Source organism: Elgaria multicarinata, chromosome 10 (genome assembly GCF_023053635.1).
Source record: "Elgaria multicarinata webbii isolate HBS135686 ecotype San Diego chromosome 10, rElgMul1.1.pri, whole genome shotgun sequence".
Lineage (NCBI taxonomy): Eukaryota > Metazoa > Chordata > Lepidosauria > Squamata > Anguidae > Elgaria > Elgaria multicarinata.
The window spans coordinates 63578056-63699951 of record NC_086180.1 but is presented as its reverse complement, the minus strand read 5'-3'; the positions used below and the strand labels follow the sequence as shown (position 1 = coordinate 63699951).

Below are 121896 nucleotides of genomic sequence, written 5' to 3'. Positions count from 1 at the left end.
ATAACAACCAAGCACACCTAGCAGTTACTTCTTTGTTTTTTACATTTTTATTACTTTTTTAGGGCATGAACAGCATAGGTTCCAAGAGCACGTCAAAGCAATGAACCTCAACCCCTTCGAGAACAAGTTGAATCTCAATTCAGCAGCCAGGCTTTCAGCTGACTAACAGTACCTCCATCTTGTCTGGATTAGCATGTTCATCCTCATACAACTCATTGTTAAATCCCTATTGACCACTTCCATGGTGGAAAAAAGCAGTAGAGCCGAGTGTCACCAGCATATTGATGACACCTCATCTGAAAGCTCCAGTTGACCTCTCCCAGTGCTTTCATTCATTCATCAGTTCATTACATTTGTATACCGTTCACAAGTATTAAAACCGTCAAATACAGTATAAAATGTAGCAGTTTAAAACTACAGTATAAAACTATAAAACAAAATAAAGCCTAGCAGCTATGCAGAAATTTAAAATACAGTGATAGATTTTAAAACAGAGATAAAAGACTAACATGCCTGGTAAAATAAAAAGATCTTCACCTGGCACTGGAAAATGCACAATATAGGCACCAGGTGAGCCTCTGCTATGAAGTCCATTCCACAACCAGGGTGCCACAACAGAAAAGGCCCTCTTCTTGGAAGCCATCTGGAAAAGTGACAATGCTCCTAGGTGACTTTCTTGTAGCTGTGTGCCATCTTCTCCATCACCCCCAAAAAGTAGAAGCCAAGACAGGAATTAATAGTTTTTTAAAACAACAACAACAACCCTGTTTCGTCAGGGTCCTAAGGAGTGTCAGTTTCTTGGCCTTCTTTGAAAAAATATATCACAGATCTTCTCTGCAGTAATATCTTGTGCCCATGCCTTATCAAGATTCAGGCAAGTGGCAGAACAATTACACAACAGGATACAAGCAGAGTTACTTGGAGAACCAGCACCCATATGCCTAGATCACCTGATAACATCAAACAAATATGAAGAAAATGTAAGTGGAAGATACTCCACACAAAAGGCACTTCTGGTTCTGGCAAAATGCCACTCCCATCAAATTTTACACCCCAAACGCAAGCCAGCTTTCAGCTGAATACAAACAACTTCTGTTCCATTCACTTACATGCAGACTTGTGTTTTGCTTGGTTATTTATCACACTAACATGAAGGAAACGCGTACCAGGACGTGAGGGCAGAAGTAGTTTCTTTATTGTGTACAGGCAGGGTAGATATATAGTTCTTTCCTCCCACCCTTTCCCTCCCTCTTCTCCTGCGGAGCCAACTTCATTATCACCTTGTCCCTGTGTCAGACTAGAGGTAAACAGGGTAAACAAGGTAAACAAGGTAAACAGGACGTGTGGTGCGATAAGAAAGGAATGTGATAGGAAAGGAAGCAGGGGGGTCAGACATTTGATCCCAGAGGCAGTGTGCTGCCCTAAGGAAACCCAGATCTGTCAGCCCTACACTAACTGTGAAATGGAAAGCCCAAATAAAACAGGAAGCTACTCTGGAGCATTGTCCAATAGTTCAGAGTAGATGCTGGGGGAAAGGGGCATGGGGGGGGGGGAATAGAATTTGATCTGCTAGCAATGCCTGTTCTGCTGGTGAAAGGGCTGCATCAATGCAGTTTTAGGGACAGCTCTCTGTTTTGCTTGAGACATAAGGCTGCAATCCTACACAAGTTTATCTGGGAGTAAGTGCCATTGAACTCAGTGGCACTTACATCTGTGTATATATGCATAGGATTGCGCTGTTAGCTGGTTACATAGAAGAGCAATGATTTTGTAGCTCTACAAAATGGCTCCTTTAAAAACACCAATTAAAGAAGCCAGAGGAATCAGAGTAAAGTTTATCAGGAGCATCAACCTGTGAAAGTTGCATAGGAATTTGCAGATGATATTGATACAGGCAGGTATCAATATCATTTGCAAATATTTAGCAATAATGCAACCTGAGTTAATTAAAACAACATTTCCTCTGGCACATTACTTAAATTACTTAGATAGTTATCAGTTAAGTGCTTTTCTCCAGCTTAGAAGTTTTAGATAGAGTATTCCAGTCTGCTGCCACCTCTGTTAAAGTAAGTGTGCACATTAGGTTGCAATTTGATATGAGGGAAGATCTTGAGAGATTTCACAACTAGGACATGAACTACTTACGCCCTATCAGTCTCTGAATCAGGTTCACTTTCCAGATATTACTATGCACAGCAGCACCAACTTATACTTAAACCCCACGAAGTACTACATGCCTTACACAATACTAATTACAGCCTGCTACACAATACACTCAGTTCGCACAAACAGCAGCATCTGACACGGTGAATATTCAAACTGCTACAGCCTTTTTGTACTATACAAACCCAGGCCGGGTGGCTTGTTGCCATGGTAACAGGCCACCCAGAGCCCATGGGCTGCCCTTTTCCCAACTCCCTTCTTTTCTCTTTCTTTCTCCCCAATAAGGAGACCCCAATGGGAAAGTTGTTTCTAATTGCCATGTATGTGTATCGGGGAGACTTGGAAGTGGGGAGAAATTTAGGGTACCACCTCCCACCGCTTTTAAGGAAGTGAGGGTTAACACTTCCCAACTGGGATCCCCTGGAAATCGCATGGCAATTAAGCTTAGAAAAACCATAAGCTTAGCACCAATGGAAAGTTCTTTATAAGTCTAATTACCATGCAGGGTGTGTGTGATTTTGGGTGTGTGTTCCAGCATGTGAGGAGGGATTAAACCTGCCCTTGTCAGCTGCAATTCCCATTGGAAACTGGCCCCTGCATGGAAATTAAGCTAAGAAAAAAAACTTCCATTGCCACCATTGAATTCTGGCTTTAAGTAAAAACAATTTTTCTTTTGACATTTTTTTCTTCTGGCAGATCAAGGGGGTAGCAACGGGGTGCCCTATGGCCCCAGAAATTACCAACCTATATATGCAGAAGTTCGAACATCAATTCATTTTTTCTAATAATATTTACGACCGCTATTTGATCACATGGTTAAGGTATATAGATGATTTTTTTTTTCATTTGGAGGGATACGAAGGAGAAGTTAAATAATTTTATCAAATGAGTCAATACCAGGGATCCCAACCTTGGTTTCGAAAGTATGTGTAGCTTGCAACAGGTGAACTGTTATAAACAGTTAATTGTTAATTGTTGTAAACCGCCCAGAGAGCTTCGGCTGTGGGGCGGTATATAAATGTAATAAATAAATAAATAAACTTCCTTGAGATTACTGCTAAAAAAAACAGCATCAAATGCTAGCCACTACTATTTTTAAAAAATCCACGGACAGAAATGCCTTCATCAAATATGATAGTCATCATCCCATAACCCTCCAGAACAACTTACCATACAGTCAATTTTTGAGAGTAAAATGCAATTGCTCGGAACATCAGGACTTTCTTCGGGAGTCACAGATCCTAACACAGTGGTTTCAAAGCAGAGGGTATCCAAAGAAGATAATCGAAGCAGCCAGATTCAAGGCTAGCACTTGTAATCGTGACCTCCTCCTGTGTCCAAGAACAAGACCAGCCAATAACAAAGTCACATGTGTTTTACCCTTCGATCTGGTCAATAAAGAACTACAAACACACATTCGTTCAAATTGGCATCTGCTTCAGGATTTGCCAGGTTTGACTACAAAATCCATGGTGATATTTAAGAGAACAAAAAATTTAAAAGACTGGCTCATCCATACAGAGTTCACCAAACAGAATAATCAACACACCATGGCGCAGAAGACTTTGTCGAATTTACTCAGGCCCCAGGGACATCATGCATGTGGTCAATGCACTGAAACAGCCTTGGTGGCTCTGACTGACGACCTGGCAGGGGGAGTGCTACCCTGTTGATCTTCCTGGATCTTTGAGCGGCGTTTGATACCATTGATCATGGTATCTTACTGGATCAGCTCTGTGAGATGGGAGTAGGAGGCACTGTGTTACAGTGGTTCCACTCCTACTTGCAGGGCTGATTCCAGAGAATGGCATTGGGAGATTCGTGTTCCACCCCATGGCAATTAAGCTATTCTATCCCCCATGCTGTTCAACATCTATATGAAGGTGTTGGTGAGGTCATTTTGGGGTTGGGCGCCATCAGTATGCTGATGATACTCAGCTCTATTTCTCCTTGTCATCAAAGTAAGCTGGGGCTGTGGAGGTGCTGGACCAGTGCCTGGAATGGGATAGAGGCTGTAATGGGCTGGATGAGGGCCAATAAACTGAAGCTGAATCCTGATAAGATGGAAGCTCTGTGGATTGATGGTTCCCGAGTCTGGGAATTGGGTAAGCAACCTGTTCTGGATGAGGTGGCGCTTCCTCTGAAGGAGCAGGTGTGTAGCTTGGGAGTACTCCTAGATCCATCTTTGTAACTGGAGGCCCAGGTGGACTCCATGGCACAGAGTACTTGGGGTCAGCTTTGGCTGATCCGCCAGATACGGACTTTCCTGGACAGGGACAACCTAGCCACAGTAGTGCATACACTGGTAACTTCCCAATGTGACTACTGCAATGCACTCTACATGAGGCTGCCCTTGAAGACGACTAGGAAGTTGCGAGCTAGTGCAAAAGGCAGCAGCTAGACTGCTGGCGGGTACATCTTACAGAGACCACATAACACCGGTCTTAAAGGAATTGCACTGGCTGCCTATATGCTTCCGGACGGAATTCAAGGTGTTGTTAATGACGTTTAAAGCCCTAAATGGCTTGGGACCTCGATACTTAAGGGATTGTCTCTCCTTATATATGCCTGCCTGAGACTTGAGATCTATTGGAGAAGCCCTTCTCCGCATCCCATCGGGGGGGGGGGGATCTACACTACTGCTTTAAAGCGCTTTATAACAGTTTTGAGAACTGTTTGGGGCCCAGGACACACTGCATATACAGTTTTCAAAATGTTTTCAAAGTGCTTTAAAGCGCTTTAAAAGCAGTAGTGTAGATCCCCCCCAGAACAACACATTTGCTATGATGTGACAAGGGAGAGGGCTTTCTCTGTTGTGGCACCCCGACTGTGGATTGCCCTCCCCTTGGAGGCCCGACTGGCGCCAACGCTGATTTTATTCCAGCACCAAGTGAAAACATGGCTTTTTAACAAAGTCTTTGATGGTTGAATTCACTAGGCACATTGTTTTAACTGTTTTAATAGTTTTACTGCTTTTAAATTATATATTGTTTTAACTTGGTTAAAGGGCTTTGCTAGCCCCTGACTCGCTTCTCCTCCGCCTATAATGGAGGTGAAGCCCCCTGCTTTGCTATTGCTTCTCCGAACCGAAGAGAAGCGCATCACAGCCCTAGTAAAAAGCAGTGGCAGGTCAGTTGAGGAATGCTTCCTCAAAAATAGTTGTTTTCAGGAGGTGCTGGAAGTAGCATAGTGTTGGCACCTGCCTGACCTCCAGAAGCAGAGTGTTCCAAAGAGAAGGGGCCACCACACTAAAGGCTTTTCTCCTGGTGGACTCCAGTTGGGCCATAGGTTTATGTAGAACCACCAGGAGTATGCCCTCCAAAGACCTCAGTGACTGTGCAGGTTGGTAAGGGAGAAGGTGTCCTAGTCCTCTCAGGTATCCTAGTCCCAAGTTGTTTAGAGCTTTGTACACCAGTACCAAAACCTTAAACCTGGCCCGGTAGCCAATAGGCTGCCAGTGCAATTCCCTCAGCAAAGGAGATATATGCAGGAGGCAGCTCCTGATAACAGCCGATCTGCTGCGTTCTGCACCAGCTCCAGCTTCTGGAGCAGCCTTAAGGGCAGCCCAACATAGATCACATTGCAGTAATCCAGTCTTGAGGTTACTAATGCCTGTACTACTGTGGCCAAGATATCCCTGTCCAGAAGGCAAGCCATATCAAACTGGTAAAAGGCATTCTGAGCCACCGTGGCCACTTGGACCTCCAGTGACAATGATGGATCTAGTAGTACCCCCAAACTATGAACCTGATCTTTCAGAGGGAGTGCAACCCCATCCAGAACAGGCAGTGAGCCTATCTCTTAGACTCAGGAATTACTCACCTATAGGGCTTCCATTTTGCCAGGATTCAGCTTCAGTTTATTAGCCCCTCATCCAGCCCATTACTGAGTTTAGGCATTGATACAGGACTCTCCTGATTCAGTCGCCACAGGAGTCAGAGCTGTGTATCATCAGCATACTGGTGGCACTTGGCTCCAATAGTTGTCTAATACCATTAGGTCCAGAGTGGGTTTCTTCAGGAGTAGTCGCACTACTGCCTCTTTAAGGACAGCAGGGACTGCCCCTTCCTGTAGAGAACCATTCACCACCACCTGGACCCATCCAGTCAACACCAGGGGCAAGGATCGAGAGGGCATGTGGTCGGTCACATTGCTGCAAGTACCTTGTCCACATCATGTGATTATTATTTTTTTAAAAAATGTTGTTTACTTTGATATTTCTTTTTTGCATGTTATGTGGTTGCCATGATAAAGAGCAGAGGGCTTAACCATTTAATTTGAGAAAATACATTTCTTTTATTTCGTTAAAAAGAAAAAAATGTGTTATTGGAGCTCTGTTAACATCAGCCAATTGTACAACTTTTCCCCCAAAGGCAGAAGCAATATTTACAATGCGAGGTTTCCTAAAAAGTAAATATCCCAGGTGAATAAATATTGGCATGAGTGGCATTGCTAAGCACAACTGGAATGAATCTGTTTTTTTCTTGCTTTTTAGTTCATCTTCTTTCTGTCGTTTCTCCCCATTTTTGGGTATATGGCACCCTGCATCTCGCCAGGCAGCAAAGTTACAACTAGCACAGCAACTGTGTCCAGGTAATAAACTTCTCTAATTTGGTAGATATGTTGCTTCAAATGAGAGAGAAATCTGATTTCTTAGCACGGTTTACTTTTGAATTGCTTCCAGCTAGGCATCTAGCTGGAAGCACACACACACACACGTACGTGTGTGTGTGTGTGTGTGTGTGTAGTGTTTAATAAATTCTGGATAGATGAATCAATAAAAAAACTTCCTAATTGCTTAAAAAGGTGCCCACAAATATTATTTATTTATTTATTTATTTTATTACATTTATATACCGCCCCCCAGCCGAAGCTCTCTGGGCGGTTCACAACAATTAAAATAGTAGACATTAAAAGTATACAATTTTTTTTAAAAAACATAAAAACAGTATAAAAACAACAACAGTATTCATTTAAAACAACAATTGGAAAGCAGATTTGGAAAGCAGATCTTAAAAAGAGGTAAGTGTGTGACATTTCACTTTTTTCTCTGTCAGAAGGGAATGGCCGTTCAAAGACTTTGCCTTCTATGACACATGTGCGCACCATATAAAATCAAGAAAAGTATGCTTCTTGCTTTGGAACTGTTGTTTTTAACCACATGCAAATTTAATAAATAGATTAATCACTAAAACTCTTCTGATTAGTCTAGGGCTGACCATATCATCAGGTGGATAAGCATAAAAGAATTGCCCTGAATATGCTAAGTAAAAAGAGCTTCTTTTTAGAAATAATTCTAAGCACATTTTTTAAAGGTACAGATGAGAACAAAACTGATTTATATAACAAAACACTACACCTTTTTAAAAATTACTGAGCAACATTATTCACAACTGGAGTGTCCATTTAATTGAATGCTATCCTATGATCCTGCAAATAGAAATTCTAGAGAAATTCCGCTGAAGGCTAGTTTAATTATAGTTCACTTTAAGAATGGGCATTAAAGTATTTTATTGCATTTGTTTTTAGGATGGCTTGGATTTCTCAAATATTTTATTTCATTATGTTGTTATCTTCAGTACGTAGTGGTAAGTACCTTTGTACAGAGTTGCTTCTCTTACATATGCTGATTTATGAAGGTATTTATTTATTTATTGCATTTTTATACTGCCCAATACCAAAAGATATACTTAAATTTCCACTTTCAAACAAGTCCAGAAGCTAAATTTCAAAAAATGTGAGAAATCATTATTATTATTATTATTATTATTATTATTATTATTATTATTATTTCTTTTTCTTGCCTGTGGCAGTTTTTCTAGATGGATATGACAGGCTTTGTAAGGTCATGCTGTCTTTTAAAGATTCAGGAATTTTCTGACAATTGAGCATGTTTTAAGTACAACTGCTTGCTGGATGTTGGTGTGGAGGTATTTTGGTAGGCCTAGTTTCTGAAGATTTTCTGTGATGTGATGCCAGTGACGGATGTGACTAACAGAATAATTGTGACCTTTTCCTGTTGACATAGTCTTCCATGGCTAGTGGTGTCTCTCTTCTCTTACTTTTCTACAGCATTTTTGTCATTAGGTATTTCTATGTTAGTGAGGTATATGTGTTTTTCTTTTTTTATTATCTATAACTGTTACGTCTGATTGGTTGCAAGGTATTGTCTTGTCCAATGAATTGTTCTATCTCAGTATATTTTATGATTTGCATTTTTCAAGATCGTTTCGGGTGAGTATGTATAGTATGGTCTAGGTTGTTTGATGAGGTTGAATTTGATGGCCTGTTGTTGGTGAATTATTTTTGCAATTGTATTGTGTCTGGCTGTATTCCTGCCAGCATTTTACAGCCTCCTCTCACATGGTCTATTGTTTCTTTGAATTGATGACATTTCCTACATAAATTTGTTGTTACACTGTTATCTTTTATGATGTATTTTTGGCAATTCTTGGTTGCTATAACTTGATCCTGTATAGCTATTAGGGGCAGATCTACACAGAGGCTTCAGGACGCCCTGAAGGCGCTTTAGGGCGCCCCGAAATCGATGATGTACACCCTACCTTAACCGTTCCAAGAAGAGGTGGAGGAGGAGGAGGAGGCGAAAGAGCCACCCGGGTCATAGAGCTCGGCGGAAGAAGCCAGCGGCGGCTTCTTCCGCCGAGCTCTCCGACCCGGGTGGGCCCGGGTGGCTCTTTCGCCGGCAAAAGGAGGCCGGCGGGTAGGTGGGCGGCAGCTGATTCCCCAGCAAAGCCGCCGGGCACGGCAACTCTTCATCCCGTCCCCGCGAGGGGCAATGCGGGGCCTCCTCCTCCTCCTCCTCTTGGAACGGTTAAGGTAGGGTGTACATCATTGATTTCGGGGCGCCCTAAAGCGCCTTCAGGCGTCCCGAAGCCTCTGTGTGGATCTGCTCTAGGAATCCTTCTGTTCATGGAAATTTCTCACCCTTTTTGAGCCTTAGTATGATTGTTCTTTGTTTATTTGTGGGTTCTGTATTATATTGTAGGACTTCCCATGTAGTGCTTTTTGGGCCTATATTTCTTTTTTCTCTGCAAGTGGTCATGTTTGATCTTTGTTTTGTAGTGCTAGGTTGAGAGGGGTGTAATTTTTATCTGCTTTCACTATGGCTTTATGAATGGGGGTGTTTTTAGTGTGAAATAATTCTCTGAGTGATTTTATCTGTTTAGCATAAATTGTGTCAATATCCAGCAGACCTCTTCCTCCTTCTTTCCTGCTGATTGTTATTCTTTCAATGCATGAATTGGGATGGTGCATGTGGTGTTTTGTGAGTTTGTTGTGATTGAGTCTGTTTATTTTTTCAAGTTCAGTGTGTGACTAGTATATGATTCTGAATGAGTATGTGAGGATGGGTATTGCATAGGTGTTGATGGCTTTGAAAATATTTTTAGAGTTGAGTTTGGATTTAAGGATTTGTGATAGAAGGATTTTATATTGCATTCTTAGCTGAGTTTTTACTGTGGAGTAGTTGATTTTCGTCTTTTGTTGGAATCCTAAGTATTTGTATGTTTCATTTTTTCCTATGTTATATAATATTTCATTATTTAGTGTTTCTGCTGTTTCTTCTCTCCATTTTCCTCTTTCTATGTGTATCATCTTGCATTTTCCTATCCCAAATTCCATTTTCATGTATGTCATCAGTTCTTCAGTGATTCGCAGGAGCCCTTTTATCTGTATCAATGTTGAAGCATAGATTTTGATGTCATCCATGTACAGGAGGTGATTGATTCTGTGCTTTGCTACTTTTTGGTGTTTTATGTTGACACCTTAGGTGTTATTGTTAAGGGTATTAGATAGTGGATTGAGTCACAGGCAAAACCATAGAGAGCTGAACATGTTACCTTGAAAAATGTCACGTTTGATATTTCTATTTTCTATTTTTGTTGTTGTTGTTGTTGTTGTTGTTGTTGTTATTATTATTTGGAGGGCAGTTTTCCTTTGTTTGTTTGTTTTACCAAACTTAAGATTGTATAGACAGGTTCATGTTAGTGAACACAGGAATGTATAACTGCATAAAACTATCACTGTGGGCTGAACCCTTACACAGAGTGAGTAAGCTTTGAGTACAATGCACATTGATAATGGTCCTATATGCATGAGGGCTCCTTTTCACTAACACAGGTTAAAGGACACCTGGGCATTATGGCCAAAGTATCAGTGGTGTGGGAGGACCATAATTAGCAGGTGGATTCCTGTGACCCACTCAAATGTTCAATGGATTGCATAGTGGCCCATAAGCCTTTTTAAAAAGTATTTAAATTAGGAAATTCACCTGATTAATAAAACCATACAGTCCGGTCTTATTCCTGTTTATTTAGAAGTTCAGCTGATAACTCAAGGATTGCAAACCTAGGTTCATGCGATTGTGTCAGTAGATCCTTATGTAGCCAAAATAGTGGCATTCACTCACAAGAGGGAGGTTATCAGCAAGCTTGGAAGAATGTAATACATAAGTACAAAAACTCTTCAGAAAAAAGAAAAACACACTCACCAAGTGTTACCCCTTCCCATTTGCTGCCAAATTGCTCAATGAGGTCATAGAGTGCTGGTCAAAGAATGCATAGAATGAGGTCATAGAATGGTGACTATTTGGGGTAGGCATAGACGTAAAATGGTAGGAATGGCAGGCAGATGGAATTGTGCATTCTGGAACAGGCCATGTGTGAGGTTCTGTCCTACAGCACCACCTGGCAGCCACAGTGCACCTTGCCGGCCGCAGAGTAGTTGCAGGATCCACGCACATATCAGCAGGCACTCCCAGATGGGCTGATGCAGACCAGCTGGGGGCAGCCAGGAAAGGGCTATATAAGAGCTGCATTTCCACTTCAGCCTTTGCCAGAGCAACATGGTCCCCCTGTGCCTGTGATTCCAGACTTGGTCTGACCACGCCTTTTGCCCTGCTTGAACCCTGTTGCTTCTGGACTCTGAATGCTGCTTGTCTCTGGACCACACCTTTCACCTCCGGCCCTACTTGGATTCTGTTTTGCCATTGGACTCTGACCCCTGCTTGCTCCTGGACCCTGCCTTTTGCCTCTGTCCCTGCCTGGACTCTGTTGCTGGTTCCACTGCCATCCATCCTGGCCCTGGTGTTCCTGCACTGAGCCCTTGCTGCCCATGCCTTGGACTCTGACACCATGATTGGTTGGCTTAAGCCTTGAACAGCTGTCTGTACTGTAACACTTTGTTGCAGATCCCACTTGTAGCTTGCAAAATGTTTACTATCTTGTCTGCCCACACTTAGTCATATGTTTCTTGGAAAAGAAAAGAGCCTGATTTGTAGAGCTTTCCTGCCTCGTCACCTGTGATCCTTACTGGCCATAGCTAACTAGGAAAGGGGCTATTTACAGGCCTGATACAGCCTATTCTGGTTTAAAGGCAAGCCGTGAAAAAGTCATGCATCAGTAGGATTTGCATATTATTAAGTTGAAAAGACTTCCATGGGAAGCATCAATCACTTTAAACACACAAATCTTGCTGTGAATTAGGACGCTGTATGAGGTTTCAGGGAGATCTGAAAGGCAGCAATCAAGGGAAAGTTGAGCTCCGCTGTGCCTTTTTCAATGTCTGACTGTGTCAATTATTTACTTTCTTTGACTTGCAAAATTCGATTAGAAAACTATTCTGATCTGGCAGTTTCACAATGCCTGTTCTGCTGACAAATTAGGGAAAAATAGATCTAAGAGCAATTGTTCCATGTTCCCATTTACAAACTCTTGGTGGGCAGGTTGGAATGATGTTATTTAACAGGCATAGGCTGTGAAGTGTGACCTTTATCTTAACTCAGGTCTCATTTAGGGCTGGAAGAGCTGTAGCACTTTGGATTCTGGGGTGAACGAAGGCTCTCCAAATGAATACATTTGATCATGAACTCCTATCTTTGATGCTGTCATGAAAAGCTAAGGTTTGAATTAGTGGGGGAATATGAAGCCAATCTGGGCAGATCTAGGGTGACCATATGACCAGATTTGCCCGGGTTTTTGATGACAAATCTGGAGGGGGGAGGGGAAATCCAGATTTTCCAATCTTCCCCAGCCAAAGAGCAGCTCTAATGGCAATTAACAAAAAATGCTTATAACTATGTCATTTTTAAAGATAGACATGAAACTTGGCATGATAGTAGTTCTTAGGAAGGGCTTTAGTCATACCAAATTTGAAACAGATCTGTTCATCCATTGATTTTTTAGGATTTTTTTTTAAAATTGAGGTTTTAAAATTATTATTTTTAAAACCGTCATTTTTAAAGATAATGAGATGAAAGTTGGCACCATGATAGCTTTTAGGTAGAACTTTAGCTATACCAAATTTGAAACAGATCCGTTAATCCATTGATTTTTAGGAATTTTTTAAAATTTGAGGATTTAAAATTATATATTTTTTAAAAAATGTTATTTTTAAAGATAGAGATGAAACTTGGCACCATGATTGCTCTTAACAAGGCACTGTGTCCAGATGAGCATTCTGGACACAGACAAGAATTATTAAAGATTTTAATCACTTTTATCAGCACCAAAGCTAGTCTCTCAATCCGCGCCTGCACAGTGATGCCTTCTTACCCTGCCAACTACATGCTCTTAACAAGGACTTTAGCTATGCCAAGTTTTAAACAGATCTGTTCATCCATTGAGTTTTAGGATTTTTTTTTAAAGTTTGAAGTTTAATTTTTTTTTTTTAAATGACATTTTTAAAGATAAAGGGCTGAAAGCTGGTACCATGACAGCTCTTAAGGAGGGATTTAGCCATGCCAAGTTTGAATCAGATCTGTTCATCCATTTTTTGGGGGGATTTTTTTAAAAGTTCAAAGTTTTAAAATGATTGTTTTTTTAAACTGCTGGAGCCATATCCTTCAAACTCAGGTTGTCAAACCTCCTCTTTGGGGTGTTGCACATTGAGCAGTTTCAGCCCTTGGCATTAAGGGGATCTCCAGTCTTTAGGTAAGAAGTCCTGGGCAAGCAGGGCACCTTTCCTGTTGCAGGTTTGGTGTGCAGTCAGGTACCTGGAGCTCAGCAGAGGCAAGGCATCCACAAATCAAAATGTGCGAAAGGAGAGGTCAGTCAAAGCAGCTCACAGAGCAAAGCAGAATGGGCCAGAGGCCTTTTTCTCAAATTTCCACATCATGGGCGATGAAGGGTCATCTTTAGAGAAAAACTCTCATGACCAACAGTAAGGTGCCAGTCAAGAGAGAGGCGCTCTTCTTTGAGGATGCCCTCTTGCTGCGAATGTTGGAACCTGGCATATCATTGCTTTGCTACCACTTCCCTTCCGCTTCACTTTGTACACTTGTGAGGTAGGCTGTGACTGCACTGCTGGGATACAATGCAGAACATTTGAAGTGCATACCAGAGAAAAATAGATAGATTTGTGGCTTTGGCTGGCAGGCATATCTCTTAGAGACAGAGTTAGACTGAAACCACAACTCAGAGATGGCTGTAGCTGAGCCCTGAGAGGCTGCTGTACCACACAGAGCCTTTTTAAGAGTGTCTCAGAGTCCAGTTTTGGTGCAGGCAGAGGTAGCTGGCGGTGGAGTTGTTTAAAAAAACCAAGTCACCGTATGCAACCAAGCTATAAGCTGTTGCCCTACCCCCAGCCACAGGATTCAAGTGCACAGCCTGGCTGGACCGTTGGGAGACTTTGGCAGAGAGAGAGGGGGGTGGGGGATTATTTGAGGCTGGAAATGTTGGCAGGCTGGCATAAGGCAGAGAGAGGCTGAAGGCAACCCAGATGCACCTGTAGCTTGGCCCTGAGGCTGGCTTGCCACGCAGAGTGTTTTAAGAGTGCATCAAAGTTGTGCAGGAGGAGAGGAGGTGGAGGCGGCTGGTGGCAGAGGTTTTTAAAGTATTGGGCAAAAGGTGGGATATAATAATAATAATAATAATAATAATAATAATAATGTAAGAGTCACCAGACATGACCAAGCAATAACCTGCAATAAGCAATATTGAGAGAGAGAGAGATTGTTTGAGGCTGGAGGCTTTGGTTTGTCTGCAATGACTTAGAGTGAGAGACAACAGAGGCTGCACATACAACCTAGAGACATCTATTGTAACTTAGCCCCATGGTGCTGGCATGAAACACAGGGCATTAGGAAGAGGGTCTCAGAGTTGCATGTTTGTGCAGGAAGTAGACAGGAGTTCAAAGTCTGGATGTGCGAAGTGGTGCCAACACACAAGCCTTGAGAAGCTAATGTATAGAAGTGAGAAGGGTTAATGGGCAAAGTAGTGTTCACTGCCACAACACCCACCCTAAGTAGAGTAGAGAAACTTGTGACAATTATACACAAGCTTTTTTAAAAAATTGAAATTAAAAAAAGCCAGCCATCCAGCCGGCCAGTAGCAAACCCTGTTAACAACAACAACAGCAGCTTGCAATAAGTGAAGATACAGTCAGAAAAGATATTTGAGGGAAGGGGAGAATGTAACACACAGAGTATAGCAAAAGCTTCAAAGTACAGCAAAACCTATCAAAGTAGGAGTGAGTGAAGTTAATTTCAGATACATTGAATCTCTCACTTGTTCTTTATTTCAGTGATTTTAACATTAAGATGTTATGTAGAACAGATTTGTCTTAAATGTGTGTTGTAAAATCAGACATGTGACCAAGGCCCTTGGGGGGCGACCATGTTGTCCTCCTTTTCGGTTTCCAAAATATGGTCACCCTAGGCAGATCCCATCCATTTAACCAGCAACTGGGCTCCTGGCTATATGGAGGCGCTTTGGCATTGGGAGGTGCCTTGCACCCACATTTGCCTTCCTTTCTGGGGGTTGCATGGAAAGGAAAGCAAGTGCGATTTTTCAGATGGGGGTTGACTGGTCCTCCCAACTCATTCTGCCTGGTGTGTTTTTAAAACTTTTTTTTTAAAAAAAGAAATGGGTGGAAAGGGATGGGGCCGTTCCTCCGGGGGGGGGGGAGGAGGAGCAGGGCTGTCCCTCCCCATTTTTTTATTTAAAGATCTCAATATGTGGAGCTCTGCATATTGAGATGGAGGTTGACCGGTCCTCCCATTTATATTTATATTTGTTTCTGCAGAGCTCCGCAGATTTAGATGATTAAAAATAAAAAAGGGGGGGGAGTTGAATGCACTGCTCCTCTACTCCCCCCATTTTTATATTTTTTTTTAGTTTTTTAGTTTTTAAGAGCCTCGGAGCTGCCTCTGCTGCCAAAAAACTCTGGGTAAATGCCCAACTTCTTTGGACCGGATTTTCCAGGGTTTGCCCCTGGATGGCTTTGCATTTGCAGCTGTGTCATCTGTCTGAAAATGGAAAGATGCACATTTATGGCGGTGTAAACAGCCATATAGACAAGCCCTGGGTGAATGGCTTTTTAAAGTAAATTACAAGTGTGAGATCGAGATTGGGATCCTGGCTTAAGGATATGGAGCTTGAACCCTTTGCCTCCTGTTGTAGTCCTAATCAGGATCAGATGTAGTCCCAGCCCATGTCTGCAATTTGTATTTGAAAAAAACCCCAAACTGCTCCAATTCACTGTAACGGGCTTCATTTCCATTGCAAATAGAAGGTGTAGGGACTGGCTCATAGTGAGCACAAAGCCCAACATTTGAGCTGGATCAGCCCCTTCACCCCCCAGTAACTGCAATTTATTTGTAGAAAGCCATTCCCCCAATTGCTGGTCATTTCAATGTTATGTTGTCTAGTTTGAGATACCATTTGGGAACTTGGTGATAGATTTTCTCATGACTGTAGCAAATTATGCCAGCACAGGGTGGATGGGAATCAATCTCGTTACCCCAAGTCTGTCAACTATTTTTATATGCCTTCAGAGTACTTTCACATGATGCCGATTCAAGCAGGTTTACAAACCGAGAAGCTATTTAAAGCAGCATGAAGCTCAGCACATTTATTTGGGGTTAATAGAAATCTCAGCACATGTTCTCAAAATGGTGATGTGGACCCAAGGGTCCCCATCCCCCAGAGTTTAAATGCAATTTAAATGAAAAAGGCAAAAGTGATTTTTAAAAAAATACAAAAAGTGCAGGGTAGCTATCTGGAGAGTAAGGAGGGTTAGCTAAGAGCTTTTTAATATGAGCCATTTATTGTATGCTTGTGATTCCACACTCATGGAAATTTGCGGGTGTTTCTCATCGTACTCCTCCAGGGCCTCTCCTGTGCTTTCCAAGCATTTTCATGGAGTTTTTTTGATCAGGGAAATTCTGGCATTTTGGGCAATGGAGGGATGAAATGCTATTGTAGTTGTGCAGTTCTGCTCTACCACAGGGCCACCTAGAAGTTATGTAGCAGAATATACAGAAAGGCAGAGAAAGAAAAGATCTCTGTGTGTGGGGGAACCTGGGTAAAGTAATCTCACAAAGAATCAAGCTACAGTAAAGATGTGGGTTAAAAGCCTTATCTAGAAAAGCCCTATGGTTTTTTCAAGCACATAACTGGGACCTTCAACTAAATGTTGTAGCATGGAATGCTCCTGTTCAGGATTCTATTCCCCACTTTGTTTTCCCAACAGTCAGTCTGTAGTGACTGAGCATGCTCAGTCCTCATTGGGCAGGGTTCCCATTAGGGTTTTTTTTTGTTCTAAAGACATTTTGAACATTTGCAAGCTTTGTGGTTCACCCAAGCCTGCTGCCTCCTCCCTCTTGTGTCTGGCTCTTCATGATTTGACTACATAAACAATGGCATTCGCTGTTTGAACATTGTTATAGCGGGAATGGCTGATCCAAACTGACTGCCAGATACGACAAACCAAACTATGATTCTTGGACCACAGATGAACATGGCTGACATTGTGAATTCTTTTTCTGCCTCAGAATGTGTGTATCGGGACTACAAAAACACATATCTCCGAGGAGGAGATATCGCTAAGGTTTATACCCCAAATGCTGAGGTCTGCCGAATAGTCTGCACGTATCACTCAAGATGTCTATTATACTCCTACATGCCAGGAAATTGGCCAAATGATATTGCAAGGTAATGCTCTGGTTATTGTGTTTCTCCCTGATGATTTCCATATGCAGTCGTGTGAAAAAGAAAGTACACCCTCTAGGAATTGTATGATTTTACATATCAGGACATAATAACAATCATCTGTTCCTTAGCAGGTCTAAAAATTAGGTAAATACAACCTCAGATGAACAAAAACACATGACATATTACACCGTGTCATGATTTATTTAACAGAAATAAAGCCAAAATGGAGAAGCCATGTGTGAAAAAGTAAGTACACCTTATGATTCAATAGCTTGTAGAACCACCTTTAGTAGCAATAACTTGAAGTAATCGTTTTCTGTATGACTTTATCAGTCTCTCACATAGTTGTGGAGGAATTTTGCCCCACTCTTCTTTACAACACTGCTTCAGTTCATTGAGGTTTGAGGGCATTTGTTTATACACAGCTCTCTTAAGGTCCCGCCACAGAATTTCAGTTGGGTTGAGGTCTGGACTTTGACTGGGCCATTGCAACACCTTGATTCTTTTCTTTTTCAGCCATTCTGTTGTCGATTTGCTGGTGTGCTTGGGATCATTGTCCTGTTGCATGACCCAATTTCGTCCAAGCTTTAGCTGTCGGACAGATGGCCTCTCGTTTGACTCTAGAATACTTTGGTATACAGAGGAGTTCATGGTTGACTCAATGACTGCAAGGTTCCCAGGTTCTGTGGCTGCAAAACAAGCCCAAATCATCATCCCTCCACCACCGTGCTTGACAGCTGGTATGAGGTGTTTGTACTGATATGCTGTGTTTGGTTTTCGCCAAGCGTGGCGCTGTGCATTATGGCCAAACATCTCCACTTTGGTCTCATCTGTCCAAAGGACGTTGTTCCAGAAGTCTTGTGGTTTGTTCAGATGCAACTTTGCAAACCTAAGCCGTGCTGCCACGTTCTTTTTAGAGAGAAGAGGCTTTCTCCTGGCAACCCTTCCAAACAAACCATACTTGTTCAGTCTTTTTCTAATTGTACTGTCATGAACTTCAGCATTTAACATGCTCACTGAGGCCTGTAGAGTCTGAGATGTAACTCTTGGTTTTTTTTTGCAATTTCTCTGAGCATTGCACAGTCTGACCTTGGGGTGATTTTGCTGGGACGTCCTCTCCTGGGAAGATTGGCAACAGTCTTGAATGTTTTCCACTTTTGAATCATCTTTCTCACTGTAGAATGATGGACTTTAAATTGTTTGGAAATGGCCTTATAACCCTTCCCAGATTGATGGGCAGCAGCAATTGCTTCTCTAAGATCATTGCTGACGTCTTTCCTCCTTGGCATTGTGTTAACACACACCTGGATGCTCCAGACCAGCAAACTGAAAAAACTTTGGCTTTTATAGAGGTGGTCATACTTGCTGATGATCAATTAATCACGGGCATTTGATTAGCAGCACCTGTCTGCTACTTAGCATCTTAATTCCTATGGAAGCAGTAAGGGTGTACTTACTTTTTCACACATGGCTTCTCCATTTTGGCTTTATTTCTGTTAAATAAATCATGACACGGTGTAATATGTCATGTGTTGTTGTTCATCTGAGGTTGTATTTACCCAATTTTTAGACCTGCTAAGGAACAGATGATTGTTATTATGTCCTGATATGTAAAATCATGCAATTCCAAGAGGGCGTACTTTCTTTTTCACACGACTGTATGTGTATATAATGTCATCAATATAAAAGGTTTTTTTAGAATGAAACACATGTAAACAAGAGAAGTTCCTGTTCCAAGGAGCTTACCGTTAAATTTCAACAGTGGGGAGAGAAGGGAGGAGGCAATTGTTCTTTCAGTTTTTGCTTTTTCCTCTTCCTTAATATTAGGTTTTCATGCTTCCTGAAAGAGGCTGCAATTCAAGAGTTGCCAAAGATACCTATGCAAGGAGTAATCTCTGGGCACTCTCGGAAACAATGTCCTCGAATCACTGGTAAGATCTGATTGTTTAGAGACCACTCAAATAGTCAAAGGAGATAGAAGCTGCCTTGTACTAAGTCCAACCAGTGGTCCATCTAGCTCAGTACAGTCTACACTGATTGGCAGCAGGGATCATGGGTTTCAGACAGGAGTCTTTGCCAGCCCTATGTGAAGGTGCCTTTCCTGCTTTACCACAGAGCTAAAACTTGTACCCTTAAGAGAGAACCTTCAGCACCTGGTATTCTCAGGTGGTCTCTCATCCAAGGACTAACCGGGCCCAGCTCTGTTGCACTTCTGAGACTGGGATTGGGTATGATCGGTAAGGAGCAGTCTTAGGCAGCCTAGGGAGCACAGGATAAAATGGATCTTCCTTTCTGAGGTTGGAGAGAGTGAGCTCTAACCTCATTGGAGGAGGTTCAATAGTGCTCTAACCTCATTGGAGGAGATTTGACAAAGTTCTAATCTCATAGGTGGAGATTCAACAGAGCTCTAACCTCATATCCCCTCCACAAGACCCTCCCAGTCACTGCCACAAGACCCTCCCAGTGGTGACTCCCTCTCCCAAGGTCGAAACTCCCAAGGCTGAAACTTGGGAAGGGTGGAAAGCAGGTGTGACGGTGGATGTGGTGGTGGATGAGAAGGGTGAGCACCTGCTTTGCATGCAGAGGATCCCAGGTGTGATCCCCAGTGTCTCTAGATAGGGATTCCTGAAACCATGGAGAAGTGCTGCTGTTGCCAGTGTCAACAGTACTGGGCTAGATGGCCCAATGGTCTGACTCAGTATATGACAGCTTCTTATTTGATGGATCTACTGGCCTCTGAGCCCTCAACCAAGCCCCTGTCCCTGGGAAACTTGTAGACATGCTCAGGACATCTTAAGTGTTTGCCTTCCATTGATAGCAATAGGAGGGAATTATTTTTCCCCACTGGCCATGGATGGAGAAAACATACAGGAAGCCCCATCTCACACCATGCTTTTGCCCTGTCAGGAGGGAGAAGTTTGGGGAATAGGAGAATAAATGAGGGGGGAGGATAGGAGAATAAATGTAATAAAGATAAATATAATAAATAAGAGTCATTAAATATAAATAAATACAAATAAATATAATACATAGATAGATAAATAAGGGTCGTAACTGGAGACAGTAGAAAGGAAAAGGGAGAAGGAATTAGGCAGAGCTTTCCCAGTATAGATAAGTTTCTTGGGCAGAGGAGTTAGCTCTGAGCTTTATACGGCCGGGTGGTGCACTGGGATTGGTCCTTGAGGTCAGCTGACTGGTATTTCAGCCTAGACAGTGTCCTTATTTGTTATTTATTTATTTATTGCATTTCTATACTGCCCAATAGCTGAAGCTCTCTGGGCGGTTTACAAATTTAAGACAATTCAAAACAAAACAATAGTATAAAACCATAATATAAAATACAATATAAAAGCACAACCAAGATAAAAACAGCAGCAATGCAAAAATACAAATTTAAAATACAAATTTAAAACAGCAAAGTTAAAATTAATTTATAGACTGTTAAAATATCGGGAGAATAAAAAGGTCTTCACCTGGCGTCTAAAAGAATATAATGTAGGTGCCAAGCGAACCTCCTTAGGGAGCTCATTCCACAGCCGGGGTGCCACAGCAGAAAAGGCCCTCCTCCTGGTAGCCACCTGCCTTACTTCCTTTGGCAGGGGCTCACGGAGAAGGACCCCTGAGGATGACCTTAGGGTCCGGGCAGGTACATATGGGAGGAGGCGTTCCTTCAGATAACCTGGCCCCAAGCCGTTTAGGGCTTTACATGTTAATACCAGCACTTTGAATCGGGCCCGGACCTGGACTGGTAGCCAATGAAGCTGGAAAAGGACTGGCGTGATGTGGTCTCGTCAGTCAGTCCCTGTTAGTAACCGTGCTGCCCTGTTTTCTACCAGTTGAAGCTTCCGGACCATTTTCAAAGGCAGCCCCACGTATAATGCATTGCAGTAATCCAAACGAGAGGTAATCAGAGCATGGATAACTGTAGCTAGGCTATCTCTGTCCAGATAAGGGCGCAGTTGGTATATCAGCCTAAGCTGATAAAAGGTGCTCTTTGCCACTGAGTTCACCTGTGCCTCAAGTGACAGCTCTGGATCCAAGAGCACCCCCAAACTATGAACCCGATCCTTTAGGGGGATCTATCTACAAGGCTTACAGTTAGAACATAGGGCTGGTGGCATAGGAGGTAGGGCACCAGAGCTTGACTTCTGAGCCTTCATGTTTGGTGCAGTACAACTGGTTTTCTTCCACATCTTCAGACTACTTTTTTCTTTTTTCCAGCCTGCACCAAGAACATTTTTGAAGGACTGGATATAAAAGGAGAAAATTACAATGTAACAACAGCAGACAGTTATCACAGCTGCCAAAAAAGATGCACCAACGAGAATCACTGTCAGTTTTTCACGTACAGCACAACATTGTTCCATAGAGCAGACTTACGGTAAATAACGTCCCGACACTTCTTTTTATTGGACCCGAGTTACAGTGATGGGCATCTTGCTACTGTCAGCCCACTTTAACAAATATTATCTTGTCTGTGGGAGCTAAAAGAATATCCTGGACTTGGCAAGTGAGGTTCGGATGGGCTGCTTTGGTGCACTTGCCATACAAGGGAACAGTGACTCAGGCTCTTTCTTCCAGGATCAATAAACCGTGTGTGCAATTAAATGTAACAAATTGTTGCTGACTCAGTTTGCACGGCACAACTTGCAGGGAAAGCAGAGAGCTGGCAAAGTAGGCATCTTCTGCTCTGCCAGTCCAAGGGCTGAGGTCAGCTTCCTGCAGCGGCAAAGGCAGACAAAGAGTTCCCTGTATCGATTCTGGCATCCTAGAAGCCACTCTTTAGGGGAGGTGTCAGTTTCTGGATCGTTTCCTCTGATAAAATGTCTAAACGTCTGATAAGAATATGTCACCATCTCCAATCAGGTGCTCACCAGATGTGTTGGGCTGCAATTCCCATCATCCCCAGCCAGCATGAGTCAAACTTGAGGTTGACTGAAAATCAGGAACCCAAACTGTAAATAGCTTGATAGTCTTTCTTTTAAAAAACAAAAGAAGTCGGTTTTCCCTTGGACAAATTTCGAAGTCTGTATTAGGGTGAAACCTAAAGCTATAATACCCAGATATGAGGATAGTCTTTGTAACTTATCCTCCAGAAGCCTCCTGCCGATAGCTCTGATTCATCTTCTCAAACTAGTCCCCCTTTCCACCTTTCTCAGCTTTTTTCTCAGCCTATTTTTCCCAGTGGCCATTGTAACGTTCACTTCTAGATACAGTCTAGTGCCTATCCGACCCAGAGCAACTGATTAAAAAAACATTCCCTATGTTTTACCAATTGTGGTAATACAGAGCAGAGGGAACACTTAATTGTGAACATTGGGGTTCGTTGCAGGGCAGGAGTCTACAAATTTCAATTGTCTTTGGTAGCTAGCCATTATTTGTGATCAGGGTTGTTGGCAAAATCCCATTGGTATTGAATGAATTCGGATTTTTATGAGCACCATCAGACCGGGGGGGGGGGGGGGCGTAATCGCTTTTCCTTACCGTCTGCTTCTGTCCCATGATACTTCATCTTTCTTCCCACGGAGTAGAAAGAGGAAGTAAAAAATGACCACGTGGCCCATTCAGTGGGCGGGTTTATATTGCTTTTCTTGCACACAGCAGGAAATGGCAGCATGTTTTTTCTTCCTCCTCCCAAAAATGGATTTACTGGGGTTTTATGTTGTTGCGGAAGGAAAACCAGAAGGAGTGGGAGACACGTGGGCGGCAGGCAGCGGGCGGCATCATCAAAAGGAAAAGCCATGAGGGGCCAATAACATGTGTGCCATGAAACGCTTGACTGATGATGCTCTATGAATCCTTTTTCTGAGTCTTGTGGACTTGCAGACTGGATTTGAGCTAGCTCAAGTGCATGTTAACACCAATGTACATTAACTAACGTAAACTAGCACAAGTAGAACAAAATTCTGGTAAAAATAATCTTATTCCGTCAATGACTGGATGAAGAAATAAGGTGCCTTGCAGCCTGTGAAACACAGAAAGGAATGGGTTTAAGGAAATCCCAACATCCCTCTTTGTGGTCACTACGCATCCCAGCCTTCCCCCATATCCTCTGGCAAGTGCAAAGGAGTCTGGTTAGTTTCTTGCTTCACACTCTCTTTTCTTCAGAAATTCCTTCTGTCCATTCAAAGACACGTGTGGAGGGGAGAGCAGAGCTGACGCACTGGTCCCAGTCCCCAGAGCCTCTGTCTCCACTAGGTCTACACCAGGCTTATAGAAGCTCAGGCTCGTCGGGCAAATTTGGCCCACCTGAGAACTGCCCACTTCCTCTTAACCCCAGTCCTATCCCCTAACCTAGAGCTTCAGCTATTGGGCAATATAGAAATATAATAAATAAAACCACTGCTCATTTGATGGTTTCCCAAAACATTTGTGCAGTCCCCATCCCAATCTAAAAAGTTGAAATTGTTCTCCTAAGGCTTAGTTAGTGGCAGTAGAAGCTTTAAGCAAAAATATGCTGGTATTTTGGGTACCTTTGGCCCCTTCCCTTTTGCATTCAGCCTGCCCACCACTGGAACATGACCCTTGAGCACTTCCCAGAAATGGAATTGAGCCCTTGGGCTGAAAGAAGTTCAACATGGCCGGTCTACACCCGACCTGCATGCGTTTGGTGAAGGCCAGAAGTGGGGGATTATGCACCTACAGCTGCATGCATGTACACTCTCCCTTTAGTTCACCACTGAACATATTGAATTTAGTAATAAGTAACATCATTGACCTGACTTAAATGATTTTGTCCACCAAACTTGAATGTCCAGGTTTGAAACACTGAAAGTCCAATTTGGCTAAGATTTGAATTCCTAAAAACTTTTCTTTTTTCTAAAGTTTTTAAAACTTGATTTTGATCTGACTTTTATACTGTTAGTTTTACTCTACCCTGTGCCTGTTTGGTGCATGCTCTTCCCCTTCTTATTGTTTTATTATGATTTTATTAGAATGTAAGCCTATGCGGCAGGGTTTTGCTATTTTATTGTTCTGTACAGCACCATGTACATTGATGGTGCTATATAAATAATAATAATAATAATAATAATAATAATAATGATAATAATAATAATTGAAACTCCACCCCCCTTTTATTTACCCCCACATCTGGGGGAGGGATTTCAGTAAGCAAACAGTACATGTGTGTGCACACACATGCACGTATGGGGGGGGGGAGAGGTTTAACCCTCCCCTCCTGGAGCAAAGTGATCCCAATCTGAATTAGAGCTATGCACACTTACTCTAGAGCAAAAGAAATGTGCCTCAGCTACATGCTACGCAATTAACATCATGTATAGTTTGACCCTAAACTTGAGTCTATCATCACATCTAACGATACTGAATTCTGTATGTTAATTCTGAGTGCTTTGTCATTGTTATTGAGTGACCCATCCTGAGCTCTAGAGAAGGGAAAGACATCTCCTTTTGACATGCTACATATCTGAACCAATGTATGCATTTGTAAATATGATCTCTCTTCTTTCCTGTCCAGTAATAAATGCTACTTGAAGTATAGCAGCACAGGAATGCCAACGAGTATAAGGGAACTTACAAATGTTATATCTGGATTCTCTTTAAAAGCCTGTCAACTGGCTGAAACAGGTAAATATTTATATCCTAAAGGAAAATAGGATGGGTAGTATGTTGTTAATACAATGCATGTAATCCTATCCCATACAGGATCCAGTCTAAAATATTGCTGGGTTTGACATACACAAGGAGATGATATAGATATGAGTATGAATAACTTTATGAATCATTGATATTTGAGTTCATCAAAAAACTTTACTAATCTCATTACATTTTGTGAACATATTATCACAACAGTCTTGTGAGGTTGAGAGATAGTGACTTGCACAAGCTACAGAATGCATTTCATCATGGAGATGAGGAGGATCTGGGTTTAAGGGACCTTTGGCCTGTGGTATAACATTCTGCAAACATGTTCTGCAGAAATTTCTGACAACACACATGTTCTAAAAGAATTTGGAGAATTTGATTTCACAGCTCAGCCAAAGTGGCTATATGTATGTTTCTTGATTATGATGGACTATTTTGACTTTGCCAATTCATTTTCTATGCAGATTGTAAGATGGACGTTTTTCAGAATCAAGTGTTTTCTGGTATTGCCGTTGCAAAAGTTTTCGCACCTCATGTCTTTGCATGTAGGATCATTTGCACTTACCATCCAAACTGCTTGTTTTTTACCTTTCATAGCGGTGAATGGGAGATAAAAAGCAAAAGGTGAGCATGTCCATCCAGTAGCTTGAAGATATCATGATTTCTAATAACATGTTTATAAGTGGCATGATGATGATATCTGTGAAATATATATTCTTTGCTCTTCTATGAGATTCTCTTTTCTCTCTCTCTCTCTCTCTCTCTCTGTGTGTGTGTGTGTGTGTGTATGTAGCCGATTCTCTAGTTTCTCCTCTGGCATCAGGGGGCTGTCCAGCTTCTTTTCCACTTTCTTCTCAGCTTCTTGAGCTGCCTGAGCACAGTTCAGCAATGTCAGTGTGCTATCGTTGCAGAGACAATTTGCTGGCAAAGTTTTGTGGCTCTCCACTTGTGTTATATGTATCTCAATCAGCCTTCCCAAACCAGGTGCCCATCGTTTCTAGCTGGTGGGCCATTTGGTGTCCTGGGTGGGGATGATGGGAACTATATCAAATGTGTCTGGTGGGACACCAGGTTTGGGAAGGCTGATCTAGATGTAATGTGAGCAGAACAAAGATGCTCAAGGTGAAGAGGAAGTAAGCAGGACATGGCAACAGAGAAGATGTGGTGTTCATTGGAGAGGTGGTGCGGAAAGCGTGATGGTGGGGGTGTTCCTTGATTAAGAAGAAACACAAAGTGATGACACTAAAGGAAAAGAGAGAGGGGGTACATTGGAGCAGGAGGGAACTGATAATAGACTTCTCACAGTGCGCACTTTTACATGTCAACTCAGAAGTAAGCGCCATTGCATTCAATGAGACTTACTTCTCAATTACATCTGCCTGCTTGTTATAGTGGTTTACTAACAGTGGTTGCAGTCTAGCGCACAGTTCATAGAAGCAAAGGCCCAGTTTAAAAGTGATGTTTACAAGGCCAAATGCTGCCTATTCACATGAAGTTCTGCTGCTCAGCTGTTTTGTGTTTCAATGAGGTTCTCAGCAATTGGATCTATAGTGTTTGTGCATCAGCATGGCATCTGTTGGTGATACAGATTCCTGATTTACTAATATTTAACATGTAGGTGCCAGGGACCCAGTTTAAATATGGTGTCAAGTTCATAAAACCTTGCATGTCATTTTTACACACATACACATACACAGAGCGCATCACATTTAAACCAAACCAGTGATGAGAAGGAATCAATGCTCTCTATAGCCTCACTGTGCTATAGGAGAGGACCATCCAACCACATCCTAATTTGACTGGAAAACATCAGGAACTATCCTATTGCACTGGGTGCATGAGGGGAGGATGAAATCCCATGATACCTGAAGGAGCATTTCTTCCCATATATACCTGCCCAGATGCAAAGATTGTCCTCAGTGGTTCTTCTTCAGGAGTCCCTGCCAAAGCTGGGTGGCTACTAAGAAGAGGGCCTTTTCAGTTGTGGCACCCTGGTTGTGGAATGAGCTTTTCAGAGAGGCTTGCCTGGCTACATATATTGTCCTTTTTTCAGTGCCAGGTGAAGACTTTTTAAAAATTTATTTCCCCAGACATTTTAGTTTTTCAGTTTTTGTTTTAAATATGGTACTGTTTATCTAAACTTTGCACTGCTGTTAAGTTCTGTTTGGTGATTATTTTAATTTTATACTGTAGATGTAAACTTTTATCATGTTGTGTTTTATAGTTTTAGTTGTGAACTGCCCAGAGAGCTTCGACTATAAAAATGTAATAAATAAATGGATATGGAGGCGGAGAGAGCACCCACTATGGCTCAGTTCAGACAACATGTTTCTCTACGCAGTGGGAAAACTCCACTCAATGGTTGAGTTTTTAGGGGGTACTCACCACACAACATGTTCTAACTCCACAGTTGTATGACTGTTGGCTTCTGTGGAGCTGAGTAAAAGGCAGCGTGACGTTTGATTGACAGTTCCTCCCCCCCTCTCCTCCTCCAGTCCTCCTGGTGGTATCCTACTAACGATTGCTGCAAAAAAACCCCAATGGTTCTCCTAGAGCAGCACTCCCTTCTTTTGCCGCTCTTGCCAGAGAACTCTGTAGCCAGTGGGAAAAGTCCACTCAATGCAACGGGAAACTCCACGGAGCCCTCCATACAACACAACAGTTGTGCAGGAACTCTCCTCTATACAGCATGGATATTCAGCATGGAGCGTTTTTAAAAAAAACTCCACCATGGGGCAGAGTTTTCCTCCCATGCAACACATTTCTCAATGGTGGTGTAAAACTCTACCGTGGAATTCTAAAACCACCGTAGAGAAATGTGTTGTCTGAACTACACCTATGACTTGTTCCGAATCTAGTTAAAACCATAATCTGTAGGATCAAAGAATGTGATATCTGAATGCAGAGGCTCAGAGAGACTGATGATTCTTAGTGGTTTTTGATTGTTCAGTATTTTTGTTTTAGGTATACCTGTCAGATGATGACATCAAGAAGTGGAATGCCAGATGCCATTACAGAAAGGCTAAATGCTATGTCAGGCTTCAGTATCCTAAACTGCCGAAGAACTACACCTGGTAATGTAGAAGTTATGCATAGCTTCCCTGTACCCACCCTAGCCCCCACCATTACAATCTCTATCTATATCTTACTCAATGTTATGGAAATTTGTTGATATTTTTTTACAATGTTTGCAAAACATGTTACAGCCTGTCATTTTCCGACGCATCCCAATTTAAACTTTCTGGGAACGGAACTGAGTGAGGAATACATCAGCGGGCCTGAGGCATGTCAACAACTTTGTACGGACACGGTCCGCTGCCAGTTTTTTACTTATGCTTCCTCCAAAACACTATGTAACCCAGAAGGGTAAGGAGTTTTTGTTGTTAACAAAAAACCAAACCAAACCTATAGTATTCAAATTTGCCAATAAATGCTGTATGCATAGTAACCTTTTTTAAAAGAATGATTCCACCTTGATTTGTTTTCTCTACAGTAAATGTAAATGCTACTTAAGAATGACTGCCAACGGGTCTCCAAATAACATTGAACCTAAGCATGGATATATTTCTGGTTATTCTTTAAGACTGTGTCAGACTAAAGACATCGCTGGTGAGTAAAGTTGAGAGCGTGCAGCTTACTTGTCCTGCTTGTGAGCTGGCTGCTGTTGGAAACAGGATCCTGGAATGGTAGATCTTTTGTATGCTCCAGCTGGGTTTTTACAATGTGTTGAATATTACTGTCAACAATATATGAGCTCTAAGGCAACCCGGTATGGTGGCTGCCTGTGCCTCCCCTCCCAGGAACCAAAATATCTCCATTTGACACTTACTGTCACCACTCCTTTTCTTGCATCATCACACAGGGGAAAATCGTATTTACTTACCGTTGCTTCTCCACCCGTGCATTCCTCTTCCTTTGAAAGAGGAAGTAAACAACGTGCACGTGGCCTATTTAGTGGACTGTTTTGATCCTGCTGCTTCCCCTGTACACAGCAGGAGATAGTGGCAACTTCCATCTTTAAAAATAAGTCGGACTTACTGGGGTAGGTTTTTTTGTTGCTGAAGAAGGCTAGAAGGGGTGGGAGGCAGACGACGTCATGAGAGGGACCCGTGAAAATCTGTGAGTGCCCAGCAATGAGCGTGCAATAAAATGCTTGTCTGATGGAGCTCCTTGTCCTCCAGTCCTAGAGAAAAGAGAACTTAGGGCTATGAGCCAGTTAACTGCTTGGGTTAGTCAACTAACTGCTTTCTCCTCCTTCCCTGTATGCACAGATCCAAGGATGCTGGTAGTGTTGCTAAGTAGTTAGGCAATGTGAGGAGAGAAGAACCTTTGTCTTGAATCTTGTTCAGGAATCTACTCTCAAAGCCTCCAGTCCAAATTAAGAATGTTTATTAGAGACAGAAAGAATATCAAAAGAGCCAAGAAGGCAAGCAAAGGATACGTAAAAGAAAACATAACTATAGCATGAATCTAGCCACTCTATTCTGAGCTCTTGGAAGTAACTTACTCACAAGTAGAGGGTGCTGGAGATTACAGTGCACAACCCATCCTTGGCTGGAAGGGGCATTAGGGTTTAAGCACTTCATTGCATTTATAAGCTGAAGTACTATTTAATTTTAAATACATTTTATTTTGTATTTATTTAGTATTTGACAGTATTTGGCAGCTGCCAAATAGTACACCATGTTTAGTATTTCATGATTGCCATAAAATAAGCATGTAGCATTTCACAGTAATTGATAGTTGACATTGGATGGTATTTAGCAAATGACAGCAGTTGACAGCTGAGTGATTGCAATGCATACAAAAGAGCTACTTGAGAGGGGTAAACCATTCTCGCTGCATCTGACTAGCTTGTTTCTCTTACCTGAGCAGGTGTGTCTGTGATTCACCTGACCAAGAGAGAAAACAGCGGCTGTGTGAACCGAGCCCACTCAGCCACAGATGTATAATTCCCAGCTGAGTATGCTGGGCTTCAAGAATTAATCTATATGGCTTGCGGTCCCTGAAACAGCCCTCCAGTCATTTTTTAATTGCTCCATCATTATTAGAGAATAACAAACTTTGTAATGATGAAACAAGCAGAACACATTTTTACATGCAAAGCTATTAGGATGATTAGAAGCATAATAGAAATAATGGCTAGTATATTTCTTAGTAAAATTAAAGTTCTATTACTCTTAACCAACAACGCTGTCATCATTAAGATCTTATCATTACTTATCTTGCAGGCATGGTTGACATTGCTTAGGTACTCATATTTGGTAGGCTTCCTGTTCTTTCAGGATCTTTCTGGTGAGCCATGCCAAAAACTTACCAATTGCAATATTCTACCAAGCAATAGCTCTCATTCTTTTATCTTAACACACATCTATGGACTTTGACTTCTTCATAGCTCCTATTCATGACCTCAGGAAGGCTCTCCATAATGCTTACAGCTTATTTCAGAAGCACCCTTGCAAAGGTCCATCTCCTCATGAGGTAATGAGCTTTTTTACTTCCCAGAATTAACCAACCCACCTGTGGCAAGCCCTAGTTTTGCCCTAGTTCCAAGAACACATTTCTGCACATGACGCTAGCTTATAGCACTCTATACTTACAGTTAGCATACACAGATGGTTATGAAATACCCTGGAAAACAGAAATAAACTTCAATGCGATCTTGATAGGCTGGAGCACTGGGCTGAAAACAACAGAATGAAATTTAATAGGGATAAATGCCAAGTTCTACAGCTAGGAAAAAGAAACCAAATGCACAGTTACAAGATGGGGGATACTTGGCTTAGCAATACTACAAATGAGAAGAATCTTGGAATTGTTGTAGACCACAAGCTGAATATTAGCCAACAGCGTGATGTGGCTGCAAAAAAGGCAAATGGTGTTTGGGGATGCATTAATAGAAGTATAGCTTCTAAATCATGTGAGGTACTGGTTCCCCTCTATTCGGCACTGGTTAGGCCTCATCTTGAGTATTGTGCCCAGTTCTGGGCACCACACTTCAAGAAGGATGTAGACAAACTGGAGGAGGTTCAGAGGAGGGCAACCAGGATGATCAGGGGTCTGGAAACAAAGCCCTATGAGGAGAGACTGAAAGAACTGGGCATGTTTAGCCTTGAGATGAGAAGACTGAGGGGAGACATGATAGCACTCTTCAAGTACTTGAAAGGTTGTCACAGAGGAGGGTCAGGATCTCTTCTCAATCATCACAGAGTGCAGGAAATGGAATAATGGACTCAAGTTAGAGGAAGCCAGTTTGTGGCTGGACATTAGAGAAAACTTCCTGATTGTTAGAGCAGTACAACAATGGAACTAATTACCTAGGGAGGTTGTGGGCTCTCCCACACTAGAGGCATTCAAGAGGCAGTTCGACAGCCATCTGTAAGGTATGCTTTAACGTGGATTCCTGCATTCAGCAGGGGGTTGGACTCGAGGGCCTTACAGACCCCTTCCAACTCTACTCTTCTATGAATTTTGATCAACAGTGAATGTTCCATCCCTGTTTTGTGACATACTAAAATAGCAAAGAGATGCCAACAGGTCTATAACAATAGGGATGTAGACATAGTTTCATATTCAAAATTTGTGTAGCAAAATGGAAAAATTCTGCCAATTTTCAATATTTGTTTTAGCTCTGCTTCCAGCATACTCTTTTTCTTAAAAACAATTACATCTGGTCAGCCTATGTTCCATAGCCCCTTCATGCATTACTCACATGAAAGGACAGTGCCTCTGGTCCCACTCCGAATGACACAGCCCAAATCTGTGCAAGTTCCATCCCATCTATAAATGATTGTAATATTACAACGAACTGCTAGGGAAAATCTACTCTTGTTATTTGCCCTTCAACCCCTCATTAGAGTCAGCTGTGGTCTAATTCCCTACCGGCCTTTGCTGCATATGCATAGATTATATTAAATATTATATAAAACAGGGATATAAGTAACATGCTATATACGCGGTCTGCGTAATACCATTCCGGAAAAAGAAATGAAAGAACATATACCTCTGCATTGCTTTTGTAAAGCAGTGTTCCCTGTGTTTTATAAACCAGAATCTAGCTGTTCAAAATTTTATTCATGTCCCTGAACTTTTTGTGGTAGCTCTACACAAACATTTCTGTACAAACATTTCTGTGGCAGCTCTGTGTAGCTATCAAGTGACCGTCAGCTTCTGTTTGCTGCTGTGTATTTACTCTTCTTCTTAAAAGGAATTACATGGAGCAAGGCTCTTTGGACTTAATTTCTGTTGGGGGCTCACCAGGGGATCAGCTCCCAAACCTCTTTGGAATGCCAGGGTGATCCTAAAGAAGGGAAAGCCTTTGAGCATTACTGCGCTACTAAATAGCTAGAGTCCAGTTAGAGGTGGATTCTAAATCCCTTTGTTTAGATGGGAAAACATCTTCCAGTTAGAACTTGGAAAAGGTGCACCCTAGACAAACCTGAGCACTGCAACCTCTTTTACAAAGAAATGAAATGCCAAAGCCTCTCCATTTTCATTATAGTTCTAATATAAACAAATATTATTCTTGTTATCTGCCCATTAAATCCATGCCGTGTTTATAATGTCACAGGCCCATTCCTAAACTGTTGCTACTGCCATCTCAGAAACGGTATTCTGGAAGAAGAAATAGAATAGCTACACACTGACTGGGTTCAGATGACCATGTTGGTAAAAGAAGCCACCTTGGCTTCTCCCCCACTCCACTGTGTGCTGCGTTCATGACCATCATTTGCATAATTCCCTGTAATGCAGTGCAGGTTTGTATGCCGTTTGAACCCAGCACATGGCACGTCGGGGTGTGGTGCAGTGCAGCAGGGGTTGCTTTGTACCCATCCTACAATCCATGACTTGCAGTAGGGATTGTAGGGTAGGCATGAAGTCACACCCACTGCATGCTGGGTTTGGATGACATGCCAATCCATGCTGGATCACGGGGAGTTATGCAAATTACGGTCATGCATGCAGCACGCACAGGGTTGGGATTGGATTAGAATCCGCAATAGTTTCTTTTACTAATGTAATTGTCCACCCCCATGTCTTTTGATTGGTTCCACGAGGAGCCCTCCATTTGGAAGTACCCAAAGTGAATGTGGATAAAGTTTGACTCTGTTGATTCTCCTTGATCTCTCAGCGGCTTTCGATACCATCGACCATGGTATCCTTCTGGAGCGTTTGGCTGAGTTGGGAGTGGGAGGCACTACGTTGCAGTGGGTCCACTCCTACTTGGCGGGTTGGCTCCAGAAGGTGGTGCTTGGGGGTCATTGCTCGGCCCCGTGGATTCTCCAGTATGGGGTTCCGCAGGGGTCGGTCTTGTCCCCCATGCTGTTTAACTTATACATGAAACCGTTGGGTGTGGTCATCCGGAGTTTTGGAGTGCATTGTTATCAGTACACTGATGACACGCAGCTCTACTTCTCCTTTTCATCTTCATCAGGTGGGGCTGTGGATGTGCTGAACCAGTGCCTGGCCACGACAATGGACTGGATGAGGGCTAATAAACTGAAATTCAATCCAGACAAGACTGAGATGCTGCTGGTGGGTGGTTCCTCTGACTGGATGGGGGGTGTTCAACCAGTTTTGGATGGGGTTGCACTCCCCCTGAAGGAACAGGTTCATAGCTTGGGGGTTCTCCTAGAACCATCTCTGTCTCTTGAGGCTCAGGTGGTCTCGGTGGCACGTAGTGCTTTCTACCAACTCCAGTTGGTGGCCCAGCTACATCCCTATCTGGACAGGGATAACCTAGCTTCAGTTGTCCATACTCTGGTAACCTCCAAATTAGATTACTGCAATGCCCTCTACATGGGGCAGCCTTTGAAGACGGTTTGGAAGCTGCAGCTTGTGCAAAATGCTGTTGCCAGATTGATAGCTGGTGCAGGGAGGTCTGAGCATATAACACCGATTCTGGCCTGCTTGCATTGGGTCCCTATATATTTCTGAGCCCACTTCAAGGTGATGGTTTTAACCTATAAAGCCCTACATGGCTTGGGACCGCAATACCTGATGGAATGCCTCCGTACGCTACGCTCAACATCTAAGGTCCTCTTCTGAGTGCCTACTCTGAGGGAAGCTTGGAGGATGGCAACAAGGGAGGGGGCCTTTTCGGTGGTGGCCCCCTGACTGTGGAATGATCTCCCCGATAAGGCTTGCCTGGCACCAACATTGATATCTTTCAGGTGCCAGGTCAAGACTTTCCTCTTCTCCCAGGCATTTAAAGGCATTTAAAGGCTAATTTTGTTTTTTAATGGACCCCAGAATTGTTGTTTTAAATGGATGCTGCTGTTTTTATACTGTTGTTTTTATGTCTCTGATGGTTTTTAATTTTTGCATATTTTTAATGTTTACTGTTTTTAGCTTTTGTGAACTGCCCAGAGAGCTTTGGCTGTGGGGCGGTATATAAATGTAAATAAATAAATAAATAATAATCAAGAGTTCTGAGCCCTATGTAGGCATTCATATACAACTTGACTAGGGCTAAACTGTGTACAGGACAGTGTACTCCCAAAACTCCCCATGCTCCCAGCTACACCCTAGATCCTTGCACATTCAGAATTCAACCTTGCACATAACAGAGTTCAACTGAAAGCACTTATCAGGGTTTCCGATCATGGGAGCTCTATAAATGCATTGAACTGAATCTGGCTACAGAGCCCTTTTCAGATCTTTGTATTGAATGTGCAAAAAACTATGTGCGCAGGAGGCATTGGGGAAGGTGTGTACATGTACACCTGTGTGCCCTATACAGTTTAGCCCTAGTGGCAAATGCCTACATATGATTTTGAATAATCCTGATTCAGTGTTGCTGATACTCTTCTACCATCCACATATATTGGTGACAAAATCCTAGAGATGGCTGAGTGATGTTGGACACTTCATTTTGTCTCAGTATTTTTGTTGTGATGATATTCTCTTAGTATGTGTGCAGGAGCCTAGGATGACAAGGATTGTTGGAGGAATTAATTCTTCGCTTGGTGAATGGCCCTGGCAAGTCAGTTTACATGTGAAATTAACTTCTTACAGCCATCTATGTGGTGGTACAATCATCAGTGACCAATGGATAGTGACTGCTGCGCATTGCGTAGAAGAGTGAGTACAACCTCCTTAAAGTAAAGAAAAAGGACTTGTTTAAATTTCTAATTAAAAATAACGAACAAACCCTGAAAACAGCAGTATCCGCAAAAGCCATCTATCTCTCAAAGGACATGGTTACACATGAGCTTCCTGGATTACTTGAAGGCTAGATTTGAAGTAACAGATAGGAAAGTGCCTTATCTGGTCAGAACATGGGTCCATCTAGCTTAGTAATACCTACACTGAGGGTCAAAACAGATATTACTTTAAATCTGTATATAGCAGCTACATCTTTTTCCTGTTTCATTTTTACCCTGGAGTTAGGTGCAACTCCCCTGATCTGGATGAGGACTCTAGTGTGTGGGGTCGGGGGCTTTAAAGATCTGGATTGAGCCTCCTGCACTTACTCTGGAGTAAAAATGGGGGGAAAGATATAGCTATGGAAAAGAAACATCACCCATCTGCCACATCCTCTGTATGCCATCCAGTACAGCTTTTTAGGGTTGTTCAGGGATTATTATATGCTAGCGCTAAGGAGGTCATGGAACCATCAGATGCTTGCTGTGACAGATTCACAAGGCATTTCCAGGTTAAAATCTCTTGCATGTATAACAATGGACCTAGACTCCTTTGCTATACCAGCTGAATTGGCTGCGAAGTATACAGAGTGCATTCTTGTCCAATATTATTAGATGAGTTTCATTTGATACAGCTTGAGGATATCCACCCAGAGAACTTTGATTGATGGGAGGTATAAAATGAATGCTACATACAGATTTAAGGTATTATCTGTTTTGGCAACTCTCCTGGGTTTCCCAGCCCTACTGGGGATTGAATTTTGGATCTTTTGCATATGAAGTATGCACTCTACCACTAATCTGTGGCCCTTTCCTAAAGTGTGGGGAATGTTGTCTGAAAAGAAGAGGCACCGTGTTTCATGGTGTTTGGTGCGTCATTCCTCCAAACAGACTAGTCTAAAACTGCACAATGCAGTTACATTGCTAAAAGTAAGTAGGTCTCATCCTGGTCAGTTCTTATTTATTTATTTATTTATTTATTTATTTATTTATTTGTTTAAAACATTTATATCCCGCCCTATATCATTAAGATCTCAGGGCGGCGTACAGATAAAAGCATGCAGCATAAAACAGTAAATATACACAGCTAAAAACAAATTAAACCATGAACCAAGTTAAAACAATATATAATTTAAAAGCAGTAGAACAATTAAAACAGTTAAAACAATGTGCCGTCTTAGTGAATTTAACCATTAAAGTCTTCGTTAAAAAGTCATGTTTTCACTTGGCGCCGGAATAAAATCAGCGTTGGTGCCAGTTGGGCCTCCAAGGGGAGGGCATTCCACAGTCCATGGACCTTCTTTTCTTATGCCAAGAAAGGAAGGCCCATGGAGGCTGCAGGGAAGCATGTAAGTATTAAAAAGGGCTTCCAGATGTTATAGGGCTGGAAGAGTACTGCATAATTAGCTGCTACAAGAATACAAATTTATTTATTCTGGCAAACATTTTCATGGACACTGTCCACTTCATTATCCATTTGTTAGTCTTTAAAGTGCCTCAAGACTTGTTGCTCTTTAGCTGTCCCAGAATACAAATGAAAATAATCAAATAACTTAGAACACAAGGCATAGGAACAACTGGCCTTGGGTTTAGATTGGGTGTTAGATATCCTGCAAAGGTGGATGAAAAACCCCCTCACACTCAAGCGCTTAATCTTGGCTTTCTTTATTGTTCCTCTGTTTAGATTAAACTCACCTGAATATTGGCGTGTTTATAGCGGCATTTTGAAACAGTCAGAAATAAGAGACGATACCTCCTTCTTCAATGTCAAACAGATGATTGTTCACTCTGAGTTCCGGCGTTCTGAAGAAGGATCTGACATTGCTTTAATGAAACTTGACAGACCTATGAACTTTAGTGGTATGTAGAACTTTTAAGTTCATGCCCAAATCCTTAATGGTATCTTAAGGAACTTAGTTTTGCTAAAGTAAGTTGGCTGTACTATATTTAATTAGCTATTGTACTATGGGAAGAAAATAGGATTTGCGTTCTAATAAGGATATGATGTATTTTTAAAATGAAAGTACCCACCCCCAACCAATCTAATTGTTTTTAAATGGAAATTTAGTCTTAGAGCAACCTGCCTGCCTGCCATCCAAAGAAGAAATAAACACAAGATACACTGAATGCTGGGTAACTGGATGGGGTTACAGAAGAGAGAGAGGTACTGAAAAATAACAGAAACAGATCATACTTATTGTTGCAAATGGTAATGTGATGTTAGAGGTTATAAATTTTTACATGTGAAGATATGACATTTCCTCTTTTATAAATGGAAAAGGTGTTATTTGCTACAGTAGCCCCCTGTATATCTACAGGGCGGCAGTGCTGGATGAAGGAGAACTTCCAGACTGTGTAGCTCATCCATCAGTACAATTCTTACACTACCAGTAATAGGCATTGGGATTCCCCATCAACATTACTCTGTCTTGTCTGGTTTCAGCATAAACCTATTAACCTGCATCCACATAGAAAACGCAAATGCCAGCCAATGAAGTCTTTAAATGCTATCTAAAGAACACTGAAGATATTGTGGGAGATTCTTCCCTGATGCAGGGCTTTGAGGACCAGCAAGGATGACTGGATGGGGAACCTCCGTAGCCCAGAGGTTCTCCACCCCTGGTTTATGCTAACCAGAGTTTCCCCAAGTAACCAAGGAAGTCTGGTTTGCTTAAAAGCAGAAGGAGACACTACTGATGTCCTCCTTGCATCTACAGCAGAGGAGGAGTGGGGAGGGAGGAAAGCATGAATCTTAGGCTTGTGTCCATAATGCTACACAATTGTTTAGGGTTACATCTCAAAAGGGGCATGATCTCATTTGGTGCAACATAGTTATATTTTGTGGTGTACCAAGACCAGCAGTTCTGCTTGGACTCTCTTCTGCGTGGTGAATAAATGCAAGTAGGGTAAGCAGGGCCGGTGCCAGGCTTTTTTGCGCCCTAGGCAAGGTGACCTGCTTTCACCCCCTCCCACCCCACCGTATCCCCCACCACCCCAGGTAGGCAGAGACAGGTTACCTGTCCCCCTCCCGAAGTCCTCCTGGCTTGGCGGGATGCTGCGGTGGGGTGGGCAGGCAGCTCCACTTCCGTCCGTTCCCCGCCCCCCTGAGCTTGGTTTTGGCTGGGAGGGCCCAGCCGAAACCAAGCCGGGACACTGGGGGAGGGCAGTCAGACGGCTCCATGTTCTGACTTCTGGTGCACACCGGAAGTCAGAACGTGGAGCTGTTCCTCCCCCACCCCCCAGCGTCCCGGCTTGGCTTTGGCTGGGAGCGCTCAGCCGAAACCAAGCCGGGAAGCTGCAGGAGGGCAGTCAGACGGCTCCACGTTCTGACTTCTTGCGCGTGCCAGAAGTCAGAATGTGGAGCCATTCCTCCCACCCCCACCCCCCAGCGTCCTGGCTTGGCTTTGGCTGGGAGCACTCAGCCAGGAAACTGGGGGAGTGCAGTCAGACAGCTCCACGTTCTGACGTCCGGCGCGCGCTGGAAGTCAGAACATAGAGCCGCCCGCCCCCGCTCCCCAGTGTCCTGGGTTGGCTTCGGCTACTGGGCGGACGCCCAGCTGAAGCCAAGCCAGGGATGCTGGGGCAGGGCGGAAGGCTTCGGAACGGCACACCCAGAAGCTGCCCTCACCCAGCCAGAGCGGCTCTGGGAGTGGGAGGGCAACTTCCGGGAGCGCCGTTCGGCGCCCCCTTACCACTGTGACACTCCAGGCGGCCGCCTAACTGGCCTCTATGGAAGCAGCGGCCCTGAGGGTAAGGTGGGGCAGTTTCATGGTAGAAGGCTCTACTCCTGCCATATGCATGCTCATTGGCTTATTGGTATTATGATGATATTTATTACTTTATTTGTATGCCACTTTCCCACATATTTATTTATTTATTTATTTATTTATTTATTTATTTTATTGCATTTCTATATCGCCCAATAGCTGAAGCTCTCTGGGTGGTTTTCAAATTTAAGACAATTTAAAACAAAACAATAGTATAAAACCATAATATAAAATACAATATAAAAGCACAACCAAGATAAAAATGGCAGCAATGCAAAAATAATAATAAAAATAAAAATTTAAAACAGCAAAGTTAAAATCAATTTATAGACTGTTAAAATACTGGGAGAATAAAAAGGTCTTCACCTGGCGTCTAAAAGAATATAATGTAGGTACCAGGTGAACCTCCTTAGGGAGCTCATTCCATAGCTGGGGTGCCACAGCAGAAAAGGCCCTCCTCCTGGTAGCCACCTTCCTCACTTCCTTCGGAAGTGCCCAAAGTAGCTCACAGCACAAGAATAGGAATACATATCAAAGCATCATTACAATAAACAGTCTAGTGCCAATTCAGTTCAAAATATAATATATAGCAATCATCACCTTTATTGATATATCTACCATCCTGCTTTTTAGACCAATATTGGTCTATACGTGTAATGTATAGCGATGATGCAGACATACGATTGGATGTATGTATGGAGCAGTGTGCGTGTGTAGAACCTGTTGTTCTGTCCTCCCCGCTTTAGGAATGTTCATTCAACATATAAAAGAGCCTAATAAGGTGAAAATAGCAACGTAAGAAAGAGGCATCAGTATCAGTGCTGAATCTTTAAACACTCAAGGTTCATATTAGGATGCTGAGTGCTTTCAAGTGGATTTTTCCTGAAGAAAGGACACCTGTGGTGCACAGTCAGGTGACTCATCCATAATAGAGGTTGCATGGAAGGAAGCACACCGGAGCAGTACATCTTACAGATGGAGCAGACGGCCTCCTTGGTGGATGAGAGGGCTTTTTGGTCCCCAAGGAACCATTCTTGTTTCTTGTGGCATGCTGGTGTGACCCAGCACACAGTTTGGGAATCACTGAGTTAACAGATCATTGACATCTTTCCCCCACCTCACTTTTGTCCCATTTCTCTCATATACCATTTTAGGTCAAGTAGAAGATGTTCTCCAAAAGGTCAAAATCCCCCTAATAACAAATGTAGAATGCCAGTCACTTTACCCACAATACCACATAACGGACAAGATGATCTGTGCTGGCTACAGGGAAGGTGGAAGGGATGCGTGTAAGGTAAGAGTTTCTACTCTGTGTCTTAGGGCTTATGCACACTACAAACATTTTTTTTAACCGGTTTGATTTTGCCAAAGAATCCTGGGAATTGGTGAGGAGGATGAGAATTCTGTTGGAAACCGCTTGGTCCCTCCACCTTCCCCACTGTGCTTTTAAAATGTTAATAGTTTTTTAAAAGCTCCTGCTGTGCTTTCTCTGCAATTGATTATTTTCCCCCAAGTGGACTTTTGACTTGGGCTGCTTGATTCATTTTGTCTGCAGCAGTGTGTGTCCATCTCTGCCCCGTTTGTCGGGAAGCCAGTGCTAATATCAAAGAGGGACAGATCTCTCCATTACATGTTTGGTATGGGGTGGGTGGGTAGAGCGTTAGGTTTGGCCTGCATAGTATGAAAGTTTGAAGCTTCTGGGGTGATCCTGAGCCAGGCGCTGTTTTTCATCTCCTGTGCTTTTGTGATACCCCTCCCTGGGCTTGTTGGAAGAGGGGTGGGATGATGAAGAAGAAGAAGAAGATGATGATAAAGCCCTCTTCTGGTGATCTGTAGAACCCATCAGGGCAAAAAGCAGGGACAGGAACAGAGCTACCCATGTTGGCCCCACCCCCAATATTTCCATGTCCGCTGCCAGCCCTTCATCCACCCCACCTCCATGCATCAAGCTGTGAAGTCGGAAGGAGATTCTATTCACCTGCAATTGACAAGACAGGCTCCCTGATTGCACAGAGTGTTCTGCCTGGGTTCAACTGAATGCAGTAGAATTCTGCTTCAGATCTTGCTGGGGTGGGGAATGCGGGGGCAGATTCCACCCTCCCATACACAAACAGGGAAGTTGGGGGAGTAGGATTAGTGTGCATGGCTTTGAAACTGTCCCACTTTCAGGCCCCATGCATCCTTCAGAATGCCTGAAGTGGGCTTTAAGAAGTAGTAGGAAGAAGTCAAGGCAGGCAGGAACCAGTCAGTGGCGGCTGATAGTTCCAATGTCAGTGGGGTGATGAATCCACTCTGTGTTTCAGTCAGAACTCTTAGAGTTTTGATTAGTTCTGACTGAACACAGAGCAGATTCACTGCCCCACTGACATTGGAGCCATCCGCCTCCACTGTCTGGCTCGGCACAGTCAGGCTGTACAATATTAGCCCAGAGAAGCAGTGGGAAGGGATAGCAGACTACTTCTGCAGAGGTGTCTACCTCTGCACAGGTGGCAGGTTTGGGATCCAGTACCAGGGCCAGCATTCAGATCCAAGAGCCTGATCCTGTGAGAATCATGAAGAATGAGACAATAAGAGAGATTGTGCCAATATAGCATCAGGATTTCTTTGGATTGATGTTAGATTCATGAGACTCTCAGGATTCAGATACTGAATAAGTTTCTGATGATGTTTATTATTATACTCAGTCAGGGCTGCTGCTTCCATAGAGGCCAGTTAGGCAGCTGCCTAGAGCGCCACAGTGGTAAAAGGGCGCCGAACAGCGCGCCCGGAAGTTGCCCTCCCACTCCCAGAGCCGCTCTGGCCGAGTGAGGGCAGCTTCCGGGAGCACTGTTCCGAAGCCTTCCGCCCTGCCCCAGCATCCCTGGCTTGGCTTCAGCTGGGCATCTGCCCAGCAGCCGAAGTCAACCCAGGACACTGGGGGGTGGGGGCGGGCGGCTCCATGTTCTGACTTCCGGCGTGAGCCAGACGTCAAAACGTGGAGCCGTCTGACTGCACTCTCCCGGCTGAGCGCTCCCAGCCAAAGCCAAGCCGGGACGCTGGGGCGGGGGGGAGGAACGGCTCCACATTCTGACTTCTGGCACGCGCCGGAAGTCAGAACGCGGAGCCGTCTGACTGCCCTCCCGCAGCTTCCTGGCTTGGTTTTGGGTGAGTGCTCTCAGCCAAAGCCGAGCCGGGACGCTGGGGGGGGGGGGAGGAACAGCTCCATGTTCTGACTTCCGGTGTGCGCCGGAAGTCAGAACATGGAGCCATCTGACTGCCCTCCCCCAGCGTCCCGGCTTGGTTTCGGCTGAGCCCTCCCAGCCGATACCAAGCTGGGGGGGGGGGAAACGGAAGGAAGTGGAGCTGCCCCCCCCACCGCAGCATCCCGCCAAGCCAGGAGGACTTCGGGAGAGGGACAGGTAACCTGGCTCTGCCTACCTGGGGTGGTGGGGGATACGGTGGGGTGGGAGGGGGTGAAAGCAGGTCACCTTGCCTAGGGTGCAAAAAAGCCTGGCACCGGCCCTGTACTCAGTTGCAGTTGTTAATTCAGATATCTTGTTCAAGATCAGCACCCTCATCTACCCATATTGAGATTGTATGAGTTTTTCCTTTCCTTGCTCTAGGGAGATTCGGGTGGACCGTTGCATTGTAAACACCTGAATACCTGGTATTTGGTTGGTATTACCAGCTGGGGTGAAGGATGTGCGCGCCCAGGACAACCAGGAGTTTACACAGATGTGGCTAAGTATCTAGACTGGATTCTAGAAAATATGTCATAGTTCTAAGAAACATTCCATGACTAGGGATGGATGGATCTGTCTATTGTCTGTCTCCATGTCAGTTTCACATGTGTCCATTAAAAAGTCTGTTCTGACCCATTTCTGTGTCAATCTGTTGTTGTTGTTGTTGTTGTTGTTGTTGTTGTTATTATTATTATTATTATTATTATGGTTTTAAATCTGTGTGAAAATTCATATTTAAATAGTAGCTACTGCATGTCTCTTATGACAAAAGCTGCATTTCTAAACATGTTTTATCTCCCAAGTCTGCATTTCTAAATATTATTTCCCGTCTAAAATACCATTTTTTAAAACACAGTTTCATACAGTTTTTTATTTGAACGCTGCACAACAAAATCTGGAGAAATGTGAAATCCAAAGGATTAGTCTGGATCAATTCACATCAGAAGTATTCTGACTCAGTTCACATAAGAATTTGCAAAGATCAAATTCCTCAAACATAGTGGTGGGTGAGTTTGGGGAACACTCACTCTGTGAGCGCTTGCACTGCTGACGTTGCCGCCTGTCCCCACAAACTGGGCCCTGCGAGCCCCTACCGAGGCTGTTAATCTGCTGAATTTACTTTCAGTTTTGCTGCACAACTGGGATCCGAGCACTGCACAAGGAACATTTCCTTTCCTGCTTTCCCACTCTAGGTGGCACTGTGGTATAGCAGAATAGCACAAACACACAAAAAGAAATCGTGTTCTCTTTTACAATGAAATACTGCATTTTCCCTGCTCTAAAAAAGGCCTCCTAAAGTTGTGGTTAGACACAGAAGTGAAAGTGGAGGGTCACGACGTTGTCTAAAGAACCATGAGTGATGACAAATGCCTTTTGTAGAAAAGCACTGAGGTGCTGCAATTTTTCCCTGGCTTGCCCTTGATACTTAAAAACGATTCACTTCTAACTGGAAGTACATTTTTCTTGGTATCTCTCAATTGCATTATTTAGCATACTTTTTTCTTTAATTAACTGCAGTTACAGAATGAAGGAAAAACAATTACTATGCACTAAGTCCTCTAAAGAATAAAAATGCAACAAAAAGTCAGATTATTAAATTTTGAGATAAACCTCAAAGACCTTCCATGGGGGAAAACTGCTAAGCAATGAATCTCCTCTTTCTCCTTCTGGCAGTGTTCTCTGCACTGGTAATAAAAGGGGGCAGATTCATAGGTGGATGTCAGAGGAGGGGAATATCTGTTACAAAGTTGTCTTATAGGAAGTACCTGGTGAAGAATTGTATTTTCAATAATAAAATATAGGTCTATATCCAGGCTGAATTCCTGGATCTGAGATGAGGTGGGCCGATTTGGCCCACCTTGGACCAAATCCAGAGCAGTGCTGGGTCAGCCCAAGATTCCCCGAGGCTGTGGCAGACTGGCACAAAACCCTTGGGGGAGCCTTGGGCTGATTCGGGGTGGTACTGGGCCTTTCCCCCCCACTTGCCCACTCACCCAGGAAAAATCCGGATCTGCCAGGATTTGTCCGAGGTTTTGATGACAAATCTGGGAGGGGGATTTCCAAAGAGCAGCTCTAATGGGACTTAACAAAAATGCTTATAACTCCATCATTTTTAAGATAAAGACATGAAACTTGGCACGATGGTAGCTCTTAGGAAGGGCTTCAGTCATACCAAATTTGAAACAGATCCGTTCATCCATTGATTTTTTAGGTTTTTTTTTTTAAAAAAAATAGGTTTAAAAATTATTATTTTTAAAATTGTAATTTTTAAAGATAAAGAGATGAAACTTTGCACCATGATAGGATTTAGGTAGAGCTTTAGCCACACCAAATTTGAAACAGATCCGTTCATCCATTGATTTTTTAGGATTTTTTTAAAAATTAAGGTTTTAAAATTATTATTTTTTTAAACTGTCATTTTTAAAGATAAAGAGCTGAAAGTTGGCACCATGATAGCTTTTAGTAGCGCTTTAGCCATACCAAATTTGCAACAGATCTGTTCATCCATTGAGTTTTAGGAATTTTTTAAAATTTGAGGATTTAATTTTTTTAAAAAAATGTTATTTTTAAAGATAAAGAGATGAAACTTGGCACCATGATTGCTCTTAACAAGGACTTTTGCTTTGCCAAGTTTGAAACAGATCTGTCCATCCATTGAGTTTTAGGATTTTTTAAAAAGTTTGAGGTTTTAAAATTATTTTTTACAAATGACATTTTTAAAGATAAAGGGCAGAAAGTTGGCATCATGATAGCTCTTAAGGAGAGATTTAGCCATGCCAAGTTTGAATCAGATCTGTTCATCCATTGTTTTTTTTAGGATTTTGTTAAAAGTTCAAAGTTTTAAAATTATTGTGTTTTAAAACTGCTGGAGCCATATCCTTCAAACTCAGGTTGTCAAACCTCCTCTTTGGGGTGTTGCACATTGAGCAGTTTCAGCCCTTGGCATTAAGGGGATCTACAGTCTTTAGGTAATAAGTCTTGGGCAAGCAGGGCACCTTTCCTGTTGCAGATTTGGTGGGCAGTCGGGTACCTGGAGCTCAGCAGAGGCAAGGCATCCACATAATCAAAATGACATTGAATCTCTCAGTTGTTATTTATTTCAGTGATTTTAACATTAAGATGTTATGTAGAACAGATTTGTCTTAAATGTGTGCTGTAAAATCAGACATGTGACCAAGGCTATGTTTGGGTGGGCACACCCCCTTGGTGCTGGACACGCCCCCTTGGGGGCCGGCCATGTTGTCCTCCTTTTTGGTTTCCAAAATATGGTCACCCTAAAACTGGTGCAAGGCTGGCCATGAGTCCAGGTGAGTCAACTGGACTCACTGGACTCACATTCCTCTACCTCCCACCCTACCCAGCCTCCTGCCACCACCACTGAGACTTACATGGAAACACATTCTCCTCCTGAGAGCCAGTCCACAATTTAAAGTTAATGTTGGGGCTTTGTGTTTTGTATATCCATGGCCGCAAACTACGGAGGCCATAAACGGGAAATGGCCATTTATGGCCACCATACTTTGGGGTCATAGATATACTAAAAACAGACAGCCCCAGCAGTAACTTTAAATCAAGGCCTTGTTCTCAGGAGGAGGAGGAGTGTTCAGGGAAGTCCTGGCAGCAGCAATGCCTCTGGGTTGGGTGGTGAGGGGGGGGGAGTGGGGAGTCAGAAGTCCAATGGGCTCCTGGTTGGCCTTGCTCATGGCTTTCCTGGGTGTTGGTCACATGGCTGGCACCCAGGGACCCACAAGGCTGACCTGCTTTGGGAGGGCAAATCTCAGCTCAAAGCACCCCCTGAAGCACCTAAGTTGAATTGGGGCTGTTTCAAAGGCTCCAAAATGGCCTTCGAGGTGAGTCTGGGGAGTGCTATGCACAGCCCTAATAAATATACGTATTGTGTTGTTGGTAAAATGTGCTATTTCAACAAATGAAATTGAGCATGATAGAAAATGGTCAGATCCCATGCAACAAATCAGTAGTGTGAAGAAAGTGTGAAAAAATGATCATGCACAAAAAAGCCCCAAGAGTCAGTGTTGAGTATTTGAAAATAAAGGAAATCTTTATTCAGTGTAGGACCAGCAGCAGACTACAGCTACAGAGTAACAAAGCACGCTTCCTTCCCCATTATTCTGATTCCTATGGAACATTTTACGATGAGAGCAAGACCTTAGGTCCCTTGCCTCTGGTAATACAATAATGAAAAAATTGATTAAGCAACTGGTGCATTCTGACACATCCCCTACAGTTTTGTTTTTGCACAAGCATTGTGTTGTGTAGATCTTTGCTTTTTCATTACTCTGAGAAGTATCCTGTCTTACTTCTCATCTTCAAAATATTAAGATTCCTTTTGTCCATTCTGCAAAAGTATTTAACAATGGAGGTAACAGATAAGAGGCATTTCTCTGTAGGTACCATTATCAACAGAATCTTTCAAAGATAAAACCAGGTGGAAAGAAAAATACACACATAAAGATATTCTCTCTCTCTCTCTCATTGTAACAATACCATAAATATCATGTTCAAATAAAGCAGTCTCACCTCTCAGTTGAACCCATTCAGAAACGAGAATTGCTGAGGTTCCTGAGGGCAATGAATTCTATAAACTGGGCATGGATAATAGAGACATTAAGCTGCCTTATATCAAATCAGACCACTGGTCCATCCAGCTCAGTATTGTCTACACTGACTGGTAGCTGCTCTTCAGGGTTTCAGAAATGGGCTATCTGGAGATGCTGGGGTTTCGACCCGAGATCTTTACCACACAAAGTGTGTGCTCTACCATTGACCTATGGCTCTCCTGACGAAAAGGCCAAATCATGTGCTGCCTTAGACACGCCTCACAGGGTAAAAGATAAATGTAAGAGCCTTCCTTGTAAACCTCAAAATGCCGGCAGGTTTGCTCAGACATTGGGAGAAATAAGATGAAACTTTATTTATTTATTTATTGCATTTTTATACCACCCAATAGCTGAAGCTCCCTGGGCGGTTTACAAAAATTAAAATCGTGAAAACCATTCAAAATATAAAACAGTATAAAAGCATAATATAAAATACAATATAAAAACACAGCCGGGATAAAATCTTGGAAAACTTAAGGGAAAACTTGTAGAAGGATAATAGATCCAAATGGTAAGGAATAAACCTGGTTCATTATTTGCTAGTGGTGTTTCTAAATTGCTAATGAAGTGACAATAGAATGGCATGTGTGTATGCATATATAACTTATTTCATTTCGTTGCTGTGCAATAGCCGAAGCTCTCCGGGCAGTTCACAATAATTAAATACATAAGATTCACAATACAATATAATATAGAAGATTAAAACTGCAATATAAGACCACAGTATAGAAGTATAATTAAAATATAACTGAGCTGCAATGCAGAGATTTAAAATACAGTTTTAAAACAGCGGAATTAAAAGACTCAGAGGGAATCTACACGTCGTTGTGAGGGCGCTTACATGCGCCCCCACAATGACTGTGTAGACCAAGAAAGAAGAGACAGAGGAAGAGGCGGCTGGGGAACCGGCCGCATCCTTGCCGCCGCCGCCTCCCCGCCGGCCTCCTGCTGCTGGGCTAAAAGCCACCCAGGTCGGAGAGCTCAGTCGAAGCGGAAGCGGAAGCCGAGCTCTCCGACCCGGGTGGCTCTTACCCCGGCAGCAGGAGGCCGCTGCCTCCCTGCCGGCCTCCTGCTGCCGGGGTAAGAGCCACCCGGGTCGGAGAGCTCAGCTTCCGCTTCCGCCGAGCTCTCCAACCTGGGTGGCTCTTAGCTCGGCAGCAGGAGGCCGCCGGCGGCGGCAAGGACGTGGCTGGTTTCCCAGCCGCCTCTTCCTCTGTCTCTTCTTTCTCGGTCTACACAGTCATTGTGGGGGCGCATGTAAGCGCCCTCACAACGACGTGTAGATTCCCTCTAGGATGGTAAAATACTAAAATACTGGGAAAATAAAATGAGTACAACATAGGTGTCAGGCAAAGCTCTCTAGGGAGCTCATTCACAGCTGGGGAACACACACACACACACACACACACACACACACACACACACACACATATATATATATATATATATATATATATTGCACAAGCATCCTTTTATCCTGTTGACACTAGGTGGTGCTTTTGTTCTAATTAGTTATGTGCTGATGTATTTTTACAGCTGCAGAAAGAGAAAGAGAGAGAGAGGTACATCCCCACATAATTTTATGTTGTCACCCATGGGGCATTTGACAAACACGACTATGTTGATATATGCTCCAAAGATTTTGTCTTGTTCTTGGAAAACTTAACTCAGGACAATTATTACCATGCATAGGACATCAAAGTTCTTTAATACGGTAGGTATCACTTTGTCCATCCCCTTTGCTCCTACCTGTCTCCCTCCCCTCCTCTCTCAGGGAAAACAATTTACACAGCCTTCACCCTCCTGAGCTGACAAAGCTTCACTCACAACTTACAGCAAAGAGGTGAGCTGAGCTGAGAGCTTTTCTCTCACAGCTGCCTGTCTTCGAGATTGGCTCGATTTAATATCACAAATATAAACCACTCACTACATCTGCAGAGGATTGGACATAATCCCACAGGGCTCTCTCCAACTGCCTCTCTGTCTTTTTAAGATACACAAGCACGCACGCACACAAACTCACACACACACACACACGCTGAGGAACAATACTATAGGAGTCAAGTTTTACTGGTACAGTAAATTAGGCATAGGCAGAATGTAGATATGGATCTATTGATGGTTTGAAGTAGATCAGCAAGGATTTCTGACTCCAAATGTTTTAACAATAGCAGTAACAAAATGGCACCCACATACCCTAATTCAGGGGTGCAGAACTTCTTCCAGCCCAACAGCCAAATTGCATTTTGGAGAAGCTCTTGGAGGCCACATTCTAAATGATGGGTTGAAGGCAAAAGAGGGCAATGCCAACAATACTAAAACGTGAGCACATTTTAGCTTAAAACTCACACTGCCAGTGACTAAGCCCTAAGAGAAGCATTTTCCAGGGCATGGTCTGAAGGCACACATGAGTCAGTCACTTTGCTGAAGCTAAGTAGGTCTGGGTCTTGTCAATGCTTGAAGGGGAGACCACCTGGGAACCACATGCAGTCACTTTGAGTTCTGTGGTGGAAGAAAGGTGGAATATAAGAAATATTTTTTGACCTTTTAGAAGGCAGGAAACCACCAAAGGTTGATGGTTGGAGGAAGGGTATGGGCCCTTCTGGGAAGCCCCGGAAAGCCAGATTTGGAGCCCTGAAGGTTCTGAACCCCTGCCCTAAATTATCCTACTGAAAGCTTGGGGTAACCAGGAGAGGATTTTTGTGAGGAAGGGCTGTGAGCTCTATTGCATTCTAGTGATGTCAGGGAGAGTTTCAGCATTGCTAAGATTAGCTAAGATGAGCTTTCGGTGTTCTCAGAGCAGAGCCAGTGGGAGTCACCTCATTCTCCATCCACCTGCTGGCTTCCACCTTGGAAACAAGAAGCTCTCTATAAGAATACCGACAGAAATAAGCTCACACAGATTCTGATATTGCAAAGGCTGAATAGGCCCAAACCCTTCCAGACTAAGAGGATCATCAGACAAGCGCTTTATAGCATGCTTGTTACACAGTTCCTTTTCCTGACGCTGTCCACCTTCCACATGCCTCCTGCTCCTTCGGTCATTTTCCCATTACAAAAAACAAAAAACAAAAAAAAGCTCCTGGAAAATCCGATTTTTCCACCTACAGTGAAATCTGCTACCATTTTCTGCTGTGTGCAGGGAAAGCAGCATGATAAAAATACCTTCTTCAATGGGCTACGTAGACTTTGTTTACGTCCTCTTTTTTCAGTGTGTGAAGGAAGAGGAAGCTGCTCATCCCTATTGTGGGACAGGAGGGAAACATGATTCTCTTCCTCATCTCAAGAAGCTCTATTTCTAATTAAATGTCAGCTAATAATTAGAAGGCCCCATGGCTGTGCCAAATCTATCCTTGACAAGTACTCAAAACACATCCCTTGGCCCAGAATTCTTAAAATCTAAGTGAATGTCTTTTGCCTCAAGCTCTGGTAGGTCTCAGGGTATTAGTAAAAAACCAACAACCAAGTATATTCCACCCTTGCTGTAACTGATTCCCTGAAATAGTCAGTCCTGGTAATTTCTAGGTGGTTCATATCCACTATATGCCTCATGGACAGAAAAGAGATATTTAAAGGAGAGGCCATAGCTCAGTTGTAGAGCACATAGTTTCCACGCAGAAGGTCCCAGGTTCAATCTTCAGCATTTCCAGGTAGGGCTAGGAAAGAATCCTACCCGAAATCCTGGAGAGCCACTGCCAGTCAGTGTCAACAATACTGGGCTATTGGTTTGCTTAGTATAAGGCAGCTTTCTACATCCCTTTGTGGTCTTTTGTAAGCTGAATGAATTCTGGAAACCTCTCCAGTGAACGCACAAACATGATGCAGATATCTTTTGCTGAAACAAACTACTCCACTTCAAAATGGGGTAAATCATACCTCAGATGTTTTACTGAGGTAAAATGTCTATGAATGCTGTTTGGGCGATGGACATTTTTCCAGGCAGAAAGGGTGTGTACCCAGAAGAGATTCTATAGTTGTTTTCTGTATCTCTCACCTTGTCTCCCTTTGAATTATGTGCACGTGACACGTGTTTTTGTGGGGTTAGCCATATTTTTTTTATTGACAATGTCCCAGTAATTGAATTTACTTACAGAGTCTTATGCAGAAAAATCACAGCGGCCATGACAAAAATGGCAATCTTCCAGTGACCATGGTATTTCTTGACAGTGTTCTGGAGCTTGACTCAACTCCTGATTCATTATTAGAAACCAAGATGGTGGCTGTCTAGGTCTATTAATTATTTTTAAAAGAGGGCCTTGGGATGGCATTCAAGATGGGCCATGTTGGGACCTGAGGCATGGCTCAAGAATGCTACATGGTAGCATCGGGATGAGATCAAGACAGTTTCAGATTGTTATCCTTACATCAGTATTACTCATCTACCAGGCTACCTGGATTAGTTTACATCAAATACGTAAAGGAACTGCAGTAAACTAGTTTGGTTGGTTTGTTTAATATCCTATACAATGGCCTGGTTTGCATGTCACAGTTGCATTTCCTGGATTGCTTAAACCAGGAATTGTGGGGACAGACAGAGTGCATGAGCTCTGCACTAATCATTTCTACTTTTAATTAACCCAACAATTACCCGTGGTTTGTTGTTGGTTAAACTCTGGGTTGTTTAACCTATAAATAACCCAGAGTTTCCAGGTTTCCAGGGGGGCATTCCTGGGTTGTTGATTAAAAGTGGAAACTAAAAGCTCATGTGCTCCATTCATCCCCACAATTATTGAGTAGAATAACCCAGGAATTGCTGCCATGATGTGCAAGCCAGATCTATTAGTTTGAACTTTCAGAACAATTCACCACAAACGCAAAAGTCACACACCATAATGCATATAAATACTTTTTTTTTCCAAATTAGCTGCAGCAGCAGCAGCACACAGAATAAAAGCCAGTGATGCAGGTTAAAAGTAATACCAACTTTAGTCCACTCAAAACTGAAATAGAATGTACATTTTCCAAATTGTATAGATTGTCTCTTGAGAAACATTATTATGATGCTTGTCTGCTCGGGTATTTTTGGTGAAGGTTTTTTTTAAAAAACTCCACAAATCCTTTCTGTACTGCTTGCACAGTTCTATTCAGTTATCAATTGCCCTTAAACAAGAAAACAGTGTTACATAGAAAATATGGATGGATTGACGCTTCAGGTTTTTATGGTCTGGTTTTCTGATTATTCTGTTCCATTTCCACAGAGACAGTATTTTTTTAAAAAGAAAATCTTTCCACAGACTTCTGATTCTTATCTGTGGTTACAGGTTTACTCAGCCATGTTTACTTAATAGAGTCTGAAGCAAACTTCTACCCAAAGGTGAGTGTGTCGACAGAAATGAGCAGAGTGAGTGCTTCTAAAGAGTTATGATTAAAATAAAATTTCTAAAAAAGTTTCAGCAAGATGGGAAATCTGAAAAACCACTGAAATTGTTCTTTACAGAAGTTTCAGTAGTTATTGGGGTTACCTGTGGGAGGTCAGCTCACCTTGCACATCATTTTAGAGCTGCCTCCCCTTTCACTTGAATGCTTTATCCAAGGGATAACTAATAAGCAGCCTATGAACTGGACTGAACTTCAGAAGCAATTTTATCTAGGCCCTAGTGACTCTACCAAATTTAAAGCTGAGATACAGCAAAATGCTGGCTCACAATTTGGGTTGAAAGGAAAATGGCTTGGTTGTAAGAAATGGAGTCATTCCACATTTTAATTACCACACTCTTTTGGATTTGGAACACAGTGCCTTAGTTTAGTGGGAGCATAGGTGACTGAGCCTTAATCCTGAAGCCGTTAGTGTTAGGCCCTTTCTACACCTGCCTTTTCCCCCAGGATCATCCCTGGATTGTCCCTGTGCATCCTGGGAGCAGGCAGTGACAATCCCTCCATTTCCACAGGATAACCGAGACCTTGGTTATTCTAGTTTTACCCACGGTCCCAGGATGATCCCGAGGACCACAGGCAGTGTGGGTGCCTGTCCCAGCTTCTTCCCTCCTCCCCGTGAGTAGCAGGGGTCAGTAGAGGGAAGGAACTGGGCTGGGGGGAGTCCAGGGACATCAGGGGGTGGGGGGAGAGAAAGCAAGGTCAGGTTTTTTTTGTTTTTGTTTTTACTTTTTTGCTTCTCCACTCCAGCTCCTGGTTTTGTTCTGTTTTTTAAACGGCAGGCATGATGGGCACGACATCCCTCTTCCCTTCCAGGATATCATGCTTCTATTTAGATGCCCAGAGATGATCCCGGAGTAGGTAAGTGCTGCTTCCTTTCCCTCTCTGATGGCCTCAGTAGAGACTGTTGTTAGCAGAAGGGAGGGGTTTCTCAGCTGGAGCTGGACCCAGACCCAGGCATGATGTTTTAATTATTTGGTATAATGTTTACATCTGGGATACAAAGAGCGGCTCTGGGATTGGGCATGCCAAGTTGAATTTCTGACCTCTTTCTTTTGAATGGAAAACATACCAGACAGTACTTTTGGCCCTGTCTTCAGTTTCAAGTATGGTAGCCATGTATGAATAACCAAAAAAGATGGCATGAATCACTCCCCCCTCCAAATAGAGGGAAAATGTCTCTGCAGAGGCCACCAGTGAGGGAGGAAGCAGCAGCCAGGCACCTCTCCACCATGCCTGGGTCCAGCTCCAGCTGAGAGCCCCCTCCCTCCTGCTACCAACTGTCACTGCAGAGGCCACCAGTGAGGGAGGAAGCAGCAGCCAGGCACCTCTCCACCATGCCTGGGTCCAGCTCCAGCTGAGAGCCCCCTCCCTCCTGCTACCAGCTGTCTCTGCAGAGGCCACCAGTGAGGGAGGAAGCAGCAGCCAGGCACCTCTCCACCGTGCCTGGGTCCAGCTCCAGCTGAGAGCTCCCTCCCTCCTGCTACCAACTGTCTCTGGAGAGGCCACCAGTGAGGGAGGAAGCAGCAGCCAGGCACCTCTCCACCGTGCCTGGGTCCAGCTCCAGCTGAGAGCCCCCTCCCTCCTGCTACCAGCTGTCCCTGCAGAGGCCACCAGTTAGGGAGGAAGCAGCAGCCAGGCACCTCTCCACCGTGCCTGGGTCCAGCTCCAGCTGAGAGCCCCCTCCCTCCTGCTGTCAACTGTAACTGCTGAACTTTGCAACTAAGATTGTAGTGCCTGAATTTGCTTTCCTTTTCCCCCTCCTCCTCCTCCCTCCCAATCCCCTTTCCTTTTGTGTCATGTCTTTTAGATTGTAAGCCTGTAGGCAGGGGCTGTCAAGAAATACTTTTGTAAGCTGCTGTGAGAGCCCTTTTTGGCTGAATGGCGGCATAAAAATCCTTAAATAAATAAAATAAATAAAAATAAAATAAAAGAGTACACGTGTTTGCATAGTATTTGCATATGCTAAGTTAGAAATGATAATTTCAGTAAAGATACAGTACATCTCACCATAGTGCAGAAAACGGTGAGCAGGTGACCTGTGTGCCCACCTGTTCAGTCTGCTGTTCAGGTGCTAACTGGTGATGGGCAACAGTCCTTGTGGTAACTTTAAACTGGCATTGGATAGGACAGCCCTACTAATACCGCAGCCTTCACCAACCTGGTGCTTTCCAGATATTTTGGATCAACTCTTAGTCATGATGGCCCCAGTTAGGATGGCCAATGGTGGGAGCTGTGCTCTAAAACATGTCTAAGGGCAACCTGTTGTGGGAGGCTGAATTAGAGGAGGCCTTCAAATAGAGGATTGTCCTCTGCAAAAAAGGACACACGGCCACCTAGCTTTGCATCACGGGGGGCTGTTATTCAAGGAACACAAGCTCAAAGCTTCTTTAGACTTGCACAGTTCTTTGGATCCAAGCCAAAATGTCTAAAATGGATTTTAAAAAGGAGGCTGAACATTATATGGCTGACAAGTTAAGACAATACTATTGTGGTGTAGGATGTAGGGGTTTTAATAAGATGCTTGCTATACTTTAAAGGCACATTTTGTCCAACGCTTGCACAGTGAACACTGTTCATATACTATTTTATGTTCCCCATTTTCTGTAAAAGCTTCCGATGTCTAAAAAGAATCTTTGCACAAAGTAGCATAACTTTTAAATTAGCTTGTCTTTTCTGCTCTAGTGAAATTGCTTCTCTCTCCCCTAGTAAAGAAGATGCCTTTGCCTCACCCATCAAAAGAGCTTTTCTTAAAGAGAGATCAAACGATATCGTCATTAAAATCCCTTTTGAGCAATATTCTTTTCACAAAAATTGCTGGAACAACCACTACACAACACCCCCTTTTTCAAAAACAATAATAATGCAGTGATATTGAAGAAATGGTAGCAGCAGCTTTGGTCCTCCAAATTTTATGCACAACTCTAAGCCACAAGGCCACTTGTTTCTGAGAAACAGGTGCCAATGGGAACTTTAAAAAAAAATCTAAGCAAAAAGTCTACACCAGTCTCATTGGGGTGGGAAAAGGTAAGCCTCTGCTGCCAGGGAGCTTCATTCCAACTATGATTTTCCTTCCCACCTGCAATGAATCAGAATAACACAAGATGCATTGCCGCATGCCATTGAGGCTGGTGGCTCCGATGTCAGTGGGGCAATAAATCTGCTCCAGGTTTCAGTCAAAACCAGTCAGAACTCTAAAGGAGCTATCCAAGGGGAAGAGCTTTATTCTCATACTTGTGGAAGATGGGGCCTAATGACTGAAAGGGGCTTATAAAATACTAGCTAATTTGTCCTGAATTGGTTCCTTATCTAGTGTGAATTGTGATTTCCAGGTTATCTCTGCCTCCTCCTCCTCCTCCTCCTCCTCCTCCTCCTCCTTCTTCTTCTTCTTCTTATTATTATTATTTTGCATTTATATCCCGCCTTTTTCCTCCAAGGAACCCAGGTACATAATCCTCCTCCTCTCCATTTTATCCTCACAACAACAACCCTGTGAGGTAGGCTGGGCTGAGAGTCTGTGACCAGCCCAAAGTCACCCAGAGAGATTCCATGGCTAAGTGGGGACTAGAACCCTGATCTCCTGATTCCCAGTCCGAAACTTTAGCCACTATACCACACTGGCTCGTGTAGCGTCGGTTGATGTAGGATATGGAAAGGTGGCTGATAATCTAGTTTCTTTCATTTATTTCCTGAATGAAGTTTCTCTACTCATTTTTTTTTGGTAACTTGGTTAGAGGGCAATTGCGACCTGATCCCATCCAACTATGGGATCTGCATCTAACGGTTCAACATCTAAGGTCCTCCTCCGGGTGCCTACTCCGAGAGAAGCTCGGAGTTTGACAACGAGGGATAGGGCCTTTTCGGTGGTGGCCCCCAGGCTTTGGAATGATCTCCCTGATGATGCTCGCCTGGCACCAACGCTGCTATCTTTCCAGCGCCAGGTTAAGACTTTCCTCTTTGCCCAGGCATATGGCGGTGCATCTTAATCACCCACATGTTTAGTTTTTTAACAGTTTTTAATGCTTTATGTGTGTATGTTCTGTGTTTTAGAATTTTAAATTTTGTATACTTGTTTTTATCTCAATTTTAGAATTTCTGTAAACTGCCCAGAGAGCCCTGGCTATGGGAGCAGTATATAAGTGTAATAAATAAACAAACAAACAAACCAAGAAAACATGCAATCACAAGCCACGTTTCCCCTTGTCCTCTTATTCTGTCTGAAATTCAGCTGTGTAGGCTCGATGAAAGAGCCCCTTGCTGAAGCACTTCAAATTTTACTATGAATAGTTACGTTTTTTTTGTCAGTCAGCTAGTTAAAGAATTGACTCTGCATTGATACAAAATAGTAACTGATCCTGCAGAAGGTAAGTGTGAACACCAGGCATGTAATACAAATCCTAGACAATACAATTAATGTCAAGGGACTATTAAGTTTGTTTTCTTCTTCCTGGGAAAAGTTATAATTAAGTCCAAGTCTTTATGAGCATTGTGTGTGTGCAGCTTCTGGGATTCTTATTGACAAATAAACTTATAGGGAACAGGTAGTACAAAGGAATAATAAATTCTATCCAAATATCAAGTAATTATCACTGAGACTGTCGGCCATTTTGTGTCTACAGCCCTTGTACGTTAGACAAGATGTCAGTTTCCTCCACTGAAGGTTTTGCCTCTTCTTCTGTTCACCTTTGAATTTTATGTTGTCCAGTTAGCTTGACTGGAGTCTTTTCTTTAGCGGTTGATAGAAGGTAATAACTCCACTTCCAAGGAATTAGTCCTTTGCCACCACTTCACAAGGAGGTAAAAGGTAGTGATAGATACCTGTTGAAAACAGGAGTCAGCTGTGTTAATCAGATAGATCTATTATTTCTTTTTCTTGTTTTTATCAATTGCTTACTTGTTTCGAATGATGTTCCATAAATATATGTTTCTTAATTTAACTACTTGTGTTCCAGTCTGTACAGATTCAGAAGTTAACATTTCTCATCCCACATACTGGTTTTTTTAATTACACAGGGAAGTATATAAAAGGGAAAGGCCTACTCAGAAGGAGATGGAAGCCGATTATTTGGGGGAATAAAGCAGACATATATCCTCAGTGGACAGGCTAAGTGACTTACCCAATGATCTCCAGGTTCTAGGGCCTTGAAGGGGACCACTCAACCAGCATTACCCAATCTGGAGCCTTCCAGATGTTTTGGACTTCAGCTTCCAACAGCCCAGGCTTCATCGCCACTCCTCAGAAATGTTGGGAGTTGCAGTGCAATACATCTGGAGGGCACCAGGTTGGAGAACGCTGACTTAGAATGTCACAGCAGGAGTTGCCAGACAAAGAGAGAAAATGGCAACCTTCTTTCAGTCTCTCCTTATAGGGCTTTGTTTCCAGACCCCTGATCATCCTCATTGCCCTCCTCTGAACCCCCTCCAGCTTGTCTGCATCCTTCTTGAAGTGTGGTGCCCAGAACTTGATGCAGTACTCAAGATGAGGCTTAGCCAGTGCCAAATAGAGGGGAACCAGTACCTCACACAATTTCGAAGGTGCAGCCCAAAATAGCATTTGCTTTTTTTTAGCACCACATCACACTGTTGGCTCATATTCAACTTGTGATCTACAACACCTCCAAGATCCAAGAAATTACACATGGTTTAAACATCACCTGATAAGTTTTGCTTGTCACAAAACTATTAAAGGTGCAGGCACCACAAACTCTTGATCATTCTAATTGTTCTTTTCGCTACCACCTCTTTCAGCTCTATCTAATATCTTTGAGACGGCGTGACACAGTATTTGAAATCTGGTTGCCAACTGTTTCTTTGACATCTCCTGTTACTTAATATTTTGCATGAGAAAGAACTGTGGAGAACTCAAAAGCTTGGTCAGTATTTTGTGACATTTTGGTTGGTTCTAATACTGTAGATTACAAATACTCATAGAAGGCTACCTACAAGAATAAACGTGCACTTACAAGAGGCTACTTGTGTACTTAAAACTACTCTTTGGTATGTGACAAGCACGCAGGAATTATGTTTCTCATAACACTCAAGGGAACTCTTCTTGTGCAGGAAATATAATGGGTACTTGTAATCTTTCGGAGATCTATCTAAATCAAGGGTAAATAACATGGTGCTCATGGGAACTAATGCATCCCTGGACACATTTCTTGGTGCCTGCCAAGGGACATTACATCTCCCACTTCTAATTTTTAAAAAGTTATTTCAAATTAACATATTTCTTACTGACAGCTCAAATTGGTTCAAAGGAGAGTGAGGGTCTCCAACTACTGTTGTCTTCATTTCCCATGAATGCCTTTGGGCTACATGGGGTATGTCTACACCTTAAGGTTGTAGAGGGAAGGAGAGGGGAGGATCATGGACTTACCTACTACTTCCGTGATCCTTCCGCAGTGTCTCGACGGCCACATGACATCCTGGAAGTAAGGAGTGACTTCGCAGCTGCCATTTAAAACAAACAAACAAACAACAGGGGAGAAGAGCACAATTGTGCTCCACCAGAAAAGTTAGTTTTTTAAAAAAACACTGAATGGGCACAGATTGCTCCCGTGCAGCTTTGTGCCCTTTGTAAGAGCCCCACTACTCATGGGAAGGAAGGGACGACCCAGGAGCAGCGGCCACATGGCCCATACTCAGGATGGTCCTGGGACTGCGGAAAACTCAGATTTTCCGCTGTCTCAGTTATCCCTGGGAAAGTCCCTGGTCATCCCAGGTTGCCCCTGGGATCCCCTCTGTGTCATTTGGATGCACAGGGGCAATCCAGAGACAACCCCGGGATATAGGGCTGGTGTAGACACGCCTATGGTGAGGCTCAGAGACATTGTAGGGAAATGAAGATGACAGCTTGCCATGGCAGCCATTTTGTGGTGGTGAGGACAGGTTCTCAAATGGTGAAATGTGCCCTCAGGCCAAGATGATTTGTGCTGTAAAAACCTTGAATAGAGAGACAGGATCTTTCCATAATATGACCTTCTATGTGTTCTGCTGTTAGGAAGCAGATTCACCCTGCCTTTTGAATGGGAAGTTTCTCATGATGTTTGGAGCTCTGAAAAAACAACAACCCTGATATGTGGCATCTTGTGGGGAAAGTATTGAGACCAGTATATGCATATTTGTTAAAGCTGTGTGTATAAGAAGGGAGCCATTTTTTCAGAGCAGTGATTAATGTTCTTAATTGCTTCTCATTTTGCCCACAGCTGGCACATGAGGTGATGCTACTCAATGTGCATTTGTGAGAGAAAAATGCTGTGAGGCGGAGCAGTTTGTGCCATAGATTCATCCATTTAAAAGGTTATTAATAAGTGATTTTCTTTCTTATACTTCCAGTGCTTGGAAAAGACAAATTAATTATGGAGAGAACTATAATTTGAAAGTGTAATGTTTTGTACATATGGCAAATGTGATCTTCAAAAATGCAGCTTTGAAATTCTCTTTAGTTTTAGTATGAATCTATACCTTTAACAACAAGATGTTATTAGAATGGGCACTCCTGCTGTCAGCTATGCAGACAGGGGATTTCTGAGATGCCATCATCGATCTACTCTCTATTCATTACTTTCTATTCTATTATCTCTGTTTGCAAGGCATGCCTTATTCATAAGCTTATTCCATCTCTCCTCACTCCCTCATCATAATCATTTATTACATTTTTGCCTTTCTTCTCACTGCAAGAGCAATGTTGACGTGATTTATTCAAGGAAATATATCATCATCATCAACATCATCATCATCATCATCATCAATATAGCAAAGAAGGCAAAGTGAATATATAAGCCATAATCAACGTAACACAATAATACAAATATTAATAGATACAACAAAAGCCATCTAAAAGCACTACAATACGAAAACTCACAATACACACAAGACAACCAAATATTCTGCCTCCTTACACAACCTAGAAAGAACAGCACAGAAGCAGTGTATAAGAGTTGAGCCATAACTTGTGTCCAAATGCATGTGAAAGTAATTACATCTGTCCAGCTCCAAAAACATGAGTGTTGGTGCTAAGCAATGTTCCTTGGGGAGAGTGTTCTCTAAAAGTCTTAAATGTGGGGCTACCACAGAAAAGGCCCATTTCCAAACTACCAGCCCCATGCTCCGATCTGCAGTATTCAACAGTAGAAAGATAAATGTGTGCTATAGGAGAAGTTGAACTCTCTCTCTCTCTCTCTCTCTCTCTCTCTCTCTCTCTCACACACACACACACACACACACACACACACACACACACACTTCATTTACAGTTTTCCTGGTATTGTAGGTCCATGCTTAACAAAATGTAGGGCAACTGTCCAAATATTGGCTTGCTGGCCTACTGAAGATGGCCCTTCTGTGACTCCTTTCCCCTAGAGTGTGGCTAAAGTGTTGGACTGGAAATCGGGAGATCCTGGTTCTAGTCCGCACTTGGTCATGGAAGCTCACTGGGTGACTTTGGGTCAGTCACAGTCTCAGCCCAGCCTACCTCACAGGGTTGTTGTTGTGAGGATAAAATGGAGAGGAGGATTATGTGTGCCACCTTGGGTTCCTTGGAGGAAAAAAAGGCAGGATATTAGTGCAATAAATAAATACAGTTATTTGAGGCAGTATCACCACAAGAAACCCCTTTTCCTCATGAGAAACTGGAGAGGGAGCCATCAATTCCTATGGAAAGACTTACTCTATTTACTCACTGTCTAGCTGCTCAGTATTCTAGGAACAAACAGGAGGACCCCAAGGGAGTAATGAATAGAACTGTGTGTACAAGTTGGATTTTTGGGGTGATTCTTTATCTGTATTATCTGGGATGTATGTATCCCCAAAAACTCTCAACATATGCAAAAAATCGTTCATATTGTACATATGCAAAAAATCATTCACGTTGTACAATATGTTATACAAACATCGATATGAATGGTCAGTGTGCATTAAAGTATGACAACCCTTACACAGATACAGGGCTCATATTATGAGATTACAACTTGGGGTGAAATATCTCATACGCCTCATGATAAATGTGGGTTTATGTTCTTGAATTTCAAGATATTGTATATGTGTTTACTTGCATTTATGTCCTGTAAATGAGTCTGTGCTTAATGAGGTGTATGAGGTATTTCGCCCCAAGTTGTAATCTCATAATCGTACACCTTGGGTGGGGCTCAGCAGGCTTTAGTGTCTGCCTAGCCAGTGCTGGAAACAATACTGTTATTCCAGCTCCTGTGCTGTCTACCTTGCCTCCCAGACCTCGCCCCTGTGGTTGATGGTCCATGCTTCTGACTCTTGGACTTCTTCTTCTTGACTCTGCTACTGGACTGTGTAAGGCATCTGACTTCCTAACTGAGTATTCTATCTTGGCCACCTTTGCCTGACCCCACTTATCTGACTGCTTGCTTGTGCTTTGACCTTTGTCTGCTATCTTGATCTCTTCTGCCTAGCCTGAATCCCATTGGACTGAAACCTGTGTGCATGAACATTTGCTGGCTTCATTGCCTTGCTTCTTTGTTAACCATGCGCTCAGAGTCTGCTGCAGTCCAGGCAGGACAGCTTCACACTGCTGCATGCTGTGGAAATGCTCCCTACCATCTATATGTTTGGCGATCTCTATATGCATACTGATCATACTGATCTATGTCCATGTAAGGGGGGAGGAGCTGACCTAGGCCATTCAGGTTCCTCTTGTGTAGGCACATAGGAAGCTGCCTTATGCTGATTCAGGACATCTAGCCCAGTGTTGTCAACACTGACTGGCAGTGGCTCTCCAGGGTTTCATGCAAGATTCTTTCCAGCCCTGCCTGGAGATGCCAGGGATTGATTCTGGGACCTTCTGCATGCAAATCAGGTGCTCTGCTTGAGTCCCAGTCCCTCTCATGTGTGGAGGAGCTCTACATGCATACATCAATATACAAGTGGAGCCCTGGATGTGTAGATGGCAGGGAAGCATTTCTGTGACTTTGGGATGTGTGGCTGCAATGGCAGAGGTGAGTCAACGCTGTGCAGCTTCACACACATTTCTTAATATGTGTGGGGGCCGGGTTTATGTGAACCTTCATTGTAAGAGAAGCTTTAAGGCAATAGACTTTTGGCTGGCTGACTTTCTGCCTGTATCAGCTGATCTGATTCAATCTTTCTCCACTGTTGCTAAATCATACCCTTCTCAACACCAGGGATGGATGCGAGCTTTTCATTGTTTTGTATTGCCATTTACGTTCTGGGAAAGTGCTGCCATTCACAAATGCTAGCTGTTACTTTCCATGGATGTAAATCCCCCCCTCCCCAACAGTAATGTAGGGGAAGCTCTTTGAGATAATAGCAGAGGGAGATAACAAAATAGCAAAAGAAACAGGGCATGAGCGAGAGGGAATGGAATTCAAGTTTTTCAAAAGACAAGTCTTTCCAGCAATATGCATTACCCTGTAGGTCAACCAATTTATTAGTACCTGCCTGAGCTCATCCCTAATCATGAGCTCCTATTCCGATAAAGTGTGCTTATATAAGAGAAATGTTTCTGTTCAAATGGAAAGAGAATCCAAGCATGGGATTTTCCTGCATCAAGCAGGGGTTGGAATAGATGGCTTCCAAGGCCCCTTTAACTCTATTATGATTCTATGAATTATTGAGAGGAGCTCTCCCAGACTCAAAACTATGGACGAAAAGTCTATCAGTGGCAATAAGTCATGAAGGCTATATGTTACCCCCAGTCCCAGAGTCAGTCAGTTCACATCTAAACACCAGTTGCTGAGACACAAGCAGGAGAGGTCTATTGCATTCATGTCCTGCTTGTTTGCTTATCCTCAGATATCTGGCTGACCATTATAGGATCAGAATGCTGGGCTAGATAGGATTTTGGCCACTCTTCTTGTGTACTTAAGATTCTGATATAGGCACTCAACAATAATGTAGGCTTTTGCCACAGTGAAACAGTTCCAATGCCATTGAGGAAACATCAGAAGAAGCCTTGGGTACAGAATCATAAATAGAAGCAAAGTGCTGAACTGGAGCACAAAGAAAGGCTTGTGCTCCTCTTCCTATGCTTAGTTCTTCTCTTCCTGCCAGGGTCAAGAAGAGAGCCAGGGAACTTGCTAACAGAAGATTTCCCTCTAGCTCTAGGGTACAGATTAAATATTTGGGGAAGACAAAAGTAATTCGTTGGGTTCATGTGGTGGAGATTTCATAGCAATGAAATTGTGGCACATGTGTATGTAATGCAATTGTCTAAAATCTCATTCATCCTTTGAAAAGTAAATATATTAGACATCAGATTGTGTTTTTGGAATCAACTTTCCCATGGATCAAGGGTGGGGAACCTTTTTCAAACCAAGGGTGGAATTCCATTTCAGAGAAGCTCTCAGGGGACCACATTGGAGTGGTGGGTGGGGTCAGAGGCAAAGGGGGTGGAGCAAAAACATTAGCATATTTTAACTCAAAGCTCTTACTGCAATAACTAAGGCCACGGCTAGAAGACAGGAGTTGAGGGTGACGATCGTCCTCGTCTGCATGCGGCGCGTGACATCCCAGAGAGAAAATGATGTTGCGGCCACAATTTTGTTGTTGTTTTTTGGTTGAAGGAGAAGAAGCGCATGAGCACTCCTGCACAAAATGTATTTATTTAAAATAAATAAATTTCCCCACTCCCCCACCCACCCACCCCCGATGGGTACAGAGCTCCTGAGGTCCCGGCTCCTCACAGTTACTCATGAGGAGCTGGGACAAACCATGATGCCTGGCCACACGTTCCATGTGATCATCCCGAGACCATCCCAGAAAAAGCAGGCTAGAAGCGTAGGGCAATATCCTGGGGCAAGGGAGGGATCATCCCTCCCTGCTCCTGTGATCCCCTGTGCATCATGTGAATGCACAGGGATGATCCTGGGGTGATCACCAGGATATTGCCCTGTCTAGCCATGTCCTTAGACTTAGGTGAGGCATTTCAACCATTTTGGAATGGAAGAAAGTTGCACAAAAGCCAGGAAAACATCAAATGAAAAGGGATGGAATGAAGGGAAAGGGTATGTTTAATTCAGGCCCTCAGGAAGCTAGGTTTGGCCCCAGGCCTGATGTTCCCCAACCCTGACATGGACATATTCTTTGGTCAGATGTGAATTTAAGGTCCAAACAACATCTGATAGACCTGCAATTGGAAGTGGCAATGTAATTTTCTTTTTCCAAAAGCTGACACTGGAGGGGGGGGGGAGGGTTTAGTGAAAAACACAATTTGGATTGGGGCAATGACTGGCATGTATGTGTAACCTTTTGCCCCTGCTCTGACTTGCTGACTTTAATCTCCCCCTGAACTGCTGTTAGCCAGGAAAGAGAAAACATATGGGAACAATTTATGTCTCTGTGTTTCCCTCCTCTGTGGCTAATGGTAACTCTAAAAGGTGGTTTTAGTCAGGGTTTGAAATAGGGAAAAAGGGTTATCCCCACATGCCATGCCTCTAATCTAGATCGCTAGCGCTGCTGGGATCTGAAGAAGAAGAAAAAGAAGAAGATGTAGGAAATTCTAGTCATGTAACCCCAATGTAGCAGGTTGTTTTGCCCTAAAACAGCACAGTACCACACAAATTTATTTGGCTCTTGGGTCTTACTGTTTTCAATGGGGATTACTTCCAAGTCAGTAGGGGCCAATGCAGGAGACTTCAGTACCATTGGAATCTCACTTGGATGATGCCAGCCGAAGGACTTGCTGAACCAATCATTTGGCTTCTCCATTCATCGCCTGATGAATGAGATATGTATCATGACATTAGTAAAGGAGGATTGTTGAATGTGTATTGTTTTCACCTCATTTTTCATTTATGAATGGGCAAAAGGAAAGGAATGTCCCATTAATCTTAACATATTATAACACATTTGTAACTTGGCATGGGTGATTTATCAGTTTCACAGTAGATAAATGGAGCAAATAACAACAAATAACAGAGGCGTGATTGGTAGCCCCCAAGAGCGTGCCTTTTGGGTGGCCACTCCCAGATTGTGGAACTCCCTCCTGAAGGAAGCTAGGTTCACTCCCGCTCTGCTGTCCTTTCATCAGGAGCCAAAGACTGCTTTATTCAAGAAGGCCTTTGGCCTGTAAGTTGGTCTGTTGGCTTGGGTGCTGTTTTCAATTCTTATTTCCTCCCTCTAATTGTTATATTTTTATTGTTTTTTAATGTACTTTTTATTGTTTTAATCAATTTTAATTGTGTAAGCCTCCTTGGTAGAAAGGTGGGGTACAAATCCAACCGATGATGATGATAATGATGCATCCTTTTTATGCTGTTAATTTAAATATCATGGGATGTCTATATAGCAGGGGTAGGCAAACATTTTGGACATTTTGTCCTGGGCACCATCACAAAATGGCTGTTATGGGAGGCATGGCAAAAGACAAGTAACCTGCCAAACACACTGAAAACAAGGCAAATTCCATGTTAGATATAATTAGAAAAGGAATTGAAAATAAAACTGGCAAGATCATATTCCCTTTATACAAATTTATGGCGTGACCACAGAATACTGTGTACATTTCTAGTCACCGCACCTGAAAAGGGATATTGTAGCGTGGGAAAAGTGCAGAAAAGTGAAACTAAAATGATCAAGGGGCTGGAGCAACTCCCCTATGAGGAAAGGTTGCAGCACAAAGTGCATAATAAAATTATGGAATTCACTTCCACAAGATATAGTGATGGCCACCAATTTCAATGGCTTTAAAAGAAGATGGGACCAATTCATGTAGGATAAGGCTACTTGTCCTGATGGCTACTAGTCCAGTATCCAAGGCAGTATGCCTATGTGCAGCAGTTGCTGGGGAACATGGATGGGAGATTGCTGTTGCGCTCATGTCCGGCTTGTGGGTTCCTGGTCAACAGCTGGTTGGCCACTGTGTGAACAGAATGCTGGACTAGATGGACCCTGAATCTGATCCAGCATAGCTCCTCTTACATTCTTGTGGTCTGAGCCCCAACACACTAAACAGCTCATTGAACCCACAGTTTTCAGCACCAATAAAAACTTATTTTACAGTGTTGCCAGCTGCTGGTAAGAAAAATGTGTTATATTAAAGAATAAAGCAAAAAAGGTGGAAGAGACAGGGCCCCTTGGTGGTCACTAAGGAAGGTGCCTGGGGGCACCTATCCCTACTATATAGGCTCTTCAGCTGTATTGCTGTAGTGAAATAGTCAGTAGTAGCCATACAATCTTAAAATTACAGGTATCAGTTTAGCATTATTTGTCCTAACAGTGGGTGCTTCCTAATATGAACATGTTCCAGGAAAATAATCTTACCAAGGAAGATAATTGACTGTATCAAACCTATCAGGCATGTCAGTGACAGAGGATTATCTATAGCAGCAGTCGATTAAAGTGGCATTAATGAAATTGTTAAGTTATTTTTATGACAACTGAAAGGTTCCTTTGTGAAACTTGTTGGCTGACACTGATCACACGAATATCTCTGCTCCCTTGATAGTGAATAAATAGAGAGGCAATCTCCCCGCAGATCCAAGGTGTAAATGGAAACTAGGAGGACGTCAACTGTGCTGCAGATGTTTTGAGCATTAGAAAATAATGGAAAGCCTTTAGACCAGCTTTCCCCAACCTGTGCATGTTTGCATTCTCCTTCCCTCCTTATTGTTTACTACAACTTTATTAGATTGGAAGCCTATGCGGCAGGGTCTTGCTATTTACTGTGTAATCTGTACAGCACCATGTACATTGATGGTGCTATATAAATAAATAATAATAATAATAATGGTGCCCTCCAGATCACTTGGGCTATGACTCCCAGCATTCTTGACCATTGGCCATGCTGGCTGGCGATGATGGGTCTTGAAGTCCAACACATCTAGAGGGCACCATCTTGGGAGAAGGGTGTTTTAGAGTCTTCCCTGTGTGTGTGTGTGTGGGGGGGATTCTCATCCTGCAGCTCCTGTCTGATTCCTCTGCAGCTAGCAGTCAAGCAAAAAGGGTGGGATTCTGTGGCTGGAAGCACTGCAGCTCCATCAGCTGCTTCCTCCTCAGTAGTGTAATGGAGACAGGGCTTGCTGGAACATAGCACTGGCACATTTTGATTAGCAGGACACAACTGGCATCTGCACCCCCTTGTGTCTGCTGTTCCCTCTGAGCTGAGCTGCAATCCTCACAGTAGCTAGTTGGGCAGGAAGTGATTCCCCCCAACAACAACATGTTCCCTGTTGTAATGCAGCAGTATTTTGGGGTGGCTTTGAATGGGCAATTCATGTAAATACCATTCATTTGATAAAACGCTTGCTGCTGCTAGAACCAGTTTCTTGATAATTCTGCCTGAATTTTTGGATTCTTCTTGGGGTGTGGCTATGGAGGCTATAGAGACCCCGCACTTCAAAATTTACCACTATGCTACTGTTCCTCCTTGATGAGTAAGTGCCTAGTTCTAGAGTGACCATATGAAAAGGAGGACAGGGCTCCTGTATCTTTAACAGTTGCATAGAAAAGGGGATTTCAGCAGGTGTCATTTGTATCTATGGAGAACCTGGTGAAATTCCCTCTTCATCACAACAGTTAAAGTGCAGGAGCTATACTAGAGTGACCAGATTGAAAAGAGGGTAGGGCACCTGCAGCTTTAACTATTGTGATGAAGAGGAAATTTCACCAGGTTTCCCATATATACAAATGACACCAGTGAATTTCCCTTTTCAATACAACTGTTAAAGATACATATGGTATCTTTACTATTTTCATTTGGTCACCCTACCTAGTTCCTACTCTGTGCCATCCCCTCTGAAAGCAAACAAGACTATGAATCAGAACTACAGCAGTCAATGACAGGGAGAAAAAAAAAGTTCATAGACTCCCAATCCAGGCATGTAATTTCAATATAATGCTAGCTGTCAAGCCTTTCACAAACAGCAGATGTATGAGTGAATGTTGAGAAAATACTTCTGAAATATTAAGCACTCGGAGCAGAACAGTAATTGATGCCACTCTTGACTGCTATTAATCAAGCTCTTAAAAATCAAGTCAGCTGAAATGTGATGCATTATTTAAATGCCAAATAAAGCTAATACGGTAATGTCACTGGAATGATCAGCTAAAGGTTTTTTGTCTTAAAAAATAAATAAAAATGCAACACCTTTAAAAGATTTGCTTCGGAATCCAAAGAGATCCATCCAGATCCAGCAAACATGACTGGTACAGGGAAGCAGGTTTCCCTGTGTGGATTCCTTTGTGGGTGAGGAACTATGCACCGATTGAATGCAGATGTGCCACCAGATGCACATCCTGTTCACAATGCGCATAGCAATATGAAGATACAACATGCTATCTGCACTGAATGGTATGTGGCTGAAGATTTGGATTCCCTATTCTCTTGTCGTCCATTATACTGTAAATATCCATGCAACCATAGCTAGCATCTCAGGCTAATAGTCTCATGCACAGCAATAGTTGAGTTGTCTCTGGTTTGGAGCAAAAATCTAAACGTACTAGTGTAAAGCCCATGTCGCCATCGGCGGTAGTAGTTTGAGAATGGTAAAGCAGCCCTGAACCATACATCAATAGGAGACTGGTGCAGAGCAAATAAATGTACTGTTTTGCTGCTAAAGCTCAAGCTTTGAACTTTTTTTGAAGTTTCAAAATTTTGCTGAACTTCTGCAGTTTAAAACAAAACGTTTCTGCTTCAGTTTAAAACAAAAACAGGCAGTTGGGTAGATCTCAAATAATAAGCCTTACACTACTGTATTCTTATATAAGATTTTTTTAAAAAGATAGCTACCCTGCCCCTCTTTTTTAAAAAAATCTTACATAAGAATACAGTAGTGTAAGGCTTATTTCTTGAGAGCTACCCAACTGATTTTGCCTGTTTTTGTTTGTAGGAGCAATGTGTGTGTTCCTATGCACACATGGAGCTCCTGATGATATGGACTATCCGTTTGCTTCAATGCAGAGGATAATCTGCACTCATAAAGGGATGTCTGTGCATAGCTGCCTCTTCTATTGGAATAAATGGGCCATCCCTTTGTCAACATTTGAACAGAGATTTGGGGTTCATGGATTGTTACATCACTTTATTATCCTGCTGATAAATCCATTATTTTATGTTTGTGAAGTTCTGTGATGCTACCCACATTAAGGCTGCAATCCTTTATCCACTTCTCTGGGAGTAAGTCTCCTTGAACTCAGTGGGGCTTACTTCCAAGTAAACAGCCTGCTGTCAGTCAGTGTAGACCAGCCTTCCCCAACTTGGTGCCCTCCAGATGTTTTAAACCACAGATCCCAGCATTCCTGGCCATTGGCCATACTGGCTGGGGGCTGATGGGAGTTGAAGTCCAAAACATCTGCAGGGCAGCTAAATGGGGGAAGACAAAATACTGAGCTAGGCTCATCAATGGTCTTATTCGGTATAAGGCAGTTTCTTACCTTCTTGGGGAAATAAATCATAAAGAAAAGTGATTCTTCTTCTTTAAAGAACTGTCCATAAGTCTGCTCACTCCTTACACTCCATGATAGCCTTCCCCAACCTGGTGTTGGATGACAGATATGTTGGACTACAAGTTGTTGTTGTTTATTCGTTCAGTCGTTTCCGACTCTTCATGACTTCATGGACCAGCCCACGCCAGAGCTTTCTGTCGGCCGTTGCCACCCCTAGCTCCCCCAAGGTCAAGTCTGTCACCTCCAGAATATCATCCATCCATCTTGCCCTTGGTCGGCCCCTCTTCCTTTTGCCTTCCACTTTCCCTAGCATCAGCCTCTTCTCCAGGGTATCCTGTCTTCTCATTATGTGGCCAAAGTACTTCAGTTTTGCATTTAATACCATTCCCTCAAGTGAGCAGTCTGGCTTTATTTCCTGGAGTATGGACTGGTTTGATCTTCTTGCAGTCCAAGGCACTCTCAGAATTTTCCTCCAACACCACAGTTCAAAAGCATCTATCTTCCTTCACTCAGCTTTCCTTATGGTCCAGCTCTCGCAGCCATAGGTTACTACGGGGAATACCATTGCTTTAACTATGCGGACCTTTGTTGTCAGTGTGGTGTCTCTGCTTTTAACTATTTTATCAAGATTTGTCATTGCTCTCCTCCCAAGAAGTAAACGTCTTCTGATTTCCTGGCTGCAGTCATCTTTGCGCCCAGAAATACAAAGTCTGTCACTGCCTCCACGTTTTCTCCCTCTATTTACCAGTTATCAATCAAGCTAGTTGCCATAATCTTGGTTTTTTTGAGGTTTAACTACAACCCAGCTTTTGCACTTTCTTCTTTCACCTTTGTCATAAGGCTCCTCAGCTCCTCCTCGCTTTCAGCCATCAAAGTGGTGTCATCTGCATATCTGAGATTGTTAATGTTTCTTCCTGCGATTTTAACTCCAGCCTTGGATTCGTCAAGCCCAGCACGTCGCATGATGTGTTCTGCATACAAGTTGAATAGGTAAGGTGAGAGTATACAACCCTGCCATACTCCTTTCCCAGTCTTAAACCAGTCCGTTGTTCCGTGGTCTGTTCTTACCGTTGCTACTTGTTTGTTATACAGATTCCTCAGGAGGCAGACAAGATGACTTGGTATCCCCATACCACCAAGAACTTGCCACAGTTTGTTATGATCCACACAGTCAAAGGCTTTAGAATAGTCAATAAAACAGAAATAGATGTTTTTCTGGAACTCCCTGGCTTTCTTCATTATCCAGCGGATATTGGCAATTTGGTCTCTAGTTCCTCTGCCTTTTCTAAACCCAGCTTGTACATCTGGCAATTCTCGCTCCATGAATTGCTGGAGTCTACCTTGCAGGATCTTGAGCATTACCTTACTGGCATGTGAAATAAGTGCCACTGTCCGATAGTTTGAACATTCTTTAGCGTTTCCCTTTTTTGGTATGGGGATATAAATTGATTTTTTCCAGTCTGATGGCCATTCTTGTGTTTTCCAAATTTGCTGGCATATGGCATGCATCACCTTGACAGCATCATCTTGCAATATTTTAAACAGTTCAGCTGGGATACCGTCGTCTCCTGCTGCCTTGTTATTAGCAATGCTACAAGTGCCAATGCTACAAGTGCCAATAGCTATTTTGGCTAGGGAGTGACTGGAGTTGGAACCCAACACGTTTGTAGCACCTCAGGTTGTAAGAGCAGATCTTAAAAGGCATGAAAAGGTTTGTCAAATGAAAGCAATGGTGTGCATGAAGATGGCCAGCGCAAAGCCGAATGCCAAAGAGCCAACCCATTTTTTTTGCAGATGAATGTCTCTCGCCACCGTTGAGGAACGAAAGAGAAAAGGATTGATGCTGCTGCCACCAGTGCTACGGAAAACATCAGTGACCAATGATGCCCTTGCAATGCTTACAGCTGCTGCAGTTGGATTAATAGCTGTAAAAGCATTCCTTGCCCCCACTTTCTCTCCTGTGTTGAATTTCATTCAAAGCTATCAGGACGGTATGCTGGAAGCAGGGGGAAAAATTGTGTTCTCATTTCAATAATCCCCTTCCAGCCTACCCAGATGACCAGCAGCAGATGATGAGGCCTCGTTGATGGGATAGGCTGCAGCTAATGAGACTGCATGGGGGAAAATATAGAGTTCCCTCACAATCAATAATACTTTGAGATGCCAGCTGGTTGTATCTATTAGGCCTTCAAGCTTTGCTGTCATTATAATGTGCAGCAAGTGTTGGAAATTGGTGATGACAATACATAGGACAGTAAGCAGATGATGGCATAGGTCTATCAGCTTCATCTTTGCTGTTGCTGTTATTATCATTATTATGAAAATATATAATATAAAATATAATACTGTGTCTATTAAAGGTACTCAGACTACAGTACTATATAATCATAAACCAGTTAATAAAATTAATCAAAATATAGCTAAATTACAATTGCTTTGAAAGCAAAGCAAACCATATGTGCCAGCTGGGTGTGTATTCATAATGGAGATGAGAGTGGCCCTGCTGGAAACAATTTTTTTTTACCGCAGAAGGGTCACAGTTAATTTGTATTATTTCCATTCCATAAGAAAAAAAAAATCAACATTGCTTGCATGTACCCATTTTTCTTTCCTCGTTTTAAACTTAAAGTGTGTGTGTGTGTGTGTGTGTGTGTGTGTGTGTAAAATCTCCATGTTCTGCCAACTTTTCTGTAAATGAGCTGATTACACAGACTGTCAGTCTGACATCGACATTGAATTAAGGGTGGAACAACAAGTTCTTTTGCAAAATGTAGGTTTCCAAGCTCCTGTTTCCCCCCCAGATAACAGAAATGGTGGTGGAGGTGATGGTGGGCCTGCAGGGAATAATCTGTAGGAGGGAAAGATGTTTAATCCTTTTTGTGCCCCACTGATTCTCTTCTGCTTATACCTCTGAGGCTACTTCTCCCCCCACACTCCCAAGTTGAGCTTATATACATTTTGGGGCTCCAGCTACTTTAATATGGCCTGTTGGCAGTCTGGAAGGCATTTACATGGTAGAATAAGCACCCAACAGTCCTGTGAAGTAGGTTAGGCTGGGAGATAGTGACTGACCCTGGCTCACGTAAAGAGCTTTTTAGCTGAGTGGGGATTTGAACCTGGCCCCGTCTAATGTTGGCGTGACGCTCTAACCAGCAGTGATGTAGTTGAGCGGGGGTGTGTGTGTGCAGGGCCAAAGCGCCGGGACTTTTTCATTAGCAGGGATGACAGTCTCATCTGCCACAACCCACAGGCTTCCCTGTTCCCTTTCAGCTTAGCAGTGATGCTCACAGCTCTTGTGTTAGTGGGTAGGAGGAGAATGGATTTCCCCAGCAACATTATATAGTTGTGAGCTATCTCCATTGTAATGCAAACTATGTTGGGGTGGCCAGGTGTTGAATGGGTAATTAAGACCCATTAGCTTCACAAAAGATCTGTGCCTGGTAGAGATGAAAACTGCTAGAACTTGTTTGTTGATATGCATGGATGCAGCTGCCTGCATTTTTGGACTCATGTTGCTATGGAGACTGTCCTGATGAGTAGGGATGGGAGAATCAGGGATGTTTGAGCTCACTGAGATTCTCCAAATTCTTCTTCAAAGCTCAGTTCATCTCACTCCCATTCTCACATACGACCTGTTTTATTTTTCATTCCTACAGGAAAAGTGTGTATTTCAAATGGGAAAAGTGCACGTTTCCATCCATATGTTTCAAAAATGTGCACTTTGCTCCCATTGATGAATGTGTAAAAATGCATTATTATTTTAAAAAAGTGCATTTTAAGGGGTATGTTTCCCCCCAAATACTCATTTTTTAAATGTGATTGCAAGATCGGGAATGTGCTAGCTTTTTCGAGAAAATACACTCATGTTTGCGATCCTGTTTGTGGTTGTGAATGGGGCAAGTTCTGATAATTTACAAACTGAGGCAAGGTTCTTGTACATCCCTAATGATGTGTGCCTGAACTTCAGAATTTACTACTACCCCACTGTTACTAGCATCCCAAACTAGTACTAGCCAGTTCTATTGCACTTTCTCATTGCCCTGCATGAACCGAGGGGTGTTCGTGACCCTGGAACATATCCAGCCCTTTTCTGTGTTTGTATAGTTCAGTAGAATTGATAGGCAAACTGTCTTTCAGACAGGCTCATCTTCCATTATTGATCTAATTGAAGAACCTTTGATAAGCTTTAAAAGAACTCCACGGTTCCCTGGAGCATGATTTGCAAACTGCTGACACAATGCATATTCTGAGGAACTGTCATGTGTGCAAATGACTGAGCAGAGTTTAATTTTCAGGGTTGATTTATTCATCAATTCTTGACACTTTTCCCCCTCTTAAGGCTTATGTATGTTTTCTGGCACTAGATGGGGATAGACAGCCATGCTGAATAAATGCTTTCCCGAATCAAATACCATAAAATGACACATCATCTGGTTAACAGACAGTGAACAAAATCATTTCAATGAAATATCATTTCTGGTACTGACTTTATTGAGGGATATGATGGCAGTTGATCCACAGCTTGCAGTGTTTGTTCTGTTGCTTTGGGCAGAGGTCAGGGTGCATCGTAAAGACGTTTGCATTGTGAAATGCTAAAATGTAAAGAGCCTGGATAACCTAAGCAGAGTTCTTGTTTACTTTCTATATACAAATCAACAAGAGCAACTACGATTTCATATAGAATAGGGGGAATTTGCATGGAAATTAGGTTTCCCAGTTGCATGGAGAAGCTTTTTGTTTTGTTTTGCTTTTTTGTGGCATACAGCTCTTTTCACACCTGCCAATGAATATGTGGAAATGAGGATTGGGGCCAGAAGGCTCAGTTCAATTCCCCTCCCCTCTCTCTATATTTGTGAAAAGGACTGTAGGATTGTAGGATTTCAGCATCAGCCTGAAGGCCATCTATTCTAGCCTACTATATTGACGGCGGAGCTGTTATATACACGTTGTGTGCAATAAGCAAAAAGTTAGAGGGACACTTGGGGGAAATAATAAGTATATCTAGGGGTGTGCAGAGCAGGTATTCTCCCTGAAATTCAGGGTGGAGCTCCACTGAGGTGATTTTCTGCCCCAATTTCTGGAGTGGGTCCCTCTCTCCATCCCTTTAAATTACCCATCAGAAAACCGGTCCGTTTTCGGGTAACCGCTATATTATCGTCAGTGGGAATTAACAGAAATGCTTATAGTTCCCTCAGTTTTAAAGATAAACACATGAAAATTGGCAACATGACAGCTTTTAAAGAGGGCTTTAGGCATGCCAACTGTGGAGCAGATCCCTGCATGCAGTGATTTATAGGGAATTTTAAAATTCTGAACTCAAATGTCCTCTCAGGCACTTCTTATGCCTTGATTTGCATGGCGAGGGAGAGGGAAATGAAGCAGTGGGATAAAAGCACTGAGTGCAATAATAAATAAGTAAATGTAAATTAATAAATGACACAACAGCAGCAGACATCTTGCCCATCCTCAGAGAGGACAGGAGGTTTGGAAGACAAGGAGGAGGCACCCCTCCCTCACTGTCGGTTGGGCACATTGGAGCGAGTCTAATCAAGGCAACAACAGCTTCCATGGAGGAGGCTGTGTGGCTTGGAGAAGGAGGAGGACAATGACAATGATGATGATGATGAGGAGGAGGAGGAGGAGGAGGAGGAACCCCCCACCCTGCACTGGAAGCCCAGCGAGCCAACAGGAGTAATAGTTTAACTGAAATAAAGAACCTACCTGACTCAGGTGTAGAAGCTTACTCACTGACGATGCCAGCCCAACAGCACTTACGCACTGTGGATGACTTCTATGAGTCTGAGCAGAAATGTGCAACCAACCAGCCCTACACTCCCCCTCTCCCCCTATGGCCAGAACCACCAGCAGCCAATGTTTCCCATGCCTCATGGAATGATATCAAAGTGTGCTTTATTAATTGTGTACTGCTTGTGTGCACTGCACAACCCTAAAACACAAACATACAAGTACAAAATATATTTTTTAATGAGGGAAGTAAATCAAACAACAGTCATATTTCAATTGAAATGGTTTCTCTCTCCCTCTCCCTGATTTTTAAGTTAAAGAACAGAACAGACACATGTGGAATGATCTCCCTGATGAGGCTCGCCTGGTGCCAACGCTGCTATCCTTCCGGCGCCAGGTTAAGACTTTCCTCTTTGCCCAGGCATATGGCGGCACATCCTAATTACCCACATGTTTAGTTTTTAATCGGTTTTTAATGCTTTATGTGTATGTTCTGTGTTTTAGAGTTTTAAATTTTGTATACTTGTTTTTTACCTCAATTTTAGAATTTCTGTAAACCGCCCAGAGAGCCCTGGCTATGGGACCGGTATATAAGTTTAATAAATAAATAAATAATACATACATACACACCTGCCTTGAATGGACTTAAAGGAATATTTGAAGGAACAATTCAAAGAAAAGGCTTTTTAAACAGATTTCTTAAGGTTTTTGGATGTGCACATGCTGGGGGTGGAACAGCTCAAACGAATGAAGCATTAAAGACAGCCAAAGGAAAACCAGGTCCCCCCCTCTCCCTCCTAAATAAATCCACTTTGCAACAAACGCTAAACAAACAGTATCTTTGCTCTCTCTCTGGCTGTTTCTACACCAGCCCCTGAAATCTGGGCTGGTCACGGCCGAGTCCTTGTGCATCCAAATGACGCAAAAGGTCTCCTGGAGGCAAGCATGGGTTTTCCCAGGGATAAATAATTACTTGGAAAACCTGATACTTCCTGTGGTTTTGGGATCATCCTGAGACCATGGAAGATGTGTGGGTGCCTGTCCTGGTTTAGTTCTGCTTCTTTCTGAGTAAATGCGAGGAGGTGGGAAACAAGCACTGGGCACAAGCTCTTCAGGCACTCCATGCCCATTGGAGGTGGAGAGGGCAGCGGGAGCTGGGTTTTTTAAAAAATAAAAAAATAAAAAATATTACCTTTAGTTGGAATGCATGTGCGCTCATCTTCTGTTTTTTAAAAAATGGTGGGTGTGTCATCCCTCCTTCCTCCTGGGATGTCACGAGTGTGTTTGAACTTAGAGGAGGATCTCACGATCAGAGTATTGTGAGATCCCCCCTTCCCTCCCTCTACACCCATATGGTGTAGAAAGGGGCCTCTCTCTCTCTCTGATTGAAACGAAATGCACCAGACTGAGAACCCCAATGAGCAGGGAATCAAGGACACAGTGAGAAAGATGATTGGCATTCCATCCCCCGAACACTGCAATTGGAGAAGAACATGATCACAGACAGCACTGTGGCAATTCCTAATTGGTTAGCCACAGATGTCAATGGCCCCCATTCAGAAGACACCTTAGACCATGACTTCAACCATGGTGATAAAGCCAGAAAGCCAGGCTGTGTTCAGAAGGCACCTTAAACCATGGTTAAAGGCATGGTTTAAAGTGTCTTCTGAACATGGCCTGGCTTTCTATCTTAGTCATCATGGTTAAAGCCATGGTTTAAGGTGTCTTCTGAATGGGCCTAATATCAATTATCAAAACCACTTCACCCCATCACCCCAATTTTCAATTAGACCCACCACACACACACTAAATGGTCAAATAATTTCAGAGACGTTAGAAGCTTCGATTGGGCATGTTTTCCACGCTGAAATTATTCTATGGGATTTTGAATTTATTCATTTATTTAAAATATTTCTTGGCCACCTTTCAGGGCTTGAGTCCTCCCAAAGTGACGTACAACAATAAAACACATAATACAAATCAATTAGCAATGGTAACACCACAATTAAACAGTAACAGCACAATAAAAAACAGGAGACTGTCTAGAAACTGCAGTTGGTTTGGCATAAAGCTGCTAGGCTACAAACGGTAAGCCAAAAAAGGAAGGAACCCCAAGTAGGAAGCCAAACAAGCCAGAGGCAAATGGGTGAAAATGGAGATGTGGTATTTTATTAAAAAATTACCAACATGTTTTGGAGCATAAAGTCCTTCCTCGGGGTAATTCAGAACAAAAAATAAGCTAACAATTCTCTCATGGACCCACATGGTCTCCTGTGCTTTGCTAAACTGTGACTGGTCATTCTGAACATATTACATCAGGGCTTAAAAGAACTTCACTTTGTACCAGCCACTTTCTGAGTGCAATTCAAAGCACTAGTCCATACTTTCAAAACCCTATGGCTTGGGACGTACCAATACCTGAAAGAATCCTTGCTCCCATAGCAGCCTGCCTGTATAACTGAGCTCATCCAGGTCCCTCTGCCATCTGAGGCGGAGACCAGAGATGAGGCCTTCTCAGCTGTGACACTTGTTTATGAAACATTACTTTCTTTTCAGCACCATGTTTTTAGCGCTAGGAAAACGTGGTTTTTTTTTTGTTTCCCCAGTTTTTTTAATGGATAGTTATTGTTTTTTATTTTTGATTTTTTGGATATATTATCATGTTTTTTGTAAACATGGAAGTTTTTGCTGAAGGGCAGTATATACATCTTTTAAAATAAAATATATCCCACTAGAGAAGGAGTCCCTCCACCCTGTTTTTTCAAATGATTAAAAATCACTTTACATCTAGCCATTTTTTAAAAATTCTCTCTCTCTCTGTTGTACACATGCATTATTGTGATAAGTTTTGTCTTTGAAGTTGAAAGAGTATTAAGAAATCAGATTGAATTCCCCCCATAACTACTCTGAATACTAATAAATTACAGAGCTGTTAAAAAGACTGTAAGCAAAGACTTCTGTCTTGCTAGAGCTAGCCAAAAGATGAAAAACATACCATGTTTATTTCAGCTCTCTTCCTTTTCAAAATGGGTATGTACTTGTAGAGATCAACACAGGGGAGGCTGGTGGCTGGTGGCTCCAAGGCCAGTAGGGTGGTGAATCTGCACTGGGTTTCAGTCGGAACCAGACAAAAGTTTAAAGAAATGGGTAACTTATGGCCCTCCAGATATTTTGGCCTACATCTCCCATCAGTCCTAGCTGGCAGAGCCAATAATGAGGGATCATGAGAGTTGTAAGCCAAAACATCTGTAAGTCCAGAGGTTGTTCACCCCTTTCCAAAATTGGTCCTCACTAGATTGGGCTGTATATCTACAAGGAGAGAGGTAAACACTTAAATTTTATGTATTATTCCATTTATATCCTGCCTTTCCCCCCCTCCTAGGAACTGTTTGAAAAGCCTAACCACTGGAAAGCAGATGTTTTCAAGTGTTCATGAAATAATTGTATATGTAATTCATTTTAAAGAATTACCTTCTTGTAATTCTAATACTGAACTCCAAACTTTGGTTCGCTTGGCGCCTACAGTGTACTCCTTTTTATTTTCTCAGCATTTTAACACTTAATTTAACTTAAATTTAAGCTTTGCTGTTTTAATTCCATATTTTAACATATATCAATTTTTGCTGTGTGGTTTTAATCCTGGTTGTGCTTGTAAAGGAAGAGCGCCCAGCAACCAGCTGGCTTCTTGACTGGATTTAGCACGGATCCCCAGGCACAGACACTCACGGCTCACACAAAATGAGGTTTAAGACCATTTATTAGGAAAAGGGTAGGAATACATGGGATTAGCAGAATAAAACTATAAAAGCATGCATAAAAGTGTAAGAACCCAGAGCAAGCAAGCTAAAAACTACAACTACAATTCATATGTCACCCGAGACCGATCTCAGCTAACGACCCCCCTGTTCCCTTCACAGGGATGTCTTTATACTATTCTTTTTCACTCCTTCCCCCCTCCCTTCAGCTTTGATGCGTGGAGCGTCTTCACACCTCCGCCGGGATGGTTAATCACTCAAGGACAAGCGGACAGTTACAATCCGCTTGGCTCCAGTCTTCTCCCCCATACAGCTGCCTGGTTCTTATCTCCCTTCCTATGGAACCATAAAATTCATAAATTAAAAGACATGCCAGCCCCAGGGTCCAGTTTAATCCTCGCCTTACCCTTACAGTGCTTTTATATTGTATTTTGAATTTGTGTTTTTAAATTGTTGGTTGTTTTTATGCTTTTCATGGTTTTAATTTTTGTGAACCGCCCAGAGAGCTTCGGCTATTGGGCGGTATAAAAATGTAATAAATAAATAAACTTTACAAGAAGTGGTAGGAACCATCTAGATTGAGGCAAAAAATCTAAAAATAAAAATAGAAAAATGCTCCCTATCTTTCTGTAATAATATTCATTTTGTTTAGGTCAAAGTTGTGTTTTTTTAATGCTCAGAGTTTCAAATTTACTTCCAGTTTGACAGTAGGTGGTATCATTTCTTCTTTTGTGGGGAGTGGGGAGAGGGGGAAAGAACATCTAAATTCCAAGAGTTGATTTTGGATATCAGGGATGGCCCAATATATATATTTTTTCTGAGGCATAGCAACAAATACAGCTTCCCCCTTCCTGCAAAGTCAAAGTTCATAGTTATTTTGGTCAAGTTATTTTGGCACCAGAGGCAGAAAAACTCACAAGCACCTTTCCCCCTTCCTGATAGTAAAAAACCCCGCAATCACGATAAATTCAATGATTAAGAATTTGTTACCCTTTCATGTTACTCAAAGTCTGCTGCCTGAGGTGGTCGCCTCACTCTGTCTAATGGTAGAGCCGGCACTGAGGGCCATCAATGCCAGCAGCAACAACCCAGTTCCCCTTGCCTCCCAAGCCATATCAGGATGAGATCAGGGGGGAAGGCCACATGGGAGTTTCCAGTATAGGGCCCCTTTGGGCTAAAAACTGGTATGAAAATAAAAATAAAGAATAACATCAATAATATTTAGGTGTCTGCATAGTGTCGAATTATAGGTATTTAAGCTGATAATTGGTATTTAAACCACATTAGTATTTAAGCTAACAGTTGGACACAAATCTATTCTGAAATAATAATGTGAGGTTCTTTTTTTATTATTATATAGCTCAGAAGCCAAATACAGTACTTCAAATGCAAATTTAATATGGCAGCAAAAATAAATGAATAAATAATGAAAATAGAGCATTTTAATGAATATTTTGGGCTACGTACACAGGAAGATGACGATTGGGCTTCTCACAGGATTTTATTTGCTGTGAATTACAAATTAGCAGCAGCCAAAATGATAGTGAATCTATTGAAATGTAAATCAGCTCATTATTAATTTCTACCAGCTTTCAACCAAATTTAGAATCATAGAAAGGGGAGGGTACGTACTAAAGTTATAGGGAGAATGGAGCCCATAATTAGGATTCCCCTAATCCCTCTCTCTGTAGCACTAGCTGGATGTCTGGCTAGCAGGCAGTCTTGGAGTAAAATGGCTCACACTGCTGATGTGCTTGATGCATTAATGTTGCACAGTGATGAGCATCCTGGAGTCTGCCCTCTGCCTAGAATACCAACCGAACTAGTAATGTGAAGTCCACTTCTTTACTTAGCAAACAAGAAAACACGATAAAAGGCAGATAAATGGGAGGCTGGTGGGGAAGGGTTCCTAGGAGGAAGTGACTCAAAATGGCCTCTTGTTGGTCACTGATCCCAATGGAGTACATTCATACATCCAGCTGCGAGAGATGAGGTGTTATGAAGGGGGGTATACTACCAAAGATTGTAATTACCAGGTTTGGGATCCAAACTTGTTGAACTCTTAATGTTGAGATGTATTACGAATAAAGCTTTGACTTGCTGGTGGTAGTAGTGGTGAGCTGGGGGCAGTTTAATTTGCACCACCATGGCTGGTGCTGGGAACCATGATTCTGAGGGAACAAGGCAATCAGGTAAATTGACTTGGCAGCATTATGAGCCAGGAAAGAACTCTCAGAAATTATTTTTCTGAACACTCGACAAAAAGGACTCATAACAAGCCAATTCCAAACTGAGCCAAGAACAGCTTGCCTATTCTGAGTTATGAGCAAGCAAATAGTAAGAAATCAAGAGGTGTATGTTGCACATGCATGTGCAAACCAGCTTTGAAAAGAGAACATATGATTGCTTCTGTCTGCTCATGAATGGCTTTGGACCCTCTTGCAGACTTCTGATGTTAAACTGCTTGTCTGTCGAGCTTAGTTTATTTTTTTAAAAATTGCACCATATGTTTTTCAGCAATAAAAGTGCTCTCTCTCTCTCTCTCTCTTTCTCCCCCTGTCCTAATAATGCAAATCAAAGATGATTAAGGACATCCCACAATAGGCAGGAAATAGAATAAGAATGCAGAGATCTTGCAGAGATCTGATTATGCACTTGCCTTTGGAAAAAAATGAATTGTACAAAGCTTTGAGAAGCACCATTAGGCATGAGTAGAGAGCATCACATATATGGAAAAACATTAGCCTGGCCACTGCAGTGTGGCTGTGTGTGTGTGTGTTTGTGTGTGTGTAGGGGAAACTTGCAGTGCGTGAGATGGGGTACTTAAGCATTACTCTGGCCCGCTTGCATTGGCTGCCCATACTTTTCCAAGCCCAATTCAAGTTTACTACAACTTTATTAGATTGTAAGCCTATGCGGCAGGGTCTTGCTATTTACTGTGTAATCTGTACAGCACCATGTACATTGATGGTGCTATATAAATAAATAATAATAATAAGGTTCTGGTTTTAACCTACAAAGCCTTACAAGGCTTGGGACCACAATACCTGACGGAATACCTCTCCCGACATGAACCTACCAGAGCACTGCACTCAACATCTAAGGTCATCCTCCGAGTACCTACTCTGAGGGAAGCTTGGATGATGGTAACAAGGAGAGGGCCTTTTCAGTGGTTCCCCCCCCCCTATTATGGAATGATCTCCCCAACAAGGCTCACCTGGTGCCAACTCTGTTGTCTTTCCGGCGCCAGGTCAAGACTTTTCTCGTCTCCCAGGCAGTTAGCAACATATGCTGAGTTTTTAACTAGCCCCAGAATAGTTTGTTTTAAATGGATACTGTTGTTTTTATGCTTTTGGTTTAAAAATTTTATATTTGTTTTAATGTTTTTAATGTTTTTAATGTTCAATGTTTTTAACTGTTGTAATCCGCCCAGAGAGCTTTGGCTATGGGGCAGTATATACATTTAATGAATAAATATAAATCAATAAATCAGTTACTCCATCTACAGCTTTCCCCCTGCAAGCACCCAAAACATGATACTCAAGTGTATGCTATCAAGTGAAGAAGGGGAGCACCGAAGGAGAAAAGTGGCAGGCAGAATACGGGGTGAAGCAGTCTCCTACTTCTCCAGTGCTAATTGTCTGCCTTGCAGTAGAGATGTAGGATCACTTTTTGCTTTCTCCCACATCAATTTGTTTTTTTTTAGCATCTCACGTTTTCTCTCTCCTAAATACAAAGAACATTGTAGATTTTGGTAAATTCTCATAAAAAATGAACTGAAATTCTCACCCATCTGCAGTGGCCAAATTGAATCCATACAGCTATTCCCGGGATGGAGAGGACTACAATGTAACTAAATGCCATATAGCAGGGGTGTAGAACCTCAGGGCACATGTTCCCCAGAGGGTCACCCTACTCCTTCCCCCAACAACTGATCATTTGGTGGTGTCTTGGCTTTTGTGCAGTCATTTCTCATTCTAAAAGGTTGTATTGCCTCTCCTGAGGCTCACTTAGTGGCAGTAAGAGCTTTGAGCTAAAATACACTGGTGTTTTTGGCTCCACTCCTTTTGTTTTTTGTCACACCAACTTGACCTTTGGCCCTACCCACCAATGGAATGTGGCCCCCATGTACTTCTCTGAAATGGAATTTGTCCCTTGGACTCAATGAGATTAAGAACCCCACCATGTAGCTATGAAAGATGAAGAGCTTGTCAGAAGAAAGACGTTGCAACTCTAATTAAGCCCTAACATGGTTATATACACGAGGAATCAAACCCAGACTTTTAAGATTTAAGCATTCAATGGGGAGATGAATCTCAGTGCATATATCTCATCTCTGATCTTCAACATGAGTCAGCTGTGTGCGATTGTTGCTAGATGGGCTAATGCAGTTCTGGGCTGAATTAGAAAAGCTTTGTATCAAAATGCGTGAAGTCCTTATTCCTCTCTTCTTGGCATTAGTCAGACTATATCTGGAGTATAGTATATGACTCTGGGCACCACAGTTCCAGAAGGACATTGACAGGTTAGAACAAGTTTAGAGGAGGGCAACAAATATGATACAAGGACTTGAGGACATGTCCTATGAGGACAGGCTGAAGGAACTAGGGATGTTCAGTCTGGAGAAAAGAAGACTGAGGGGAGACATGTTAGCTGTGTTCAGGTACATAAAAGGATGCCACAAGGAAGATGGTCAAGAACTATTTTCCACTTCCACAGAAATTGGCACACAAAATAATGGGTGTAAGTTAAAGCTACCTAGATTTTGATTAAATATAAGGAATAACTTCCTGGTGGTAAGATCTGTACAACAGTGGAACAGTCTACCTATGGAGGTTCTGGATTCCCCATCTCTGGAAGTTTTTAAGAAGAGGCTGGACAGCCAGCTCTCATGGATAGTTTAACTGGTTTTCCTGCACATTGCAGAGGGTAGGACTAGATGCTCTTTGTGGTCCCTTCGAACTCCACAATTCTATGATTCTATGATTACAAACATTATTAGGGAAAACATTGTTTTAGAGGAACTGTTTGACACATAACTTAATGTGGTCAGTACTATTCAACCTGCACAGGTTAAATCTGGACTCTCTGGTCAATTTCCCTCCTTTAACTGTTGTTTTGTTTGCAACTGACTATTTGGCCTGCATATTTTTAGGCAGTTTCTTTTTTCAATTTCTGTCAGCTCCTCCCCGTGTGATAGGTGTTCCATAGTTCTCCCTCCCAGATGGCTGTTTTGATACCATTGGTGCATGCTGTCATCCCTGTAAGATCCGTAATTTGGGAAATGGTGTGATGACAAACTCAAAAAGTACTACCTGCTAGCAAACTCAAATGGAAAGATCTTTCAGCTGCCTTTGTCTAGTGACAGCTCCCAAAAGTATGCTAAAAAATGAAGCCTACTGAGAAACTCCATCTCCAAGATATTTAAACAGCCTGTTCTTTGCTCTTGGCAAATGGGAACATTGCTTTTCAGATGTAATCATTTAAGATTGCCAGGGTCTGAAATCTTTTCACAGATGACATTTCTTGCATAGAAAAGGATGTACCTGCTGCATGCAATTGGAAAGCCCATCTATCCCCAGTTATCAAATCCTAAGCACTATGTTTGTCACAGGTTTCCTTGGTAGAACATATTTTTATTTATTTTATTTATATTCCAGCTTTCCTCCCAAGGTGGATAATGGTGCTCAAAGCCATTTTGGAGTGTTTCAACCGTGTAGCGATATTGCACTGGCAGCCCTAGCTGATAGTATAGTTGGGATGACGTTGCTCATTTTTGCCCTTTCAACTTCAACATTTCACACTTTTGACTTCTTTGGAAATGGCCACTGTTGCCATACTGCCATGCTATTGCCCTCTGCCACTTTCGTCTCTCTGTACCTGCTCTGATCACAAGCAGGCTATTAATGCAAATGTATGTGAACAATTCTTTGGGTCTGTAGATTTTCTATTGCTTTATAAAGAGGCCTTTCATTTCATTTGAGGAATCCTGCGCTTTACTCTCTAAACTCACACCTTTTGTGCTGCATAGTCTGCATATTTTAACACTTAATCTTGGTACACAAAGCTCCCTGAATCTTCAGCATTCAAAGGATCCTTCCTTTTCAGTCTGATATATATTGTTCTTAGGCATACTGTAGCCCATATTGAAAACAATGCTATTTTTAGCCCCTGTGAGTTCTGCATACAGTTCAAATGCCCCCCCCCCTTTTTAAAGAAATGCAGGGTGTGGGAGTAGGGGGCTTTTCATTGCTTCCTTGGATTAAGCAAATAGACAGATAATTTGATGGATTTGATTTACAGATTGTAAATCTTTTCTTTCCCCTTCTGTAAAACAGCATATGGTAATTATCTTTTTTAAAAAGTCTTTTCATTTGCTATTTGCCAGCAGGCGAGATTTGCAGTCACTCTGCAAACACATGCTGATTGGATGTCGACCATGTAGGAATGATGCCCAGCACTGAACAATATTGAAATGTAGAAAGAGACAGCCCCTATCTATTTTTGTACCAAGCTGGGTTTCTTCCGAGCTTGTCATTCCACTAGCCACCACACTGCATCATTACAGTTCACCTTGAAAGCCAGGTATGCTTAGATTACCATACTAGCGAATAGCATCTTATGGAATTGCACAGATGAAGGCTACAGCTCTTGCAAATAGGCAGCCGCCTCTGGGCCAGATCTGGTCTATGGATAGAGTAACAAGCAATGTTGGACAAGCTTCATGTGCAGCTTTTCTCATCACCCTGCAGCTACAAGAAAAGATGAAGCTGACAAAAACGAAACAAAACAAAACACCTCTTTCACTCTACTGTTAAAGGTACAGTGTCCTCTACCCTGTCTTTCAGAAATTGATTTATATGCTTGCACAATCCACCTTTTAAGGTGAAAAGGATGTAAAGTGAGTATGAGCTCCATCACACCAGCAATTTAGTGCACTCTCACCATGCCTGGTGTGCAGATTTGCAGCACGGTACTCAGATGATGCCATGCCTGTCCTGCTAACGCCCCACCTCTTCCCCAGTTTTTCCTAGAACACCTAAAGTCTGGATTATTTTCTCTAAGCACATTTTCCTTTGTTGGGGCAACCTCTAGGAGTTGGGAAAGAAGCCTCCCTTGACAAACAGGTGGCCCAGGCCAAGGCACCGCCTCCACACCCCCACACCCCCATTGGGGAACCGAGTTGCTTCTGAGGAGGGGGAGGAGGAGGAAGAGGAGGAGGGGAGCAGCCTGGTTGACGCTAGGGTGTGGTGCTGGTCAAAGAGGGCAGAGTTATGGAGTGGTTTGAGGTGCTCTGCCAGAATGACCACCCATCAGAGCCAACACAAAAGGGAGCTTGAGCAGCCTTTCAGGTTTTCCCATAGCTGCTTTTTGTCAATGTGGTGGCAGCATCTCTATTCTGCTAAAGTCTTCCTTAATAGAAAGCTCAGGACTAGCTATTCAGGCCCTGAGCCAGTCTTTGAGTTTCACTGAAGCTGTATTGTGGAAAAGCTCCATGTTTGCATAATACAGCTGTATTAGCCTGAAGGCTGCACCTCTGTTGTGTTGCTTGTGTAGAGGGAAGGCTACCGCATCTTGACAGGTGCAATATTTGGATGGCCAACTGAGCAGCAAAAAAAAATCCTCAGCCAACCTATTATTTATTTTATTAAATGAAAATCAAATAAATAGGCTAGGTTGAGAAATGTATTTATTTATTACATGTCTATACCATCCAGTAGTCAAGGATTTCTGGGTAGTTCAGCGGACCAAGCTTAAAAGTTTCAAGTATAATATAGCCTAGCCCTGTAGCAGCTTGATCTAATGAATTCCTTGTCTGTAAAAAAGCAAAACAAAACTGGCAGTCTTATAAATAGCCTATAAGAAGAAAAAAATGAGATTACCATTATGGTTAAGAAGGACTGTGTGGCATTTTGCAGAGCTAGTGTGGTATAGTGGCTAAAGTGTCAGACTGGGAGTCGGGAGATCCAGGTTCTAGTCCCCACCCGGCCATGAAAACCCATTGGGTGACTTTGGGCCAGTCACAAACTGTCAGCCCAACGAACCTCACAGGGTTGTTGTTGTGAGGATAAAATGGAGAGGAGGAGGAGGATTATGTATGCTGCCTTGGGTTCCTTGGACGAAAAATGGTGGGATATAAATGCAATAATAGATAAATAAAAATAAAATATTAAAAATGGTGAGATCTACCTTTTAGTCTAATTTGGACATGCAGGCAATGTAATAAGAATGCCACCAAACAATGAAAAGGGATATAGAAAAGGATAAAGGGTTGTCATTTGTTATTTACCTTGGGATTCCACCACCATTTCTCCCATGGCAACCAACTGTCAAAAGCTCTCTTCTGCTTGGGAAAAATATGATTTCATATTATTTCTGGGCAAAGGTGTATTTAAACATTTACCTCTAACAAATAATTGGTCATGATTTGGTATATATCAAATAAGAAAAAGCATTTTGATTTCAGCAAGCCATATTCAGCATAATTTTCAAAATGTGAAGTGAAATCCTATACATGACTACTTATACGTAAGTCATTTTGTGTTCAATCGGACTTATTTAAAGTACTTATTTAAATACAAATTTAAAACAGCAAAGTTAAAATTAATTTATAGACTGTTAAAATACTGAGAGAATAAAAAGGTTTTCACCTTATGAGTGTGGAGGTTTTAGAGGACATAGTTACTGTTGCATATGATGGAAAACATGCCATTTTTGCAGCATTAACAATTGTTAGCATGTATTTTTTAGATCTTTTAATTATAAAAGAATATTAGGCGTATTTATACCAAGCACTCATTTCAAACATAACCACCAATTTTCTCTTAGGTATTCTCTTTTCAGAATCACTAGAGATCAAATTAATTGAAAATATAGTGCACAATATAGTCTCTTTATTTAAATGATTATCTGGGTCTCCACACTGCTTCAAAGACTGTACAAAAATAAATAATAAAATAAAATAAAGTGGGAGTGAATATTTTAATTTTTTAATTTTTTTTTAAAAAAGTAGGAGTCAAGTAAAAGTCTTTCTAATTAGTGCTCTGGAGTCTCTGTAAAATCACAAGTGTGATCAATATAGGAGTCAATACTCTGTGCTTTGCTTTGTATGTTAATGGACCATTGTCATAAACAAGCTTTGCTTTGTAAAATTATTTGTAAAAAACTCCACACCCTTCATTTTAATTATATATTTTATTTTGCAAAAATGCTTTTGTTTCTCCAAAAGTGCCTTCAAACCTCTCTCTCTCTCTCTCTCTCTCTCTCTCTCTCTCTCTCTCTCTCTCTCTCTCTCTCTCTGGAGTGGGCAACTGAGAGGGTCAGGGGCCATTTTCTAGCTGGATCCTCCCTTCATAGGGCTCACTCTATGGCATGCCCCACACTCCTTGGAGTGACACAAACATAAATAAATGTTGGTTTGCTGCCAAAAATTGATGGCAAACTGCTAAGGAAACCTACAGTGTCTAAATCTTGCTTGTTTTCAAGTGGTGTGTTATCACAAATTCTGGCAGCTTGATGACAGTGGGGGTTGCACCAGGGAGATGGGGAGGGCTGTATGTGAATGTGGGCCACAGGTTAAGTACACTTGGTATGCACACATGTAGGGTGACCATATGAAAAGGAGGACAGGGCTCTTGTATCTTTAACAGTTGTATTGAAAAGGGAATTTCAGCAGGTGTCATCTGTATATACGGAGAACCTGGTGAAATTCCCTCTTCATCACAACAGGTAAAGCTGCAGGTGCCCTGCCCTCTTTTAAATCTGGTCACTCTAGTATAACTCCTGCAGCTTTAACTGTGGTGATGAAGAGGGAATTTTGCCAGGTTCTCCATATATACAAATGACGCCTGCTGAAACTCCCTTTTCTGTGCAACTGTTAAAGATACAGGAGCCCTGTCCTCCTTTTCATATGGTCACCCTAGTGACCATATGAAAAGGAGGACAAGGCTTCTCTATCTTTATTTATGGAGCACCTGGTGAAATTTCCTCTTCATCACAACAGTTAAAGCTGCAGGAGCCCCACCCTCTTTTGTATCTGGTCATTCTAGCTATAATACTCCTGCAGCTTTAACAGCTGTGACCAAGAGAATTTCACTAGGTGCTGCATGCATACAAATAACATCTGCTGAAATTCCCTTTTCTATACAACTGTTAAAGTTACAGGAGCCCTGTCCTCCTTTCCTTATGGTTACCCTACACACATGTATGTAAGGGTTAAACCTTACATAAATAGTCATGTGAGGCAGGGCAGGAGAAATTCAAAGAAATTATACAAAGAAAGTTGCACCATGGATGGCCAGTCTGCCTTCAATAGTAGGATTACAGACAGGCATTCAAGGGGGCGACTTTCCTCTGCATGGTAATGTGAAATTCTGCACCTTCTGGCTAAGATCAAGTGTGTGCACCTGTTGGGGTGGGGTTTTTTTTGGCCTGTCATACAGCTGTTAAGGGCACAGAATTTCAATCAAAGGGGGCAAGCCTAATAGCCGAGGAAATAATATGGTAGAGCTGCTGCCCTCCCAGTGTGGTGTAGTGGTTAGTGCTGTACTGGAATTTGGGAGATCTGGGTTCTAGTTCCCACTCAGACATGAAGCTCACTGGGTGACTTTGGGCCAGTCACTGACTCTCAGCCCAAACTACCTCCCAGGGTGGTAGTTGCAAGGATAAGAATGAAGAGGGGGAGAACCATATATACAACTTTGAATTCCTTGCAAGAGATAAAAAAGGCAGGGAGGGTAGAAATGAAATAAATAACTGGGAAGGGAGTCATGGAGCCATCCTCAATAGAGGGTGGGTGACAAGTACAAAAGACCTTTCCTTTTGGAATGAGAAGGAGCAAGATCCTGCACGTGTTGGCCTTCTGACTGGCTGCAACTTGATGGTGCTTGGAACCTGAATATCTTTTTCACTCCCTGAACCAGCAATGTCTTTTACTAGCAATTTCTTGGTATGGCTAGATAGAGCTCTTTGCACTTGAAATCTCAAAATATTGGCCATGAACCTAGGGAGTGTTTAAACACTATATATGCATACTATGCATACTTTCCAAAAGGCTGAATGCCTATTAGAGAGAGAAAATTAAAAATGCTAAAAATATACTTGACTGTGACCCAATTCCATTATGGAGAATCAATTTCTTGCTTAACTAATGCTTGGCAGCGTGACCAACCAAAAATCATTAGGGAGGAAAAAATATTAATATTGCTTATCTTGGCGAAGCTGCTTTCTGATAAGGAAAAACCGGCATTTATTTGATTTTAAAAAATAAATTTTAATATTGAAATATAGGGGGGAATTGTACCTTGAATTTAACCTTTGGCTTCTAAGGTTTACCCGTAAAAGTGAATTAGAAAAAAAAAGAACACCCTTGCAAAGAGGATTTTTCCCCCCAGTGAGATTTCTTTATTGCAGGAAATCTCATGGCAAAATCTTAATGGTTACACACTTCAGAAATCATATAGCTGATGGTCACCAGCTATAGGCTCCAAGGAATTCCAGAACAGTCCAAAGCTAATCACTACTACCGTGACTGAGATCCTCATCAACATGGTTTCTCCATTGCCATCTCCACAGTTCCAAACACAAGGGAAGGCTCAATCCGTACACGGGTTCCAATTCTGGACAAGGAGTAGAGATGATTCCTAACACCTGCCCAGTCACTGAAGTAATAAGAGGAGGCTACTGGTAGTTTTGCATAGTCCTGTGGTCCATTTGCAGTCCACTTGGAGTAGAACCTCCCTCTCTGTGGAACTCCCTGTCTCTTGATGTCATGCAGGGACCAACATTATTTTGTCCTGGAATGACCAGCCACAATTTAATTGCCATGATCTGATTTTAAACATTTTAGATCTGTACTTTGATTCATTTTCACCACTTGGGAATCCTGTCAGATATTTCTTTTTCTGAATTTTTAAAATTTTATTTAAAGAGGATCATGTACATTGATGGTGCTATATAAATAAATAATAATAATAATGTGTTTCACTGATGACAGGACACCTATTAATCAAGTATCAGGAACTCTAGCCTAATTTACACCAGCCATTTATTCCAGAATAATATTGAGGTCATCCCTACCATGCCACATGACGTTCACGTACTCCTGCGGTAATCTCTGGTCAACCACTCAGTTTTCCTGGAATATCGCTGACTGGATTTGTCATGGCTTTTCCACCTCTCTCACTACAATCCCAAAGTCTGTGGCTGGTGTGCCCCCCCTTCCTGAAGCTGTTGTTGTTCGGTGTGAGCTTTTGGTTCGGCAAACAGCCAACCCGCTGTCAGGGGCGTGTCCAGTGGTTTCAGATGTGTGTGGGAATGGCTGTCTGCCATTTTTGGCACAGTTTTTGATAGGTTATTGGTGTGTTTTGGTGCCAGCCATGTGTATTTTTTTTAAATGCAAACATATCAATGCGCAGGAGCACATCTTCGACAGAGTTCCTATTTTCCCTGCGTTTCTATGTGTCTGCACTTGTGCGTGTCTCAGAGGCGTTATTAAAAAAAAGAATTCTGTGCCCCATCTGTGCAGTCCTGCCCACTTCTCCCAATACATATTCGGAACTGCCATCATGGGATGTTCTCCCACAACGGCTTTCCTTTACTCATGGGAAACTTCTCTCACATGTGCCCCGTGAGGGATGATTGCAGAAGCGGGGAACCTCGCAATTATCCCTCCTCCACTGTGAAAGGGCGGTAGGTGTAGATTAGCCTCAAGTAGCTTAGCAGTTCAGCACATGCTTTGTATGTAAAATATACCAGATTAATTTGCTGAAACAATGGGTTCATTCAATATATGGCAGTTTTCTAAATAGTTTTAGTAAACCAAACAATAAGTTGTTCAGTAAATAAAACCAGAAATAAATGGCTGAACAATACATGAATATATAATGAACACTAAAAATGAACAATACAATTATTGCAAAATAAAATCAAACCAATGATTGCCGCTGGAGAATCCAGAAGCAAAACCGAACTGATGGGTGCAACCTGGCTTGTCTTTCAAAGGAAGTAAGATCCACCACTTCCCGGGTTTCTTGGCCGTAAGCAATTTCATCTGATTTAGATGGAGTTTCAGAATATTCACCTTCTGCCATTCCACTCATGACACCAGGCAGTGGTGTAACATGGGGAAATGGTCCTCTGATAGGGTAAGAAGGGAAGAGATCAGTGCATGCAAATTTGTCTTTAAATGGAACCTAGTGCATCACAACCCTGTATTTTTAGGGTGGATTTTTTTGGGTTTTTTTGCACTGTAATTCTTAATCTTTAAGGATGATTTATTTTCAAAAGTTTTGCCCTTCAAACAATGTTTGTTTTGTACATATGTCTCACATAGTTAGTTTTCAACAACAACAACATTTTGATAATATAATTTCTTGATCTACCGCTTTAGATGTTTTCAGGTTTTTGCAAACGTAGTTGGAACAGTTTTGCTTCAACATTGCTTAGCAAAAGATTGTATTTTATATTATTATGTTTCATTCTCATTTTATGATTATCCCATTTTTTATATGTCTTATATTATATATAATGCCCCTAGGAAGGATTTCTGAAATGTGTTGGCCTTACCAATAAATCTTCTTCAGCAATTTTTCTCACATAATAAAGAGAGGCCAAAACTCACTCTGTCTTTGCACAGTGAAAGGGAAGGTTATAGAGGTTGTGCATCTTTTTACGTATAAGTAAATTTGCTTGTTAAAATTTGTTAAAGGTAAGGAGGAAAAAATAAAATGGCAGGGACCCAAGAACTTCTTCCAAGTTCTATACCTGTTATTTTTTTAAAATTGGAAACCTATGCCTTGTTGGTTTCTCAGAACACTCCTGCTTTCGATGGGAGGCAAATAAGGAGGCTTGCTAAGTAATCCACAAAGCTTTTATTAAGCAACAAACTAGGGGTGTGCACGGACCCCCCGCTCCGCCCCGCGGGCCGCTCCGCCCATACTCTGCTCCTCTTCGCCGCGGAGCTCCGGCTCCGAATCGGAGCTCCGCCGTGGAGGGGAGTGGCACCAGGTAAGGCTGGGAGAGGAGGGCGGGAGGTTTACTGGGCCCTGCCGCCATCGCTGCCTGTGCGGCGACGGCGGCAGAGCCAAGTAAGGGACCAAGGGAGAGGGGGGCCTTACCTGCCTCCGTCCACGGTTCGTTGGCGTCTTCAATTGAGCCCGCAGTTCAACCAGGAAGTCTGGGCAAGCGGCCCAGACTTCCTGGTTGAACCGCGGGCTCAATTGAAGACGCCGACGGACTGCAGACGGAGGCAGGTAAGGGAGAGGAGGGTGGGGGGGTTACCGGGCCCTGCCGCTGTCGCCGCATGGGCGACAGCGGCAGGGCCCGGTAAACCCCACTTACCTTTCCGGCGGAGCTCCGGATCGAGGCGAAGGATCCGCCTTCATCTCGATCCTCTTCGCCACGCTCCACCGGCCCCCCAATCCTCTTCGCCTCCGCCTTAAGGGCAGGCGAAGCCCCCCGCTCTGCTTCTAATTCACCGGTCCGATTTGAAGCGGAGCACATCCCTACAACAAACATCTCTTCTACCTGAATAGAGTCTAATCTGTTGGAAATGTCCCCCTAGGCAAAACTATGCAAACTAAGCAAGACAATTGTCTGTTCAAACAGAATAGGAAGCCACTTCCCAAACGCCCATAACTTCAGAGTGCCTGGTGCGGAGGTAGGTTTTGGCGTAATCGAACCGACATCCTCACGCCTTCCTTCCGCCCTGTGCCTTTGAGCTTCCGGCGGACCTTAGCATCTGCTAGCTTGTTGGGACGCTCACCTCCGGAAGAAACCTCACTTCACACTGAGTGTGTATGATTTGGCCTTGAAGAGATAAGCTCTGGAGAAGGCTGACTCCCAGCTGGGGAATCGCCCGTGAGAGCTTCCTCCCCCATTGGTACAGGCTGGTTGGTGTCTGGCGCTGCTTCTTCTAGTTCTGAATCTGATTCTGATTGATTACCTGAAACGTTTTCTCCCAAAACAGGGGCAGTAGGGTTAGACATGCCATGCCTGTTGGTCCCAGGCATAGGCAACTTATCAGGCCTCCATGTCCCTATAAGGTTCTGTTCTTGGAGCCAGAATGATAAGCAACTACCTTCTTCTTCAGGAGGACACATGGAAACATAACCTTGCAAAACATCTTATGCTGACTTCCAACTGCTCTAGTGGGCACACAAAGAGATGCAACCAGTGGGACTCAGCCAGACCAGGTAAGTACTGGAGGGAAAATGGACTCTTCCATTACAGACCCCTTAAGTAGGGTGACCATATGAAAATCAGGACACAACTGTTAAAGGTACAGGAGCCCTGTCCTCCTTTCCATATGGTCACCCTGCCTTAAGATACATTCAATACACCTCATGGAGTAAATGTGCTTAGTGTACTTTGTCCACTAGTCCCTAATGATATATTTTTTTGCAAAACATTTTGTACCAGTCTGTGGATTAAAGCCAATGTTTTAAGATTCTAAATCATGCCGACCTTCTTGGGCTGTCTGTGCATTAGTCAACAAAAGGCGCCGGCATTTTGCCATTGGCATTTGCTTTCAGTTGTCTGTGCATTGACACAGAAGGGACAACAGAGCACTGAGACAATGGCCTATAGAGCAGCACTTCTTAACAATGACCAAAAACAAAAATCCGCTGGAGACTTTAGCAAGTCTGGCAAATGTGAGCTAAATGGCACCACCAATGGCTCTCTCCCTAAACAAAGTGGAAGAATATTATTCTTGTGCACCATCACCTGCCTTCCCAGTGGCCTACAACTTATGTAAACACTGGTAGATTGCAAATAACAGAATGGTATCTAGATTTTTCACCTGTTCATATATTCTGTTGTTGTTCAAATCCTGATTGATTTGTTTCTGAATAGTTCTCCCCTCTTTAATATAGCAAACAGCTGTCATCTTTTGGTTACAGTCCTTGTGGACTAACTTAACTTACTGAACTTTTTTTTTTCATATCTTACTTGAGGACAGCAGCCCCTATCATGAAAATCACAGCTCTGTTGCCCAGTGTTTAGCCACACATCCTGGGATTCTCTCTCCACCGTCCCATCCCCTCTGCCCGAAGTATGCATTTATTTTGGAGCTATAAAACTAAAGGACTGTTAATTGGTGCAAATTGTTACTTTTTAATGAATTCTTCTTTTTAATTAAAATCTTATAAAATCTTTCAAAACATATACACGCAAATAGAAGAACAAACCCTCCACATTCATTTGCTGCCATTGTCCCATTATTGATCTTTCCAAGTCTTGTTGCCCTTTACAGGTTGTAATGAGGAAGATTAGTGTACTGGTGAATCAAAATTACCCACAGGTCTGTCAAGAGAGAAGGTTCATAATGAACATCAGGTTAGTGTTGGTCTCTCCTATTAAGAGAAAACTCATTTCTTAAGTAGTGAAAATGGTGCCGTCTGTGCAAAAGAGGATGGTACTGTATTGGAATGCTTGGGGAAACCTTGCAAAAATCTTGGGGGGGGGAACACTTAACAAAGAGGGGGAAATCCAAAAACAGCTCAATGAGGACTGAGCATGCCCAGTGAGCCCAGAATGCTGACTTGGAAAAGAGCAGGACTGGCTGGCTAGAATTCTGAACATGGACACTTAACACTGAAATCACGTGATGTTATACGCTGGCAAAAGCAGTGGGGGAGATAGTTGGCAGGTCTGGCCCTCCCATGAAGCAGGATGAGGTGCCCATCTCAGCTGGCAGTGTGGGAGGAGTGGTGAATGGCAGGCTCTCTTTCCACCTGGAGGATCTGCTGCCCCCTCCCACCACCCTTCTTACACCTTTGTTATGGCCACTGCTGCCTGCTCTGCAGGTCCTTTCAGGGTGATTGGCAGGCAGATGAGCTCTCTGAAGAGCCATGCGGGCTAGAAAAGTAGCCAGAGTGTTTCTTATGAGACCCAGCCAGGGGGCCTTCCTTAGCGCCATGCATTATGGGCGGGTGTGAGATGAAGCCCCAAAAGGGTGAGTGCTGGGCTAGGAGGGAAGTAGAGGCAGTAAGCATGCAAGTGGGGAGGGAGGAGGCAGATGGGGAAATGGGGGGAGAAGGGAAATGGATTTGGGTGGGGGAGAGGGGCGAGATGGCCATTGGGGATTGATGAGGGAGAGGGGAGACAAACACCATGGTGATAGTCCTGGCTGGTGATGGCAGTGGCAGCTCTCGTGCTCTACTGTCTCAGGCAGTCGGGGAGCTTCTACTGTCACTTATGATTAGAGATGTGTAGCAAAGGAGAAAACCTTTTTGCGTGTTGTTAATGCATGGGATCTGTTAGCACGGGGGAAGGTGTGTGTACGGCATCACAGCATCATGCTCCTGGTCCGTGTACATTCATTGTAAGGACCCAAAAGATTGCTGTGTGTACAACTGTATGGGCAAGAAGGCTATTTTCTCTGTGTTGGGCAACCCTGTTTTCCCAGGGTTTCCGAATGCATGGAGAGGGCCTTCACATGTACACACAGACATCTGTTCAGACCTTGTAATACATTCGTCAACTTAATAGTCTTCTGGAATTTAAGAAAGCCATAAATTTGTTTTTAACTGTGCATATTTATTGTTTTATGTACTGTATGCTTTTATCTGTATGCCGCTCTGAGGTTTTAATGATATAGGGTGGGGTATAAATGTTTTAAATGAATAAATAAAGACTGATCTCTTCCGGCAGGCCTACCCACTTGAATGTTAAATTTGCCTTTTAATAATGTGCTGCTTTTAATAATGTATTAGTTTTAAATGTTTAAATTAGTTATATGATGTTTGCATTTGTACCCTGCCTCGATCCAGAGGGAGAGGCAGGTAACTACTTCTTCTTCTTCTTCTTCTTCTTCTTCTTCTTCTTCTTCTTCTTCTTCTTCTTCTTCTTATTATTATTATTATTATTATTATTATTATTATTATTATTACATGCACCATGGCCCAAGAGCAGCATCTGCTGCAGCAATGACACCTCTACCTGTATATTCATGGTAGAGCATATGGTCTGCATGCAGAAGGTCCCAGGTTCAATTGCTGGGATCTCTACATAGGACTAGGAAAGATAGGACATCTCCACATAGGGTCGGCTGAAACTCTGTAGAGCCACAAACAATCAATGTAAATAATGCTGAGCTAAATGGTCCCTTGGCCTGACTTAGCATAAGACACCTTCCTATGTTTCTTTTGGACTTGGGAAAATGGCTGCAGTTGCCCAGAATGCTAAATTTCATTACCATGACTGAAAGCCTACTCCAAGACTACCCATCGAGCTTCTTTCAGATGCTTTATTCCATGTCTTTTCTTAGAAAACCTGCCTTTCTTCTTTAGCAGGAGCAGAACTTTTGTCAAGCTAATGGGTCTTAATTGCCCATTCAAGGTGCTTTAATGTGGATTCCTGCATTGGACTGGATGTCCCTATAGGCCCCATCTAACTCTACTATTCTATGATTCTATGATCACCCAACCCCCAAAAGAATTTGCATTAAAACAGGGACAGCTTGCAACAATACAGTTGCTGGGAAAATCTACCTCCACCCCACACACCAGCTATTCCCAGGACTGCACTAAACTCAGAGGGAACTGGCAAGTCTGAGTGGGTTGGCAGCAGGGCCGGTGCTACCATAAAGGCCACTCAGGCGGCCGCCTAGAGCGCCAAGCTAAGAGGGGAGCCGGGCGCTGCATAGCACTCATGTGCGTTGTTGGCTGTGAGCCGGCCCACCCCACCCTGAGGATTCAGCTGGGCCTGGGCAGGCAAGATGACGCCCCATGCCCGCCCAGCCGAAGTGAAGCCAGGGATGCTGGGGTGGGGGTGGAGGGGCGGCTCCATGTTCGGACTTCTGCCTGGAAGCTGCCCTCCCAGAGCCGCTCTAGTTGCCCGGAAGCTGCTCTTCCAGAGCCAGGAGGCCACCGCTGCCAGAAGAAGAAAAAGCACATGGCGATCTCGACCCTGGCCCAAGCCAGCCTCTGCCTTACTCCCGAGGAAGGGGAACTGGGTCGCCTTGCTTCTCTCCTCAAACAGGCTGTGATGTCCAGGCAGGCAAGCGGGACTCCCTCTCCCTTCCCCCAGGAAAGCTAGGGACTTGTGGACTCCTCGCAAGGCAAATACTCTCCTGCTTCCTGATCCTGTGTGCGTGGATCAACGGGACTTGCATCCGTTGCACCAATCCACCTATGCCTCCTTACTCGGAAGCTTATTCCCCCGAGTAAACGTGCGGAGGGGATTGGGATGCCAGGATGCATAGCGGGTTGCGTTCGCATGAAAGTAAGTCCCGGTGAATTCCAGACGGCTCGGTCCCAAATTGAAGTGAGCCAGTCCCAGCTCTCCACTTGGCACACACGTTCGGACTTCCACGCAATTGGGGTGTGTGTGCAAGTATCTCGCCTTGCCTAGGGCGCAAAATAGTCTGGCACCGGCCCTGGTTGGCAGATAATGTCTTCATCCCTGCTATTTAAAAAAAATCCTGTTCTTTTGACCCTGGCTCCACTATACAACTGTTTTGTTTTATCTTGTTTCTACTTAGTGGAGGCTGGTGGCTCTGATGTCAGTGGGGTGGTGAATCTGCTCTGGGTTTCAGTCCAAACCAATTGGAGTGTTAAAGGAGCTATTCAAGGGGCAAAGCACTGACATTGGAACTATCAGCTTCCACGGTTTCAACTTCTTTGATAGCTGCTGTGAAACTGGCTGCTTAGCCCATTGAAGCACTCCCCTCAATTAATACTTCTGTATTCCTTCCCAGTTTTTCATTAAGAAAGCACACTGTGAAATAGGTGACTTGAGGGTACGCAAATGTGCTAAAAATCCTCCTTTCTAATTTATGAGCAGATGCTGCGTATCAACCTTTCAGGCTCAAATTCATGCTGGAAATGGGAGAAGGAGTAAGAGATACATTCTTTCTTTTCAACACATCCAAGAAGCTAATCAAAATTCTGCTGCAGAGGGTCATTACTTCATTAAGGACATATAGTGCGATTTCTTGTATCTCAGCCGAATCCTTTTTTAAAATTTATTTATAACTCTGAACTGCTAAGCCCCATTGATTGGGTTGCATACAGAAGAAGGTGCAGATGCATGTGAGCACGAGGTTTTATCTTGAAATTCCCCTGCATAAAAAAGAAAAGAAAAATCTTCCCTTGACTCCAATTGAGACTCCCCCTTTTAACACCCCTCCCCACGTGTGGAGAATTTCAGGAAAAAAATGGGTGAGGGAAGGTTTAACCCTCCCCTATTGGAGCACAATGCTACCTGTGCACGCTTCCACGGGAGTAAAATTAAGAGAAACTTCAGCTACACATGATGTGATAGTGTACTGTGTAGTTTGGCTTTTTCTACCCCTATGCAGGCATTCTGTACCAGAACAGAGCAAACATAAGAAGGGTTATGCTTGATCAGGCCAAGTGTCCAGCATTCTGTTCACACACTGGCCAACCAGCTGCTCATGGGTAATCTACAGGACATGAGTGCAACAGCACCCTTTTGTCCTTGTTCCCCACTAACTGGTGAACATAGGCATACTGCAGTTTGTATGCAGTTTTACCTAATATACACATTTTTGCAATTAATTTCCCCAATATAATGTTTTTTCAACGTTATTTTCGTTAAGGTGTGTATTACTTTCCCCCAATATACTCATATTTGTACGTGTTATTTGAATGGAGAGCTTCATTGCAAAATTGAGAGAAGTGAAAATTTAGAAGGCTGACCGAGTCCTGGTTCACACATTCATTCAAAAGTATGGAATTAAATAAGTTCACATTTAAATGCAAACCAAAAAAATCTCTGCCCCATCCCTAGGCTGCTTATAACTTGCTCTGTTCATAAATACACAGACACCCTGCTCATTTATGCCCATTTACTAGGGATAGTTTAGACCAGGGGTGGGAACATGTGACCCTCCACATCTTTTGGCCTACAATTCCCATGATCCCTCACTATGCTAGCTAGGGTTGATGGGAGCCGCAGACCAACAACATCTGGAGGGCCATAAGTTGCGCGTCCCGGTTTAGCTAGTGGCTTTGTACATTCCTTCTTTTCATTTTCTGATGTCTTGTACAAATTGAGCAAATCAACACACATGAGGCAGACAATCTAACTTAACTGGGAATGTAAAGCTGGGAGTGTTTCCCTGGGATATTAATGTTCAAAAGACCCCCCCCCCCCACAAGGCAAACCTCCCTTGTGGCTCCAGGATTGCAGTTGCTGACTTCCACACCCACCTGCTCCCAGTAGTAAGATGTCTTGCAGTGGTAGAAGTAGTCACCAGTTAATGGGGCTGGGAAGGAATTTTACCTGCACACCAATTGGCAAAGACTGTGCAGGTGCTTTTTTTTTGTCTTCCCCATTGTAAATAAGTTGATCTGGATTATGAGTAAATTCTTTGTGGATGCTTCATTTGATAACATGTGTCACAACTTATGTAGGTGTGATAGGCATTGGGCTGGATCCATTGGTGAGGGGGAGCAGGATTGGGCTCGCTGCTCCCCTATGGTGAGGATTCCCATAAGGGATTTCAGGGATGTGGCACCAAGACCAAACCAGCATGGGGCCTGCGAGCTGGCCATGTCGGTGGTGGCGGCAAGGGGTTCACATTAGCGGTCTGCACCATGGTGTGCCTTTGGCCCTTCCAAACACCTCCAGTGTTACTGGCATGTGGGCCAGAGGAATCGGTCAGCAGGCAGGAGGGCCGATTACAGGATCCATGCCCTATGCCATCACTAAGTTTATTTAAGTGAGTAAAGCCAATTTATTATCCCAGCTATGCCTGTGTCTATTTGTTCTCATCCCTTCACCAGCCAGGCCCAATTAAGTGCTGTCCACACAATATCCAACTCTGTCTTGAGCAGGACTTTCCAATCATCCTGTATGAGCATGTTTCCTTGTTGGCACTAGGGATGTCAGAAACATCCAGTTGTGGGTGGAGTTTGATGAGTTTTCCTAGGATCATCCTCTTGGAATGTGTTCTGGTGCCTGAAATTTGGGCCAGTTTGTGATTTTTTTCCAAGCATTTTGCACATTTTTTTCATAGGTTCTGCAATTTGCAGAAATTTCTGAGCAATTTGTACAAATCTTCCTGTAATTTGTGCAAATTTGACCATAATTTGTGCAAATTGTTCCGTAAGTTGTGCAAATTGTGAAACCTGCAGGAAAAATACTTAAAAAACTCCCCAAGGTTCATGGAAAAGCCCACAGCTTGGCTTGCAAATGCAAATCGAGTGGTACGTGCTGTGGAATGTCATCGGGTCAAAAAGGAACCAGATTTGCCAGCGATAGATGCTCCTGGTTGGTTCTTCGTGCAACATTTCTAACCTGTGTCAGACTATCAGCTAACCACTGCATTAATACACGCTGTAGCTAATTGGTGTTAGCCTCATGGAAAATTGACTCCTTTAATTGGTGTATTATGCTATAAATTTGATTTTCCTGATGAAGTGCAACTCAAGCAAATGCTTATTCAAGTACTTTGCTCTGGGATTATAAACATATTGCAAGTGGTGCTGGAAAATGAAACCTTTTAATCAAAATGATCGGGTTCATTAGATTTGGATCATTGAAAGGTTAAATGATGATTACCTTTTAATGTGAATCATTGTAAAACAACTCTTTTATGCTCCTAGCAATGCACAACAGTTTAGCCAAAGTCTAGAGCTGCAGCCACAAAAGAAAAACAGAAAAGAAAAACTTCCCATAGAGAAAATTTAACTTTCTCTCATATTAGGTAGAGCAAGCAGATCTGGTTTTGTGAGCTCAGGTGTATCGGTTAGAGCAGTGCACAAGCGGCCTCTCAAGATTCTCCCCCCTTTTTGTGGGTAGAGAAATTGGGGGACAATTTCACCAAATTTCTCCAGGGGGAGGAGCGATTCTCCAACAATTGCTCACAGGTAGGAATCACCATTAGCAAGGGTTGTAGAACAGCTTCTTCTTTTTTATCCTAAGGGGTGTTGGTTGTTTTGCACTGATGCTGCAAGTGCCAACAGTATCAACGGCAGTATGCCCCGCTCGTGCTCTTTGCTCCTCTGATGCCATGTTTCTCACCTGCCCAAGGGTCTCTCCTTCCCTTGCTCAGCTTCGTCCATTTTCTTCGGCTGCCCCTTATGCCTGGAACACTCTTCCAGAACATTTGAGAACTACAAGTTCAATCGCAGCTTTTAAAGCTCAGCTAAAAACTTTTCTTTTTCCTAAAGCTTTTAAAACTTGATTTTGTTCTGACTTTTATACTGCCTGTTTGGTGCATTCTCTTCCCCTCCTTATTGTTTTATTATGACTTTATTAGAATGTAAGCCTATGCGGCAGGGTCTTGCTATTTATTGTTTTATTCTGTACAGCACCATGTACATTGATGGTGCTATATAAATAAATAATAATAAATAGTAATAATAATAATGATGATGTTGGCACTTGCAGCTTGGGAACCTCTATCACATTGTAGGTTCCCAAGCTGCACATGCTTCCTGGTCTGAAAAAGCCCCATGGGAGGAGTTATCTCATGATGTATTCCCCTGGGATTTAATTGAAACACAGGAAGCTGAGGAGGCTGCAGTGCACCAGGGAGAAGATTGCACGAAGGAAGAGAGGACACATACACTTCCTTGGCCACCGTGTAACTAAGTTAAGCACAAGAACCCTGTGTCCCAGCCATGGAAATGTCACCATTTTTTCTTCTCCTTTGAATTTGTTTTCAAATCAAGTTGGATGATAATTTTTGAAGACAACATGGAAGACATTTTTGACTCAGCACAATGCATATTATTCTGCAACCAAAAGTAGAAAAAGAAAGGTAGAAAATATTTGTTGTGAGTTGGCTCTCTCATTATGTACCAGCGCATTTGAATGGCATTTATCATGAAATTGATCTAGTAAAATCACGTGGTAAAAATCGCTTCGCGGGTACCTTACATTGCAACAGGGCCTTTTGGGTTGGTGGGTGGGCACACTTGAAATGTTGAAAAGCCGGGGTTGCCAAAATGGTTGCCAAGGGGGATGGGTCACAAAGTACTCATTTCCCAGAAGACCAAGTAAAAGAAAAGTAACATGCCTAAGAACTTAAGTACAAGACAGAGGTGGAGCCTGAGTTCCTAAACACAAAGCCACTCTTTTGAATCCAACTAAAGATGGCTTTGGATGGCAGCACTTCACTTTGCAGCATGCCAGCCTCTCAGTTCAAAAGTAATAAAAAATAATTAAAAAAAACTTAAGAAATAAAATAAAGCTCCAGCAGGAAGCCTGGCAGGCACCAATGTCTGCGGGGACATTGGTGCCCATGGACACCATGTTGGAGACCCCAGCATTGCAATGTCAAGAAGTGACATGTTAGACGTTATGAAAAGAGCTGAGAGATAACAAATTAAGCACACAATCCTATGCATCTTTAGACAGGAAAATGGTCTACAATTCCTAGCATGGCTGAGTATTGTAGGCCTTTTTTCTGTCTACAACATACATAGGATTGTCCCTTAAGTTCCTATGCCATTCTTAAATGCGATGAACATCTATTTATCCTCATGTTGCTATTGTTGAGATGAACACAGGCAGTAACACCATTGTCACATGAATTAGTGATATTTCTGTTCTCACGCAACTGTTGTCACCCAAATGTGCTATAAATAATGTATTGCTGCCCATTGCAGTTGGCTACTATAGTATCGTTGAACTTGATTAATTAGCATATGATTATTGAATTGACCCGGGGAGTACCAAATTATTTTGGGATGCACCTCATACTTTCCTTGGTGGTTCTCTTCAGTACTAGCAATCAACCCAAGATTTCCTAAATGGCTAAATTTTTATTTCCCCCTCAAACTTACATGGTGTTTCTAACCTGAGAAATTAAGCAAGTTAGTTCATTCCATTTTATTCCATTCAATTTAATTTCATGTTGCTAAGCCAAAACTACCAGCATGTCTAGTGTAATTGAGAAATGTGTCCTTTCCTTTTTGAAGGCCAGCTAAAGCATCTGAAGCAGTTGGGCTAGCAGAAGTGAACGTCCCTGCCCTGTCTTTCCTGTAACAGCCTCTCCTGCTATGGGAAAGACAGGGCAGAAAGTCAGGAGACCCTGCTGAATGGAATGAGTTGTAGTACAGAGGAGGAGATCCCTAAGAATCAGGTGGAGGGACCTTCTGTTTGTGGAGCCCTTCCTATCACAAAAGGTCTCATCCTCTCACAGAAGGCAGATCCTAGATCCAACTTACGATCTTCAGGAATGTCATGTAATATAGTCCTCATTGGACTCTACCACGTCACCTCCAAACTGCTGGAGCCAGTTGTATTAGAACTGTTTCTTTAAAGTCTGATTAAAATAGAAAAATGCTGCTCACCTGCAATATATGAATGTGGGCCAACACACTCTTAATCTTGCTTATGCCCATTGAAATTAATGGGCTTAAGCATGACAACTCTGCACCTAAATGTCATCAACCTAGACTATATACTTAATCAAAACAGTTGTGGGAGTTATTTTGGGTACAGAGTTCAGCACCTTAGATAGCTCCTTTAGAGTTCTGGCTGGTTCTGACTGAAACCCAGAATAGATTTACAGCCACCAGCCTCCACTGTGCTCCCTTTAATACAGAAAAATTGAGGTTTACAACAGTCCTATCACACAATCATTTTCCAGGACAATTTTCTGAAATGATCAATTCCCATCAATATTGCAGCTCTGTAGAACAGCCAACATTTTGAACTAGAAGTGATGCCAAGTGACTTGACCCTACCATTCTACAAACCATGCAGAGAGAAATATAGATCAGTGGAGTTCTTCTGGGAACAATTGATCTGACTAAAGTAACTTTATGGCCATTGAGTGACAGGCAGCATTTTGCAGTAACCATCTATTTGTTTGCACAAACTGGTGATCTAAACTGCACACCTTTCATTCTCTGAGGTTTTTATGATATCTAATCATACAACAGCACTTGGCAATAGGCATGGAAGAAACGCCATCATAGCAAGCTTGCCATGGACTGTGTGGCACTCTTAAAACACTTGGGGTTGGATCCAGATTTATGCTGGATCAACTGTGCTGCTGGAAGAGGACTTCTCTCCACCTTCCTTCCTGTGGCAGCCTCTCCCCGTCTGAAAATATTACACAGGCAGTAAGAAGATCCTGCTGGCTGGGGAATGTAGGAGTTGTAGGACTTTTTCTATCTAATTATGCAATCCTCTACACACTTACCTGGAAGTAATTCCAATTGAATTTACCAAGCTTTACTTTTGGTAAGGCACAAATAGGGTTGTTCACCTATCAAAAATTGGATTGGCTAGTTCCTACAGAAATGTAGCTCAGGGCAGAGGAAGCCTGTACCACAAGATGACATTAAAGCAATTCAGATTTCCTTCAAAGTAGAACAGACAAAAAAGTTCTCTCTCTCTCTCTCTCTGACTTTTTACACAAGGCATTTCTTGTGCACTCATGATAACTCACTCATGGTGGTTTGCAGAAGCTTTACATGATGTCATCTGCTTCCAGGGCCTCTCCTATTCTTTGGGATCAATTTAGTAGGGTTTCCCCCCCTAATGAGGAAAGCCTGGTATAAGTGTGAATGGTGTCATGAAACCCTAGTTTATTTGTGCAATTCTGTTATACCACAGCACCACCAAGTGGAACATATAGAAAGGCAAAGAAAGACACACACACCCAGGAAGAAAAAATGAGTTAAGGAGCAGAAACCTTAACTCAGAAACCTTGGTATAGTGATGAGTTAAAAGCCTCATATAGAACTCCCCCTTCTCTGTGTGTGTTGTGTTTGTAGTTATATCAGTGATGGTCTAGAACAGGGCTAGGCAATCCTATTGGGCCTGTGGGAACATTTGGCAATTTGAGAAACTGTCCTTGGACACCATCACAAAATGGGTCAACCACGGATTAAAGCATCAGCCTGCAGCCACTTGCCATCTTCATTTCCTAAGGATATCTCAGAGCCCCATGTGTGGCCCAGAAGATGGCGGTAGCTAGGCACCCTCCACATTGCTCTGAAGCAATCCCAGCTGTCATTAAGAAACACTTGTTATTTAAAAACATGTAAAAGTGGGGGGTGGGGCACCTCAGTGGGCACCAAGAAAATTGTTTGGGGCTGCACTGGTACCCATAAGTGCCATGTTGCCTACATTTGTTTAAAACCTTTGTAAACCACCCTCTGGTATACGCTGAATATAAATGCTAAAGTGTATTTTGTGAACCGCCTACAGAGCTCTGGCTATTGGGCGGTATAGAATATATATATATAGTGAACTGCCCAGAGAGCTTCGTGTATTTGGTGGGATAGAAATGCTATCAATCAATCGATCAAACAAACAAAAGGAAGACACCTGCTCAGCCACCCCTCCTGCTCCCTTCCAGCAACGGTCACCTGGCAGCAGCCATTCCACCAGGCTGCAGGAGACAGAGAAGGGGAGCTCTGCTGAGAAGACACCTGCTCAGCCATCCCTCCTGCTCCCTTCCAGCAACTGTCACCTGGAAGCAGCCATTCCATTCCCCCCCCAGTCAAATTGAGCTAATTAACTGTTAATTTCCCCTGTTAATTGTGTATTGTTGTTAATTTGCTATTGTGAAGTTATTGTAGAAGTATAATGTATAATGGAAAGGAGGCGACAATTCAAGTTGAGCAGGGCAGAGGGAGATATGGTGATGGCAGGGCGAAGTGCCATTACAGGGGAAGGAGAGATAGATATTTAACACCCATCTTTCCTTCCGGTCGCCCTGCCACCCTGGGGAACTTGGAGAATGAACCAAGCCACCCATGGACCCTCTCCTTGCTCCTTTGCAATGCCAGGTCAGTTAAAAACAAAACAAATATAATTTATGATCTCCTCACAGATGAGGAGGCCGACCTGGCATGTTTCACAGAGACCTGGCTGGGAGATGATAGTGGCCCAACATGGGCCCAGGCCCTCCCAGCTGGGTACTGTGTTATCGAGCAGGTGAGGAAAAGTGGGCGGGGGGTGGGGCGGAGTAGCTGTGGTCTATAAGGATAATCTCAACCTGACCAGACTTCCTGTCCAGGAATTGAATCACATCGAGTGTGTGTACCTGAGTCTAAAGACCAGGGATAGACTGGGGATTCTGTTAGTGTACCGGCCACCCCGCTGCCTATCAGACTCCCTGGCCGAGCTCATGGAACTGATGTCGGAGTTGATGTTGGAGTCGCCCAGGCTTTTGGTCCTGGGCGACTTAAATATCCCTTTCGGGAATGGTTTGTCAGGTGCAGCTCGGGAGTTCATGGCATCCATGACAAACATGGGCCTATCCCAATTGGTCTCTGGACCCACACATTCAGCAGGTTGCACCCTCGATGCTGTTTTCAGTTCCGAACAGACAGATCTGTGGGCGGAGGTGATAAATACCTCTGTGTTGTCATGGACAAAGCATTTTCTGGTCAGGGTTAATATCATGGCTACCATCCGCCCCTGCAGGGTGGCGGACCTATTAAGATGGTCTGCCCTCGAAGGCTGATGGATCCTCGTGGATTCCAGAAAGCCTTAGAGAGTGCTATGGCTGGTATTGTCGACGATCCTGTTGAAGCCCTGGTCAATAGATGGAATCAAGACCTAACTAGGGCTATCGACACGATTGCCCCCAAACGTCCTCTCCGACCTGCTTCCAATCGGGCACCTTGGTACACAGAAGATCTCAGGAAGTTGAAGCGGGAAGGTCAATGACTGGAGCGCCGATGGAGGAAAACTCGTCTCATATCCGACAAGGCACGTCATGGAGAACATCTTCGTTCCTATGGGGTGGCAATACGTGCAGCGAAGAAAGCTTTCTTCTCTGACCTCATTGCGTCTGCAAATTCAAGTCCAGCAGAACTGTTTAGGGTGGTGAGGGGTCTAACTCAGGCACCTCCTCCCCTGAACCCAGTTTTAGAGCCTTCAGTAGTTCACTGTGATGCATTTAATGATCATTTCACAGATAAAATCTCTAGGATAAGAGCCAATTTAGATGCCGTTGTTATAACAGAAGCTGAAGCTGAAGTGTCCAGCAACTCTGTGAGTAGGATTACACTGGATCAGTTTCAGTTGGTGAGTACTGATGATGTGGACAAGCTGCTTGGACGAGTAAGGAAGACAACTTGTCCTCTCGATCCCTGTCCGTCTTGGCTGGTCACCCAAGGAGGAGATGCAGTTAGACTACAACTACAACATATTGTTAATGCATCTCTCAGGGAGGGGATTTTTTCACCATGTTTAAAAGAAGCAGTGGTACGGCCGCTTCTAAAAAAGCCCTCCCTGGATCCCCTGGACCTTAATAATTATAGACCAGTATCAAATCTTCCATTTTTGGGCAAGGTGATTGAGAGGGCAGTTGCCTTCCAACTCCAAGCAGTCTTGGATGATGCAGATTTTCTAGACCCATTTCAAACTGGCTTTAGGGCAGGATACAGAGTTGAGACAGCTATGGTCGCCTTAGTGGACGATCTCCGCATGAGTATTGACGGGGGAGTGTGTCCCTGCTGGTACTTTTGGACCTTTCAGCGGCTTTCGATACCATCGACCATGGTATCCTTCTGGAACGCCTGAGGGCTTTGGGAATCGGGGGCACTGTGCTCCAGTGGTTCCGGTCCTACCTCTCAGGTAGATTCCAGATGGTGATGCTTGAGGATAGTTGCTCCTCAAAAAAGGAGCTGTTGTATGGCGTACCACAAGGTGCCATCCTATCCCAAATGCTGTTTAACATCTACATGAAACCGCTGGGAGAGATCATCCGGAGGCATGGGGCGGGGTGCTATCAGTATGCTGATGACACCCAAATATATTTCTCTATGCCTTCAATAACAGCGTCAGCTAAGGATAGTGTGTCTCCTCTGAATGAATGCTTAGAGGTAGTAATGGGCTGGATGAGGAAAAACAAACTGAAGCTGAATCCAGACAAAACAGAGGTGCTTGCTAGGTTTGGAGGTGTGTCAGCCAGTTCTGGATGGGGCTACACCCCCCCTGAAAGACTGTGTTCGCAGTTTGGGGGTGCTCCTGGATCCGTCGCTCCAAATGACAGCCCAGATGGATGCGAGGGCAAAGAGTGCCTACTATCAGCTTCGTCTGATACGCCAGCTGCGCCCCTTCTTAGAGTCAGACGACCTAAAGACAGTAGTGCACGCACTGGTAACCTCAAGGCTTGACTTCTGCAATGCGCTCTACATAGGGCTACCATTGTACCTAGTTCGGAAACTTCAACTAGTTCAAAATATGGCAGCCAGGTTGGTCACCGGTACATCTAGGGGGTGAGCATATTACCCCAACATTAAAATCACTCCACTGGCTGCCAATTAGTTTCTGGGCAAAGTACAAAGTGTTGGTCATTACCTTTAAAGCCCTACATGGTTTGGGTCCAGGTTACCTGCGGGATCGCCTTCTCCCATATAGTCCGCCCCGCACACTCAGGTCCTCTGGGGTGAACTTACTTCAGTCAGCTAAAACTAGGCTGACATCAGTTTCCCAGAGGACCTTTTCTTCTGTCGCCCCCAGATTGTGGAATGGCCTGCCGGAGGAGATTCGTAAAATTAACTCTTTGTGTGATTTTAAGGCAGCTTTAAAAACTAGCCTTTTCTGGCAGGCCTATCCAGATCAATGTTAAATCATGAATTTTTAAGATGTATTGATTCCTGTTCTAATGTTGTTCCCCGCCTCGATCCAAAGGGAGAGGCGGGTAAGAAATAATTTTATTATTATTATTATTATTATTATTATTATTATTATTATTATTATTTACACAATAAAATGAGGCAAAAACTAAAAAACATACAGCAGTCTAAGTTCATTCTCACATTAAAATGCCTGACCGGTGGCGGGAGTTGGGGACTCTTACCCTTTCTGGCAGGCACACCTCTTTAGGAAGGGCAGTGAACAACCAGAGTGCCACCCTCCAACCTTTGCCCTCTCCTTTGTTGCTACACACTGCAGTTCCTTCAAGGAAAGCATTTCCGGAAGAGCTTCTGCAGAAGATCTCGTAACATTGGCGGCTAGTCACTGGGTGGAGATGCTTGTGTGAATCGGAATAAAAGAAGGAGTGCGCAACTGGGACATTTTTAGGGCAGCTGTTTAAATTAGATGTAGTTAAGTCTAATTGTCAGGGTACAATTAGAGGATATACACGTTTCCCATCGATATCTTTTCTTGGGTTTTTGGTTGCACCTTCATGAATTACCCTGGGCAATGATTAGCCAAGGTTAAATTCAAAACTATTATTAAGTCCAATATAAATGTCCCTTGTGCATCAGGGCATTGGTTTGGAGGGGGAACAGTGGACTTTGTTTTAGGACTCATCAAGTTTCGGAGTGGCAGATCAAGCAGTCAGAAATGGTAACCCATCATGAACTCTCCTGTTAATTAGCTCATTAGTATGGCTGCCCATTTCCTCCTAATCACTACAGATATCAGTAAGATCACGCAGTGTCATTAGGCTTTTTGGTGGTTTTACATCTAATAGGGGAATGCCTGCATCTTGGCTAATGGATCATGCAGTCTGCAAGTGAATCCGTGTTAATAAACCAAACTTATTCTGCATAAAGGCAACCTGTAGGAAAGGGGGAAGGAATGGACTGGGCATAGGTCAGGTCAATTACAGAGACCATGAAAAGTTACACTGTTTGTGTAGTTGGGAGCCACAAAAAAAAGTAAGTCTCCGTACGCTCTGTGGGGCTTTCTTCTGATTAGGCATGAAAAGGGCTGCACTGTTACTAACAAATAGAATCCCAACTCCTTGAATCCAATCCAGGAAGTAAAAATGAGAAAGTTTTGCCTGAGTTCATCCACAACTCTCATACGAAGGGGTCCAGCAAAACAGACCTAAACGTAGGATTTTGTAACTAATTTGAGTCTATAGATCATGGGTTGCTTGGTACCCCATTGAAGTTCCATTGTAAAAAGAATGTTAATACAAGACAAGATGTGCAAAAGATGGCTTAGGTGCCTTTACTGATCTTTTCCTCTTATGCACAGTTGCAGGTAAGTTGCACAATGGCTATGCATGAGCCCTTGAACATGCCCCAGAATCCTCTGCAATGTGAACGATTCCATGGCAGATGAATTGATAGGGACAAGTTGCCTGAAAGCAAGAGATTTCAGTGCTGCTTTGCTTTGTACACTGTATTTATTTATTTATTTAAAATTATTCCTAAGCTAGCCTTAAGAATAAACCTTCTCAAGTCAGTATCCAAGATAAAAACCGTACAGAACAGATAACAATAAAAATTTGATAGTCAACAAAAGTTCCATAAAATAGTGATTACCAATTTTTTTTAAAATCAATAAAAACAGGTATTACGGATAAACACCAGCAGCCCAAGAAACAATGGGAAAGGCAGTGAAAATAGGAGAGACTTCAGAGCTTTCCTGAAGAACTGCAAGGAAAGGACCTGATGAAACCTCAATGGAAGCTGATTCTAGAGGTGCCTGGTATAAGAGGAGGCAGCTCTTCAAATACCTGGGCCCAATTTAAATTCATTTAAGGCTTTAAAGATTAAAGGCATAACTTTAAATTGTGCTTGTAAATGCACTAGCAACCAGTGCAACTGGTGCAGTATCGGTGTCACATGAGAAAAACAGCTTGGACTCAACCAATATCCAGGCAGCCACATTCTGCACGACTTGAAGTTGCTGGACTGCCTTTAAAGGCAACCCCGTGTACAGGGCATATGGATTTAATTCTGAACATACAGTTTGATCTAAGGCCATGGCTAGACCAAGCAATATCCCAGTGATCACCTTGGAATCATCCCTGTGTGTCCACATCCCTGTGTGTCCATGGGAGCAGGGAGGGATGATCCCTCCCTTGGCCTGGGATGACCCTACCCTTTCCCCCACTTTTTCCGTGGTCTCAGGATGATCCGAGACCACGGAATGTGTGGCCGGGCATCGCAGTTTGTCCTGGCTCCTCATGAGTAACTGTGAGGAGCCGGGACCTAGGCACAGTCTGACTTAGTATAAGGCAGCTTCCTATGTTCCTATGTTTCCATGGCTATAGTGCTATACTGACAAAATGGCATTGCGGAATGATGTTGAAGGCAACCACAAGGATGCTGTATATCAGGGGTGTTGATCCTCTTTCAGCCCAAGTGTCAAATTTCATTACGGAGAAGCTCTCGGGGAGAATGAAGGAAAATGGCGTGGGGCCAAAAGCAAAAAAGGGGAGGAGGGGGAAGAGCTGAAATACAAAAACTACCAGCATCTTTTAGCTTAAAGCTAAGCTTTAGGAGAGGCATTTTGATCTTTTGGAATGGGGGACAAAACTTAACAAAAGCCAGGATGCCATTGAATGACCAATGGTCAGGGCAAAGGGTGTAGAGTGAGGCGATGGGGTTGAGACCATTTGTGGAATTCCTGGAGAACTGGAAGGGGACCCCAGATGGGCATATCTGGTCCCTGGACCTGAGGTTCTGCATCCTTGCTGTACTGAGTACTCTAATGCCAAGTCTGTACATGTGATGAAGTTATCAACAATGTATGCTGGAAGCAATGGCAGTGGGGAAGGATATAGGCTAGATCTACACTACTGCTTTATAGCAATTTCGAAGTGCACTGATACCTGTTGGAGTACGTTCCACATACTGCTTGTCTAGTGATATTTCCTGCTTTTTATTCCACATTATTCAAAATACTGCATCAAATGTCATCGAGCTTCTCTACATTAAAACAACCTACCCACCCACCCACTCCCGGGGATGCTGTCTGCTTCCATTTTCATTTGGGGAATGCAATAGGCTTAATTACATGGGCAGCCATGGGCGGCCACCTGGTTTAGATTGAATACTTCCTATCTCTGTATCCTCCATTCAACTCAATAAAACAGCACCATCTAATGTCACCTTTACATGGGCTGAATTTGCAGATTTTTATTACTTTTTGAAAAAAGCTGATTATCTCTGTGTTTTCTGACAGCAGGTTGAGATGGGGTGTGTGTGTAATAGTGTAGGAGATGACCTGGCTGATGGCAACGTCCAAACTTCCACTTGTTTCGAGAAACCCATTGCGTATCCTGTGATGTATAAATGCGCAAGCAGGATATAGCATTACCATGATGGGATCTTAATGATTTGACAAAAGGTGCAGATCTGGCTCAAGTCTCGGTATAGGGACTAGTGTGCCACCAGTGTTAGAAAATGCAGCAACTTGCTCCAGAGTAGTTTACACTAGTCAACAGTGCAATCCTGCGATATGCTATCATTGCTTATCAGCCTCCTGATGTCCTTCTCCCTGCCATTGTCACCACAGCAAACTCTCAATCGCTGCTTGGCAGGCGTACATGATGACAAAGCATATGTTCAGGATACCTCCTCATTCCCGTGTTTCTCAGCCAGCCGGCTCACTCGAGGGGAGTTCCGTGTTTACATCAGAACTTTATTTACTGTTACATTTTGCAACTTAATATGTGAAAAATGTGTGGGCCCGGGAAATGTCACGAGGAATGACATTTCGGCTACATGAAAACAGTCAAAGGAATTGGTCACAAAATTTCTCACAGTGTTATCACCCTCAATGCAACCCGGCTCCAGGAGCTAGCAAATGCAAAGGAATGAGTCATCTTTTTGGCTGGCACATATTGCCAACTGGTTATTGTGCAGTTGAAAACCGTCTTCCCCCACCCCCACTCCTTCAAGGATACACACATATTTTCAAGACTCCAAATCTATCCCAAATTAGTATAATATGAGAGCTCATTCAACCAATAGTACGCTGCTTATATGAGTTTTGCAGATTGCTTGTAGATTTCCTGGAGCGTCTCCCTGAAGGACGCATACTCAATTCCTTGGCCTCCCACCAGCAGTTAGTATATGCGTGAGTATAAAACAACACAATGCTTCAGTTCTCAATATCCAGTGATGCCAGTTAAGCATGGGATGGCTGCTCATGCAATATTTCTTGATGTCCTGGTGTAGATTTCCCATCTCTGTCCTGATGCAAAGGCATTGGTAAAGATGGATATTTTTCATCCTCTGTCTAGACCAGGCAATTTGTTGCCTTCAGATGTTTTGGCCTAAAGTTCCAATTTTCCTTCACCATTGGCTAATGGGCTAATGGGAGCTGTAGGATAAAACACCTGGAAGGTCGCAAGTTGCTCACCCTTGGTCTAGACAAAAGAGATATATGTTTCCTTCTATAGCCTTGTTTGGGTGGTCAAAACACCACTTACGTTATCATGCACACACGATACACCTCCCTCAGGAGTCTGCAAATGGTGTACATGTCTTCAGACGTAGGCCTATGTGCCTCAGGCCTCACATGAGACAGAACCCTGAGAGCGCATCTCCCTTTTGCATATGCACAGTTGCAGGGGTGGAGGCTGAATGGATGAATTGATCCACATTTGCTCTTCTTTCAATATAAGTTCCATGAGGCCCAGCATTGGACAAAAGGCGGGATATAAATAAATATCATCATCATCATCATCATCATCATCATCATCTGCGGCACCTAAGAAGCTTCCCATCTAAATGTAGGGCAGTGGTGGGAGACCAGGGCCTCATCTACACCAAGCAGGATATTGCACTATGAAAGAGTTATGAAAGCGGTATATAAAAGGCAGGAGCCACACAACTGCTTTATAGTGGTATTGAAGGGCACTGACAACTGTTGGGGCCCATTGACACTTACCATATACCGCTTTCATACCACTGTACGCTGCTTAGTGTGGCTCCTGCCTTTTATATATCGCTTTCATACCACTTTCATAGTGAAATATCCTGCTTTATAGTGGTATTGAAGGGCACTGACAACTGTTGGGGCCCATTGACACTTACCATATACCGCTTTCATACCACTGTACGCTGCTTAGTGTGGCTCCTGCCTTTTATATATCGCTTTCATACCACTTTCATAGTGAAATATCCTGCTTAGTGTAGATGAGGCCCTGGTTTTCTTCCAGATGTTATGGGACCACACCTCCCATCACCCTTGGCCGTTGACCTTGCTGGCAGTGGCTGATGGGAGTTTATTTATTTAATTCATTTAAAAATATATTTTTATACTGCCTCTCCATAGGTGGTAATAAAACATATCCAGATTAAGACCATAATATGAAAACAGAATTATACAATATTACTAAAAACATAGTAAAACAGAACCGGAATCAGAAAAGAAACAAAAAGAAAGGCAAAATAACAGGCATTATGTATCATTGAAAGCCAAGGTTAATAGTAATAATAATAATAATAATAATAATAATAATAATAATAATAATAATAATAGCTCTTCAACATGACCCTGAACTCCATCAGTGTTGGCGCATGGTTTATTTCTAGTGGGAGGCTATTCCAGAGAGCCTTACAATATCTGGGAGAAAGGGGAGAGGTTCCCCACCCTGAGTGCAGAGGGTAAGAGAACAGTTATAAATGCATTCAATGTTCTAGTGAGTTGATCCCATTTCATACCAGAATGTATATTTTCCCCAAACTCTTCTAGTTTAGTGTCTTACTGTGTTATTTAAATGGCAGTTTGAGGTCCTCTTAAAACCTCAGTGTACCTTTAAACCCCTCCAGTAAAGGAAATGACTCATGAGCATGAGTCAGAGAATGAATTCAGTTTTATTTCCAGTAAATTTCAGTTTGCATCTTCTTCATGGCAGTCACCTATGGCTGACAGCATTTATTCTTTCAGTTGCATGTTATATGACTTTTGGACTCATCTGAAATGTCAGTTCACTCAACAGTACTTCAGATGAGGTTGTAAAATATATCCTCCTCTGAATTCAAGCCAATAGGCTACATTGTATACTGAGGGAGCTCCAATCCAGTTTAGGACACCTCTTTTTTTTCTTTTTTCTTTTGCATGTTCATTAGTTGGTATAACAGTGTCCCCAAGAGCATGTGGTCCATGGGCACCCTGCTGTGAAGATTAGATAAACCAACATTCCATTGTGTGTGTGTCTCCAAAGACTTTAGAACATCAGCTCTTTGGTACAATGCTTTGCCCAGCTGGAATAGTCAGCTCTTTTATCATTCACGTGTAGGGTTGTCAAGAAGGTGGGTCCAACAACCAAGTAATTTTCTGACTTGTCCGCTAGACTGCTGACATCTGAAATGGAAGTTATTGCCCCATTGGACAAAACATACATCAATTTCTGCTAAAAATGCTTGCTTTTCCAATCTCAGATGTCCATTAAATATGTAAATACTGCTCTCAACATGGGTCTTAATAGCAATATCTAATCAGGAGGCCAAAGATACTCTCTATCAGACTATCCTCTCTGCAAGGAACTCTGCATATGCTCTGAAACTGTTCCCTTATTTCCCCCCTTTTCCTCCCTCCCCATAAGATTCCTTTTTATATATGGATATTTGGATGAAAATTATACTGAAATCTTCCCCATGTGCAAGACTGCACCATTGCTAAACTATAACTTATGTTAGAAGGATGTTTCACAATTTGTTAATTTTTGTGTCTTCTGCAGGTTGGGAAAGTTAAATCCAAAGTGTCTTTTTTTAAAATTTGTTTTCCTAGAGCTAGGCAGAAGGGTGTAGCTAAGGCCGTAGCTAGACATAAGGTTTATCCCAGGATCATCCCGGGTTCGTCCCTGCCTGAGTGCTGAATGCCCTGTGTGGCACTTAGATGAACAGGTTTGACCCCAGGACAATCCTGGGCTAAACCTTAGGTCTAGCTATGGCCTAAGAGGTAGAGCTGTGAGCCAGTTCAAATATTGCTTCTGCCACAGTTCAGAGAAACCTATCTGCAGCTCAGATCTTGAAATAAATAAATGGCTTATGTTATGTTAAAACTTCAGCAATCAAGTTCATCACAGTTCCCAATAGACCTCTTGGGAATCAGGTGATCCATCCTAGCCAGATAAATCCATGCAAACAGCCTGTTATAAGAGCTGCTAAAGCACTCCTAGAGGTTCTCTACACAGAGCAAAAAACCCCATATCCTCACCTGGGCTTTCTGCCTCTTGGCGGGATTACGATGGGTGCCTTTACATGGTGAACATATGGTTTGAATCGAGGAAAGTCCTTCCTTGACAAGTTCTATATATTTCTTTGTGTTTCAATTTGCAGCCACTAGATGGCTCTGTCATATGGCGTTTCACACAGCTGATAGATCACAATAATATCCCTTTTCGTGTTATCTCTGATATTTTTGAAAGTGGAATTAAGGGGTGGGGGACAGGATAAAGGGGGGAAAGCAGAATAAAGGGTGGTTTGATGATGTCATGTAAAGGACTCACTAATGTTTGTGAGTGACCAATTGTGAGAATGAAATAAATTACTTGTGTAGAAAAGCCTCCAGAGTCTAGGGATGTACTAAGGAAGGTCGCCTGTTTGTGCTGAATGCCTGCTCCAGATATATCTTCTCCAGCTGAAGAGGCTGGAATTTTATCAGTACTTGGATCTGGCCATCTTATATTGATTATGCTGAATGCCCCCCCCCCAGGAAATAAGCACAGGGATTTGCCTTTGGCTTAGGGATGAGTGAGAATTTTGCTCCATTCATTTTTCTGATAAGAATTCAGCAATATTTGCACATTTCTTCAAAAAAGGGTCATAAAGAACTTGAATTTCAAAACAAAAAATGAATGTGGGAGAAACTGAGAGAAGCACATGTGTCCATTTCTACTTTTGATTTAACATATTCAAGGTATCTTGTAATGCAACTAAACCCAACAACTAATAAAATAACAATGATTGAAAACATATGTGCTCAGTAGGAGGAATGCAAAACCAGCAAACTATTTGTTGAATTTGCTTCTCCTTCCAGCTCAGTACTATTATTTCAGCTTCCTCAACAAGGCAGATCAATGTTTCAAGCAGCGCACAGAAAGCGAGCTATTAATTTGATTTTATTCATGAATGTCACCAGAACCAGATTTAAGCTGGATCACTGTGCTGGCTGGAGTGGATTTCCACATCTCCTCCTTCTCACGGTAACCCCTAAAAACACTACACAAAGAATCAGGAGACCCTGCTGAACAGAATGAGCTGGGGTGTTGGTGTAGGGAGAGGGGTTCCCCAAACTTTGGGTAGAGGGTGAACAACTCTTCTTCTTCTTCTTCTTCTTCTTCTTCTTCTTCTTCTTCTTCTTCTTCTTCTTCTTCTTCTTCTTCTTCTTCTTCTTCTTCTTCTTCTTCTTCTTCTTTCCTGAATCCAGCCCACTGTTGTCTTGGAACATTTATACATAGTTGATCAGACAATTGCAATTGTTTCTTTCCAAGTTGTCAGAGAGTTTAAGATGTTCATTCCATGAAAAAAATGTCCCCTGCTCAGAGTAGAGCACATGGTCTGTATGCAGAAGTTTCCAAGTCCAATCCCAACAGTCTCCCCCAACCTTGTGGCTTTCAAATGTTTTGGACTGCAACTTCCATCAGCTCCATTCGGTATGGCCAGTGATCAGGGATCATGGTAACTGCAGTCCAAATCATTTGGTTGGCACTAAGTTGGGAATAGCAGCCCTAGCCTCTGCTGTTCAAGGGGCTGGACTAGGGAAAGATCTCTGGCTGAGACCTTGGGTAACAACTGACTGGGCTAAATGGACCAGTGGCATGACTTGGCATAAGGCAATTGTATAGGTTGTAAAACAGTGGCGGTGGTAGTGGGAGCCTAGCTTCGCAAATTTTGTTTTAGCAATGAACTTAACTGAGTAACTTTAGAGGAATGATTATATCATGGAGAGCTGCATCTGCAAGGCAGCCCTGGCCTGCATTGGGGGTGAGAGAGAGAGGGAAAAAAAAAGGGAGGGCCTGTTAGGAACCGGGCCGCGCAGGTGAGCTGCTTTCACCCCCACCCCCACCCCAGTGTACCTGGGCGCAGGGCACCATCTTGCCTGTCCAGCCAAAGCGAAGCCAAGACGCTGGGGTGGGGGCGGCAGCTTTGGAACGGCATGCCTGGCTGGAAGCCGCTCTGAGAGAGTGACTTCTGGGCACGCCATTCCGAAGCCGCCTGCCCACCCCAGCGTCCTGGCTTTGCTTCAGCTGGGTGCCCACCCAGCCGAAGTGAAGCCAGGACGCTGGAGGGGGCAGGCGGGTGTGGCTTCCCAAAACCATCCCCTCAACCCCCTTCCCTAGTCCATGGAAAAATTGTCTTCCACGAAACCGGTCCCTGGTGCCAAAAAGGTTGGGAACCGCTGTCTTAGGGGACTGGAGCAACACCGGGTATATCAGCTAGTACATTATATTTAGAAGTTGATTATTATTTGGGGTCTTGGAAGCAGAGGCAGAGCTCTTTAATGGGCTGTGAGGTTTTCTGCTCTGCTGGTGTGAATGGAGCTTCCAGGCCATCCCACTTGCAAATGTGTAAACATATTCTTATGAAGTCATGGTGGTGGTTGTTTTTAGCTGATACAAGTAGGCGTGTTGGTCACTTGATATCTTAGCACTTGGTGACTTGGCGTTTGACGAGTCATATCTAAATGTGTAAACTGTTGCAAAATGTTGGGCACAATACGCCTAAGTGTGTAACACTTTTATCTCTTCCTCCTTCTGAGTTTTGTGCTTGGATTTAAAAGCTTTCTTGGCCAGCAGGCTGGCCTTCCCTTCCCTCATCCACATTACTCTCTCAACATGAATGAGTCTCAAATCAGCATAGTCTCAAATGTATCATACGTGTGTGCACTGATTTTGAGATTTGGTTTGGACCTGCTTTGGAAAACAGGCTGATATGGTTCAGACAACTTCAAAGGCGGCCTGACTTGACTTGGGTTCAAATTAGAATTTAGTTTCAGAAAATCTGAAGCTTTGTGATTGCCTATTGACTATCCTTGGGACAATGACAACTATTCTAACTTTTTTTGTTTTTGTTGCTTTTTGATAGAATTGGATTAACTTTGCAGGTATAGGAATGAATCCCATATTGTCTAACTTACATCCCATTCATTTCAATCAAAATGAATTGCAATCAAAATGTATTTCAATCAAAATGAATCCCATTCATTTCAAGTAGGAAATGATATTCCTACTTGAATGTCATATTAGGAAATGACTAACATTGGATTCCACACATAGTACCCCATTCTCAGTGGCGTAGGCATGCGAGATTTCAGACAAATAGATGCATGGGGTTTGTGCGAGAACAGCCTTTACACTTTCAGCCTCTGATAAGTTCCTTCTTCATCTCTTTCCAAAGCACTGCCATTGGAAGTAAAAAGGAGGGACCAGATCTCATTTCCTCATTGGAAACTAGAACTGTCAGTCACAAGACTACATCACTCTTCTCCCCATGGGTGTCCACATCCTGGCATTATGGTTATATGGAGAGCCTGAGAAAAATGTATATATTAGTTTTTGCAGACCCAGGGCGTTACTAGACGAGGCTCTAGCGCGCGTTACCTTCCACAGTCACGTCGAGGCTTCCAGATGACGTTCACGAGGATCCGCCGTTATCCTGCGGTGAAGCCTCTTTCTCCCGACTTTAAAAAAGTGAGTTCTAGTGCGCCTTTTCCTGCCGTCCCGCGGTAATTCGGAGTAGGTGTGGGAGGATGTGAGGTCACTGCGGTCCGCACTGGGCAGGAAAAGGCGTGCTAAGGGGGAGTGGTCAGCGGCTTCGGTCAAGCCGCCTCCGCCATTTGCGCGCAGTCCGCCAGCTGGGGCAGCGCGGCGGAGCGGATTTTTTTTTTTTACTCCCCCAGTGACAGTTTGCGCAGGAACGGAGGAACGGAAAAGTGGCTAGTGTGCTGCTGGGGTGTGTGGGGGATGTGCGCCTGTTCTAGTGGTTTTTTTTTTATTTCCCCAGTGACAGTTTGCGCAGGAACGGAGGAACGGAAAAGTGGCTGGTGACTCCTTGCGGTGGGCAGCTACCGTGGCCGCATAATGGCGGTGCTGTACGCTGCCTGTTTGTGTGGGTACCAGGCTGGCAGAGGGCAGAGCTGTTTGTGGGCTGCTGCCATGGCTACGGCCAGATGTGGGTTGGCTCCTTGGGATGGGGCACAGGGCACAGAGGCGGTCATCACCACCGACACCTCAGAGGCATGATGGGAGATGTAGGCACAGAGTGGCCATGCAGACGATTGACCTCGGGTCATATGACAGCCGCCACGACCCCCATCAGGAAGTGAGCGCATCAATGTTGACCCTCAACAGCACCAGCAGCACTTCAGCTGGCACTGGCACTGCCGCCGCTGCCGCCAACGCTGCCGCCGCCGCCGCCGGGGCCGGCGGCGGCATTGCTGACGGCTGCGCAAGTTTGTGGTCTTTCGGACGTGCGCAAACCGTGCAGTGAGCGAAAAAAAAAGCCGCGGCAATCAGGCCGGTGTGGCTGCGCAACCGTGCTCGCGGTGGCAGCAGCACAACCGGCGCAAACTTCCGCCACAAATCGAAGGCAGGTGTGGAGCATGAGGCGTCACGGCTGAATGGGAAAATCCGCTTTCACCGCTCCTCAACGACAGAACACCTGGTAGGTCTAGCAAAGCCCCCATTGTCTTTGGGCTAAGCTACAAACTACATCAAATGTGTAACATGTAGCACTCTTCAAATACTTGAAAGGTTGTCACACAGAGGAGGGCCAGGATCTCTTCTCGATCATCCCAGAGTGCAGGACATGGAATAATGGGCTCAAGTTACAGGGAGCCAGATTCTGGCTGGACATCAGGAAAAACGTCCTGACTGTTAGAGCAGTATGACAATGGAACCAGTTACCTAGGGAAGTTGTAGGTTCTCCCACACTCGAGGCATTCAAGAGGCAGCTGGACAACCATCTGTCAGGGATGCTTTAAGGTAGATTCCTGCATTGAGCAGGGGTTTGGACTCGATGGCCTTTTCCACCCAGCTGTTTTCCCCATCCCCTAAATGTGGAAGCATGGATAACGGGTTCTTTTTTCAGCCATGAAGCTCTTTGAGTGACCATGGGCCAATCCCAGCTCTCAGTCCAACTGAACCCACGGGGTAATTGTGAGGAAGAAAATGAGGGAAAACATATCTACACTCTTCTGACCTTCTTGGAGGAAGGGTGGTATGTGGATGTGATAACTAAAATCAGGGGTGGGCAACATCTGGGGCTCAGGTGGCCTCATTGCCCCCTCCCCAACACCCCCAGAGGCCGTACCCCTGTCCCTCAGCCCTGCTGCTGAATTTGCCGCCAAATTCAGCAGAGAGGCAATGGTGAAAAAGTGTCACCTTTGCTTCAAAACATGGCATGTAGGGTGTGTGAACCTTTTTGGAAGCAAAATGATGCTCCTTTGAGGGTTCTGGGAGCGCAATTCTACTTCCAAACTAGGAAGCAGAACCTTGTTTTAAAGCCCACCATCCCACCTTAAAGTGAAATTGCTGTTTTGCTTCAGCCACTGGGGCAGTGGCAAATGTGGCAGCATTGGTGG

The 121896-nt window shown here is 43.2% G+C and overlaps 1 protein-coding gene and 2 long non-coding RNA genes across 6 annotated transcripts; 2 read left to right on the top strand and 1 right to left on the bottom strand.

Annotated features, from left to right (window-relative positions):
* Positions 1-706: 706 nt before the first annotated feature.
* On the bottom strand, positions 707-5977 carry LOC134404813 (uncharacterized). Its single transcript, XR_010025905.1, has 3 exons — positions 3713-5977; positions 3334-3494; positions 707-950 (listed from the first exon to the last, which is right to left on the bottom strand). It is a non-coding gene; the product is annotated as an uncharacterized LOC134404813 (long non-coding RNA).
* Positions 5978-5988: 11 nt separating this feature from the next.
* On the top strand, positions 5989-42479 carry LOC134404808 (plasma kallikrein-like). Of its 4 annotated transcripts, none has more exons than XM_063135716.1 (16): positions 5989-6322; positions 6659-6756; positions 7693-7751; positions 16955-17114; positions 18942-19045; positions 21336-21495; positions 24592-24701; positions 25184-25343; positions 27684-27793; positions 27926-28085; positions 28213-28328; positions 34631-34802; positions 36549-36724; positions 36933-37028; positions 39786-39925; positions 42234-42479. In XM_063135716.1, the coding sequence occupies exons 1-16, from the start codon at positions 6299-6301 to the stop codon at positions 42387-42389; spliced, it is 2001 nt and encodes a 666-aa protein (XP_062991786.1). In that variant the 5' UTR covers positions 5989-6298; the 3' UTR covers positions 42390-42479. The 4 variants fall into 4 exon arrangements, with proteins under 4 accessions (XP_062991786.1, XP_062991785.1, XP_062991788.1 ...); XM_063135715.1 differs by having other exon boundaries at positions 5989-6340; XM_063135718.1 differs by lacking the exon at positions 7693-7751 and having other exon boundaries at positions 5989-6303.
* A 5348-nt stretch (positions 42480-47827) lies between these two features.
* On the top strand, positions 47828-55759 carry LOC134404591 (uncharacterized). Its single transcript, XR_010025889.1, has 3 exons — positions 47828-51785; positions 52627-52705; positions 55579-55759. It is a non-coding gene; the product is annotated as an uncharacterized LOC134404591 (long non-coding RNA).
* The last annotated feature ends 66137 nt before the right edge of the window (positions 55760-121896 follow it).

What these genes read in the sequence shown, in the direction of transcription:
- LOC134404808 (XM_063135715.1), top strand. Translation starts at nt 6,299, where the DNA reads ATGTGGTCGGTCACATTGCTGCAAGTACCTTGTCCACATCAT. An exon ending in CTGCCGAAGAACTACACCTG is followed by an intron (nt 27,794 to 27,925) that starts GTAATGTAGAAG and finishes AACATGTTACAG; the next exon opens with CCTGTCATTTTCCGACGCAT. An exon ending in CAGACCTATGAACTTTAGTG is followed by an intron (nt 36,725 to 36,932) that starts GTATGTAGAACT and finishes ATGGAAATTTAG; the next exon opens with TCTTAGAGCAACCTGCCTGC.